Source organism: Lithobates pipiens, unplaced genomic scaffold (assembly GCF_037356315.1).
Source record: "Lithobates pipiens isolate NorthernLeopardFrog02 unplaced genomic scaffold, aLitPip1_a1.2 Scaffold_19, whole genome shotgun sequence".
Taxonomy (NCBI): Eukaryota; Metazoa; Chordata; class Amphibia; order Anura; family Ranidae; genus Lithobates; species Lithobates pipiens.
In genome coordinates this window covers 354,610,648-354,754,826 of record NW_027507764.1, presented here as the reverse complement: position 1 = coordinate 354,754,826, position 144,179 = coordinate 354,610,648, and the positions used below count along the sequence as shown (strand labels likewise).

The window sequence follows — 144,179 nt, the reverse complement described above, 5'->3', positions numbered from 1 at the left end:
ATGTTTTTCACAAGTGTACATAAACATAAATGATGCATGCTAAATATACAATATATTAATTTTAACTTAATAAGAATTAGATGAATGTTGCCAGGAGTTGTATTTGACACTGTCCATAGTTGTGATGCTGCTATGGAATAAGTTTAACTACCTCTTGCCCGCGCTATAGCGCTATACTCTACTCTACTTTCCCACACTGCAGCAATTGGTTTCTGAGAGAGCAGAAAGCCAAGCTGGTCTAACTGGTTGTTAAGTTTCAAATGGTAATGTCTTAAGCCGCGTACACACGGTCAGATTTTCCAATGGGAAATGTGTGATGACAGGCTATTGGCGGGAAATCTGACCATTTGTACGCTCCATCGGACAATTGTTGTTGGATTTTCCGTAGACAAATGTTGGATGGCAGGCTACAGCATGAGCCTTAATTGCCGAGAGGGCGTCAGTAGATGTCCTCCCGTGCATGAGCTGCTTGCGTGCCCCCTGCCAGGCATACGAGGAACGCTCTATGATCACAGAGTCAGTAAAACTCTGCTGATCACAGATTGAAGCCAATAATAGTTGATCACGTGATGTAAACAGAAGATCAGTAATCAGCTTTTTTCCCTCACGCTGACAGCATAAGGGAAAAAAAAAGCAGATCACCGGCTTCTGACAGAGGGACATCGATCCCAAACAGGGAGAGGCACTGCTGCTATGCAGTGCCCTCCAGTGCCACCTGCCAATGCCCACCAGTGCCACCTACAGGTGCATATCTGTGCCACCTACCAGTGCCACCTATCAATGCCCACCAGTGTCACCTATCAGTGTCATCAATGCTGCCAACCTGTGCCCATCAGTGCCTCATCATCAGTGCCACCCATCAGTGCCCCCTCTCAGCGCCCACCATTGCCTCCTCATCAGTGCCCATCAGTACCACCTATCAGTGCCCAACAGTGCCTATCTGTACAGCCAATCAGTGCCTTTCAGTGCCCATCAGTGCAGCCTATCAGTGCCCATAAGTGGCCATCAATGCTACCTCATCAGCGCATATAAATAAAGGAGAAAAATTACCTGTTTTCAAAATATGAACCCATATAACTCAAACTCTGCCAGACTCTTTATTAGAGCCTGGCAGAGCACACGTTACCTTTCTTATAGAAAAACGAGCACTGTAAGTAACTATTTAGAGCTGTCTTCGGGCCGTCATGACTTGCGGCCTCTGTACAGCTCCGATGGGTGGATATTGCAGGTGGGGCTGTGATCTCCCTCTGATCACATGGCCGCTCAGCCTTTCCTGCAGTAGCCATGGAAACTGTCTGAGAGTCACGTGAGCGGCCTAAAGACAGCACTAAAACGGTAATTACAGCGCTCGTTTTTTTAAAAGAAAGTTACAGTGTGTTTTGCCAGGATATGAAAGAGTTGCTGGCAGTGAGGAAAAAAGATTTTTCATTTTACTAGAAGCGTCTGTGGGCAGAAACAGAGACGCAGACATGAGCTGACATGGGGTGAGGGGGAGAGAAAAATGTTGGATGGCAGGCTTTAAAATCTTCTGCGGACAAATGTCTGTTGTCGTATTTTCCGAGGGTGTGTACACTGATGGGCACTGATTGGTACTGATAGGGCTTCACTGATAATTAGGGCACTGTTGATCATTGCCCTGATTATCAGTGTAAAGAATGTACTTAGAGCCTTGCCATTATTGGACAGCCGATAACCAGCAAGTCTGTTTACATGTGATCAGCTGTGATTGGACAAAGTTGATCACATGGTAAAGGGCTGCTGTGACTGACCCTTTACCATGGTCTGCGACAGAGGGCAGGGTTCTAGGAGAATGTCCATGGACACCCTCCCAGAACTAGAGAGCCAAGCTGTAGCCATCTTTTGGCTACAGTGCAATACTAAAGTGGTTAAGAGAGTTAGTATCAGTGAAATGAGATGGACTAATAGTAAAGACTCACCAGTGATGCGAAGGCCATTTTAAACTCTGTACAAAATTATTAACATATTTGCAACGTAGGTATTGTGATCCATTAAGACAATAACAAGGACGCAGGTTAGTAGAAAGCCTGATAATAACCAAATAATAATAAACAGAAAGCAGTTTATTTCCTAGCATTCAAAGCAGATGCATGTGTAGCGGCCATAACCCTTTGCAGGGCGGCCTTGATTTTTTGGGCTTACCAGTTACCTCCGCTTGACTGGTTCTTCCACGTCTTGGGGTTCCCAGGGTTGGTACCCAACAACTTGGAAGCTGACACCAATGAAGTCCTTTTGAAAGGTTTTATTTTGCAGGGGTAACATCCAACAACACAGTTTCGTATAGGAACAGAGGGCAAGGGTGAAGAACTCAGGCACCTTAAACTGCAGAGTCTCTAGTACCACCCAGAGAGTAGCCCCTCGCAGCTGGCGCTTTAAGGCTGAACAAATCTCTAGCCAGAGATTATGGCAGTCTGCACTTTGATTCAGAACTTGTAAAATCTCTGACATTGAACAAGTTGTAACTGAAAGTGAACAGGAACCTTTTTCCTCAGTACCTGGAACGTTCTCTGTCTCCTTGATAGTACTGGAAAAAGCGTGGATGAGTCCTCCCCTGGTCACTTTCACGAGCTGTGGTGCCCCTCCATGCCGAGAGCACACCCGGACACCTCAAATCCTCCCTCAGTTACTGCTCCTTGGACCAGCCGGTTCTGAGACTCGGGAACAGACGGATCCCTACCCCAGACCAGGCGAGTCTATTGGGGCTAACCAACAGAAGCATGTTGCAGGGTGTCGAACACCCCTTGACTGGGACCCCTCGTGGGGCTACCCCGGTCCAGGAAACAAGAAAGGACCACCCGGGCCTCACAAACTCCTACTGAACACGTGACTTCAACATCTTAAGTACCCCTCCACAGACTCCTCAGCGGGGCCAGGCACACCCACTGATTGGTTCCGAGGAAGCTGATACCCAAAACGTCCAACCAGGCCTGGTTCTGGCCTTTCACGTGCACCTCACTGTACACATGACTAAGCAGAACTCCAACACAGCCCAGCCAAACACTAAATTTACACATGAATGACACTTTGTCCAAAATGTCATCCGCTACACATGTGTGAACTGAAGATGACCATGACAACAAGCCAATAGCCAAGCTATTTGAAAACATGAATATTAAAACTGATAAAAGTAAAGCCCGGTACACATGATCGGATTTTCCGACAGGAAATATTGGATGTCAGGCTGTTGGAAAATCTGACCGTGTGTATGCTCCGTGGGACAATTGTTGTCAGACTTTCCGCCAACAAATGTTGGCTAGCATGTCTTCACATTTTCCGCCAACAAATGTGTGTTGTCGGATTTTCCGATCGTGTGTACACAAGTCCGTCGGACAAAAGTCCAAAGTACAAACACACATGCTTGGAAGCAGAAGCAGTTGGTCTTGTAAACTAGCATTTGTAATGGAGAATTCACATTCGTGTCGCTTCATCGGTGCACATCAATGGTCGGTGCCGGTGAAAAATTGGTGTATATCGCTCTGATATGCAAAACTTACAGCAAATAGCAGCCAGCACAACACTAAGAAAAGTGTAAACCAAGGAAAAATGTGAAAAATAAATTTTGTGCAGTGCTCAAACATTCATGCAAATTCATACATATACAATCTAATGTATAAATTTTATAATAGATACTAAAAAATTGTTGATTTTTTTTTTCAAAATTCTAGGCTTTGTCATTCAAAGTGCAACAGCACCGAAAGCTGAAAATTGGCCTGGGTGTGAAGAGGGTGAAAGTACTTGATATTGAAGTTGTGCAAACTTTTGGCAAACTCTTGGCATAAACTTCAAACAGTTCATGGACACCTTTCTCCTTTCTAACATTTCTAATTTAAAGCGGGAGTCTGCCGGGAGTCCGTGTTTTTTTTTTTAAAAGCCAGCAGCTACAAATACTGCAGCTGCTGACTTTTAAAATAGTGACACTTACCTGTCCAGCGCGCCCGTGATGTCGGCACCCGAAGCCGATCTCTCGATCGTCTCTCGGGTGCTGCCGCCGCCATCTTGGGTATGGGAATCAGGAAGTGGAGCCTTTCGGCTTCATTTCCCGGTTCCCTACTGCGCATGCCCGAGTCGCGCTGCGCAATAAGAATGGACCCGCTGCCTCTGGGATCTGTGTGTTTCCCAGCAGGCAGCGGGGGACCTTCGGAAAGGGGCGTAATGTACGCCCCTTTCCGCAGAGAGCTATCCCGGAAGTGGGTGCAGATACCTGTGCTGTACAGGTACCTGCACCCCCCTCCCCCCTGAAAGGTGCCAATTGTGGCGCCGGAGGGGGGGAGGGTTCCGATGAGAGGAAGGTCCACTTTAGGGTGGACCTCCGCTTTAAGGTCAAAAGAATCAGTTTGCTCATCTAGTTGTAATGAAAAAGGAGATGCATACACAATTATTTAGGATTGGTATAACAGAAACAAGAGAAACCAATTATCCAAGGGTCATTTCACGAAAATACCCTCAAGTACTTCTTCGAGTCTGAAAAGAGAAATATGGAAACTCAATTTTTAGCGGAAGAAGAATAGAATGAAGGAACTTGAAAATTCAGTGCACAGTTGACATATACCACCCACATAAGTTGTTTAAAGTGACTGGAGTGATGACTAACATAATCCTCTTGCACAGCTTTCTAAGAATAGGAGAATTGATTAAGGAAGCTGAAGTATTGGCACATCCTTCACTGTGTGCTGCTCTGATCCTCAGCTCCTTCCTATATGTCACTCTGATTTATTGATTTTTATTTATCCTCTGCAACTTTATTTGCCTTTAGTTTTACAGACATGAAAATCATGCTGTTCCATTTATCAGATTCTTGATAGTGTATTATTAGTATTATAGTAGTAGCAAAATGTTCAGTAAACAACTATGTTCAAGAGAAATCACATTAATACTTGAGAGACAGAGGCGATTCAGTTCGCATTGTGCGCTATACAAGTATTTCATTCATTCATTATTTCATTCATGTCTTTATTATTGACATTGGTCAGTTAATGACTTTCAGAGATCCTAGAAAAAAAAAAAAATTCATGCACCAATATGCAAATGTCATGTTCTATTCAGTTTATTTTTCCTTTGTAAAGTTATTTATGCATTTCTAATTGCTCTACAATTGTCTGCACCTGTTATCTGTTTGGATAACAGTTTTGAGAGAGATGAAGTATCAGAGAAAATCAGTTGTATATTTTGGGCTCAATATAGCCATAGTTACAATAGACTTCCAATAAATAGACTAAATAAAAAAAACGCAATACTTTAACCACTTGAATGATTAATGTGGGCTACTGGCGCTACCTCAAATATACATATATTCAAAATATTAGAATTATTAAAATCACCATTACTGGCCCTCAGACCTAAAATATATCCAGATTATATTTAATACACCTTATACCAACTAGTGTGAGTGAACTAAAATAGTTCCTCAATATTTTAACCAAAGGAAATGAGTGATATCTAAACCCCAATAAAAGGGTTGTGTATCAGGGAGGAAAACCTAATTTTTCCTAATGTTACAACATCAAATAATTTATGTGTACCAATTATCTATGTTTACCAATTAAATGTGAAAAACATACAAATTAGTGTAGAATAAATCCCAAGCTTTGTGATATTCTATAAAGAAATCCCCATACATGGGGGGTATAACAGCTTAAAGACCCAATTGATTAAAATTAGACCAAAACAACTAAATAAAAGTACCATAAACTAAATACAAAAAATCCAAGAACCAATCATGTGAAAACCCTAGACCAGTTTTAAACAAAAATAACAATGAAAAAATGAAAAAATATAAAAGTAAAAATGAAAAAATATAAAAATAAAGATGTAAATAGCAGAAATAGTCCACAATAATTCTTCTATCAGATATCCACAAATATGCAAATTTTCTGCTTCAGGAGACAAGAAGGTGACTTTCGTGATTATGAATGCTTATTGGTGACTTCCGTGCTCATTCCCCCTCATGGGCCCCCACTCACCAAATCCACGCACCCCCTAAGGGGTTATGGGCATGTACGTTGTATTCCACTTTATTGTTGAGGATTCCACCGCTCGGCTTTATCTTCCAAAATCCTCCACAGGGTTTTATTCGTTATAAGGGAAGAAATCACTCTTGTATCCGGTGGTAGTTCCTCAAAGGGAAAAAAACTAAATGAAGGACCTATGGAGGTTGCCGGAGGGATGACTGAAACAACAACATTAATGCAGAGTAATTATAATACAACACCTAGACGGAGACCCATACTTAAAACCAACATTCAGGGAAATAACATGATGGGCAAAAAGGAGAGGCGATCATCAGGAGATCTTTGAAGATGAAACACCTAGATACAACATTCCCACTCGGAACCATTTTTCCCCTATAAGAGAGTATACATATGATACATACCCGCAGGAAGATAGTCAATATAAGAGAGAGCAAAGATATCCACCTAGGAGATTCCCAAGAGGATATGGGGATTTTCGCGGGAATGGCCCCAGGGACAGACCACCAGGAAGATGGACTGCAAGGGTACCTTACAGAACCCCAAGATGAAAGGGAGGCAATACAGAGAGAGGACATTTCAGAGAAGGCCCTTACAGGAGAGGAGGATACAGGGAAGAATACAGAGAAGAAAGGGAACAATGGATGCCGAGAGGGAATTAGAACAACCAATACAGGAGAAGAGTGGAACCTACACAAAGGTATGGAGAAAGAGAAGAAGGTATAGGGGATGTCGAGGAGGAAAGAACAAGAAAGAGAAGAAGAACTTAATAGGAAAAGGTATATATAATTTAAGTAAAGTTGAATTTAACGAAGATGAAATGAAAATCCTAGATTTGGGACTAAAATATGCTCCGGAAAAACATTTGGATAAATTTGAGACATACATAGAATTAAAAAAATTTATGAGGAAATTAAACCTGAAAAAACATTTTGCGGCCAATATAGAAAATAAAGAAAGACCAATATCGGTGTACACACAAACAGAATTGAAAAATAAATCAGTGTTTAATCCAAATACAACGGGCAACCAATGTATGGCGGCGTTTAGCAAGATGGTAGAAAATGACTTGAGGAAACTTAAGGACCATAATAAGAAGAGATCAAACAACATATGGAAAACGATAAAAAAGTTAGGGGATAATAAAGAAGTAGTGATAAGGCCGGCGGATAAAGGGGGAGGCCTAGTAATCTTGGATAAAAAGGATTACCAAGAAGAAATGGAAAATCTACTAAAAACTGAGAATACATATAAGAAATTACGTGGTAATCCCAAATTAGGATACGAAGACCAGTTGAAAGCCTATGTGAGAAAAGGGCAAAATGAGAAAGAAGCTGAATATCTGGTGTCAAATTCTACGAAAACACCTGTTATGTATTATAATCCTAAAATACATAAAAGATTAAATAAACCACCAGGAAGACCAATCATTAGCGGTATCAATTCTGTTTTTTCAAGATTAGGAGAATACTTAGATACCTTCTTGAAACCGCTGGTGCCGAAGGGAAAATCCTATCTGAGGGACAGTGCCCAGCTTATAGAATTATTGAGCAATATTAAAGGCACAGAAAAGTATCTACTAGCAACCATAGATGTAAATTCATTATATACTAGTATCGCGCAGGATGATGGTATAACAGGAGTGGAAAAAGCCCTATATGAGCATACGAATATGAAACAAGAACAAGTGCAGTATATCATTGAGGGCTTAAGGATGGCCATGGCTTGTAACTATTTTTGGTATGGACATCATTATTATGTACAGACCATAGGAGTAGCCATGGGTGCACGTTATGCACCAAGTGTTGCCAACCTTCTTATGAACATGTGGGAAGAGGAGTATATATATTTGAAGAACATACCCCAGATAAAACTCTTCCGGCGATACATTGATGACTTGGTGATCCTATGGGATGGTACTCCAGAAGCATTTGAGAGATTCCTATCAAGCCTGAATAACAACAAATATGGTTTAACCTTTAGTGGGAAATATGATGAGCAGAAAATAGAGTTTCTGGACTTAGAAATTTTCAAGAGAGATGATGGCCTTCATACCAAAACTTTTTTTAAAGAAACGGATAGGAATAGCTATATTCCAACTTCAAGCTGTCATCACCCAAAATGGAAAGCAAATATCCCAAAGGGGCAACTCCTAAGGATAAGGAGGAACTGTAACTCAATGGAGGATTTTTCCTTCCAAGCAGATAAGCTAGTTGCACAATTTGCCGAAAAGGGATACAAATATGAATCTCTAGTTAAGATTAAAAATGAAGTTGGAAGCATAGATAGGAACACCCTAATAAAGAAATCGAAGAAGGAAAAGCAGAAATTTGATCTGGCATTTATCACTGGATACAATACACAATACCACGTAATAGAAAAAAATAGTGAAAAGATACTGGCCCATTCTCCAAGAGGACAAAGTTTTATCAACAATCCTCCCAAAAAAAACAAAATTTATCTACAGAAGAGCCCCTACACTACGTAATCTGTTAGCACATAACGTGATCGATGGTCCTAAACCTATTACATTTTTAGAGGAACTGAAAGGTTTCTACAAATGTAACAAATGTCTGGCTTACAGGGTTAGTAAACCCCAACCTCGAAGGAAGAAGACCTTCAGATCTAAAATAGACCATACAGAATACAAAATCAGAGAACTTATTACGTGCCGGAGTACACACGTAACATATGTGCTGGAATGTCCCTGTAATCTGCAATATGTGGGCAGAACCACCAGACCATTATATATACGAATAAGGGAACATATTAACAACATCAGAAAGGGGTTCCCCAACCATAATGTATCAAGGCACTTTGATTTATTTCATCAACGAGACCCCTCGAACTTAGTATTCTATGGAATTGATTGTATAAAACAAAATTGGAGGGGAGGCAATATGACCACCCTTATCTCACAGAACGAGACCAGCTGGATATATAGATTAAATACCTTAGCCCCAAAAGGGTTAAATATTGACATAGATCTTAATTGTTTTATAGCAAACCCATAAAAGGAAGGGGGGATGGACTATATGTTCCTTAAGCTGGGTGTGATGAAAAAAGTTTTTTTCTGAGCATGAGTTTTTTCTGTATGAATCAAATTCCAAAAGGAGTTTTATAAGATAGTATCTGGTTTATTTGTGCTGAAAATCGCCCCCATTGGACCTTATCTGAGTTGGACAAGGTTAGACTAACAGCAAATGTGGTCCAACAATGATAGGTATAAAGGGCAATAAGTTAATTGGCGAAAATCACCTTTTCAGATGTTTTACAAGGTAATATCTGAGTTGGACAATTTTTAAGACCAATAGCAAATGTGGTTGAATGCTGATAGAAGTAAGGCAGGACATGAAGATAATGACTCTGCAACAACAGCGGGATATTGTATCTGTCCCGTGTACCTAACATATATAATTATTTATATAATTTTTTCTCCACCGGAGTTTTACAGGGTAATATCTGGTGTGGGGAAATGAGAATAACTATCTCTGAGGCTGGAAAAGGTCATTAAGTAATTATGTGAGTCCTATAATAAATAAGAAGGATAGATAGAATGTAAATAAAAAAGTTTTTTCTTATTAAAAATAGGATTGGAGCACGGGAAGAATATAAGGCTAATAAGAATATGATAAAAACAGAAAACAGTCTAACCTCTTGTTTGTTCTCCTTTTTTTCGTGAAGACTGTTTTATAACACTGTTAATATGGCAAATACATAAAGAATGAATTTACCCTTTCTCCTCACACCATCCCTAAAATAATTTATTTGTTCCAAATAATGTGTCCTAGGAGTTATGTAAACAATCTCGCCCCGCCCGCAGTAATGTAATTGCTTAGGAAGGAGGTGGAGATAAATCGTGCCCCCCACCCTGGCTGTGGATTGGTTGATGCCCGGGAGTGGGAGGTACGGCCGCCTTCAAAGACGCTAGTGTGTGTGTGCGTAATGTCGCTGCTGAAGACGTCTCTGACGAAACGCGTACAGCGTCATTACGCACACTACGTCACTTCCGGCTCGCCTGACCCATTGGAGCGCAGCTGGAACGCACGCCGCTCGCTCGAGGGGGTCTGTTTTGTTCTGGCAAACCGGTGATTTTTTTTCCCTTTTTTTCCTTTAGCGCTAAGGTGCCAAGGATTTATAAAATACAATCAATTTATATTTTTTTAAACTTATCATTTTAAACTCAGTCTATAATAGCCTAAATATCCTGGCAAGCGGCTCCCTTGGGGATGGAACACCTATAGAGAGTGGCATTCTGGAGGATATGCTAGTCCAGCTCCCCATGTTATAAGGAGGAAAACGGCTTTGCAAATAGGCTTTATATGATGGACTTATAATTTGTACTTTGTATTGTTGTTTTTTTCATATTTGTTTTTTATATTTTTTATAATTTTTGTGGAAAAAAATCTTTCTCTGTTTAAAAGATTTTTTTATTTGTGCAATAAAACATATTTTTAAATAGTGGCTATAGGTCTCCCACTATTTTCAACATAGCTCTGAAAGGAGTTTAATATAAGTGTGGCACTAGCCTGCTCCCCTTCCCCCAACAAAAAAAGTTTTTTCTGGATATACTACACCATGAGTGTTTTTTTTTCCCTTTGAGGAACTACCACCGGATACAAGAGTGATTTCTTCCCTTATAACGAATAAAACCCTGTGGAGGATTTTGGAAGATAAAGCCGAGCGGTGGAATCCTCAACAATAAAGTGGAACACAGCGTACATGCCCATAACCCCTTAGGGGGTGCGTGGATTTGGTGAGTGGGGACCCATGAGGGGGAATGAGCACGGAAGTCACCAATAAGCATTCATAATCACGAAAGTCACCTTCTTGTCTCCTGAAGCAGAAAATTTGCATATTTGTGGATATCTAATAGAAGAATTATTGTGGACTATTTCCGCTATTTACATCTTTATTTTTATATTTTTTCATTTTTACTTTTATATTTTTTCATTTTTTCATTGTTATTTTTGTTTAAAACTGGTCTAGGGTTTTCACATGATTGGTTCTTGGATTTTTTGTATTTAGTTTATGGTACTTTTATTTAGTTGTTTTGGTCTAATTTTAATCAATTGGGTCTTTAAGCTGTTACACCCCCCATGTATGGGGATTTCTTTATAGAATATCACAAAGCTTGGGATTTATTCTACACTAATTTGTATGTTTTTCACATTTAATTGGTAAACATAGATAATTGGTACACATAAATTATTTTATGTTGTAACATTAGGGAAAATTAGGTTTTCCTCCCTGATACACAACCCTTTTATTGGGGTTTAGATATCACTCATTTCCTTTGGTTAAAATATTGAGGAACTATTTTAGTTCACTCACACTAGTTGGTATAAGGTGTATTAAATATAATCTGGATATATTTTAGGTCTGAGGGCCAGTAATGGTGATTTTAATAATTCTAATATTTTGAATATATGTATATTTGAGGTAGCGCCAGTAGCCCACATTAATCATTCATCCTATAACACGAGCTGTTGAATATAGCCCGTGTATTTTAGGGAGGCAGCAACCTCTTGATAAAGACAAAAATAAAAATTAATAAATAAACAAAAAAAAAAAAAATTGCACGGATTTATCTTCCTATCTATTGTGTTCCATTCCATAAGCGCGGCTCCTTTCTGTTTAATTGCCTAACTTTAACCACTTGAGCTCCACAAGGTTTTACCCCTTTCATGACCAGGCCATTTTCTGTTATTCAGCTCTGTGCTACTTTAACTGGCAATTGCACAGTCATGCAACACTATACACAAATTCATTTTATATAATTGTTTTTTTTCTACAAAAACAGAGCTTTCTTTGATTACCACCGGGTTCTTTTATTTTTTGCCATAGAAACAAAAGAAAAGAAAATTTTGAAAAAACAAACAATATTTTTGTCAGGGCTGGGCTCAGCCCTTCCTTCTCTGAGCTGGCGGCTCAGCTGTCGGCTAATTACCAACTCCCATCTCTCTTGGCCTCATGTTTATCAAACAGAGTATGAGAACTGTTGCCGACTACACCATTGAATCCTGTACTCTGGCAGTAGAGATTGCTTGGAACAATAAGGCCCTCATGGCTTTTTCTCATGGTCTCTAGACAGCAGCCCAAGATATACCCACTGAGCTGGAGAAGTTGATCACGTTTGCCATCCTGATTGACTCCAGACTCAGAGAAAGACTTTCTTTTAAGGAGCGCTTGCGGAAGCCTCTTGTACGTTTGATCTTTGCAGTCTCACCCGTGCCTCCCTCACCTCCCTTGCCTCCTGGTTCAGAGTCGGTCAGTGAAGTTGAACTCATGCACTTGGGCCTCACGTGTCTCTCTGTGGATGAGAGAACCTTTAGGAGGAGGGAGAGATGGTGCCTTTATTGTGGCCAGACAGGTCACTTTTTGAAGTCTTGTCCTACCTGTACAGGGATTTTCCGAACCTTGAGGTCCTGTCACTGACAGACCTTAGGTTTCGTTGTTTCATCCCCAGTTATCCAGAAGGATAAGCCCCTGGTTTTGGTCACCCTTTCTTTGACTGAGTCGTCCATCGAGATACAGGCTCTTATCGACTCTGGGGCTGCAGGCCTGTTCATCGATGCTGTCTTTGTATCGAAGCACTCAATTCCGCTGCAGCTGTGTGACACTCCACTTGCCATTGAGGCTCTTGACGGGAGACCTCTGCAGCCTGCCCATGTGACTCATGAGACGGTTCTGTTGTCCTTGGCAGTAGGAGCTCTTCACCAAAAGATAATCCAATTCCAAGTTGTTTCTTCACCTAAGTTTCCACTGGTTGTTGCTTTTCCTTGGTTACAGAGGCACAACCCCTCTTTTGATTGGCTCCGTGCTGAGGTTCTCTCCTGGTCACCCCAATGCGGTGAGACATGCTTCCAGAAGGTAGCCAAGGCCCTGTGCACCTCTTTACTCTCCTTCCTGCTGGAGGAGTACCGCAATTTTAGTGATGTCTTTGACAAAGGTCAAGCCGGTAGTTTGCTTCCAAACCGACTGTATGATTGCGCAATTGGCCTTCAACCTTTGTGCCATACCCCCTCGTGGCTGTGTTTACCCTTTGTCGGTCTTGGAGGATAAGGCCATGGAGGACTATGTTGCAGACGTACTTTCTCGAGGTTTCACCTGCAAATCCTCGTCTCCTGCTGGTGAAGGTTTCTTCTTTGTGAAGAAGAAGAGCAATGAACTGAGACCTTGTATTGATTATAGGGGTCTCAATCATTTCACGATTAAGAATGCCTAACCGATTACGTTGATTACAGAGTTATTTGCCTTAAGGGAGCAACGGTTTTCACAAAACTTGATTTTAGAGGGGCATACAATCTCGTGAAGATTAAGGTGGGCGACGAGTGGAAAATTGCATTTCATACCAGAACAGGCCATTATGAGTACCTCGTAATGTCTTTTGGCCTTTGTAACGCCCCCGGCAGTTTTCCAGAAATTTATTAATGATGTACTCCGAGATTTGTTGCAATTATGCGTGGTGGTTCATCTCGATGATATCCTCATATTTTCCAAGTCCCTGAAGAGCCACCATACAGATGTCTGTCGTGTGCTAGAGAAACTAAGAGAGAACAATCTCTATTATAAACTGGAGAAAGTCGGTTCTGGTTCCTGTGATTCCTCCTGATCGTATTTTGGCTACGGTTCGCACCAGTCTCACTCCTCCTTTGGGTGACAAAATTCTTGCTGCTCAAGTCCATGCTCCTCCTGAGAAGCCTTGTGACTGCTGCTTTGTCCCAGAGAGTATCCATACTGCCGTGCTCCAGACTTACCATTCTCACAAAGCAGCTGGCCACCCTGGGAGGAATCAACTCGTTTGGGCCATTTCCCAACAATTCTGGTGGCCTAGTCTACGTGCTGATGTAACTGACTTCGTAGCTGCCTGTTCCATGTGTGCTCAGAGTAAGACTCTACGACACCTTCCAGTGGGCTTTCTACAATCCTTACCCAATGGAGAGTGGCCCTGGACCCACCTGTCTATGTATTTCATTGTGGAGTTACCCAACTCCCAAGGCAACACTGTTATTATCCTTATGGTGGTTTACCGGTTCTCAAAGATGTCTCACTGCACTCCACTTAAGAAGTTGCCCACTTTTAAGGAACTGGCTTCCATTTTTGCTCAGAAGATCTTTTGCTTACATCAGATACCCAAGGTGATTGTCTCGTACAGGGGTAGTGAGTTTGTGTCCTGGTTCTGGCGAGCCTTTTGTGCACAATTGGGAATTCAGCTTGCTTTCTCCTCTGCGTATCACCCGCAGTCTACTGGGGCTGCAGAACAAGCCAATCAGTCCTTGGAGCAATTCCTACATTGCTATATTTCTGACCATCATAACAACTGGTCAGACCTATTACCATGGGCAGAGTTTGCTCACAACAGTGCGAATTATGGTTTCCGGACTCGTTTGTTCTGCAGAGTATTCCTGCATTGGAGGAGCATCTCCGTGGTCTTCGTTCCACTTGGGCACAAGTCCAGGAGGCTTTGCATCATGCTAATGATAGGTACAGACTCCATGCTGACTGCAGACGTCTGCCTGCACCTTCCTACCATGTTGGGGACATGGTCTGGCTGTCATCTCGCAACCCCCGACTTCGTGTTCCCTCACTGAAGTTCGCACCTCGGTTTATAGGGCCTTTCCTTATTCTTCGCAGGATTAACCCACTGGCTTACGCATTAGACCTTCCTTCTAATATGCGTATTTCCAATGTATTTCATGTCTCCTTATTAAAACCTTTGGTCTGCAACCGCTTTACCACCTCGGCGCCACATCCTTACCCTGTACAAGCTGAGAACCATGAGGAGTATGAAGTACAGTCCATTGTTGACTCCCGTAGGTTTTGTGGGCGCATACAGTACCTGGTACATTGGAAAGGGTACAGTCTGGAGAAACGCTCTTGGGTCTCATCCTCAGAGGTACATGCCCCTGTCCTCCTCCATGATTTCCATAGACGTTTTCCCCTCAAGCCTGGCGGTCCTCCGAGGGGGAGGGGTCGTTCTGGAGGGGGTACTGTGAGGGCTGGGCTCAGCCCTTCTTTCTCTGAGCTGGCCGCTCAGCTGTCAGCTAATTGCCAGCTCCCATCTCTCTCCACAGTTATCCAGCTGTTGTTGATCCTGCTTATCAGTCCTGCCTACTTAAGCCGTCCAGTCTAGAGGAACTCTGCCTTCCCCTTGGTCACATCACAAGAAACTATCTCCTGTGTTCCTATTTAAAGACTGGTTTTGCTGACATCCCTTCAGGCTACAGATCCTGTTTGCTGTTCCAATACTTTCATCCCTGGCTCCTGCCTTGGCTGATGTTTTGACTACATTTGTTCTTTTTACTTTTATTATTAAACAAGTGTGATTTAACTGTACTTCTGTCTCGGTCTGATTTCATGGTTTCTGACAATTTTCTACTTTTTGTTATAAACATATCCAATAAAATAAAATTTTTCCATAAATGTAATAAATGCATCCTGCTACATGTCTTCAGTAAGAAAAAAATAAGTGTATATCAATTGATTTACTTGAAAGTTATAGCGTCTACAAACTATGTTATATACTGTATCTCTGAAAATTGATCAGTCCTGATGTACTGATGGCCTATCTCATTTCTTGAAGCCCTTAAAATGCCAGGACAATACAAGTACAAATACTACCTAAATGACCACTTTTTGGAAAGTAGACAGCCTGGGGTAATTAGTAAGTGGCATGGCATGTTTTTTGAAGTTGCAACTTTTCGGGAATATAAAGAAATTAAATTAAATTTGTCTTTTTCTTTTCAAAATTTTCTTTTTTTACATACTGTCACCAGTGCAATACAGCATCATAATATGACTGGTGTGGCAGTGATCAGAGACACTAACTGGTGGAAGTATGTTTAACCATTTACCGACCAGCCACTGTCATTATACTGCAGCAGGTCAACTCGTTCCTGCAAATCGCTGTAGCTGTACGTCGTACGTCGCCATAGCTGTATGTCGTAGCTGTACGACATAAGCAGCTCTAGCAGGCGCACGCACACCCGTTGCACGGTGGGGAACCTGATTCACAAGGCCGGTGGCCATGATGTCCAGCGGCCACATGCGATCGCAGGCACGAGAGCCAGAACGGGATGTGTGTGTGTAAATTCTCTCAGGAGAGGAGAGGCAGATCGTCTGTTCCTAGTAATTAGGAACAGCGATCTGTCTCCTCCTCTTGTCATTCCCATCCCCATACAGTTAGAAACACACATGAGGGAACACATTTAACCCTTTGATCACCCCCTAGTGTTAACCCCTTCCCTACCAGTGACATTTACAAAGCAATCAGTGCATTTTTATAGCATATATAAATGTATAAATGTCAGTGGTCCCAAAAATGTGTCAAAAGTGTCCGATCTGCCCGCCGCAATGTCGCATTCCTGCTATAAATTGCAGATCTCCGCCATTACTAGGAAATAAATAAATAAAAATGGCATAAAAATGCCATACATCTATTCCCTCTTTTATAGACGCTATAACTTTTTTTTTTTTAAACTTTGATTCCTGTTACAATGATGATCACTGTAACAGCATTTATCTGAACTTTCATAAATGGCTTACATTCATAACAGCTGTGATTATTATAGTGTACTGTGATTGACCCACAGCTATTACATGGCACAGGATGCTGTGATTGGGCCAGTCACAGCATCACAATACTAAGCACAGGTGGTATAAATAAAAACCATGCATAACAGTTGTGTGTACATTGTGATCATGTGATTGCATAGTGATCACGTGATACTCAAGCATTGCAATCTGCCATGGGAATAGCTGGCAGCCCACCCCAAGGGGTGAGCTGTGTGCTCATCAGCTGGTGACGTACATGAACGTGATCCAGCTTGCCTGTGCTGGCCCCCCCTGTAAATGTACTGTGTGAGGGTCGAAACTAGTTAATCCAGTTATATTTTTTCCAAAAATAATAAATGTATTTCCAGATTCTTTTAGTGTAATTGTATTATTTTAGTTGGTCATTTTTAACTACACACCAGAGATCAGGAATAAAAAAAAACAGCAATGTGAGCCAACCAGAACTCTACTTGTATAGTAGACTGCCATCGGTCTAAACCTGGAAGCTAGCTCATAAGCAGGGAGAGCACAGCTCAGTGTGCTGCTGCTCCTGTATTGTTTAATTGGCAGCCTGGGGGAAAATAAATAATCTGACATACAGTGAGTATATAAGAATCACCCCCTCTAAAACATTTTGTTGCTTTGCTGCCTAAAAAGAAGGCACACACATTTTGTGTTTTATCCAGCTGTATTTACTAGTGCAACTTATAACATCCAAGTGAAAAATATAACACCAACATGTCAGATAAATGTAAAATAATTCAAAAACAGAATCACCGAGTTGGAAAAAGGATCACCCCCTTATGTCAGTATTTTGTTGCACCACGTTTTGCTTTAATTACAGCCTTTAATCTATTAGGATATGTCTCTACTATCTTTGCACATCTAGACTTTGCAATATTTGCCGCTCTTCTTTGTAGAACTGCTCAAGTTCGGTAAATTTGATGGTGACTGTTTGTGGACTGCAGTCTTCAAGTCATTCCACAGATTTTCAATGGGGTTTAGGTCTGGGCTCTGACTAGGCCATGAAAGGACATTCACTTTTCCTGATGGCTCCATGGCAGCACAGCTGGGTATAGGCTCTGCCCCCCATACCTCCAGGACTTGACTCAAAAATTAGAGCCCATCTACAGCCTTTGCGTTCTTCTTTTTTCCTCCTATGTGCAGGACCTAGGTGTGCTTCTCTACCTGACTAGTCTAAATGGATGGTCGTCCGTCCATGTGTGGATTCGACTGGACGTAGTACCTGGTGTTTTGGCTAAATGACCCTTAATCCAGGAAGCCCCGCTGCTGGTCCGCTGGGACAACGTAATGTGGGCAGCGGTGTTGGCAGAGTCTCCCCTATGCATGTGCACTCACGCTGTGCCAGTGTTTATGGTCAGATGACAGAGGTTGGGTGAGCTAAATTCAAAAAATGCTTTGTATCCAAATGAATGCTGCATTGCTGGGTATTGTGGTGCCTTGCTCCCTGCAGGGAAGGAGCATGTTTATGATGTCTACAGTTCCCTTGGTTTGTGTACATTGCAGAATATTATTGTAATTCTGTTGAATATTCCTACCTTTTTGTTACTGTTCTGAACAAACTTTTTCATTATGTCCTGATTCCTGTCAGGGCAAGGTTCACCTCATTAACCACCTGGTGAATCAGGGCTGTGGATGGAGGCTTCAGTCTCCCTCTAGCAGTGGTTAATCTTTTAGGGTTTGTTTACTAAGCAAACTATTTTACTGCATTTTATTATTTTTATGGGCTGGTTTGTTAAATAGCATGCAAAACCCTGTGGAAAGTTTATCTATTGGTAATTACCAGTCTCAGAGCAAAACAGCCCTCTTCAGGCTCTTCAATAAAGAAGACATGGATGAACATGGCTGTATGAGTCTTGCTTTTATATGGTTATATGATCTGGCAAATCAGCCTCTTCAGACTCTCAAAAGGTGTGAATCTTGCTTTGATTAAGCAACCAGAGATGAGAATGATGATACCTAACAGGTTGTCTTCTTTATTAAATAAGTGGCCTATACACTCAAAGGAGTTATTCCCACTTGAAGGGGTGGAATTCTCTGGCAAGGAACAGTCTTACAGCTTTCTCAAGCAAAACATCCCTATTCAGACTCTATAAGAGGAATACACGGATGGACATTATGTATCCCACTGGCTCAAGCAGCCAGGGATAAGGATGACACCTAATAAGATGTCACATTAAATTTAATTGACAACACATTGTCAATACTCTACTCTATATTCTACTATATATTCTACTATGCTCTAAAGGAGTGGTTTCTACTCACCCTTTGAAAGGGTTATCTGCTCTGGCAATGAGAAGATGCCTAGCCATACCAGATGAAACAACCCATTTTCTGTATTTCTGGATGGACATGACTGCATAATTCTGCTTTGTTCAAGAATAACGATGACAACACCTAACAGGTTGTCACATTCATTAAGCCTGTGGTCAATACACCCTAAAAGATTGTTTCCACTCACCTTGTGAAAGGGTTACCATGCAGTCTCAAGCCTTCCCAGGCAAGCAATCTGCTTCAGATTCTTCCAAAGAGGAGACAGACAAGCAAGAATGTTGCCTTGTTCCTGCGACCAAGGATAAAGATGATGACAACACCTAACCGGTTGTCATATTCATTAAGCATGTGGTCAATACACTCTAAAGGAGTCGTTTTCACTCACTCTGTGACAGGGTCATATATGGTGCCAATGAGTAGTCTCAGAAACTCCTCAGACAAATTAACCCTTGTCAGCTTCTTCCCAAGTAGAAGTGAATGAACATTTGATTCCTACTTTGTTCAGGCAGGATGTGATTAACCACTTGTCGCTCGCCCTATAGGCAATTGACGGTGGCAAAGTGGTTGCATAATCCTGATCAGACGTCATATGACGTGATCAGGATTATGAGCCGCTGCGCGCCCCCGGGGGCGCGCATCGCGGCGATCGTTGTTGTGGGGTGTCAGTCTGACACCCGGCAACTACGATCTCGGTAAAGAGTCTCCGACGGAGACTCTTTACCACGTGATCAGCCGTGTCCAATCACGGATGATCACAGTGTAAATAGGAAGAGCCGGTGATGACAGACGCGAGTAGAGGAGAGCCGATCGGCTGCTCCTGTGACAGGGGGGGTCTGTGCTGATCGATTATCAGCACAGCCCCCCCGAGGATGCCCACACTGGACCACCAGGGACGCCACCAGACCACCAGGGATGCCCAGCAAAGGTAATCCTCCCTAGACCACCAGGGATGCCAGTCCGTGCCACAATGGATGCCAATCAGTGCCCATAATGGATGCTAATCAGTGACCACAATGGGCATCACTGATTGGCATGCATTATTGTTTGGCACTGATTGGCATCCATTAGTACAGTATAACAATACAATGCCGCCTATCAGTGCCCACCCGTGCCGCCTATCAGTGCCCACCCGTGCCCATCTGTGCTGCCTATCCATGCCCATCTGTGCCGCCTATCCATGCCCATCTGTGCCGCCCATCCATGCCCATCCGTGCCAGCTATCAGTGCCAATTTGTGCCACCTATCAGTGCCCATCCGTGTCGCCCATCAGTGCCACCCATCAGTGCCGCCTATCAGTGCCCATCAGTGCCACCTATCAGTGCCACATATCAGTGTCCATCAATGCCACCTCATCAGTGCCACTTCATTGGTGCCACATCATTGGTGCCCATCAGTGCCGCCTTATCAGTGCCCATCAGTGTAGCCCCATCAGTGCCCATCAGTGAAGGAGAAAACGTACTTATTTACAAAGTTTTGAAACTGAAACAAAAAAAAACTTTTTTTTTTCAAAATTTTCGCTATTTTTTTATTTGTAGCGCAAAAAATAAAAACCGTAGAGGTGATCAAATACCACCAAAAGAAAGCTCTATTTGTGGGGAAAATTTAAAAAAAATTTCATTTGGGTACAGTGTATCATCACCGCGCAATTGTCATTCAAAGTGTGACAGTGCTGAAAGCTCAAAATTGGTCTGGGCAGGAAGGTGTTTAAGTGCCCGGTATTGAAGTGGTTAAGATGCAGGTGACACAATTAAGCATATGGTCAAGACACTCTAAAGGAGTTTCTGAATTCATCTCCTGCAAGGGCCATCTATTCTGGCAATGTCTAGTCTTCTATTCAGGGCCTTCGCAAGCCAATCAATCTTCTTCAGTCTCTTCTGAACAGGAAGATGACTTTTGTCCAGATTGGTAAGGTTGGTAAAATGCCTTTAAATAGAAGTGAATCTTTGGTAGTATTTGAAGTACCTCCAGAGGACAGCTTGACAATTCCCTTATGTTGGACGGATCAAGTGTTCGTTCTACGAGATTGGAGTATGTTGTCACAGCAGGATGTGAAAGTTTTGCCCTTTTGAACTGAAAGATTTCCAGGGGTTGGGATCACCCCTCTGGTCAGTGTGTGTTCCTTGTGGGATTGGCCATATACATGTGCTTACCATCAGAAGATGTTGTGGCCAAGCAAAGACAAATGCTATCACTGCATTTTTCTTGATCGTAGAAGGTCAAGCTTAAATTTAATAGTGGTCAGTTTGGCTTCCTGACTCAAGATGAATGTCTGCTGAGTTAACCTCCCTGGCGGTATGATTATTTCAGATTTTGGTGCTGAAAGCCGTACCATTATTTTGCATGGACATTTGGTGTTTTATAGTGTAGGCCTGTAATTCTTAGGAATAACTCACTTAAATCTGTCCAAACCAGAGTCTAGTAGACATCCCGGGTATGATAAAGTTTGAAAAATGAAATCATAAATTATAATATAATAACTATAAATAATTATACCAAATAATAATAAAACAATAATAAAAAATATTCAATAATGTAATTAAATCAAAAACACTGAAATTTGTTCAGTTGCAGAATTGTCACTGCCATTACTTTCAGTGTTTGATGACGGATCTCCTCACAAATCACTATCCCTCAATTCTGCAAGTGATTCTAATTTATTATCAATGTTTTCTAGCTGGTCTAAAACCACTTTTGATGTAAAGGGACAGTTTTGGTGGCTATGGACAATCTCCAGTTTCCAGGCAGAAAGAACAGTATTTATAATATAAAACTACATGCAGGGCACTGGACAAACCACTAGGGACAAAAGGGATGTGAAATAATGTCATACAGCAATGTAATCTGTAAGATCCGCATATAACAAACATCAGGCCGCCGGAATCCCCGCTGTGTCTCCTCCATGGAGACAGAAGATGGATGGATTCGCTGCGCTGGATCAGATCATCCATCGCTGGACCCTGGAGATCCGTCGCTGGATAGCAAGAGTGGATTAGCACCGCTGGAATCTTTTTTTTATTTTTTTTTATTTCTAATAAAGGAATTTTTCAAAAGTGTATTTGTCTTATTTAACTATTTTTTACACTTTCTTTGTGAAATGGTAGGGGTACTTTTGTACCCTCTTACCATTTCAAACGGGGGGGGCGGGATCTGGGGGTCTCCTTGTTAAAGGGGGCTTCCACATTCTGATAAACCCCCCGCCCGCAGACCCCCACAACCACCGGCCACGGTTGTGGGGATGAGGCCCTTGTCCTCATCAACATGGGGACAAGGTGCTTTGAGGGGTCACAGACCCCCAAAGCATCCTCCCAATGTTGAGGGCATGTGGCCTGGTATGGTTCAGGAGGGAGGGGGGGCCGCTCTCTCGTCCCCCCTCTTTTCCTGCGGCCTGCCAGGTTGCTTGCTCGCATAAAGGGTCTGGTATGGATATTTAGGGGGAACCCCACGTCAATTTTTTTTAAATTTGACGCAGGGTTACCCTTAATATCCATACCAGACCTGAAGGGCCTGGTAATTGAATTTGGGGGACCCCCATGCTTTTTTTTATTTATTTATTTATTTATTTTTATCAATGACTTTCAGTGAGTGTTCTCTGTATTACGGAGCCGACAATTCATAATAGCTGCGAGTGATTTTAAAGGACTTTTTTTCCTGCATAAATGACACTTTGTGCAGGGACAGTTCTAAGCACCAGAAACATGCGCCCCTTCACAGGCATACTATAGACACCCAAACCCCCCCCCCCCCCCCCCACACACAATTTAATGGAATATTACACTTTTATTGTTTCACTTTAATCATTATTAAAATCACTGCTCCCGAAAAAACGGCCGTTTTTCAAACTTTTTTTTGCATTGATACATGTCCCCTGGGGCAGGACCCGGGTCCCCAAACACTTTTTAGGACAGTAACTTGCACAATCTTTTCTCTCTGTCAAATCTTTTCTCTCTATCGAATATTTTCTCTTATAATCTTGGACTAATAGAGGTAAGGTTAGGCACATTCGACCACAGGTTCTATAGACACAGATTGTTATTGTCAGAGTCACGTCGAATCTCCTATTCTATATCGAACTGTTGTAACAACTAAAATGAAAATAAAGCATTTATTCATGTCAGATCTTTCGTTTTTCGGATTCTGTGCTTTCGTTATCGTTTGTCAAAACGAAAAAGAAAATAGTTGAAATTCAGACGAAAATGCATTCGGGCGAAAACGAATGCACATGTCTATAATTTACCAAAGACTAGCAGGCTGTTTACTTTGCAAGGGGATTGTCCCCAAAGCTTAGGTAATTTGGTAAAATTTTACTTTGCAAGAATAACCAATCACTAACAAAGGAATATTATAAAAAGCTTCATTTTTACTTGTTCATAATTGGATGATGGAAGTCGGCAGAGATTCACCTAATTTACTAAGTTCTTGGGAAAACTCCCCTGCAAAGTGCAAGTTCTCTTGCAAAGTGAGCAATCTATTTGTCTTTAGTAAATCAACCTCTGTGTGTCATATCAGTATTTAAAGTGGTTGTAAAATCTCAAAGTTTTCACCTTAATGCACTTCTTTCCCTTAATATGACAGGACATAGTTTCTGCAGGACATGTGCAGTATGCCAGGGACATGCCAAGGATATTTATTTGGTGGTGAGAGATCCCTTACAATGGAGACGGTCCCCAACAAACAGGGTTGAAAGGTATATGCTATAACTTTGCTCTAGTGGCTCCAACACATTTCACAATCAAATTTGTTTTCATTGTAAAAGTCTTCCTTCACATATATAAAATATACTAGCTCCAGTATTTTGGGGATTTTAAATAGGTCTAAGAAAATTGTGATTTTAATTCATAGTTGCATTTTTATAATTAATTCGCCTATTCTCAATTCCTCTTTAGTTTTGTATTGTTGTCTACCCTTTTCTGTCTCAGTGACCCCCATTCCTAAGAGTAAAATAGGTTGTGATGTTCAATATGATTGTCAGATGCCTCATTTGCACTGTTCTCAAGCAGCACATTTTTTAAATGTTACCGCTGACTCACATAAACGCATAAAAACCTTAAATGAAACAATAAAAATATTTTTTCGAATGCACAGTATACATGACACCTTGAAATAAATCCTGAACTAGTTTTAGTTAGCTAGACCTCTGGGAGATGTATCTATTAATCATTCATATGTTCTCTACAGTGTATGAATGGATCTGTGTAACCAGAGGCAAAAAAAAAAAAATTCAGACAAGTGTTTGAGAAATTTACTCTTTCCCCATTCCTTAATCATGTTATGAATTGTTACTTATAATGGTAATAAAATGTTGTATGAAGAGGTTCATTAAAAGTTTTGCAAACTTTGCCTTTGAATTCTGCCTTTGAACTCCTAGTTTTATGGATGGGATATTTATTTAGTACAGTGTTATTTTACATTAAGGATAAATTTAGACTTTAGTACAAAAGTACTATATAGTATATACTGTAAATTGTATGTTCTGTATATGTAACACAATAAATAAAACAATGCTTTAAATATGTAAAAATATATTGTAATAACAATGTTTTGTAGCTGCTGAAAATTGCTCAAGTTCTGAATGACATAAATGACATTTTTGACATCCACAGTATTTTTGATACAGTCATTTTTGTTGGTGCAGACCATGTACTTGCTATATGTACAGCACCATCTGGTGGTTAAAAGTGACAGGTGGATGCAAGGGATGCCATATTTCTTATATTTTTCTTAGTTCATATCCTGAAATAACCAATTTGATGGTTTTCCCCGGACCAAGAATTGGGGCTGCACTCATAAACATTTCTATTTGTATATTGTGTATCCAAATATAAGGCAAGCAGCTTTTTCTCTAAAATTGCAATGGGATTTTAAGTAAGCTTAGCTATAAATGTTATTTCTAGAGCTCCTTGTTATATTTATGAAGAAACCAAAGACATCTTGGATTCTGATCTGTGACAGCTTCTACTTTGAAGTAGAAAATTAAAATAGAGGTAACCTTTACTTAATTACATTTAGTTAACTAAAGCATTGAGTATCATAAACAATTGGCGATTTATATACTGTATATAATACTTGTGTAGGGATGTGTTCCCTAAGGCCTGCCTAAATCTGCTCTTCTTTTTAGGTGCTGCCGTAGTGCAGGGATTTCACCAGTAGGGTTTGCAGAGGGGCTTTCTATGATGTGTCACCTGTTATTCCCTGTACACCCGGCCGGTTTTCCCGTCGGAATAAACTCTGAAGTTTTTTCCGACGGCGTTCCGCTGAAGCTGTCTTGCGTACACACGATCACACCAAATTCTGACCGCCAAGAACGCGGTGACGTACAACACGTACGACGGGACTAGAAAAATGAAGTTCAATAGCCAGTGGCCAATACCTTCCGTCTCATACTTGCTTCAGCACACGCGTCGTTTTTGGTACGTCGAAACAGCATAAAGCCGAGCAGGTTTCCAGATAGGGATTGGTTCCATTGGAAAAATATAGAACATGTTCTCTTTCTAGGTCCATCAGAATTTTCAATGTAAAAAGTCCGATGGGGCATACACACCGTCGGAATATACGATGAAAAGCTCCCGTCTGATTTTTTTTTGTTGGAAATTCCGCCTATGTGTACGGGGCATCAGACTGTGTTGGGAGATCCAGAGAGCTTACATACAATACATTGAAGTATACAGGTGCACCGTGCATGTTTGTTAACTAGCCAGTCCCTGATGAGTTTTTCATTAATGGGCTGCCCCTAACCTTAAAGCCAAAGTTTGGTTATAACACATAGTTACATTTGTAAAGCTAGGACCAAAGTATGTGACATACCTGTGGGAATCCCTGTGGAAGCTGGAAATCACTGTAGTAGGCACTGCTACTACAGTGATTGCTACTGGGTATTGTCACTGCCATGTTCATGGATGATCCATGCAATAAATGAGGACATTTGTGATATACCCGAAGTGCAGCAACTTTTTTCTTTATTCTGGTTAGTGAGGTACCTGGGATTCAATTTGTGGTGGGAAGAAGCTACTTGGAGAGGAAGGTTTTCTTGGTTTGATGCCATCCTAATGTAGCGATACCCCTGTAGGAGCCGCTGGATGATACTTGTCCTCTGGTGCTGCCCACAACCTTGCAAACTCTTCAACCCTTCTGACACTCTAGATTCAGACATAGCCCAGATAGCAACCAATTGTGCTGCAAGTTTGAAAATGTCTTGCTCAGCTATTGCTAGACTAGCCAGGCTTTGCAAGTTTGTTGCACAATTGCAGCAAATCCACATTGCATGACTCCAGATCAACTTTCTTTTCAAACATTCTGCAAGTCTGCTGTACGTTTTGTTTCAGTTATGTTGTGCAATAGTCATCCCACCACAGGAATTTTCATGCTGTAAACTTACAGAGCTCTTGCTGTAGACTCACCACTGCAACTTTGCCCTTGCTAGAGACTTGCCATGCAAATTTGCTACAAATTGGAAAAGTGTCAACTAGAACTTGTGCTTAAAGTGATTTTCAAGTGTATACCTTGCTAGTGAAAATGTACAGCAAGTTAACAGACTTACAATTTAACACTTCCACAAATTTGTGGCAAGTTATCCTTGCTATCTGGGCAATAGACCAACAATGTTGACCAAAACGATTACCAATATTACCCAGCACAGAGTAAAAAGGGTAATGGGCACGATCTTTCAATAACAACAGCTGTATTGAATACCTCAAGAATGGCTCAAGTTAACACTAGGGGAATACAAACTATTTACAGCAGGGGTGCCCAACCTTTTGAAGAGCGAGGGCCACAATGAGTGGAGCGGGAGGATGACAGATCCGTGTCCACTGACACAGCTCACTCTACTCTGTGGGCCCTCTGATCCAATCCGATTCGCCCAGATGGAAGGGGCAGATCCCTTTCTATTGTTTTTAGGTAGGCGAGTGTAAACAGACACAAGTCCATTTACATCTGCTGTTCCATAGAGGTGAATAGTAAGTCCGATTGGATCGGACCAATCATGTGAAATGGGCCTAATGCTGCTTTCACACCAATGCGCTGCGATTTGCCTAAACCGCAGGTGCAGCACGGTGAACCTGTGGATTTTCTGCAGGTTAGCTGCACTTTGCCGTAAACTTTTATCATATCCTGCAAGTTTGACGCACTTTCTGAATGCACAACAAACCCGCAGTTAATAACAGAAGTCTATGGCTCAATGTAGGTAACCCACAGCTGCACTGCGCCTGTGGATCAGTTTGAAAGCAGCCCAGTAACCACTGCTAAACAGATATACTGTATCCATTTATACTGTGAATTTAGTAGTAAACTTACATTTAATAGCCATCTTGCATTCTGGTATCACTGGCTGTTGCTGTCCTAGGCAGAGTGCATTTGGTATCACTCCGCCTGTGACAGGAACGGGCACTATACAGAAAGCATTGGCTTATGTGGCTCTGCTCCACAGCCACTTGCTTGCACTACCAGCGGCTTCATTCACAAAACTGCTGCTCTGGATGGCGGGTCAGCAACCCGTGATCTGGGCTTGCCAACCTGCCATCTTAGAGCAGGAGGCCGAGGGCCACATTAGAGGGCTCCGCGGGCCACATGTGGCCCACGGGCCACTGGTTGGGCACCCCTGATTTACAGCAATGTACTCAATTTGGAGGATTAAGCAATAGTAACAAAAGGTGAATATGAATGCTTAAATAATGGCAGCAGACTCTGAATAACCACTGTACATCAATGGTGCCTGTTGAGAGTGCAACACTGGTTGTGTGCAACAGGCTTAAGAAAACCACCAGCTCCCTTTTGACCACTGGTACAATGCAATGGGACTCCTTGAATGCATTTTTATGGATATTTGTATAAAGAAGGGGTGCCCCTTTAGGTGAGCGATGAGTACTTGTTGATATGGAATAGAGTCAGTCCAAAAGTTGGGAATAGTATATTCCGCTAGCATGCTGGGGCCATTTAAAGGTGAAGAGTAATGAAGAATGACAGAGTCGGGTCTGCAGACAGAACTAGGGAAGTAGCAAAGCAAGGATTCATTGATTGATTTAGTTTAACTGGTAGCAGTGGTCACAAGGACTACAGGATGAGCTGAGCAGTTCATTATATCTCCACAAAAGGCACAGCAGTTATACAGCAGGCTGCTAGTGCGCAGTCAGGCATGGCTTATGATTCTGAGAAGGGTTGTGAGGATTGCTGGGTAGTGGAGAGCAAATGTAAACACTTGGTGTGGCGATCTGCGGTGCAGCTGTGCAGATAAGCAGATGAACTGGCTGGGCTGCTATGTCCCGATTCAGCTGCATTTAGAATGGTAGCCTCCAGCCTTCCTTTTTAATCTCCCTGGGTCAAGAGCGAGAGCCTGCTAGAAGCAGTTAAATTTATTGGTTCTCCCATAATCATTTGTTGGATCAGCTTTCTGGAATTTGTAGTTCCGAAGGGGCTCTAAAATACAGCAAGGGTTGACTGCAGGACTAGAGGTCCCAAGATCCTCTGCTCTGTTACAGGAAGAACAGATCCTCTCTATAGGCACAAAGTGATATAACAGTCTAGGACCAGGGCATTTGAAGGGATCTAGTTAGCCTATGGTTCAGTTTGATAATGTCCTCTTGATCCCATTTTGCAGTACCCGACACCTACACATACACATACACATACACATACATACATTGGTCAAAGCATGAGCAATGTACCGATGCAAAATTGTCATACCTAAACTTCAACTTTAACAAACATCCAGAGCAGAGTTCTGGAGGGGTCTTTTGCCTACAGGCTGTTGCCTAAGTCTGAGCTGCTGGACTGAATGATTTAGAGGGGCTCTACACACACTGATCTTTCCATTAAAAAAAAAAAAGATATCAAGGACACTGGAGGAACACTTGAACCTCCACTGTTTTAAGACCTCATCCAAGTTGATCCAGTAGCTGAAGAGGTATCACTGGGAACAATGGAAAAACACTTGAACCTCCATTGGTCTGATGCTGCAGTCACTACCTGATATAGAGAAAATACAGGAACCTCTGATGTATTGATACAGTATCTCTGCTGTAAACAGAAGAAGTCTAAGTTCCATCCAGCGTTGAAGAGATGTGCTGCTGTTTAAGTATTCTACCCACTCTTGTTTTTCTTGTTTGTTCGACAAACCCTTAAAAGACATCAATGAACAGGACTGCAGTTACTGTAAGACAGGGGTCTTCAAACTACGGCCCTCCAGTTGTTCAGGAACTACAATTCCCATCATGCCTAGTCATGTCTGTGAATGTCAGAGTGTTACAATGCCTCATGGGATGTGTAGTTCCGCAACAGCTGGAGGGCCGTAGTTTGAGGATCCCTGCTGTAAGAGATACAGCAAAGTCAGTGCTATGCCTAGGAACAAGGTTAGTTCAGTGACAATGTATAAATGAACCCCATAATTTTATGGGCCCAGAGACAGCAGTATAATAATCTGAAAACCCTATGCAGGCCTTTTGGGAATGGAGGACTATATAAAGTCCTTCATCACCAATCTAACATTTTGCCTTTTAGAAACGTATTTGAACCGTGCGTTTTCTAAAAATTATTTGTACTATATATTCATCCTTACGTGTGATTTTAAAATGTAAATAAATAATGCCGGGTAACCCATGTAGCACTCAGCAACACACAAGTGTTATTTTCTTGAGGGAGAAGCTTTTTCCACTGGCTTCTCTTGAGCAGCTGTTTTCGGATGATAAAATAACCTGTACATTCCACGTGGGTGGCAGTGGGTGGAATGAATTATTAAAGCGAGCATATCATACATAAACAGTTTGTTCCCATACAGATCACATTTTGTATTAGTGAATAAATTACCTTGCTTTCCTTCTAAATGAAAACAGAACAAATTATATAGTGCATTTTACTGATTACCAGGAACACAGAGGTGAGTAAGTACACATAAAAATTACAAACATGTTATTTGTCTGATTGGTTAATGGGAATGAATTCTGCTACTCTTAGAAAAAGGATACTGGGATAAAGCACCTGAGTGTCAACTGATCCTATATTAATGGTTTTGTCCACTTTGCTCTGGTTTTATAAGAACATCTAGGGCTTATGCTAAGTATACATACACTATATTGTCAAAAGTGTTGGGACACCTGCCTTTACATGCACTTGAACTTTAATGGCATCCCAGTCTTAGTCCGTAGGGTTCCATATTGAGTTGGCCCACCCTTTGCAGTTATAAAAGCTTCAACTCTTCTGGGAAGGCTGTCCACAACATTTAGGAGTTTGTCTTTTGCCGCATACACACGATCAAACAAGCGGGTGGAAAAGTCCGGCAAACTCAAGTCCACCAAACAATCCCCCCGTGTGTTGCCTCCGGCATACTTTTTTGACCCGAAAGTACGGCGGACTTAGAATATAGTTTTACACTCCAATCTTCCCGCCGGACTCGCATTTCGGCGGACAATCCGGCCGTGTGTATGCCAGTCCACCGTACTTTTGAAATGAACGGACTTTTCCCGCCCGGAGAAAAGTCCGCTCATTTCGAGCGGGTCTCCAGGTAGGCAGGGCCCGCGAAGGAGACGTCGCTGGCCCCGCCACCTGGTATGGACTTAAAGGGGAACCCCAACGCCGAAAAAAATCGGCGTGGGGTCCCCCCAAAGTCCACAACAGACCCTTGTCCGAGCACGCTACCCGGCCGGCCAGGAAAGGAGGGGCGAGCGAGCGCCCCCCCCTCCTGAGCCGTACCAGGCCACGTGCCCTCAACATGGGGGGTGCCTTGGGGAAGGGGGGGCCGCGCGGCCCCCCCACCCCAAAGCACCTTGTCCCCATGTTGATGAGGGCAAGGGCCTCTTCCCGACAACCCTGGCCGTTGGTTGTCGGGGTCTGCAGGCGGGGGGCTTATCGGAATCCGGGAGCCCCCTTCAATAAGGACCCCTACCCATTCACCTGTAAAATAAAGTACAAAAAAAAACACAACACGCAAGATAAAATAATTTATTGCACAGCTCCGGGGGTCTTCTGTCTTCGGGGGTCTTCTCGCCGGACTCCTCCGCTATCTTCTTGTAGCTCTTTTACTAGCGGAGGAGCCCGGCATTCTTCTTCGTCATCGCGGCCTCTTCTTCCGACTTCGGGGGTCTTGTCCCCCTCTTCGGTTCTTCTGCCGGGCCACCGCGCCTTCTTATAGCTCTTTTACAGGCGGTGGCCCGGTCTTCTGTCGCCGCCGCCGCCGCCGCCTTCCGTTCTTCTTCTTCTTCTTCTTCTTCTTCTCCTGGAGATGTTGACTCGACGTTCTCTCCGGCCGCAATGCCAGGGACGCGCTGCGCTGCGACTTATATAGGGACCAGGGGAGGTGTCACATGGGTTGGTCACATGGGTTAATGTCACATGGCGACAGTCCCAGCATCCTCCGGGACTGTGACATCGTAAGGGGGCGGGGTCACCATGTGACACCAACCCATGTGACATCAACCCATGTGACACCACCCCTTGTCCCTATATAAGTCGCAGCGCAGCGCGTCGCTGGCATTGTGGCCGGAGAGAACGTCGAGTCAACATCTCCAGGAGAAGAAGAAGGGAAGGCGGCGGCGGCGGCGACAGAAGATCAGGCCGCCGCCTGTAAAAGAGCTATAAGAAGGCGCGGTGGCCCGGTAGAAGAACCGAAGAGGGGGGACAAGACCCCCAAAGTCGGAAGAAGAGGGCGGCGGCGAGGAAGAAAGCTGGACTCCTCCGCTAGTAAAAGAGCTACAAGAAGATAGCGGAGGAGTCCGGCGAGAAGACCCCCGAAGACGGAAGACCCCCGGAGCTGTGCAATAAACCATTTTATCTTGTGTGTTGTGTTTTTTTGTACTTTATTTTACAGGTGAATGGGTAGGGGTACATTGTACCCCATACTCATTCACATAGGGTGGGGGGCCGGTATCCGGGGGCCCCCTTATTAAAGGGGGCTCCCGGATTCCGATAAGCCCCCTCGCCCGCAGACCCTGACAAGCAGCGGCCAGGGTTGTCGGGAAGAGGCCCTTGTCCTCATCAACATGGGGACAAGGTGCTTTGGGGTGGGGGGGCCGCGTGGCCCCCCCTTCCCCAAGGCACCCCCCATGTTGAGGGCACGCGGCCTGGTACGGCTCAGGATGGGGGCTCGCTCGCCCCTCCTTTCCTGGCCGGCCGGGCAGCGTGCTCGGACAAGGGTCTGTTGTGGACTTGGGGAGACCCCCACGCCGTTTTTTTTCGGCGTTGGGGTTCCCCTTTAAGTCCATACCAGGTGGCGGGGCCAACGACGTCTCCTTCGTGGGCCCCGCCTACCTGGAGACGCGCTCGAAATGAGCGGACCTTCCTCCGCGTGCGTGGGCGAGTCCGTTCAGTAGGGCGGATAGTACGGCGGACTTAGTACGCCGTATTAGTCCGCTGAAAAAGTGCCGTGTGTGGGCAAGTAGCCCGTTCGGAAAGTCCGATGGACAGTCTGGCGGACTTCCCGTCGGATAGACTGCTCAAAGTACGTCGGACAGACGGCTACATGTGTACGCGGCTTTTGGGAATGTTTGACCATTCCTCCAGAAGCGCATTTGTGACACGCAAGACACGTGGGGGGGTGGGGCTGAGGCACAGGAGGTGGGCGGACAGATGGACAGAAGGGGGGAAGCAGGACAGGAGGGGGGCAGTGCCATAGGAGGAGGGCAGAGGGACAGTTGGGGGGCAGCTTCACAGGAGGAGGGCAGTGGGACAGGAGGGGGCAGCAGAAAAGTTGGGGGCAGTGTCACAGGAGGTGGGCAGAGGGAAAGGTGGAGGCAGTGTCACAGGAGGTGGGCAGAGGGACAGGTGGGGAGCGCATCACAGGAGGTGGCCAGAGGGACAGGAAGAGGCAGTGTCACAGGAGGTGGACAGAGGGACAGATGGGGAGCAGTGTCACAGGAGGTGGGCAGAGGGACAGGTGGAGGCAGTGTCACAGAAGGAGGGCAGCATAACAGGAGGGACCAGAGGGAAAGGTGGGGAGCAGCTTCACAGGAGGTGGGCAGAGGGACAGGTGGAGGCAGTGTCACAGGAGGAGGGCAGCAGGACAGGAGGGGGCAGAGGGAAAGGTGGGGAGTAGCGTCACACAAGGTGGGTAGAGGGACATGTGGGGGACAGCATCACAGGAAGAGGGCAGAGGGACAGGAGGGGGGCATGCATCAAGGGGGGGGGGCGAGGAACAGGTAGGGGCAGTGTCACAGGAAGAGGGCAGAGGGACAGGAGGGGGGCAGAGGAACAGGTAAGTAGGGATGGTCCAAACACCCTCCGGTTAGGTTCACACTAGAACACCGCAAATAGGCAAAAAGTTCTAGCGAACATGCAAACCCTATTAAAGTCTATGGGACACCAACATGAAAAATCAAAAGTGCTAATTTTAAAGACTTATATGCAAGTTATTGCTATAAAAAGTGTATGGGGACCCGGGTACTGCCCCAGGGGACATGTAACAATGCAAAAAAAAGTTTTTAAAACAATCATTTTTTTAGGAGCAGTGATTTAATAATGCTTAAAGTGAAACAATAAAAATGTAATATTCCTTTAAATATCATGCCTGGGGGGTTCCCCTAATCTGCCTGTAAAGGGGTGCATCTGTGCGATGTGTAGAATAGTACCACAGCAATAATGAAATTTCTAAACAAAAAATGTAGTTTAAACTTGCTCGCGGCTGTAATGTATTGCCGACTCCCGGCAATATAGATGAAAAATCTATGAAAAGAATGGCGTAGGGTCCCCCCCAATCTATACCAGGCCCTTCGGGTGCTTATCGGGATCTGGAAGCCCCTTTAACAAGGGGACCCCCACCTATGTGAATGGGTATCGACAATTTATCTTTGTATCTTTGTTTTTTTACATCACAGAAACCTGACATTTTAAAAGGGGTGTGTAGACTTTTATATCCACTGTATATATACTAAACTGACTGACTGCACACGATACTAACTACCTGCCTAATCTCCATTCACTATATTTGGCCGCCATGTAAGTAGTAGCCTTATTTAGTTTGGGGTGTGGAACCAGCCCCGGACACTCTGCCTTTGGCCAATCATGGCTCTCACACCACATTTCTCTGTGATTGGCTAAAGCGTGAAGGTCATGTACATGCCTTGGACAATCAGCAGTCAATCAGCAGCCGTCAAGGCAGTGTGATCTCGCAGAGCATTATGGGATGCTCTGTGGTGGGAAAACTTGCCGGGAGCACCCCATAAAACTAGCGGCGCTTTACCGCTAATGCACCCCTGCCCCAGTGTGAAAGTAGCCTAAGCTGTAGGCCTCATGCACACTGAACATTTTAATTGCTGTTTCTAGAGGCATCTTGCAAATTTTTGTTCTGCCTCTAAATGCCCCTCAATGTTAACCTATGTGTCCTTACACACACAGGCATTTACAAGTGTTTAATAGCAGGAAAAACAAAACACTGCCAGCGCATTCTCGAGGAGCAGTGCTTTTTGCAGAAAACACGTCTGACATGCCTAATGCTTAAGTGCTTTTAGATGCAGAACAGGGAAATGCCTTGTTTACAAAGGCATCTCCCCATTCTTCCGCTCCGTGACATGATCGAGTCTGCGGGATCCCCCGTGCACAGAGCACGCGGTGCACGTGCATGCTCCCATAATGCCGCTTCTTAAAGGGGACGTACCTGCACACCCATTTGCCCAGCTGTACCATTTAGCCAACGTATAATGTCGTGCGCTGGTCAGCATGTGGTTAAAAGCTTAAAACAGACATGAGGGCAATATCAGTGGCAATATCAGTGAAATACAAGCAAAGGCAAGGCATTATACATGTCAGTGGGAGGGGTTGCCAACCTCCCGCAATATTTTTTACTGACAAAACATGTAAAATTTACTGGCGGAGCATATTTTTTACTGACGACCTGAAAAAATTACAGAACTCCTATAAAAACTAAGACAACTGATATTTAAACAGTATAAACACAATATAGAAACATTGACAATACCCATAACAAGTAATTTGTCTGGTTAACCACTTTCAGACCGGACCAATTTGCTGGTCAAAGACCAGACCACTTTTTGCAATTCGGCACTGCGTCGCTTTAACTGACAATTGCACGGTCGTGCGACGTGGCTCCCAAACAAAATTGACGTCCTTTTTTTTCCACAAATAGAGCTTTCCTTTGGTGGTATTTGATCACCCCTGCGGTTTTTATTTTTTGCGCTATAAACAAAAATAGAGCGACAATTTTGAAAAAAACGCATTATTTTTTACTTTTTGTTATAATAAATATCCCCCAAAAATATATAAAAAAACATTTTTTTCCCTCAATTTAGGCCGATACGTATTCTTCTACATATTTTTGGTAAAAAAAATCGCAATAAGGTTTGCGCAAAAGTTATAGCGTTTACAAAATAGGGATAGTTTTATAGCATTTTTATTAATAATTTTTTATTATTTTTTTTTTACTAGTAATGGCGGCGATCTTTTATTGTGACTGCGACATTGTCGGGGACCCATCGGACATTTTTGACACATTTTTGGGACCATTGTCATTTATACAGTAATCACTGCTATATAAATGCAGTGATTCCTGTGTAAATGACACTGGCAGTGAAAGGGTTAACCAGTGGGTGGCAGTGTAGGGGTTAAGTGTTCCTAGGGGTGTGTTACTAACTGTGGGGGGGTTGGGCTTTCATTTAGTGTACACTGATCTCTGCTCCAATCACATGGAGCAGAGATCAGCGTCACTAGTTGCTAGGCAGAATGGGAAAATGTTGTTTATACAGCATTTCCTCCATTCGGCCGCTCCGTGAGACGATCGCGGGGATGCCCGTGGCGATCGAGTCCGTGGGTCCCGCGACCGGACTCACGGGGGTCCCGACCAGCGCGGGAGCGCGCCGCCGCCGGCGCACTCCCGATGGCACGGCGGCAACGAATATTGGACGTACATGTACGCCAATATGCCTGCCCGTGCCATTCTGTCGACGTACATCGTCGTGCGCTGGTCGGGAAGTGGTTAAAGCCAACACAGCATGACAAATTATCAGCTCCTGATATTTACAGACAGTTGTAAAAAATCAGTGATTTGTACAAACTGTCAGTAAATTGACTGACTGTTGGCAACCCTGCCAGTAGGTGGAATATGTGATGATGTTCAGTAACAACCTACTAATCCCCTCTTTCACAAAATACCTGTGTGTGCTGTGTACTGGGCATTCGCGGTATACCGCGGACACTATCCGATGGCGGACCATATTTGATAGGACACCGGCAAAAGAGGCTTCGAGTGCAGCTGGCAGTACTAGTGCCGGGGGTTGCCTACCCCTACTCTATTCTATTAATCCTTGTGATGACCGGGAAAGGGAGGCAATTATCTTAGCCTCCATTCCTGGATAATGTCTTCAATCTGTCCTTGAGTTACTTTATAGAACTAGAAGAATCAAAAACAACTAGCATTAGAGCAAGGAAATTATTACAAAATATAAATGTTAAATTCTTAGTAACTTGTAACAAATAATGGTAACTTTGCTGGTTAGATGAAAGATTATATGCCTCAGTAGAAAAATGTTTTTTTTAACTGGTAAATGATGATTGATCATTTCCCAGCTTGTACCTAAACATTGTCATTTCTAAATTGAGAAAATTAGCTTCAACTTTTGACCCCTTTCATTCTGAATACTTGCTCAGGAAATAGAGATTGATAAAAGCCATGAACTTTATAAGCAAGACATGACTGATGGTATCACTTTTTCTTGTTTCAAGTGTCTGCATTGAGAAAATAAATAGGTCAGCAGAAAGAGCAATACTTACTACGTACAGGGTGTTGTGTTGTGTGGATTAATGTCACATCCAGTATTAACCAAGTATTTGCTGTTTTTGTTTTTTGTGACTAATTGCATTTACTTTCAACATATACCAATTGTTTTATTCTCTCTGAACTACCTCGTAGCTCATGTATAAAAAAAAAAAACAGTTGCAAAAACATACCACTAGAACTCCCGACAAGTACTCTAATGCCACGTACACACGACTGGACTTTCCAGCAGACTAGGCCCGACGGTCTTCCCGATGGACTTTCAGCAGAGTTCCGATGGACTTTCTGAACGAACTGACTTGGCCACACACGAATGGAATAAGTCCTTTCGAAAGTCCATTTTGAACGTGATGACGTAGATGGGACTAAACAAGAAAGTTCAATAGCCAGTAGCCAATAGCTTTCCTTGTGTCGTATTTGGTCCGTCGGACCAGCACACAAACAAACGGTTTTCCCGATTTTAGTCTGCCGGAATTGAGTCAGTTGGAAAGATTTGAAACATGTTCTATTTCTAGGTCTGTCTGTTTTTTTTTTGAAAAACAATCGGACTAGCCCACACATGATTGGATTGTCCGACGGGCTAATCCCTTCGGACCTAGTCTGCCGGAAAGTCCGGTCGTGTGTACGTGGCATTAGGGACACTTATGACAGTTTTTTAAGTGTTAACCATTTCAGCCCTGGAAGGATTTACTCCCTTATTGACCAGGTCAATTTTTGCAACACGGCACTGCGTCGCTTTAACTGACAATTGCACAGTGGTGCGATGCTGTACCCAAGCAAAATTTAGTTTTTTTTTTACCACAAATAGAGCTTTCTTTTGGTGGTATTTGATCACCTCTGTGGTTTTTATTTTTTTGCACTATAAACTAAAAAGGCCGTCAATTTTGAAAAATAAAACAATATTTTTTACTTTTTGCTATAATAAATATCCCAAAAAAACTAAATAAAAAAAAACCCATCAGTTTAGGCCAATATGTATTCTTCTACATGTTTTTGGTAAAAAAAAAATTGCAATAAGCATTTGGTTGATTGGTTTGCACAAATATAGCATCTACAAAATAAAGGATATATTTATGCCATTTTTATTATAATTTTTTTTTTTTACTAGTAATGGCCGTGATCTGCAATTAGCGGGACTACAATATTGTGGCAGAAAGATCGGACACTTCTGACACTTCTTTGGGCCCAGTGACATTATTAGGGCCCTTTCAGACCTGCGGATGCATATCCAGCCATCCGCTTGCTCAGCAGGGATCGTTCCGTTGATCTCTGCTCAGCCGGTGGATGACTAGTCCGTCTCAGCACACTGTCAGAGAGAGTGCTCTCCTCTATGGGGGGATCGGATGATTATGGACTGCCTGTCCGTTTTCATCCGATCCGATCTGCCAGACGGATGAAAAATAGGACATCCATCCATCTGGATTTTGCGGATCGGATCTGAGCGAATCGGCTGTCAGTAAACATGTCACCGCTGACATGAGATATGTATGGAGCAACCGTTCAGATCCGCCTGAAAAAACTGACAGGCGGATCTGAACGGTCTGCACGTGTGAAAGGGCCCTTACAGTGATCAGAGCTAAAAACAAACACTAATCACTGTATAAATTACATTGGCAGATAAGGGGTTAACACTAGGGGGCAATCAAGGGGTTTAGTGTTTCCTAGGGAGGTGTTTATAACTGCGGGGGGAGTGGACTGATTGGGAGTAGAGAGAGATCACTTTTCCTAATCACTAGGAACAGACGATCTCTCTACCTTTTTTTTTGGAGTGCGGCTACCCAGCGTTCTACTTTTCCATTATCTCTGTTGCAAACAGAGCCAGCACCCTGTCTAATTGCGGAGACAGCTGTTATCAGGAGAAGTGATTACTTTGGAGAGGTGTACTCCCACATCTCTCTACTCCCCTGACAGAAAAGGGATCTGTTTGTTTACATTGACAGCTTCCTGTTCTGGCTCTCTGTGGATCCAATTGCAGGTGGCCGGCAGACATTGCGGCCGCTGGCCACGCACATCGGCTTCCGGCTGCTATAGTCATTAAAGGGACCACCGTACCGGTATGGCAATTTGCGCAGCTGAGCCAACCTGCCACAGCTCAGTATAACTGCGGTGGCTGGTTGGCAAGCAATTAAAGTGTATCTAAACCCACAAACAAACATTTTATATATTGCAGCTTTCCAGCTTGCCATGTAACAGTCATGACTCATCCCTGCTCTTAGCAGTGATTCATTGCTGACAGTAGAATTTAGCCAAGAAACCAACAGTACAAAAAAAAGGTGTGCGGTTTTCCCCAATATATAACAGGCCCTCTGGGGTGGCCCTGCCGCTTATGACATTATTGACTTTGCCTCTTGTTTACTTAAGTGGCTAGGAGAAGCAGGGCTATCAATCTTAACCTCCCTGTCGGTATTCCCGAGCGTGGCTTGGGATGAATTTTCGATAGCAAAAGCGGTAACCCCCTAGCCACACTCGGGATCGCATCGCAGAATCCAGGCAAAGTTACTTGCCTTGTCCTCTGGATCCTGCAATGTCTGCCTACCATGTGTGCGAGCCGAGTCCTCCACTTATTCTATCACAGCGCCGAGCTCCGTTCCCTGTGAGCATCACAACGCACGGGGATGGAGCCCGGCACCAAATTCAAAAAGTTAAAAACACAACACATACAGTACACTGTAATCTTACAGATTACATTACTGCATTAAAACTTTTTCACCTCCCTCTTGTCCCTAATGCTTTGTCCAGTGCCCTGCATGTAGTTTTATATTGTATATACTGTTCTTTCTGACGTCAAGTGGTTAAAAACCTTTACAAATAACTAGTTTAGAGTTACACTAGTTTTATTTGTCACTTTTTTTTAAACTTTTTTTTGAAGTGAGGTCCCTCCCAAAACCTGAATGCCCTGGTATGGATTGGGGGGGGGGGATGCACATTGTTTTATTTTTTTTTGTTCTATCAGCTCTTTTTACAATCTGCTGTCATCAGGGAATCCCCAGCTGACAGCAAATGAGTCAGTGGTTGTTAAGGACACTGCAGGTAACGGCTCCTCAGCTAGGTCAAATTCTTGAAAAGAAATCGGTCCTTTTCTGGCATACCAAGTCCTTCGACAGGTATTTAGGTGAGCATATTAACCCTTATGAGTTGCAAATTCAAATTTTTTCCAATAGTGAACAGATTGGGGTTGATTGTAAAAAGAGTGGGAGGAAAATTTGAGACAGTTCTCTAGTGAGATGATGCTCATTCTAACTAGAGAATATAATAGGCAGATTGATCTTTTAGATGTGGAAATCAATATTTTGGAACAGGCTTTGGTCCCATGCAAGGATCATATCCTGTTTTCAAAATTTCAAATGAAACTTAAGGATAACTTACCCGCCTATAAAAAAAGAGACTACATTTTGGAGGGACAAGTTAGCCTTTTTGGAGGGGCGAGCCTATAAATGGCATCTTACCAACTCACAGCAATGTAAAACGCATCAGTTAAGGGACCCCAAAAATGTGGACCCTAAAAAAGCCCATATGATTGAACCAAAGGAGTCCCATACACCTTTTAATAAACACAGTAGACAAAAAGGAGTAAAACCAATAGGGGTTCCCTCGAACAAGAACCTAAAAAGAGAACTCTGGACACAGAACCTGATCAGACTGATAAGACAGTCTCCATGGATTGGATTCCGTCCACAGCCATCTCTTCCAGTGATGCTTGCACCAGGGAGGTTGGACACATGAGCAGATCAACTCACGAGAAGAATCTAGCTGAAATTCAAGTACCATTTCAACCCACTGTGTCTTTAAACCTGGTAAGGGGAACCAATTCCTCCCCTCAAACTTTCAAGGGGGGAAAGGGATTGGATTCATCTGTCATTCGGGCAAAAATCAATCCCCAAGCATGATTAACCTTTCGGCTCTCAAACTAACTGATGCAGAAATGAATTTGCTGTCACGTGGATTAACCCTTTGCCCAGAGGCAAACTTTCATCTTTTCGAGGCTATTACTGATTTACAACTCTTTGCAGAGAAGATTCTTTTGAAGGCCTTCTATACAAAGAAGGAATCACAGGTAGATACTACGGACTGGTCAGTATTTAGTATGAGATAATTTAAGGCATTACATGATCTGACCTTGCTATATGAAGAAAGCAATACTATGGATCTGATTGATCAAATTGATCTCGATCAGATACTTGAGGAATTGGACAAACCCATTACCAACCCTCTGGCAGCTTTTAGGAAAGCATCCATGAAATTTCCCCCTATGAACAATAACCCTAATGTATCTATGTTCTTACAACAAACCATTAGAGATTTATGCAAGATTTAACCAGATGATTTAACAGATGATGAAATTACAGCAATCACCGCTTTATGCAAAAATAAGTCCATCATTATAAAGGCATCAGATAAAGGGGACAAACATTGTCATGATGAATAGCTTGCACTACAAGCGTATGTGCCTCCAAATTGTTAATAACTCCGTGTGGTATAAAACGCATTTCTCCACTTTGTATCAATCAATTTAACAACAAATTTTATGTGCTCAAAGATCAGGCTTTCAGTTCAGGGGATATTACTAGGGAACTTTGGGAGTTTGTTAGAACAAAGCACCCTTGGGTGGCTACCTTCTACAGCCTTCCCAAGATACATGAAAACCAAAGCGACCCCACTGGCCATCCCACTGTGTCTGAGAATGGCAGTATAGTCGAAAACCTTAGCAGAGTCATAGATGCACTCTTACAACCATACGTTCTTGCTTTACCTTCATTTACTAAAGATGCTATCCAGTTCCTACAGAAGATTGAACAAATAGCCTTTACAAATGAATCAATCTTGGTAGCTCTTGGAAGCCCTTTACAGCTCAATCCCAAACCAAAAGGGTCTATCTGTCATCCCCAGGATCACACATGGTAGGCACCATGATAGATCATTAAATGGTTTTATTTTGAACGGTTTGAAGTTTATACTCAACCATAATTTTTTCCTGTTCAACGGTTCCCACTACCTCCAGATGCAGGACGTAGCAATGGGGACATGTTGTGCCCCATCCTACACCAATCTGTACCTGGGGGAGTTGGAGTGGTTACTCCTGGGTGATATTGACCTTATCAAGTACACCAGCCATATCAAGGTATAGCTGAGGTGCATCGACTATGTCTTCATCATCTGGGGGAACAGAAACCATGTTGATGGATTTCTATCATCGCATTAATGTCAATGATTATAATCTCAAATTCACTCTCTCTTTTCACACCAATACAATCACCTTTTTGGATGTTCAATTATTTTCTACCCCTGATGGGCATTTGCAAAGTACCCAGAAAGGAAACAGCGGGGAACACGGTGTTACATGCCGATAGTTCCCACCCAGTATTTTTGTTTTAAATCCATACCTTTTGGCGTAATTGTTCCAGTAATAGTCTCTTCAGGGAAGAGGCAGGAAAATTGCAGGAGAGACCTCTTGAAAAGGGTTACATGGATCCTGTTTATGGAAGGCCTACAACAAAGCAGATGTCCGTCCTGTTGTGACCTCCTGTTCAGGACCAAAAATAAACAAACCTCTAAATCGAATACCACCAGACTGATTATGCTCTTCTCTAAACAGCATAAAAAAATCTGAGAAATCATCCAACGTCATTGGCTACTCTTAACTGATGACCCAAAAGCCCATACTTTTGTTTCAAGTGCCCCCACAATTACCTTTAGAAGGGCATTGTCAGTGAAAGACCATTTAGTGGCCAGTGAATTTAAGGGAGAAAGCACCAAAGAACATTGTCCCGCTAGAGGCTCTTTCCCTTGCGGTCATTGTTTGCAGTGTCCCCTGATCAAAAAAGAGAAAGTCTTTTTACTTCCCAATGGAGAGAACTTTGTACCTCTCCAATTTGCAAATGGTCACACCCGTAGCCTAGTCTATGCAATGTTTTGCGAATGTCAAGCCTTTTATATAGGGAAAACTAGTCAGGAATTCAAGTGTCCTATTGCTCAACATATTTATAGCATGCAAATCGTGAATTTACATTTACCCTTGGGTAGACACATGGTGTTAGTACACAAATACATCATGCCCAAGATCTCTTTCGCCACCCTTGACCGGATTCATATTCCGGTCCGGCGGGGCGACTGGAACAAATCGCTGTTGCAACGGGAGCAACAGTGGATATTTTGTTTGCAGGCAATGGTATATCCTGGCCTCAACGTGTCCACCACTTTTGCCCCTTTTCTTAAAGGATTTGTCTTAGGTAAAACACAATGACATTTTCCCTGAAATTTGCCTGCTATAAGAAATTTTGGATGTATCCCAGGACATGTTCTCATATATGTGCTTGGTATGCCTCTATATGTATTATACAGTTTTTTGAACATGGGACCTTTCTGATATATCTCATTGTATAATAATCAGATTTGATTTGTACTATCCTGTAAGCCAGTTACAGCTTTTTTAATTAAAATAATATTCTTTTTTCATTTTGTCTCCACTTTCAGGATACGGCTGCGCTTTTTTTGCCTTTAGTGTCCGCCCCCTTCGAGGTTTCATGCTCTTTTGGGTAATTTTTGAGCCTCCCTACAGACGGAAGGATAGCGACACCCTGTTGGTGCTTTCCTTTCCTTTCCCCCTTTTCTGTTTGCGTTGCCATTGTGTCTTTTTCTGTCTTGGCCACCAGGGGCCACAATCGTCTGCCGGTTGCATCCCATGACATTCCTGAGCATCATTCCTGAGCACATGATACAAATGTTATTAATTGAGTTGCAGTTCAGTGAGTAAAATAAGTATTTAATCCTCAAGCAAAACATGACTTAGTACTTGGTAGAGGAGCAAGAACAGAGCTTAGACATTTCTTGTAGTTGGTTATCAGGTTAGCACACATCTCATGAGGGATTTTGGTCCACTCTTCTTTACAGATCTTCTTTAAATCCTTGAGGTTTCTTGGCTGTCACTTGGTAACTAGATGTTTCAGCCCACTCAATACATTTTCTATAGGATTAGGGTGTGGAGACTCCATGACCTTTATGTGCTTCTTCTTGAGCAATTACTTTGTTGCACTGACAGTATGTTTTGGGTCATTGTCATGCTAGACGACCCATCTTCAGTGTTCCGGCTGAGGGAAGAAGGTTCTTATGCAAGATTTTACAATACATAGCCCCGTCCATTGGCTCCTCAATGCAGCAAAGGCAGCCTCTACCATTAGCAGAGAAACAGCCCCAAAGCATAGTATTTCCGCCTCTGTGATTGACTGTAGAGTTGGTATTCTTAGGGTCATAGTCAGCATTTTCCTTCCTCCAAACACGGCGAGTCAAGTTAATGCCAAAGAGCTTAATTTTGGTCTCATCTGATGACAGCACTTCTCTGAATCATTTAGATGTTCATTGGCAAACTTCAGACAAGCCTGTACATGTGCCTTCTTGAGGACCTTGTGGGCGCTGCAGGATTTCAGTCCAGTTCAGCTGCAGGATTTCAGTCCATGGGGCTGTATTGTGCTACCAATGGTTTGTTTGGTGACTGTGGTCCCAACTGCCTTGAGATCATTCACAAGCTCCTCCTGTGTAAATCTGGGCTGATACCTCACCTTTCTCATGATCATCCTTACTACATGAGGCAAAATTTTGCATGGACAATTGATGGTTATTTTTTATTTCTTCCATTTACAAATAATCGATCCAACAATTGTCTTCTCACCAAGCTTCTTGCTGATGGTCTTGTAGCCCTTTTCATCTTTGTGTAGGTCTACAATCTTTTCCCTGATGTCCTTTGACAGCTCTTTGATCTTGCCCATGATAGTGAGGTTTATATCTGTGGACAGGTGTCTTTTATACACGAGTTGTCATTAAGAGCACATTCTTAAATTGACAGGACTAATATGTGTATCACATGAGCACATACTTTATCCAGTCTGTGAGAGCCACAATTATTATTGGTTGGTAGGGGATCAAATACTTGTTTTATTCACCGAACTGTAACTCAATTTATAACATTTGTATCATGTGTTTTTTCAGGAGGTTTTTTTTATATTCTGTCATTATCATTTAAAATACACCTAAAGCCACGTACACACGTAGCCGTCTGTCCGACGTACTTAGTCTGGCGGACTTCCCGCCAGACTGTCCGTCAGACTTTCCGAACGGGCTACTTGCCCACACACGGCACTTTTTCAGCGGACTAATACGGCGTACTAAGTCCGCCGTACTATCCGCCCTACTTTTGAAATGAACGGACTCGCCCACACACGTGGAGGAAAGTCCGCTCATTTCGAGCGCGTCTCCAGGTAGGCGGGGCCCGCGAAGGATACGTCGCTGACCCCGCCGCCTGGTATGGACTTAAAGGGGAACCCCAACGCCGAAAAAAATCGGCGTGGGGGTCCCCCCAAAGTCCACAACAGACCCTTGTCCGAGCACGCTACCCAGCCGGCCAGGAAAGGAGGGGCGAACGAGCGCCCCCCCCTCCTGAGCTGTACCAGGCCGCGTGCCCTCAACATGGGGGGTGCCTTGGGGAAGGGGGGCCGCCCGGCCCCCCCACCCCAAAGCACCTTGTCCCCATGTTGAGGAGGACAAGGGCCTCTTCCCGACAACCCTGGCCGTTGGTTGTCGGGGTCTGCGGGCGGGGGGCTTATCGGAATCCGGGAGCCCCCTTTAATAAGGGGCCCCCGGATACCCGCCCCCCACCCTATGTGAATGAGTATGGGGTACAATGTGCCCCTACCCATTCACCTGTCAAATAAAGTACAAAAAAACACAACACACAAGATAAAATAATTTATTGCACAGCTCCGGGGGGTCTTCCGTCTTCGGGGGTCTTGTCGCCGAACTCCTCCGCTATCTTCTTGTAGCTCTTTTACTAGCGGAGGAGCCCGGCATTCTTCTTCGTCGCCGCGGCCTCTTCTTCCGACTTCAGGGGTCTTGTCCCCCTCTTCGGTTCTTCTGCCGGGCCACCGCGCCTTCTTCTAGCTCTTTTACAGGCGGTGGGCGGGTCTTCTGTCGCCGCCGCCTTCCGTTCTTCTTCTTCTTCTCCTGGAGATGTTGACTCAACGTTCTCTCCGGCCGCAATGCCAGGGGCGCTCTGCGCTGCGCTGCGACTTATATAGGGACAAGGGGCGGTGTCACATGGGTTGATGTCACATGGGTTGGTGTCACATGGTGACCACGCCCCCTTACAATGTCTCAGTCCCGGAGGATGCTGGGACTGTCGCCATGTGACATCAACCCATGTGACACCGCCCCTTGTCCCTATATAAGTCGCAGCGCAGCGCGTCCCTGGCATTGCGGCCGGAGAGAACGTTGAGTCAACATCTCCAGGAGAAGAAGAAGAAGAAGAACGGAAGGCGGCGGCGGCGACAGAAGAACCGAAGAGGGGGACAAGACCCCCGAAGTCGGAAGAAGAGGCTGCGGCGACGAAGAAGAATGCCGGGCTCCTCCGCTAGTAAAAGAGCTCCAAGAAGATAGCGGAGGAGTCCGGCGAGAAGACCCCCAAAGACGGAAGACCCCCGAAGCTGTGCAATAAATTATTTTATCTTGTGTGTTGTGGTTTTTTTTGTACTTTATTTTACAGGTGAATGGGTAGGGGTACATTGTACCCCATACTCATTCACATAGGGTGGGGGGCCGGTATCCGGGAGCCTCCTTATTAAAGGGGGCTCCCGGATTCCGATAAGCCCCCCGCCCGCAGACCCCGACAACCAACGGCCAGGGTTGTCGGGAAGAGGTCCTTGTCCTCATCAACATGGGGACAAGGTGCTTTGGGGTGGGGGGGCCGCGCGGCCCCCCCCTTCCCCAAGGCACCCCCCATGTTGAGGGCACATGGCCTGGTACGGCTCAGGAGGGGGGGCACTCGTTCGCCCCTCCTTTCCTGGCCGGCCGGGTAGCGTGCTCGGACGAAGGTTTGTTGTGGACTTTGGGGGGACCCCCACGTCGATTTTTTTCAGCGTTGGGGTTCCCCTTTAAGTCCATACCAGGCGGTGGGGCCAGCGTCTCCTTCGCGGGCCCCGCCTACCTGGAGACCCGCTCGAAATGAGCGGACTTTTCTCCGGGCGGGAAAAGTCCGTTCATTTCAAAAGTACCGAAATGCGAGTCCGGCGGGAAGATTGGAGTGTAAAACTACATTCTAAGTCCGCCGTACTTTCGGGTCAAAAAAGTATACCGGAGGCTACACACGGGGGGATTGTTTGGCGGACTTGAGTTTGCCGGACTTTTCCACCCGCTTGTTTGATCGGGTGTACGCGGCATAAGATAACAATTATAGACCCTTCATTTCTTTGTTAGTGTATAAACTTACAAAATCTTCAAGGGATCAAATAACTATTTTTGCCACTGTACATATATCCAGCGATGCCACTAAAAACCTTATAGACCTCCAGTGCAGCTGGCACTACAATATGACAAAATTGAAAGAATGATAAGTGTATAAAGTGCAGCGCTAGGTAACCAAAAATTGTATATCTGTATGACAGGTATAAAGTGTTTACTATGACAAACTGAGTGCATAAAAACTGAAGGAATAAACCACATGAGCGGTAAACTGCATGGACGAGTCAACAATAACTCATAAATTGCAATAGCATATAAACAGCGACTCCACAAAACAAAGTGCATAAGTGCAAATAATTATGTGCAAACTGAATCCAAAAGATAACACAAATGCTAATGTGCAACAAAATAAAGTAATTTAGGTGAAAAGGTTCAATTAAAGACCCAACATAGTCTTCTGAATAGTTCACACTATGAGCCAAGCTGATAAGAGTGGGATCAAAGTCTGGAACCAAAAGCAAATAAAGAATCAAGGTTGATGTCAGATCATCCGGGATAGTGCATCCTCCACCTGGGGTAAGGGATGGATAGTCTTACCAAAAACTGTGGACCCACGTGCTAGAGGCAGCGAGTCAGCCAAGCTTAGAGGTAGGGAATCGGAACTCCAATGCAGATCTCCGAATGTCCTGGCGATGCATACAATGATCCCATCCACTGGATGTTCAAACATGGGGGTCATAAGAAGAAAAAACGCCTCTGCATGGTGTAGGTCAAAAGGTTGGATTTATTTAAAAAACAGTACAAACATCTTGGAGATGTGTACAGATAAAATTTGATCACAGGTTCAAAAGTTTTTTTTAAAATTTGAAGTGCAATGTGAAGAGCTGGACTAGCAAATCCAATCCGTTTCAGCCCACTGGACTTCAACTGGGTTAATAGTATTGTGATGGGTCAGGTGAGGTGTGGGAGGCCATTGGTGTTGGGCTGACTCTGAATTCCTTCTAAATTGCCACTGTTTTTGGGTGCCTGTTGCACATAGAAGATAACTAGAATTTAGGCAATTTTATATATTTATATATTGCAACTTACCAGTTCCTAGATGTGGTGACCTTGTTAGTTTTCTTTTTCCAGGCATTTTCCTTTATTTTTACATGTTAATTCTTTAAATAACGCTTGTTTCTCTCTCTTCTTCTCCATTATATGAGAATGGGGATTAGTAGTTTACAGTAGATAGCTTAAAGGAAGATAGCATTGTTAAATATATCAAGTCAATTCACAGAAAGTTACAAGGACACTACATTACTGGCAAGGTCAAAAGGTGTTTTCTGTGCTTGCAGCCATCACACAAAAGAACTAGTAAGCTGAAATATATTACATTTATGTTCTTGGGTTTAAGCTCTGTTTGCAGCTTCATTTTCTAAATTTCTGTACAGATTTACCCTAAATCTTTAAAGTGGTTCTCCACCCTAAAGTGAAAGTTCCGCTAATCTGATCCCTCCCCCCCTCCGGTGCCACAATCGGCACCTTTCACGGGGGGGGGGGGCAGTTACCGGGATAATCCAGATATCTGCACCCACTTCGGGGACAGACCGCCGCAGACTGCCGCAGACCGCCGCAGATGCCCCCCCGTTGTGTTCTGGGAAACACACAGTTCCCAGGACACAGCAGGGACCAGCAGAAACGTGCAGCGCGACTCGCGCATGTGCAGTAGGGAACCGGGCAGTGAAGCCGCAACGCTTCACTTCCTGATTCCCTGACAGAGGATGGCGGCGGGGGCAGCAGAGAGACGAGCAATCGCTCGTCATCTCCCGCCGACATCGCTGGACCCTGGGACAGGTAAGTGTCAATTTATTAAAAGTCAGCAGCTGCAATATTAGTAGCTGCTGGCTTTTAATATATTTTTTTTAGGTGCAGAACCGCTTTAACTCTGAAAGGGATAAGCTTAAATTTTTATTTATCTTTTTAAGTTATGATATGTGAATGAGAACATGTGACAAGTAGGTGTAGATGTGACAATTTGGCTGCAAAAGAGGAAATACATTTTAAAGTTTAATTCATCTACTGTTAAAAAAAAACTTCAAAAAGGGTCCTGTGCGAAAGTGTGAACGAGCCCTTAACTTAAGCCGCGTACACACGGGCGGACTGTATGGCCAACTTAGTCCGTCAGACAATCCGACGGACAGTCCGTCCTACTTTCGAATGAACGGACTTGACCACACACGATGAACAAACAGTCCGTTGAAAGCTTGCGCGATGACGTGTACAGCACGTACGACGGGACTAGAAATAGGACGTCCAATACACAGCAATGCAACCTTCCTCCATGTAAATCCTTTCTGAGCATGCGCCATACTTAGTCCGTCGAACTAGCCTACTCACGAGCGGATTGTCCACTGAAACCAAAGTCTGACGGACAATATTACGGAAATTCCGAAATACTTAGTCCGCCAGACTGCACGCTGAAAAAGTCAGCTGAAGCCCACACACGAGCGGACTGTCTGCTGAAATGTGTTTCGACGGACTAAGTTGGCCAGACAGTCCGCCCGTGTGTACGCGGCTTTATATATACAAACATATTGATAAGATCACTATCAAGCTGCCCTTATTTACATGTTAATCTAAAAAATATAAAAATTAAAACACTATACATTCTCAAGTTAAACCAACAGACAGGTGCATCTGAAATAGGAAGTCTTAATATACTTAATATTTTTCAAAATGGTAGCAATCTTGGAGATGAATGGCTTCTTTTTCTAAACTGCATGGTACATAATCTTTCAGAGATACATGCCTGGTGTTCCGTTTTTTCTAATTCAATACAAAGGCCAATGCTGAGTGCAAAAACCAATAACCAATAACAACTAGGGTTCAAGCTATTGTAGTCAGAACAGTGTAGGATTTATGAATTGTTGCTGTAAGTTACTAGATTTTGCACATTAGTATTTACATTGTTAGATAAGATAACATGCTCCACAAAGAATATATCTTTTATAAATGTTTAAACAATCTTCATCTTTCAGAGAGATACAGTGATAACATTCACTTTTCCCTTTATTTACTCTATATAGGCTTTAATTAGTCATCATACATACATTTTATACGGTCCAAAACAAATTCAGTACCAATAATGTATCAGGAAAGAGTATTATAGAACTTAATGCAACTCGTTATACAACTGCTCTATGTAATAGTTGCATGTGTTTGAATATCTAATGTTAAAATCATATAGTGTCTGTACAGAAAATGACAGCTTAAATTTTGTATTTAATAAAAATAAGCTCCGGGTGAGGAATCTAACAATGATCTTTGTTTCTTTTCACGTAAGAGTCTTCAAGAAACAAAGATCTTGCTTGTTTCATATGACATTATGCAACGTTAATCTTCTCTGATCTAGAGCTGATCTTTAAAATCCACAGCGTACATGAAAGTTTCATGAGCACTGTTAACTAACACTGGAGAACCAATTTATTCCAAATCGAATTTATGAATCAGAACAAAGCTCAGTGTCTTCAATGAAGCTAGAACAGCAAGAACGGCTCAGAGAAACTAGCCAGTAGGACTGTTGTGAGATTGCTGGATCATCATGGCCACCGTTTCTCTCCTTATGTATCACTGTTTAGTTTTTTTATGGTATTTTTTCCTTGCCTATTTACTTTTTTCTGTTAGTCCAAAAGATCCGCCAGCTGGAGTTTTTCTGTATGGCGGGCAGTGGAAATACTTGACAGTACTTAATGTGGTAAGGATGCACTTTCATTCAATGCCTTTTTTAATTTATATAATATTTTGCAATACTGTATAGAAGTAGTATTTTCATTGATACATACCGTGGATGAACTGTAACTGTGTGAAAAGATTTTTTTTTATTGGCTAATAAATCATTTTTACCACAAGAAATAAGTAGATAGTGGCAAAGGAGTGATTAGTGCAGCCTTTATCAAGCAGAGTTCTGTGAACCCTAGGGTTCCTCCAGAGTTTGCAAGGGGTTTTCGAGCAATAAGCAATTTCTGCCTTTTAGATTAGTAGCTGTTGACAATAGGGATTTTTTTTAGATATCTGTGAAGAGGGGATTCCAACCAATGACCAAAAATATAAGAAACAGCCATTCCTTTCACTATGACACCAATTTACCATGGACTGTAGATAAAGTAATTACTAGCAGCCAGGGTTCCCCCAGATCAGAAAGTTATTTCAATGGTTTTATCTGTGATAAAAAGGTTGAGAAAGACTGGATTACTGTGTCTGCTTCTTATACTTTTACTAACCTTCTATGTCAATTTATTAACCACTTCCGCCCCGGAAGATTTTACCCCTTTCCACTTTTTACAATTTGGCACTGCGTCGCTTTAACTGACGATTGCATGGTCGTTCAACGCTGTACCCAAACAAAATTTGAGTCCTTTTTTTCCCACATATAGAGCTTTCTTTTGGTGGTATTTGATAACCTCTGTGTTTTTTTTTTTTGCTCTATAAACAAAAAAAAAATGTCTTCATCAGTTTAGGCCAATATATATGCTTCTATATATTTTTGGTAAAAAAAAATCGCAATGAGGAAAAGTTATATCGTCTGCATACTATGGGAAAGATTTATTTCACACTCCAAAAGACATGCTGTTAGGTTATTTGGCTTCTGTCTAAATTGGCCCTAGTATATGAATGTTAGTTAGGGACTTTAGATTGTAAGCTCCTTGAGGGTAGGGACCGATGTGAATGTACAATGTATATGTAAAGGGCTGCGCAAATTGACAGTGCTATATAAGTACTGTACCTTAAATGAAAAAAAATGTAAAAATGTATTTTATTTTTATTTTTTACTAGTAATGGCTGTGATCTGCAATTTTTAGCGGTATTGCAACATTGCGACGGACAGTTCGGAGACTTTTGACACTTTTTTGGGAGCATTCGCATTTATGCAGCGATCAGTGCTATAAAAATGCACTGATTACTGTGTAAATGTCAGTGGCAGGGAAGGGGTTAACACTAGGGGGCAATCAAGGGGTTAATTGTGTGTTCCCTAGGTGTGTTCTAACTGTACGGGGATGTGAGTGACTTGGAGAGGAGACATATAACTTTTCCTACTTAGTAGGAACAAATGATATGGCTCCTCTCCTTTGACAGCACAGGGATTTGTGTATTTACACACACAAATCCCCATGCTGGCGCTCGTGCATGCAATCGCACGTGGCCGGCGGCAATTGTGCCCGCCACACGCATCGGGTCCCCCGCCGTCTACCCTTTTTTCTGTTCTCTGGTGGCCAAAAAAGGGTAGGACGTACCCGTAAGGGATTTCGCCAAGGAGAGCCATTGTGCCACAGTATATCTGAGTGACATGGTCAGGAACCGGTTAAACACATACTGATTCTCTTTTTGAGAAAACTATACAGATCTAAACATCTGCAAGTTATTAAAGGCTCATTCTACCCATGATAGTCTACCTATGTTATTAGGTTCTAGGTGGAGCCAGGTGGGCATTGTCCACCCCTGGCTTCTTATATCTCCATTCACCTAACAGCAAAATCTTTATCTGTTTCAGTCTGGGAAATTTGAGTACATCCACTAACCTTACGTGTTTTAGCACCTCCCATTGTGTTTTACATAAATAAAAACCCAATAGGGAAAGTAGGACCTCTAATGATTGCTGAAGCAGACATACAGACCAAAGAATTCTTTATCGCTCATTGCATTCTTCAACTTGTGGTCACTGCATTTTTTTACTGGTATCTGCACGTAAAATCCTCTGAGTGTACAGTGAACAACAGCCATGCACAGTGCTACACCCAGTAGTCACAAAAAAGATGCAATGATTGTTGGCACTCTATGTCTATAGGACCTTTAAGTTAACTCTGCCCAAACAAAATCTGATTTAGAAAAGGCTTTAAATGCAAAATAGGGTAAACTATTAATGAGAAAAGCCATGGGTGATTTGTACGATAAAGCAAATGCTGAAATATATGCATGGGAAACAATTTCGTTTTATTTATTAATTTTATGGCTTAAAATTTCATCTAAAATGTGAAAACATTCAATTATTAAGAGATCTACTGACAGGTGTAAATATTCTTTTCACTATTTAGGTGTATCAATAAGGCAATGAGAAATACAATGCAACTAATACTAAAATAAAGCCTTTTAAATACAGCTAGTGCGAACACTTTAAATTCATGTATATATTAGCTTCTTGTAGTCCTCTGCGTGTCAGAAATCAGACTGGCAATATAGGACATTCAGAGTTTTTCTGCAGTGCACAGTGCTGTTAATCTAATACTGTGGACATGCTCACAGGAAGGGAGAACACAAAGATGTGCATTGTGTGCTGCTCTTTCATTGTGCAATTGACAGACTAGCTATGGGTAGATGACACAGTTGTAGTTCTTAACTGTGACAAAGCAAGTGGTGCCTCCTCTTGGCTGTTTAGTGTGACAGAGCTGTTACAAATATTTCTCTTACGTTCATTGATAGATACAGTTCTTCTCTCCTTGACTAGCTGGTATAAACCTCATCTCTGATATGGGCGAGCTGGAACCTGTTGTTCTATAGTTCTTTTTCCTTTTTTTCTTTTTTCCTAGGATTTTTAATCAACAGACAGGCTGCATAATCTAGATCCAGTAGTTATGGCCAGTGAGCGCATGCAGACCTTTAGCTACATGCTGGGTTGGCTGTGACAGCCCCATCATGGAGGCACATATGACTGGAAAACCTGCTGTCTGTGTCACAGTGCTACCCTGGCCGACAGCCGCTATCCTGATGGGAGGCAGATCTGTCTTGTGAGCATTACCCTCAATCTTCTTGGATCAGCAAGCAGATGCCCCCCTCCCTCTGGAGGTGCAGTGCAGGGCCTGGATACTTCTTGAAGTGGTCGACATTGTGGGGTTTTCCTCCTCCCCTTCAGGCCTGTCTGGCTGCAAGCGCTGCCCCCCCCCCCCAAAGCCATCACCATCCTAGCAGGCTTTGCAAGCTGGGGTGCGGTGCAGGTACTTGCAGGTTAGGGGATTCTCACTGGGCTCTGGGTTGTGGCTTCAGGAAGTGGGGGATGGCAATCTGACTTTTGGGCCCATATGCACTGCGTGGCTAGCAGTCATTTTCCATAGAGTGTGGTGGCCATTTTTGCTGTGCCCATGTATGTGTACTATGGTGGCAATTTTCCCGTAGTTTGGCAGCAGCCATTTTTCTGGGGACTGGTGAGCAGCCATTTTGTCATGGTCCTTTCCACATGGGTCATGGTCTTGGGTTACTGTATGGGTGGCCATTTCCTGTAGCCATAGGCAGCAAGTCTACTCTTACTCAGTGCTACCTTTGCATTACAATGGGTGGTTTTCCTGTTACTTCAGGACAGATTGGTGCACTTTACATACGGTCTCCAGCCTCAGGACAGTTCAGACAGCTCACAGTGCTCCTCCTCAACTGCTGGGCTCTTGGACAGTGGGGAGTTCTTCTGGGGTACCCTCTCTCTCTCTGCTGTTGCTACCCAGGGATGTTTGTGGTGTACCTCTTTTTAGTGGACATCCCTCAGCAATGCCAGGTTCCCTATCGAGTCTTAGATGCAAGCTTCCCCTCCTTGAGGTGATGGGCTCCTCTGGGGCTTCTTTCCCATTAGATGCACTGTCTGCGGTCCTTGAGGCCTTTGTCTCTCAGGTGGAGGTGGTATTTGGGTGCAAGGTAAGCAAGAAGCATCCCCCGCCCTCACCTTCCGTTTTAGAGGTTTAGAGGCAACTGAGTCTGGCTCTGTCGCCTTGGGCTCAGCTTTCCCTGTGGGCCTGAATGACGCGATCCCTGATTCCTCAGATAGCGAGGATGAGTCCTTTGTTGTCATGCAGAAAAAGGCACTTGTGGCCCCACTGATTAACTCTGCATAGGAGACGTTGAAATCTAAATATACTTCTGGGGCTGCCAATGAGGTGGCCATCCCCTTTGGTATGCACAAGCTGGCTAGGTCCACAAAGATTTTTCCTTACCCTGCATAGTTTGATAAATGAATTTTCAAAGATTGGGAATGTCCAAAGTACCCCTTTGTGGTTCCAAAGAGTTTTTCGGCATTTTATCCCTTTAAGAAGGCCTTTCTAAAAAAGTGGACCTATCTGCCTGTTGTGGATCTCCCCATATCTCAGTTGAATAAACAACCATGATATTAGTGGATAGGGACAGGCGAACGGTTCGGGCTGAACTTTGGTTGCTTGGATGCAAATTTGAAAGCCGCCGGAACACGCCGTTAAAGTCTATGGGTGGGACATTAGCATGAAAAATCAAAAGTGTTAATTTTAAAGGCTTATATGCAAGCTATTGTCATAAAAAGTGTTTGGGGACTCGGGTCCTGCCCCAGGAGACATGTATCAATGCAAAAAAGTTTTAAAAATGAAAGTTTTTTTGGGAGCAGTGGATTTTAATAATACTTAAAGTAAAACAATAATAGTGAAATATTCCTTTAAATTTCGTACCTGGGGGGTGTCTATAGTATGCCTGCAAAGTGGTGCATTTTTCCTGTGTTTAGAACAGTCCCTGCACAAAATTACATTTCTAAAGGAAAAAAAGTAATTTAAAAGTACTCGCGGTTATAATCATTTGTCGGTCCCGGCAATACAGGTAAAAATGGCATGGGATCCTTCAGTCCATTACCAGGCCTTTTGGGTCTGGTATGAGTATTAAAGGGAACCCCGAACCAAAATTGTAAAAAAAAATTGCGTGAGAGTCCCCCCAAATTCCATACCAAGCACCTCAGGTCTGGTATGGATATTAAGGGGAACCCCGCACCAATTTTTTTTTTTAAATGCCATGGGAGTCCCCCGCAAAATCCATACCAGACCCTTCAGGAAGCGGTTTGGGGGGGTTTTACTCCAGCCCGTTTATACAACCAAAAAATAGTGGAGTTTGACTGATCCAGGACATCCAAGGCCCTTAACTGGTTTGTATGGGTGCAGAATTTCAAGATGGAATCCATCTGATTGGTAGTAGCCTCCCTTCATCAGGGAGATTTCATAACCTCCATAGACATAAAAGATGCATTCTGGCACGTCCCCATGTGTGCTTGGCATCAACACTTTCTGCATTTTGCAGTCCGGGACATGCATTATCAGTTTGTGGCACTTTCCTTCAGCCTGGCCTCTTCTCCTTGAGTTTTTTTCCAAGGTGCTGGCCCCAGTGCTGGCTTTGCTGAGACAACGGAGGATCATTGTAATTGGCTACCTTGAAGACCTTCTCCTGCAAGCAAAGACTCATTCTGCATCAATGGACAATGTGGAGAACATTATGTGCACTCTGCAGGAATTTGGATGTGTCCTGAATCTCAAAATGTCTGCCTTTACCCGGCCAGGAGGCTGGAGGGGTCTTATTCTCAACTCAGTGTAGGCCAAGGTGTTCCTCCCAATGGACAAGCTTCAGAAAATTCCGACTGCTCCTGCCCCACAGACAATCTTCCCTGCAGTCTTGCATGTAGGTCCTGGGTCTTATGGTGTCCACCTTTGATGCGGTCTTGTATACACAGTTCTATAGGAGGGTTCTGCAGAGAGAAAATCCCAGACAAGTGAGACAAATCTCCTGCTTTCCTGGATAGCCAGATCCATCTGGGTGTGTCGGCCAAGGTCTCTCTCCTCTGGTGGCTTTGGTTTCCCTATCCCCAGTCCAGAAAGTCAATTTCCCCTCTCCACGGGACAATGGTCATGATGGTCACCAGTCAGTCTGTCTGGGGAGGGGCCTTGGGGTCAAGCTCGGCTCAGGGTCGTTGGATGCCAGTGGAGGATAGGCTGAACATCAATTTCCTGCAGCTACAAGCTGTGCCTATATCAGAGAACAGACTTTCTCCGAGGGCACACAGCCAGGACCCAGTTGGACAATGACACTGTGGTTGCATTCCAACATCAGGTGTCTGTGTCTCAGGTTTGCAAGGCAGCTACCTGGTTGTGTGTGCAGACTTTTAACAAACTTTACAAAGTTGATGTGTTTGCATCTTTAGATGTTTGTTTTTTACTGCAAGGTAATGCAGGCTGCAGTTTAAGGTTCTTTGTTTTCACTTTGGGGGGGGGGGGGGGGGGTTGGTGTTGTCAGCCATGTTTGCCTGGTTACGAAAGCTTTTGTTTACCCAACCCTCGTTAAGTTCCTGTGGTCAAGAATGAGAAGAGCTGTGTCTGTCAATGAACTTAAGAGAAAATGGAATTTCCTGTTATACACTGTAAAATCCCTTTCGCTAAGTTCATTGACAAACACTGCACCCACCCCTCTATTTGGTTCTTTTACTTTTTGTTTCAATCGTTTTTTATTGTAGTTCTTTTACATTTTTTATACTGATTTGTGACTAATTGGCCTGCCTGTAGAAGAGGAAGAGTTAAAACCAGCTAGGACTGCCCATAGACAGTGCTGTGTTCTTTTCTGCCTAGTGTCCTACTCCTGTAGGTGGCACCATAAAACCCTATGTTCAAGAATGAGAAGAGCTGTGTCTGTCATTTAACTCACAGAAAGGGATTTTATTGGTGCGTAACAAAAAATAATAATTTTTAGTAGGTAAAACTATCTTTTGTACATGCACATATTTCAGTGACATATTTAGCCGTCTGGCCAGGTCAACTTTAATTCTAATCTAGTTGATTAAAGGGATGAAAACTGATGAAAAATTATATTAAAAGTACTATAGTATTGCAGCATTCACATTTGTTTAATCTTCATCGTATTAATTGTTAATACAATATTATTAAATATATACACAGTATAATCAATATCAAATATTTAAGGCTAAACTCCAGGTTATGTATTTTTTTTAGATAATAATATATATATAAAAGATTAATTCTGGGATAAAAAAAATAATAATTTCAGTGCTCCCCCCCCCCCCGAACATTGCAAATGTTACATACTGCTTACATTTAGGGGGTAGAGGAAAAGGCTGTAATGCTTATCTTATTCCTCGCTCCCTTGGCCACCAATGTTCTTCTCTCCCTTGGAATCCTGACATACTCTGCAGGACTATTGGTCTTGCAATGTAGTTAAGGCTACCATTGGCTGGAGCACCTTAGAGAATATAATATGGGGTAGCATTCAAAAAAATAGAGGTGGAGCATTTGACCCCTGCAGTGTATTAAGCTGTTTGCCTGGAATTCAGCTTTGAAGTACAGTACCAGATTTTTTGGCTTAATATGAACCTATACATTTTTAATACCAGTTTAGCACTAAATGGTTAATTTTTTTTCTTCTACTTTTTTTCTTTTAATCATAAAAAAATGAAAAAGTTTGATTCTTTAGTATTGACAGTGGATCCCCAGAGAACTATTGCAAGTTGTACTGCAATAATTTTTCACCTCAGTTGGTACACTTGAAAATAAATGTGTTAATCAAATATGTGATGTGCAATGAATCCCAAAGAATATTAATCGGTGGTTACCAAACCCTACAGATATGCATGTCAATCTCACTGCAAAATTTTTTTTTTTTTTTTTTTTTGTTTCACAAATAAAAATTTTATTAATGATATATTGAGTGAATACCCTCCCCTCTATAAGTCACATATACTGTACGTGAGACACTTTGTTCTTAGTTTACATTTTTATTCACTTCCTCAATCAATATTACAAAAATCATAATTATGCCTGTTCATTTAAAAGTAAAAAAATAGGAGGAATGTGTTATAGTAACAGTTGTCCACTCTGCTGTCTGATAGTGGAATATGATAATCAAGTAATGCACAAGTCTTGAGTCGACTTTTCTAGTAGGGACAGTGCATGGATTATGTATGTGCCCAATATTTATGTTTGTAGATCCTGACCCCTTTGACTCTAGGGAATGTGTGTTTTATTTAAACTGGGTCATTTAATCACATTTTCTTCCAAAGGATGGGAATATTTCGAGGCTTTCTGTTTACTTTCTACAGTACAACACATTTTTTTTAGTATTTAAAATAAGCAACTGTTGTATCACGGTAACGTGATAGTTTAAGTGTGTTAGGGTTTTTATTTGATATGTGCAAAGAGAGATCACACAAATACTTTGTAGTATATACTTTGTGTATAAGTATACCATTTATAAAAGATAATGACAGATACAGATAAAGATAAATAAAATATAACAAGAATACCTAACTAAAGATGCTGTTTCTGCCATGGGTCTCCCCATTATATGGCATGGCGCCATGGATCAGAACCAGACACATGCCTTATGGCAGTTCTGGGTGAGACAATTATTACAAGCTGTGTTTGTGTTATATAGAGGACTTGAATGTAGGAAATGGTCAACCCTCACTGCAAGAAATAAGGCCTTCTAAGGAAAATGGCACATTCCTGAAAGAGAGTGGGCTGGCTTGTCCATATTTTCAGTTCACATTCAAATAAGATGAGTAATTTAAAGTGACCATCTTTGTCTTGTGTAGCCCCTTAACCAGATTTAGCATTCATTATTAGATATTGTGAGCCAACAATAAGGAAATATAAAATATACAGTTTCCCACCAGCAACTGCTACCGTGTTTGTTGGTGCAATACCAACACCTATATGTACAGTATATTTTAAGGCAAGATTATATACACCCTTATATTGTTTAATTAGTGTCTTAAAGTGTATCTTTAGACCAGACTTTTTCAAGCAATGTTCCATGGAACCTTAGGGTCCCTCCAGAGCTTATTAGTGGTTCCTTGAGCTGTGAAGAATTTCTACCTCTCAGATAAGTAACCACTGATACCATTGATCTTTTTAGCTATCTGTAAGGTGGAATTCATTTTAATGACCCCAAATGTAAGGAGCTGTCCCTCCCCCCGCAGTGACCATCACACTAGTACTGTGAGCTTTAGATATAGAAATTATTAGCAGGGGTTTCCTGGGCCCGGAAAGTTCATTTAAGGGTTCCTCCATGTAAAAAAGATTGAGAAAGGCTGCCCTAGACAAAACATTTTTACTGGCTTTAGATAGAGAATGCAATGGATAGCCCTTTTTTTGCTGTCTGTTTTCCTTTGAAGAGATTTAGCTTCACTTTATGTCCAAGGTACACAACGGAAATTGAGAGAACATCTCTCCAAAGTGAGAAAAATTATGTAATTCGCTGTTATATAGTTGTCACCAAAACATGGATACTCAATGGAGGCTGTCTCTTCAGTTCTTATGAGAGCTGAAACATTTTGGATTTCCTATCACTTTCTGTTCTGGTGACAACGGAGAGGAAGAAACAACCCAGGGGGGTATAAACAAGCAATTGAAATCTGACAGAGGCTATAAAACATACTTAATCTTATTAATGAACTAGTGCAATACATATTTTATATATAAGTCCTCCGTGCCCCTGCAAGACAACAGAGAGTTAATGCCCAAATCAAACATTTCAATAATGACTACGTAGGCATCACACAAGCAGCTAGCACCCACATTCACCTCAACATAATCAACTTCCTCATTAGGTATTTCAGTACAGACGCCCTCACATTCGCTTGGAATTTCATATTTGGTTTAATTGGTTTATCAGCATATTATTCTTCTTATTAAATTATGCTAGACAAAGTTCTTTTTCCGGTATTAGTTCGCTGTGCAGTCCCAATTCTCTATTGTGTATGGTCTGTCACGCAGTACAAGATTATGAGGGTATTCCCTCGCTTAAAATGGCGCCGATTGACCGCGCATGCGCGATAGACACAATACACCCTATAAAGCATGAAAGGTGTACGAAAATGGCCGCTCCAGATGACGTCCGTGTGACGAAACGCGTAGGGCGTGGCCAGGCAACGTACACCTCGAGCTCAGGCGGAGATAGCAGAGCGGGACTTTTAAAGCTACATACACTACCGCAATTTTAAACCGTTTGTAAGTAGTTTTAATCTATTTTTTGGAATAAAAGCAATGTTTTAAATGGTATAACACTATGGATGTGCCTCTTCTTTACCTTATATAACGTGGCACATTGCACTCACAGAGAAACGAGGGATCCCCAATATTACGTCTGAAGGAAGCCAGAGAGCGACACAATAGCTGATATTGTGAAGGCTGATCCACCCCGGATGGGGTCTTTTTTCCGGTGAGAGCATAATAATATAATATATACGTAGCCACCGAACGCGAGGAACACAACTGGAAACCATCACCTCCCCCCCTCCACTCACGGAAGATTCCGTCACTTATTAGAGACTTGTTTCACCACGTTTATTGTTCACAGTTCACCTGCATTTTATTTTATTTTATATTTTTTACCCAATTTTTATTAAATTTTTATGGTATTTCTATGTTTCATTGTAATTTTTTTCATCTTATATAGTACTATTTATTACACTGTATTAGCCATTATATTGTGCTATCATTGTGATATTCACTCTAAACATTACTTTAGAGCACTAACTTTAAATTTTAAATTATTAATATCACATTCACGGCTATTTCACCGATATCACATCCAGTCCTTTTTCTATTTATATTATTTTATGGTATATCCTTACCTTTAAGGCACATGTAGATTTATTTGCACTTGCACTTTACAAATAACTATACATTGTTATGGTATAGGGATAAGTATTCCATATCATGGTTGCAATTTTGTGTTTCTTGTGCTTTTTGTGTCTTTGGGTTTAATTAACCAGCACGCTGAGAATTATATGTAATACGGGTTTCGACTCATAGGTGTTCATTAGCAAATAGCATAGGGTGTGTGATAGCACATCTATGTTTGTACCTAATTGTCAGCCTACTGAGAATTATATATAACAAAGCCCTCACCCAGAGGTTTGTATTAATAATCGGTATTATCGGTATAGCGCCACATCTATTCCTTCTCCTCTCTTTAGCATCTTTCCACCCATTAGGGTGGAAATTAATAGAGGCTGCTCTTACCTAAACTTCATATTCATTTCTTTATTTACTTGTATTCAATTCTAAGGCTCCATAGCGCAACCTACACCCCACTCAATCCTTATATAAAACATACAAACTAAAAAAATAACATCATTGCAGTTTTGTGATGAAGATGATGATGACTGACTATAATGAAGAATATACGTTTATTATGGTGATCTTTAATACTATGAGTACTACTAATCAATTAAATAAACTGGTTTCATTAATGGCTTAATCAATCATGCACTAGATACCGATTCTGGTTAACATACATTAAATTACTTAACTATAATCAGTAGAACTATGAAAAAATGATCTTCAGGTTTTTGCACTTACATGTAATATATTTATATTCCTTAGGTTTTGCAGACACTTTTTTATGCTGTCTCCTTTTTGACGGATCTCCTGCTTCCAATAAGAGGAATTAAATTAGTAAAGTTCGTTATCTATTGCAAAGACCTTATCTTCTCTGTTCTGGCTTTTCCAGCATCAACTGTAAGTTTAAATCTTATAATGTGTAAAGTGTTTTCCTGTTGGGATTAGCATCAGTGTCAATCAAAGGGCAGTCAACCGTGCTTGTGTACTGATATCTTGATTTGTCACCGAGAACTTCTCACTTATCGCTCCAAGTCAATAATAAAAGTTACTGCTGAGATTTCTTTCCCCATAACAGGAAAAATTAAGATGAATGTGTGACAAACCTACACTTAAAGTGTACTTGTGGCATTTTCCATAATGGTAAACTGGCCAACAACAGCATAGAAGTGGGTGTATCTTGGGTCAGACGTCAACTTAATTAATCAACTGAGATTACGTTCATCTGAAAGCCCCTGCATACAGTCTACATGTAGTTTACTATGGTGGAAAATGCCATGAGACAGGGCATTTCACTCACCATAATTAGCTGCCTTTCTTTCCTCAGACTAGTTTTGGTTTAAAACATACCTAAGTTTAGAATTGTTTAAACAATTCTTTAAAATTACCTGTAATTAGATCTCCCTAGTGCCCTTACTCATCCACACAAATGTGGATCATGTAGGAGAAGTGTGCTAACAGGAAAATGTCCTGTCACCACCAGCGACTATATAAAATCCTTGTTTTATATCAAACTTCAATGGGAAGCATGAAGTTGCTATTGGAAGTTTAAGACTTTGCACATAAGCTCAATTTTTGCATAATAATTATATGGCTGTAAAATGTTAAATGGAAAAACTGTGAAGATACAACCATGATGTCTTGTTATTTTTGAACCTATGATGATCCATTGAATAGACCACACATATATATTGATCAGCCATACCATTATGACCACCCACCTAATATTAAGTGATTCCCCCTTATGCAGCCAAAACAGGCCTGACCTGTCGAGATAGGGACTTCAGCAGATCTCTGGAGGTATGCTGTGGTATCTGGCACCAAGCCATCAGTAGCACATTCTTTAAGCTTCTGCCAGCTGGCCTTTTTCTTATAGTGCATCCTGGTGCTATCTATTTCCCACGTAAGTAATGCACACACACTTGGTCATCTACCTGATGTAAAAGAAAATGTGATTTCTCAGACCAGGCCACCTTCTTCCATTGCTCTGTGGTCCAGTTATGATGCTCACATGCCCATTGTGGGTACTTTTGGCTGTGGACATGCGTCAGCATGAACACCCTAACAGGTCTGCGACTATGTGACCCCATAATATATAGCAGCAAACTGGGATGCACTGTGTTCTGACACCTTTCTATTGGAGCTAGCATCGGAAATGCTAGCTACAGTAGCTCTTCTAATGGATTGGCCTACACAGGCCAGCTTTTGGAGTTTTTATACATTAATAAAGAGGATCTTCATTGGACTGCAGCCATATGGTATTTCTCTCTTACCTGTAAGCAGCATGCAAACTTGGTGACCACCCTTCCAAGGCAACTGTGTGAAGTGTATGTAGCATGGACTGACCTGGAGCAGTGGCTATCTTCTATAATCTGCAAAGCCTTCCAGAGTATAAAGGACTATTTACTTCATCCATTTTGTCAGAAAAGTTTGCGCTTCAATTTCCCTACCATAATTACTACTAGTTGTACCCAAATCTGTTATTATTCATTTATGTGGCTGACGTGTTTCAGTGTCTTCCCCTCACCCTCTCCAAACTTCAGCAGCATGCTGCCCAAGGCACCCATTGAGAAGTGCAAGTATTGCAAATACAGACATGGATAATTTATATTATACATGTGTTGAGTCCCAGTCACACTTTTCATTTAATGCAGGGCTTTTTAAAGGTGTTTTAAATGCAGTACCAATCATCTCTGAAAGATGCGTTTCTCAAAAAACTGGAACAAAAAGACAGCACTTTTTAAAAATGAGCCACACTTTTAATAAGTATGATACTGCCAGTGTCCACATTTTTCAACAGCAGAAAGAATGTCTTTTCAGTATAACTGACAATGTAAGGCTGTCAGCTTTTGTCACTGTCAATATATATGTAGGACTTTCATTGTCATCTTAACTGTATTTATTTCTATATATGTCAGATTACATTTTTGGTAAATTAGTATTAATTTCATTGCCAGTTTCTGGCAGATTAAAATATATATATACCAAATATATAGATTACTAATTCTGCTAATTATTGTTAGTAAATATTTGTGGGCTAACACTTACTATAAAATAAAACGATATGAAAGATCACCTCAGTTATGCTACACATGTACAGTAATGGACAAACATAGAGACACAAGAGCTATGGCTTCATGCATTTATAATGACATAAAACTATGCAGTGTTTTATAATATACTGATGTTTCGCAGACATAGTTCATGATCCCATATATCTTCAGCTGAGCCTAATCCAACATTGATTCTGGCAAACTCATGTTCTTGAAGGCTGTAATAGCACTGTAATTGCACAGGAGCAATCAATAATTGTGCACTGACTTTTTATTAATTTTTAGTCCAATATGTGACATTGAATAACATTCACATTTGCCAATTTTCAAAGCTCATAAGCTGGTTTATATTGTGAAAGCTGAAAGTATTAACTGTCTGTTTCATACATTATTTTTACTTTGATTGCAGTTTGTGTTTTTATCCTTCTGGGCATTGTATACATATGACAGGCAGTTGGTCTACCCTGAAGGTCTGGATAAAGTCATTCCGCTATGGCTGAACCATGCCGTGGTAAGTTAGCTAAAAGCTAAGAGGAAGCTTTGCAGCATGCTAATGTTAATTTATCCTATGTCCAGCCAAGGGACTCTTACATCAAATAACAATGGAATGAACAGATATTTAGGTAATACTCAGTAATATACAGCCATGGCCAAAAGTTTTGAGAATGACACAAATATAAGTTTTCAGTTTTTTCACAAAGTCTGCTGCCTCAGTTTGTATGATGGCCATTTGCATATACTCCAGAATGTTATGAAGTGTGATCAGATGAATTGAAATGAATTGCAAAGTCTTTCTTTGCATGAAATTAACTTACTGTATTTTTCACTCCTTTTTTTCTCCCCAAAAAATGGGATAAAATGTCTGTGCGTCTTATGGAGTGAATATTGACCAGGCCCCCCCCCCTTCCCGACAACCCAAGACTCCCGCGAGCGCTGGCCGATCTCCTGGCTGGGCCCATCACTCAGACACAGACAGAATACAGAGCAGCCTGAACCACCGAATAGAGTACCGCTCGGGATGCTCTGTCTTCTATCTGAGTGACAGGTGGATGTGATGATGTCCTCGCTAGGAAATGCCAGTCTGTGCGAGGTGGAGGACTGTAACAAACTCCCGCCTCCTAGATAGATGGCATACTGATCCAATGATACATTAAATCAGTGTGATGTGTATCAAAGGAGGCGGGACCTTGTTACAGTGGGCACGGGGATATTCAAATCCGTGACGTGACAGAGCTCTGTGTGGTAAGGCTGCATTATATTGGCACAGGTCAGGCTGCATTTACTTTTTTTTTTTTTTCCAAATAACATATTTATTTATATTCAAAGAGTGCATTACACGTCATGCATTACTACATCATAGTAGAACAGTTAGAATAGATAATAGAGGGCTGCAGGGACCACCCATCCAGCGGCCCGTTCCAGCAGGCCCCCCCAGGACCGGCAACTGCCAGCCCGGGGGGGGCCCCCCGCGAACAACCGGGCCGACCCCGTCAGTCAACAAGTGGCATTGCCCACCTCAGGGTCCAGTAGGGTAGTCCCGCACCCAATCATAAACAGCTACCAACAGTATTAACTTCTCATGAGAAACAGCATCTACGAAGTAGTGCGCTAGAGGAGCAACAAGGCACGTAGGAACACCAGCCATGAGGAAAACGGAGAAAGAGACTGGCAGAGAGATATAAGAATACCAAGCAGTAGAGAGAGAAGAAAAACGAGAGCAGAGACGAGAAGGATAGGAAATAAGAGGGGCGAGGAGAATGAGAGAGAGAATAGCATAGGAGATAAAGAGAAGAGAAAAGAAAAAGGAGGGAGAGGGGAACGTGGGGAAGGAGGGGTAAGGAAAGGCAGGGGGTATAGTCACCATGTGTGGTCCCTGCGGCATTTTCACCTCCGGAGCTCCCGTAAGTTCCAAGGGCTCCAGACGACATCGTGGGCCTCAAGCCTGTCCCGGATCCTGGCGGTCATCCTCTCCATCAACTCCACGTCCTGAACTCTAGCATGGAGTGCTCCGAGAGCGGGGGGCAGTACCTTTTTCCAATGTAGGGCTATTAGGCATCTCGCCGCTGTCAGGATATGTCGTGACAATGTCTTGCGGGACTTCGTCAATTTAGGGAAAGGGATACCCAACAAGAAGGTCTTAGGATCCAGAACCACCCGCCGGTCCAAGAGATCCGACAAAAGGCGCCGGACCCCCTCCCAGAAGGGAACCACCAGGGGACATTGCCAAAAAATGTGGAACAACGTGCCTTTGTGAGTCAAGCACCTCCAGCATCTGTCAGAGGTGGTAGGGTAAATGGCGTGAAGGACGTCTGGGGTCATGTACCAGAAAAACAAAATTTTGTATGCGTTCTCCCTGTAGAGCGTGCATAGAGAGCTTTTCGAGGCCTGGGACCATATCGTCTGCCATTGCTCGTCCGTTAGCTCCTCCCCCAGCTGTTCCTCCCACCGGAGCATATAAGCATGTCTGCGTACCGAAGCTAACGGGGGTGCATTAAGAATTTTATATATAGCTGATATCAATCCCCTTTGGGCCATGCCCTCTAGGATTATGGTCTCAAAAGCGGAGGGAGGGGAGAATCGCAGGTCAGAGGATATGGTCTGGGCGAAATGCCGTATCTGCAGGTAGCTGTAGAAGCTCTGTCTCGGGAGGTCAAATTTGGACTGAAGATCAGCATAAGACAACATTCTCCGCGATCTGGGGTCCACTAAGGTCCCCAGATGGAAGAGGTTCCGGGACGACCACGGGTGGGACATCGCATACGTCAGGCTGTCTGGCATCTTAGGGTGGTACAGGAAGGACGTCAGGAGCGATTTGTCCGAGGACAAGACATATATCTTAGTAAGCTTGCGCCATAGGCCCTGTAAATGGGACATAGATCCTAGCAGCTGGGTCCGGGGAGTCAACGCTGGGGCGCTCCATAGCATACTGTTAGGATGCACTGGGGCCATCCAGAGCTTCTCAATTTCCGTCCATCGGTTGTACGACCTCTGGGTGAACCAAGAGGTCACTGCCCGGAGCTGAGCTGCCTGGAAATACTTTACAAGATCCGGAAACGCCAATCCCCCGGCTGAGCGAGAGGCTGTCATTACCGAACGAGGGATTCTATGACGCTTGTAATTCCATGTAAAATCAAGCAGGTCCGCCTGTAGTTTTCTCAGGTGGTGATAAGGTACTGGGATAGGAAGGGTCTGGAAAAGGTAGAGGAGCTTCGGGAGAATCGTCATCTTCACCGAAGCAATCCTACCAAAGAGGGAGATTTGGTGCTTCCGCCATTGGGAAAGTAAGTGCCTAATAGCTCCATACAGGGGCGGGAAGTTTGCCTGATACAGAGATTCAAAGGTCGGGGTGATATGAACCCCCAAGTATTTCAGGGAATCAGTTTTCCAGTGGTACGGAAAAGTGGCTCGGAGATGTTCGACTTCCTGGGGCGGCATATTTACCGGGAGGGCTTCCGATTTGGATGCATTAATTTTATAGCCCGATAGGGCGCTGTAGCGGTCCAACTCCCTATGTAGGTTAGGCAGGGATATCCTGGGCTGGGTCAGGGTGAGAATAACATCGTCCGCGAACAAGGCCACCTTAAATTCCCTGTCCCGAACCGGGACGCCCCTGATATCCGGGTTCCGCCGAATGGACGCCGCCAGGGGTTCCACACAGATAGCAAATAGTAAAGGCGACAGGGGGCAGCCCTGGCGCGTGCCATTAGAGACCGAGAACGCCGAGGATGTAGCGAAGGGGGTTTTAACCTGGGAGGACGGGTTAGAGTAAAGGTGGCGTATGGCCCGCAGAAACGGTCCCCTCATCCCCATGTGCTGCAACGTGGCGAACAGGAAGGGCCACCCCAGTCTATCAAATGCCTTTTCCGCATCTAAACTCGGAAGCAAAGACGGGGTGCCCCCCCTATTCGCCACGTCGACTAAATTTATGACCCTCCTAGTATTGTCGCCGGCTTGGCGAAGAGGGACAAATCCCACCTGATCTTTATGGATGAGGGAGGGGAGGACCCTATTGAGCCGGAGGGAGAGGAGCTTCGTAAAGATCTTTAGATCTGTATTCAGGAGTGCAATGGGCCTATAATTGGCACAGAGAATGGGGTCCTTATCGGGCTTGGGTATCAGGGTGATGAAGGAGCGTTGCATATCGGGAGGGACCGGGGTATTTAACAAAAACGCATTAAACAATCTGCTCAAGTAAGGAAGCAGAAGGGGCAGAAACGTTTTGTAGTATTCGTAGGGTAAACCGTCCGGGCCCGGGGATTTATGAGCCGGTAGCGACTTGACGGTCAGCTCTATTTCCTCCTCCGTGATGGGCATATTCAGGGAGGCCAGATCCAGGTCTCGGATGCGGGGGATCCCACTGTCTGTCAAGTATTGGCGCATGCGCTGGGAGAGCTCCTCCGACAGGGGAGCACTAGGTATATCGTCGCTGTTGTACAACTCCGCGTAAAATTTCGCAAATGTGTCTGCTATCTCCTTAGGGTGAGAGACTACGGTGTTGTTTTTAGATTTAATCTGATGTGGAGTGGATAGAAGGGTTTTATCGTTTAGTTTCCTCGCCAAGAGAGAGTGCGCCTTGTTGCCCCTATCGTAATACAGCTGCCTAACCCGCAGAATGGCCTTTTCTACTCGGCGAAGCGCCAGGTCCTTAAGCACCATACGAAGCCTAGTGATCTTCCGGAGGAGTCGCAGTGACGGAGAGGCCTGCATATCCCTTTCTAACTGCCCCAGTTCCCTTTCCGTCCGCAATTTAGCGGCCTCTGCATCCTTCTTTAAAGCAGAAGAAAGAGCCATGCACTTTCCGCGAATGACCGCCTTATGGGCCTCCCACAGAGTGGGGAGAGTAACGTCCGGGGTCGCATTCTCAGCGAAGTAGAGTTTCAGGGTGGAGGTCATTTCCACCTGTGAGGGGGAATGTTGCAGGAGAAAGGTGTTAAGTTTCCAATTGTAGGGTCTAATTACAGGGGCCGCTAGATCTAATGTCAGCAGGATCGGCGCGTGGTCCGACCATGAAATCGGCAGGATATGGGCCCGGCGGGCCACTCTCAGCGTGGAGTTGTTAGTAAAGAAGTAGTCTATGCGGGAGTGCAACTGGTGCGGGGCCGAATAGAACGTGTACTGGCGGTCCGCCGGGTGAAGGGCCCGCCAGACGTCAAAGAGAGCGTGTCTACGGGTCAACTGGCGGAATAGTTTCGAATCCCTAAGAGCTTTAGCAGAGGGAGGCCGGGTCGTCGTCGCCAAGCGGTCCGCAATAGCGGAGTGAGCCAGGTTAAAGTCACCCCCCACCACCAAGTAACCATGGTCCGACTTGAACAGACGAGACATGAGTTTGGAAAGAAAGCCATGTTGACGGACGTTGGGGGCGTACAGGGTGCATAGGGTGATCGGCTGTGAACCCCAGTTGCCTTTAAGAATCAAGAAGCCTCCCCCGGGATCACCATAGTGATCGAGGTAGGTAAAAGGAGCTCCGCGACGTATCAGGATGGCCACGCCGGCCTTCCTGTGAGGGCCCGAGGATAGGTAAGCTAAAGGAAAATATCTAGAGGCGAAAGCGAAGGACCCCCCCCTTATCAAAGTGTGTCTCCTGGACAAAGACTATATCCGCTCCTGACTGCCTGAATTCCCTAAGTGCCAGATGCCATTTCCCGTTAGAATTCAGTCCATGGACATTAAGGGATAAAATCTTAGCCATTGGTCATGTCAGATATCCCCAGCGGTATGGAATATGGGCGTCCTGCAACGTGCGGAGCAACGGTTGAAGCAATCTGCGCTTCTGCAGTGTGAGCCAGGATAGGTCTTGGAAGAGCTGGACTTGGATGTCGCGAAAGTTCACCACCCGGGCCAGGCGGGCTTGTCTCATTATGTCCTCTTTGATGTGGAACGAAGTAATTCTACAGATGACATCCCTGGGGGTAGAGGTCGCACCTTTAGAGCGCAAGGCCCTGTGAGCTCTGTCCATTTCAATAAACTGGGAGGGGGGTTCCCCAAGAAGGTTATTAAATATTTCTTGCAGGATAATCTGGAGATCTTCCGGCCCGTCCGCCTCTGGAATCCCCCTCACCCTTATGTTATGCCGACGCCCCCGGTTATCCAGGTCTTCCACATGACGCTGCATGTCCCTCAAGAGCATTCGATGGTCGGCCCCTTGTGCTTGGGTCCTGTGGATTGCAATTTTAGTTTCCTGTATCTCCTCCTCGGCCATCTCGACCCGAGGTCAGGCTGCATTTAATGGAACTGGTAAGGCTGCATTTCTTGGGCACTAGTAAGGCTGCAGTTCATTGGCATAGGTCAGGCTGCATTTCATGGGCACTGGTTAGGCTACATTTAATTGGCACTGGTAAGGCTGCATTTCATGGGCACTGGTAAGGCTGCATTCAACCATTATTCTGGCACTCCTCTCCTACATGTAAAAATCATAATTTTTTTTGCTAGAAAATTACTCAGAACCCCAAAACATTATATATATATATATATATATATATATATATATATATATATATATATTAGCAGGCACCCTAGGGAATAAAATGGTGGTCATTGCAACTTTTTATCTCGAGCAGTATTTGCGCAATCATTTTTTCAAATCCTTTTTTTGGAAAAATAAAAGTTCCATAAATTAAAAAATAATAAAACAGTAAAGTTAGCCCAATTGTTTGTACAATATGAAAGATAAGGTTACGCCGAGTGAAGAGATATCCAACATTTCACTCTTTAAAATTGCACACACTCATGAAATGGCGCCAAGCTTCGGTACTTAAGAATCTCCATAGGCGATGTTTTACATTTTTTTACAGGTTACCAGTTTAGAGTTACAGACAGCAGCTCTTGTGCTGGAATTGTTGCTTTTGCTCTAACGCATGCAGCGATACCTCACCCGTGTGGTTTAAACGGCGTTTACATATGTGTGCAGGACTTACATGTGTGTTCACTTCTGAGCGTGAGCTAACAGGGACAGGGACATTTTAAAATTTTATTTTTTATTTTACTTTTTTTTTTGGATCACTTTTATTCCTATTACAAGGAATGTAAACATCCCTTGTAATAGGAATCTATCATGACAGGTCCCCTCTTTTTGGAGATATGTGGGGTCAATAAGACCCCACATCTCTCCTCCAGGCTGGAAAGCATGAGATCGTAAAAAAATTCAATGATCTCATGCTAACAGCCATGATCGTGGCTTTGTTTACATGCGGGGTCCAGGCGTGACGTCATAACGTCACGCCTAGGCTTCCGATGGTCATAGAGATGACTGGTGACCATCTGGTCACTGGAAATCTCTATGGTCATCATCTGGCGGCGTCTGATTCTTTCCAGGAGATCGGCCAGCGCTCGCGGGAGTCTTGGGGTGTTGGGGAGGGGGGGCCTTGTCAATATTCACTCCATAAGACGCACAGACATTTCCTCCCATTTTTTGGGGAGAAAAAAGGAGTGAAAAATACAGTAAGTTAATTTCATGCAAAGAAGGACTTTGCAATTAATTTCAATTCATCTGATCACACTTCATAACATTCTGGAATATATGCAAATGGCCATCATACAAACTGAGGCAGCAGAATTTGGTGTGTTAATAGATTCAATAAACGACTTTCCAAACTACGAATCATTATCACGAAAATATATACATACATAAATATTGAATTTCAACTAATACGAAAGAAATTATAGCGGATATAACAAATGAATTCGACATGATTCGAGATTCAGTATAACGAATATCAAGACTCTACGAATAATAACACATTATCCGAAAACAAATTAATGTAACATAACGAATATAACAGAACGAAATTATGTATTTTATGAATGACAACGAACCGAAATTAAACAAAATTTTCCGTTGTGCACAAGTCTAGTTAAGACATTAATGGCTGGGTGTTGAGTTATTTTGAGGGGACAGCAAAACTTTGTTTAACAAGCTGTTCACTCACTAATTTACATTGTAGCAAAGTGTAATTTCTTTAGTGTTGTCACATAAAAAGATATAATAAAATATGTACAAAAATGTGAGGGATGTACTCACTTCTGTGAGATAGTGTGTGTGTGTGTGTGTGTGTATATATATATATATATATATCTATATATATATACCTACCGTATATACTCGAGTATAAGCCGAGATTTTCAGCCTCTTTTTTGAGGCTGAAAGTGCCCCCTCGGCTTATACTCGAGTCACCGCTGTCTGACTGCTCGATCAGCGTATCGAGCAGACAGACGGCGGACATTAAAATTCAAAAGCCGCGCCTCCTTCTCCGCCTCCGCCTGTGATAGGCGGAACACTGAATTTCCCAGCAGTCAGTGTTCCGCCTATCACGGACATCCGTTCATTCTCATACTACGGACGAGTATGAGAGGATGTCCGTGATAGGCGGAACACAGGCTGCTGGGAAATTGAGTGTTCCGCCTATCACAGGCGGAGGCGGAGGCGCGGCTTTTGAATTGTAGAATGGCCGCCGAGAAGAGCGGCGATCCTGGAGCGGCGATCCATCGGCACGACACGGGACGGAGGAGGCACGGGACGGAGGAGGCTCGGGACGACGGCGGCTCGGGACGGAGGCTTGGGACACAGGTAGGCTGGACACACACACAAGGCTGCACGGACACACACACACACACACACACACACACACACACACACACACACACACACACAGGGATGGATGGATACACACACACACACACACACACAGGGATGGATGGATGGATGGATGGATACACACACACACACACACACACACACAGGGATGGATGGATGGATGAATACACACACACACACACACACACACACACACACAGGGATGGATGGATGGATGGATACACACACAGGGATGGATGGACGGACACACACACAGGGATGGATGGATGGATGGATGGATGGACACACACACAGGGATGGATGGACGGACACACACACAGGGATGGACGGACACACAGGGATGGACAGCCATGTCTCACCCTCGGCTTATACACGAGTCAATAAGTTTTCCAGTTTTTTGGGGGTAAATTGGGGGCCTCGGCTTATATTCGGGTCGGCCTATACTCGAGTATATACGGTATATATCTATCTATCATCTATCTATCTATATCTATCTATCATCTATCTATATACAGTATATAAATATCTATAGATTTAGATCTAGATAGATAGATAGATAGATAGATAGATAGATAGATAGATAGATATAGGAGTTCTGCTCATGGACAGCAGAGTACTTGTCCTTGCGATGGCATTTCCAGTTTTTAACACAAACAACTTACTCTGTATATATTTTGTAAGGATATTTTTAGTCTTGTTAAAATGACAAAATAGTTTACAAGATCCATATCATTTTGACAGACAGATTTCGTATAGTCTACAGAAACCTAACATGTTTTGAAAGCTTGCATCTTTATTAACAATTGTATGTAAACCCTAACATGGAATTTTCTTATTCACTCCTTTTTAGTCTGTTAAATATATTACTGAAGTTATATTATATCTGTTTGAAAAGTGCTACAAAATACCTGTCAATGTTGACAGAGCTAATAACTTTCTATATTCTTCCCCTCTGCTGCACTGTCATTGTTTAACATTGTTCACATCTCTTCTCTCTCTGTGTGGATTACAGAAAACCTCCCCCTATGTTATTCAGAAGAGGAAGGGGGTATTTTGTAGTCCAAATACACTCTCTGTTCTATTAGGACAACACTGCTTCTCCATAGATACAGTACAGTAGGTAAGCATTGTCACCAGGTCTGGACTGGGACAAAAATTTGGCCCTGGACTTCATCCAGACTGGCCCACTTTTGCAAACATGCACAAAAACAGTATATAAACTATATGCAATTTCACAAAAAAACATAACTAAACACATTCCACATTTAAAAAACTCTTTATTTAGAGAAAAAGATGCATTCCAATTCCAAGTTGTGAGGCAACAAAACATGTAAAATGCCAAGGAGGTAAATAATTCTGCAAGACACTGTATATAGTCCGATCGGATTATATTGTCGGAAAATCCAATCATGTGTGGGCTCTATCGGACCTTTTCCATCGGAATTTCCGACGGAAAAAATTTGAGAGCAGGACCTCAAATTTTCTGACAAAAAAATCAGATCGGACTTATTCTGATCATTTGTAGAGAATTCCGATCAGACAAAGTGCCACGCATGCTAAGATCAAATTACGAGACCAAAGCTATTGGCTACTAGCCTCACCGTAGTCCCCTCGTAACGAACGAACATCATCACGTTCTTAACGATCGGATTTTCTGACAACTTTGTCCGACCATGTGTATGCAACACCAGTTTCGGACAAAATCCATTGGGAAAAATCAGACGGATTTTGTTGTCGTAATGTCTGACCGGGTGTACGAGGGCTAAGCGTGTGTGCGAAGCTTAAGTGTGCTAACTTGCGTTTATCTGTAGGTAAGATCTGGTAATGCAAAGTTGGTTGATGCAGGAATGAGGATTTAGCATGTGTTAAATAGAGTCACTTTGCTTGGGAACTGGGAAGTTAGACAGTGTATCCTGCTGAGTCTATATCGTTTTTTATTGCAGGATATAGGGATGGAGTTACCTGCTTTAAGTTGATAAGAATTAAAGGGTGTCTCCAACTAGGATGAGTAGGTGTATGTATCATAACAAAAGAAACAAAATGGAAGAACATTACCAGGAAACTTTGTCCATGAAATGTATAGTAATTTTAAATGTACCTTTGAATGTGGAGCTAGTCTTTTCTATGAGCTGGTGATGCCTGAACGCTGCCTCCTCCTGGTGATCGTCGTTTGGCAGGAGGTGGTAATGAGGGAGGAGAAGAACGTCATCTTCTATATGATGATGGACCTCTTTGGTGGTGGACCATCTATCGGTTCTTCCCTGAGATGTGGAGAGGGATGCAGGTTGTGATGCCATTCAGAAATTCCTATTGAAGGAATGCCCAGGTATTCACAGAAAGACTGTATGTCTTCAGGGTGTCTTAGCTGTGCTGTGTGGCCAGGTGTGCCCGCTGAGAGACACAATGGAAACTTCCACCTATAAGGGATATCTATTTCTCTGAGGGCATTCAATAGAGGACATAGATCTTTACATTTTTGAAGGGTGATCTGGGAGAGATCCTGGAAACCTTTGATCTCAGTGCCATGGAAGAAAATTCTTCCTCTATTCCTTGCTCTTCTTAGGATTTCTTCTTTGAGTTTGAAGTTGATGATGCAGCCTATTATATCCCTTGGAGGGTCTGCGTCTCTACCTTTGGACCACAAGGCTCGGGGTAAATGCTCCATTTCTAACTGGGTGTCCAAAGGTCTTCCCAGTATATCAATAAAAATATAAACAAAAAATGTGTAGCGCTAAGGCATATGGTAACCATGTGCAATAATGAGTAAAACTCCTTAAATGAACAATAGTGTACAGTGTACAAAATAAAGTCCAGCGGCCAGTGTAAAACTGGTAGGTGGGAGTCTGCCTGGAAGATGGAAATTGGCAATAATGTCCCAAAAGGGTTGACTGCCCGGGAATGCAATAATTGTGACATGGAGAAAATCGATACTTAAAACACTCAATGAGGTACTATTACCAGCAGTGGTGGACACACATACCATATGGCAATGGGTCAAATGCGCATAGATTGCTCTCTTTAGGTATGATGACGGAATCCTGGTCACAGGGATACACCTTAGGACTGTGGGTTCATGGCCAAAGATGGTCTTTCAGCTTATCCAAAACCTCGGAATCCAACTCGTCAGTGTTCACCGGTGACGGAATGTCATAACAATAGGGGAAAAAAGTGTTCCATATAGTGCAAATCAGCCAATAATGTTTTATTGGAAACATTTCTCACAATCAAGGAGACATAAAAGGAACACGGTAGTGTAATAAAATAATGGCATAAAAAAAGTTTAAAAAAAGCAGTGTGGGAGTCTCAAATAGTCATCCCTACGCGTTTCGACTCAAACTGTCTTCAACAGGAGCATCAAGAGAGCAATCTATGCACATTTGACCCACTGCCATATGGTATGTGTGTCCATCACTGCTGGCAAGAGTGCCTCATTGAGTGTTTTAAGTATCGATGTTCTTTGTGTCACAATTATTGCATTCCCGAGCAGTCAACCCTTTTGGGACATTATTGCCTATTTCCATCTGGATTTAAATCTTCCAGACAGACTCTCACCTACCAGTTTTACACTGGCCACTGGACTTTATTTTGTACACTGTACACTAGTGTTAATTTAAGGAGTTTTACTCATTATTGCACTTGGTTACCATATGCTTTAGCGCTACACATTTTTTGTTTATATTTGTATGACTTTGTTTGTTTGAGTGTTAGCTGCTATAGAAAGTCATTTTCTTTTTCACTCCCCATTTTCAGGTTTAGCGCAGTGTTATCCCCCTTTTTTGCACATCAATAAAAATAGCAAGGGTCACTTCAGTGAGATGATTGGCTTCCACTGATTCAGTCAGACCTCTTAATTGGGAGGAGTGGGCATCTAGGGTCTGTTGAGCCTCATGGATAGCAGTCTCATGGAGGTCAGTTGTTTCTTCCACATCCTCTAGTCTAGACATCGTAACCTGCATGTCCAGACAGGGGTTATGATATTATGGCAGAGAGGGTGTCTTTTATATCTGCAGGAACTGCTTTTAGGTCATCAAGGTGGAGGGACTTGGCGGCTGGAGTGGAGGATTCAAGCCACGGTGTGTGGGCAGTTCTTGGACTCCTGCTCTGGATGCGCCTGAGACCTGTGTAGGAGGTGTCGCCTCTCTGGAACGAGGGCGGAAGATTTCTGCTGAGCTGTGTGCCATATTTCCCCATGTTTGCTGATTAAATCTCCCTCTATAGCTGCGAGAAGGACTGAGGAGTATCGGCGCGGAGAGATCGTAGAAAGGCCACGCCCCCTTATTTTTCTGTATGAAAATGTGTTAACTGAAAATATACTCTAACTCTGTCCTCACTCACCTCTTTCATTATTTCACTTATTCTGCTCTGTATTTTTCTCTTCCTTTCTTTTCACATCACTGCGTGAAGTGGGAGGGCTAACATCATGCAGGAACATTGCTACAGCCTCATTGGCTGCCATTCAGTAATGCAGCAGCGCTGAGGCTGAGCCGGGTTCGCACTATGAAGTGAGGTGATGATCAGTACAGCCCCAACAGTGCTCATCAGTGCTACCTATCAGTGCAAATCAGTGCTGCCTATCAGTTCCCATCAGTTCTGCCAATCAAAGCTGCCTATCGGTACCCATCAGTGCCGCCTTACCTGTGCAGACTTACCTATTCTCATGGTGCCCTGGTCAGGTCAGATGATTATCCTCCAGCTTCAGAAGAGAGGAGGGACAGCTGACAACAGATGCTTTATAGCAGGGATATGCAATTAGCGGACCTCCAGCTGTTGCAGAACTACAAGTTCCATGAGGCATAGCAAGACTCTGACAGCCACAAGCATGACACCCAGAGGCAGAGGCTTGATGGGACTTGTAGTTTTGCAACAGCTGGAGGTCCGCTAATTGCATATCCCTGCTTTATAGTAACATATAGGTAAATTCACCGCACAGACATTCCAGGAATTGGTGCTCTCTTCCCTCCCCTGAAGTTGGCTACTGGGGAGATCACGAGACTGCACCAGAGAGCTCTAAAAATAGGTAAGGGTGTGGCAGCCGTTTTAAGCTTAGTTAGTTCTAGACTTGAAATCCACTTTAGCCGCTTCCCGCCCAGTCTATTATCAAACGATGGCTGGGTGGGACCTTTGTGGTATTGGGTGGACATAATATGACACCATTGGCTGTGGTGTGACACAACCAATGACAAATCACTGTACCGGGCCACTGCCGGTACCATGTGATCACTGTGACCAATCGCAGCAGATCACATGACAATTGTAAACAATGGATGGCTTCCTTTCATGCCATTCATTGTGTAGAACAGTAAAAATGGTTGCGTATAACAGTAAAATTCTCTAGTATAAGCAATCATAATGTGTAAAAAAATAAATAAAATCCTGATCACTTCCCCAGTGAAGTCCAATGTTACTACCCTGTTTACCCGAAAATAAGACCTAGCGTGATTGTCAGTGATGGCTGCAATATAAGCCCTACCCCCCAAATAAGCGCTAGTTAAAGTCCTTGTAGGTCTTATTTGCAGGGTAGGGCTTATTTTCGGTGAAACAGGGTAGGGCTTATTTGAGAGGTAGGGCTTATATTGCAGCCAACACCGACAATCACGTAGGTCTTATTTTCGGGGAAACAGGGTATGGTATTTTTCTGGTCACAGTGTGTTAAAAAAAATTGTAAGAAAAAAGAAAAAAAGTAGTAAAAATAGAAAAACATTTTTTAATTGTTATAAAAAAATTTTTTTTTCTTTACTTACTGTCACCAGTCAGTGTCCTTGATCACCGCCACGCTAGTTATATGATGATGCTGTACTGCACTGGTGACAGTATATAAAAAAAATTAAAAAATGTGAAAAAAACTATTTTTTAAAAGTTCTTTATTTTCCCCAAAATTGTGACAAAAAACTCACCATGCCTCTTACTACATAGATGGACTGTTTACTTTCCGAAAAGGGGTAATTTGAGGGATATGTATACGCCGACGCGCAATGGCTGTTTTCGTATTCACAAAGCATTTGCTCCTGTAACACAGCGCAATTCCCCATTTACTATCATGTTGCCAGCACACTGGCGGCCACGATCTGTGCGCCACTATAGACCTGGCGCACGGCATCTTCAACTCAGAAGTAAAAGAAGCTGGAAGTGCGAATATTATGTGGGTGATGTGGGGTGATGTGAGGAAGTATAGATATGACTGTCCAAGTAACAAATATGGCCAAAATAGGACGGAATATAAACTCTCTCTGAGCAAGCCTGCTGCGCCTGCAAATACACTGGAACTGCGTGAGATCATTTTATGCACTGCGCATGCGCAAACGGCATTTGCGCCCGTTCAAGTGCTCTGGTTCATTGCGCCGGCAAAATCTTAGTAAATGTCAAGTCGCGTAGGTTCATTTGCATAAGTTGAGCAGGCGCACCCCTCAACTTGACTTGGTTTTTTTTAAGGCTATTTGCACACAGGTCATGTTAGCATTAAGAAAGAAAAAAAATGCGTGGGGGTCCCCCGAAATTCCATACCAGGCCCTTCAGGTCTGGTATGAATATTAATGAGAACTCCGCACCAAAAAAAAAAAAATGGCGTGGGGGTCCCCACTCAAAATCCATACCAGGCCCTTCAGGTCTAGCATGGATATTAAGGGGAACCCCGCATCAAAAAAAAATGGCGTGGGGGTCCCCCTCAAAACCTATATCAGGCCCTTCAGGTCTGGCATGGATTTTAAGGGGAACCCCGCACCCAAAAAAAATTGTGTGGGGGTCCCCCTCAAAATCCATACCACACCCTTATCTGAGCAAGCAACCTGGCAGGCCGCAGGAAAAGAGGGGGGAAGAGAAAGCGCCCCCCCTCCTGAACCGTACCAGGCCACATGCCCTCAACATTGGGAGGGTGCTTTGGGGTAAAGGCCCCCCCAAAGCACCTTGTCCCATGTTGATGAGGACAAGGGCCTCATCCCCACAACCCTGGCTGATGACCACGCTATAGCCGAATTACAGCTACAGTGCGATCATCCAGTTCTGGGAGGGTATCTATTGACATCCTCCCAGAACCGTGTCCTCTGCGCGTCTGCTGAGGCACACACTTGCCATGCTCTGTGATCGCTGTGTCACAGCTGATCACAGATCAGGGTAAAGAGCCAATCACAACCACTTTTTACCACATGATCAGCTATGTCTAATCACAGCTGACCACAATATAAACACACTTGCCGGTTGTCGGCATTCCTTTCCTCACGCTGTCGCAGCATGCAGAGAGGAGCGAGATGGTAATTGGTCAGTGTGAATGGGGACATCTACAATGATAATCAGGGCAGTGATCATCAGTGTCCTGATGATCAATGCAGCCCCAACAGTGCTCATTAGGGCTGCCTATCAGTGCCCATCAGTGCTGCCAATCAAAGCCGTCCATCAGTGCTGCCTATCAGTGCCCATCAGTGCTTCCAATCAAAACCGCCTATCAGTGCCTATCAGTGTCACAAATCAGTGTCCATCAGTGTCGCATTTCAGTGCAGGTTCATTTGTGCCTCCTCATCAGTGCCCACCAGTGTCACCTCATCCTCTGCCCTGTTGACCCCATTCTATATCCTGCTGACCTCATCCTCTGCCCCATTCACCACATACGTAGCCCTTTGATGAATCATGTCTCAGGGTCTGATGAGGAAGCCGCAGCTGTTCATTGTGAATGGGAGGACTCCACTGCCACCATTGTTTTTATAAGCGCTTGAAATTACTACTTAACTGCAAGTGTACTACTTTTAATAAACTTCATCAACTATACGGAATTACACTATGTGGCCCTTTCTCTGTTTCTCCTATTCATTGAGTGCAAATTAATATCAACCACCTTTGTATGGAAACGCAGTATCCATAAGTTTTGGGATGCGATTTCGACAGGTCACATCCCAGCTGTCATTTGACACCATAAAGCCTTATTGTCTCGCAGAACGTATGTTCTGTTTGAGTCTGAACTTTCCGGTAAGCCTACATCTTTATTGGTGGTGGTGCCGTTACACGGGTGGTTGCAAGCTCTGTCTTGATTTTTGGTGTTTTAAAGATCTACAAGGTTTTGACTATCACTGGGGACTTTATCACACTTTCTATGGACCTTTACACCAGTTTTTGATTAATTTTTGTTCTATTTATATTGCACTATATATATGAGATTGTTGGTGCAACGTATCACTCTTTCCTTATTTGTTAAATAGGTGTGATTTACAGTTTATGTCACAGTATTTATTATTATTCACCTATATTCATTTATGATTTTTGGCATTAGTTTGGCTAGGTCATTAATTCATATACTGTATTTTAGCACTGCACTTTATGTGCTTTTGCAAGAGGAATATGGAAAAATCAATTCCTCTATATGCAGCTGCTCCTCCTATACAATTTCTTTTGCTGACCTCCCAATCCTCTCCAGACCTTCCTTGTGCTCCCTGGCTCCTTCCCCAGTTCTCTCCATCCCCATGCCCTCCCCCACTCTACTCTCCAGCCCCCCCCCCCCTCTATACTCATGTTCTTTCTGGCCGCCCCTGTGCTTTCCAGCTCCCCCATTGCTCTCTGCCCCTCCCAGAGCTCTCCGGCACCCCCTGTTCTCTCTAGTCCCCACCCATATGCTCGCTGCCCCCCAGTCTTCTCCACCCCCTACAGTGCTCCCCGTCCCCCACAGTGCTCTCCAGCCCCCCTGTTCTTTCTGCCCCCAGTGCTCTCAAGCTCCTGCCATCGCTCTTCGCCCCCCATCACTCTTCACCCCCATCGCTCTCCGGCATCCACCAGTGTACTCCAGCTCCCCCAGTGCTCTCCACTCCCCCCAGTGCTCTCCAACTCCCCCACAGTGCTCTCCAGCCCCCTGTTCTTTCTGCCCCCCCAGTGCTTTCAAGCACCCCCATCACTCTTCCTCCCCCAATCGCTCTCCAGCACCCCCTGTGCTCTACACTACTCTAGAACACTGGGGGGTTCTCCACTCCCCCCAGTGCTCTTTGACCTCCACAGTGCTCTCCACTCCCCCCCCCCCCAGTGCTCTCCAGCACCATGTGCTTTCCACCCCTGTTCTTTCTGGCCCCTCTGGTGCTCTCAAACTCCCCCCATTGCTCTCCATCCCCCACACCTGTGCTCCCCAGCCCCCTATCCTGTGCTATCTCCCCCCCCAGTACTCTCCAGCTCCCCCAGTGTTCTCCACTCCCCCCACAGTGCTCTTCAGCCCCCCCCATGCTCTCCACCCCTGTTCTTTCTGGCCCACCTTTGTTCTCAAGCTCCCCCCAGGGCTCTCTGCCCCACCACGCTCTCTGAACTTCACGCTCTTCACTCCCCCCTGCTCTTTGCCCCCACCTCTCCCTCCCTATCTCCCTCCTTCCCTCTCCCTCTCTCTCTCTCTCCCAGTCCCACCTCTCTCTCTCTCGCTCCCCTCTCTCTCTCGCTCCCCACTCTCTCTCTCTCGCTCCCCCTCTCTCTCTCTCTCGCTCCCCACTCTCTCTCTCTCGCTCCCCCTCTCTCTCTCCCTCCCCTCTCTCCTCTCTCTCTCCCTCTCTCTTCTCTCTCTGCGTTGTGCTGGGATCCCCCCACTCTCCTTCTGGAGTTTAGTAATACTTTAATTTAACCATTTAAAGGGTATCAAACTCTCTGCATTGGTCAGGGGCTAACAATACAACATTCTTGTATTTCAGGAAAGGATGAAACTCTTACTTTTTCTCACAGGGGGAAGTTGTTGAAAGATTTAGATCCCTCAGGGGATTTACCTTCCACAGGAGAAAAGAGAACTATTTGATGTCCTGGTCCTTAGTGATTCGTCACGTGAGATAAATTTGTTGCTAGGATATAAGCTATCATAAAAAATGATAGGTATCTTTAGCAGTTCCTCTTTTTTTTTTTTTGTAATTGTTTATTTTAAATTTTCAACATCATACAGAAGAAAATATACATGAGATATGAATATTAACGTATCAAGAATGCAGGTATACTTTGATTACAAGGCATACAAAATCTAAACATATAAAGGCATTGCGATGTGATTAAAGTAGTGATCTTCCACCGTATCTTTAAGGGGGTTATAGACAGAATCTGTAAACAGACTATGTAACATCAAAGAGAGCTTTAAGGAAAAAATAAAAAATAGATTTCAGACCTTCTCTCGGGGACATGTATGTATCCAGGTTTATCTAAGTAGGAGCAATCCCATCAGAACCATATGTAGACTCATCCCATGTTGACCAAATTTTAGAAAATTTCTGCATCTTATCCTCCACTACGGCCGTCAAGTGTTCCATTCTGCGTATGTCAGCTACAGTGGTGATCAATTGCGGAAGTGTAGGTGGAGAGGTGGACAACCATAACCTGGGTATGACCCTTTTAGCAGCCAATAAGATAAAGGACAACAATCTGCGCAAGGCCTTAGAAATACCAGAGAAAGGGAGGCCTAGCAGATAATGCATGGGCGTCAGGGGAATAGGAGTGCCAACCAGTGTTTCTAACAGATTTTGGACTTGGAGCCAGAACTGGTGGACTAGGGGGCAGTCCCAAAAAATATGGTAGTGAGAGCCGACTTCCCCACCACATCTCCAGCATTGTTTCGAAATTAACCTGTTACGGGCATGTAGCAGTTCCTCTTTTAAGAATCAGTCCCTCTCGGAAGTCCAAGTCACGGTTCAATGCTGACGCTTCAAGCAGTACTCTGCTATCCTGTGAAATTGCTGAACGTTCCCCTCTGTAGACAGGCCTAAAGTAGTATCCCTGAAAATAATTGCTGCAATTTACTAAACAAAGTTATTTATTCACACACTGTAGCAATTAGCAAAACCTCACCAGCCCAGCTGAGGACCAAACGTGGTTTCTTGGAGTTGTAGTGAAGAAAGGCAGAATTACAATTTTCAGTAAGAGTAATGAAAGCCCACCACATGTAAAGTTTATGGCAGATGAGAGTGCATATCTGCCAACATTTCAAAAAAATGTTTAGGGACACTTTTTTCTAGAAGCCAGTGTAGGTGGAATAGTATGTTACTTAGGGGTGTGGCATTCATTTTGTGGGTGTGGCAGAAGTAACAAATTTTGCGGCATTCGCATCTACCTTTGGCTATTACCTTGCTGTGGGTCTGTGTAAATACACAGTGCCTGAAATTGCTAAAATGTCTTTGCAAGTGTACAGTATGTGGCTGTAGAAATGAACTAACACACTGCTGGCCAAGTCCTGGAAAGGCTGCAGAGTGTAAACTGCCACCAATGAAAAATGACCAAGTACTTCCTTCTGCTATTGTGGAAAGTCATTCTTTACTCCTAGATGACTTCTCCCCAGCCATCAGTTCTGCACTTGTGGCCATAAAGTGGATCAACTGATCTCCAGTGTTCCTGGGCTCTGGGCAATAAGCAATTTTAAGTATTACAGAGACACAACTACAAATCCAATTTTTGTACTCAAAACTTTATACACCTATCTGCTTTCCTACATTCGGCAGTCCTCAATATATTTGTATTCCATCTTCATTTTCGACATTATAAATTCCAGTATATCTTATTCATAAAGGCAAGCTGTTTCCTTTAGAGTTAACATAGATATTCAATTGGTTCCATCTATACTTCAATATTCCAAACATACATACTGTGCATCTGATGCTCAGCACTCCAAGCAAAGATAATTAGTAAAACAATAGTCCAAGATCCAGAAAAAACATTGTTTCCTAATTGTAAAGCACCACAGCTTTAATTATTCTTGTTTTGCAGAATATAGTACATTGTATATCTTAGCCACTCTAATATATTTATACCCTTTGATGTCCCATTTTATGTGCTCCAGTTACAGACTAAAAACTAGATAGAATACACAATCTAAATTCAGTTCCTTCTTGCAATTCTATATGTCATTATTTTGGTCTGCACATACAGCCTTTTATTATTCAACACCAGCCAACATAAAAGTGTAAACTGTTCAAACGTAATCCCACATTCCTTATCTATCACTGTTATGTGATAGTTTATATCCTACCTTCCAGATGAAGAAAATGGAATAGCGGTCTCTTGATTCAGGTGTTTTTTGTTTGCCACTATAACTAGCACAGTGTAGGGAAAATTCCCAATCAAGTTATGTTGTTTTTCCTCCAGCCTATTCACCATCTTTACTGCACTCTCAGGTATTAGAACTGCTGTTCTGTACTTATGATGCAGCCTCCATGTGGCGCAGTGTTATTATGGGATTGCATTATGGGGGCCCAGAACTCCCTGGAGCTGAAATACAGACTGCTATTACCCAGGTTCCTCTGATACTGGAAAGCAGCTTGTCGGGCTTTAAAGTGAAGCTCCAGTCTCCCCCCCCCCCCCAAAATTAAAAGTCAGCCGCTACAAATACCGTAGCTGCCGACTTTTAAAATAAGGGCATTTTACCTGTCCAGGGATCCAACGCTGTCCTCAACTGAGCCGACTCTTCTATTGGCTTCAGGTAGAGGCGTGTGCATCTTAACTAAAGGAAACCAGCAGTGAAGCAGTGTGTACTGTCCTTTTAATAAAAAAGAAAATGCCAAGTGTTCCCCCTAAGGATTCTTAAAATACCCTTATCCAGGTATGCAGCTTAGGTAGCCAGGAAAGAGGGGGAAATTAGTGTGTAACCACTCCTGCTGAGGCCACATGTCCTCAAAATTGGGAGGGTACCTTGGAGTGGTAAAGACTTCCTCTTGTAAGGCACATTGTCTCCACATCCTGTCCTCTAAAAGAGGGGGATCTCCAATGGGGGCTTATTGGAATCTGGATGACCCTTTTAGAATAAGGGAGCCCCCAGATATCCCCCCCCCCAATGACTAATTACAGAGTACATAGTGCTTTTTGTTACACATTGACAATAAAAGGAAAGCACCAACACTGTAGAAAAAGTCTTTAATTAAAAAGATAAGCCACTAGGTTAAAATCCAACATTCAGGTTGCCCAGTGATATAATGTAAATCCACAGTACCACAATAAGAGAAGTCCAACAATGTAGACCTGTTGCTACAATGGATTTGCTCTTTGCCTGATACTCATGTTAGATATGTGGCTTCTGTACTTGGACTTTGTATCTCAGACCCTGTGCTTATAACTGGGAGCTGTTAGGATGGTTCAAGTTACCTTCCTGAAATGCTATACAGAAAAGAGCAGAAACTGGGCTTTTTCAACTCAGCTCAGGTATTAGAGCAAATTAAAATTGTTCTTTCCTCTGATTAAGGCTCCTAGCTAGAGGATATGGCAAGCACTACCTCTGGTCACTAGGGGCACTTACATATGAGCAGGATAGGCTGTGCTAAAGTCTAAAGGCATGACCAAGTTAAATCCTTTGGTGATTGGAGGAGAGTCATGAACAGGGCTGGACTGGGACAAAAATTTGGCACTGGACTTCATCCAGACCAACCCACTTTAATTTTGTAAACAGTATATAAAACTATACGCAATTGTGCAAAAAAACATAAGTAGTATAACCTAAGGAGTCCTCACTAACCTCTTTTATTATTTCACTTATTCTCCTCTGTATTTTTTTCATCTTTCTCACATCACTGCGGGAAGTTGAGGGCTAGCCACGCAGCCATTACTTTGTCACTGAAACCGGCCCACTGAGCAATCGGCCCACCGGCAAACTCCCTTTAGCCCCGATGGCCAGTACATGCCTGGTCATGAATGAAATAATTAGAAAAGCTGTGTTTCTGAAATATTCTGCAATTCCACGTGCGTGGAGCAGCCCTGAACATGCATCAGCTGCCATGGAAAGGGCTGAGAAAGGTGCCTGAATTGACCCAGGAGACAGGAGTGGCAGTGCAAACAAACACCCTGCATACAGGTCTATGATTTCAAACAAAGTATGGCTTTGCCCTATACTGAACTGGGAAATAGGAGTCTCTACTGTACTGCCCCTGTACTCCCTTTGTGACACTAGAGATATCAGCACGGGCAAGATGTGGCAGCTGCTGGGTCTGTTTGAAGAGCTGCTGGAGATGAAACTACCTGGTTAGCAAATAGGTTGGGCAAGCAAGACCACGAAGTCTGCTGGTTTCCCTGACCCCTACAGTGTTGTGTCTGGCAAGCTATGTACTGACTACCCCAAGCAGCAAGAGGTTCAGTCAGTCCAGGAGGAACTAGAAGTTGTGAAGAATGTTGCAGAGGCATATTGTTGCAGAGAATAGAGAAGTCTATCATGGACTTGCTGATTTCCTCAGAAAAAGGACTTTACATTGTGGCAATCTGGACAGCCTAGTGATTCGGGAGGAGGGCTCACCACTTGTTGCAAAAGTGGACCCGATGCATGTGTTTCCTGACACAGAGCTTCTTCTTCTAGAAAGGGATGTAGGAAACTGGGGGATCAGTCCTCTTTATGGAAGTGGCTGAGGAAGTGTAGTGGTGTCAACCACGTTCCTTTCTATACAGAGGGTAAAAATGAGAGGCACTTTCATGCTGGTGGCTAAGGCAAGAAAAGGGGGGACTGACTCTGACATCCCTTCCTTGAAGGTGACAATGTCTGCATTTGAGAGTTTTGTCAGGTGTACCAAAAGTTGTTATGGATAACTCATTTATATGGACAGAGTGGTGCTTGTGCATACCAATTCTAAGGACACCCTCCTCCAGATGTGACGTAACTATCCTACCACAAGAGTTTGGGTCAGCCTGACTGAGCTGGTAGGTGGGCCTGAACTCTGCATGTCCCTTTTTAAAATGCTATACAGAATGGAGCTGGACCTCTGCCTTGTAGCTCAGCTTCAGTATTATAGCAAATTAGAGTAGTTCATTCCTCTGGGTAATGTCCCTAGCATGTCCAATGTGCCCTGTGCCCCCCATTCAATGATAGTCAGCGAGAGCAGTAAATATCCTTCCACCAGGTACTGCCTGCATTCAGCAGAACAAGTCAATTTGACATTTAGGTGATGTGTTCTGTTAAGTCTTGCTAGATTTGGGACTTCAGGCAGGAGATAAAGGATGAGCTTCCCTGGTGCCTGGATCTAGCAACATCTATGTACCACTGACTGAATGAACTTCCTACTTCCAAACCTGAACAGCAGTTTCAATACACTGAACCAGATCATTTAATGTTATAAATGAGATCCTAGGGGCATATTTATAAAGCAGTGAAGGTGGTATTTACCAAAAATTCACTGTAGGTCTTTTCTCCATCTGCGTGTACTTTAAATTGCATGAAATCATTTACTAAATGTGAATGTTTGGTGAATGCCCTATTCACCGCTTTAGAAATAGGCCCTAGAGGTGATTTAATTGATATTCATGATTATATGTATACTGTATGTCAGGCTTTCTTAACCTTTTAACCCTAGAGGAACCCCAAAAATAATTTTCATGTCTCAAGGAACCCTTACTAAAACCAAATCATCAGGGCTCAATAACAACAATGCTCCTTATATTGGTGGTCAATAGGAAGAATGTCCTCCTTAAAGTGGTGTTCAGATTGCCACCCTTAAAGACAGCTAAAAAGATATTTGGTGTCATGCTGTTGGCTTTGCTAAGTGGTGCTGAACCTTGAACTCTGTAGGCATCATCAAATAGGTGGTTCATCAGCCACAGCTCAAGGAACCCCTAGCAACCTTTAGAGGAAACCCAGGGTTCCACGGAACCCTGGTTGAGAATGGCTGCTGTATGTGTTATTGTGGAGACAGTGGGAATGCTAAGACATAAAGGTTGCGTAGTAATCCTACGTTCACCCCTATGTGCTTTTTGGTGCGTTTTGCAATTTGCAGAAACTACAATCCATTTAACATGGTTTCCTATGGTACATGTTCACATCTATGTGTTTTTTCAGCCAGTGCATTTTTGGAAAGGGTCAGGGACTTTTTTCCCCACAGCAGATTGTGTTTTGCGTGCAATAGACTTCAATGGAGTTGCACCAGAAACACAAGTGTGCATTTTTTATGCATTTTGTATTTTTTAAAATTTTTCCTCTTTAAAAACACTGTAAATAGCCAGTTGCTAAGTAAGCAAGGAAGCTGTCCTTAACAACCAATAAGTCATCAGCTGTCAGCAGGGTTACTCATTGACAGTTAAATGTAAAAAAAAAATTGCCGGCAAAAAGTCCCCCCCCAGATCCATACAGGTCCATGGAAGGGAACCCCACCCCAAAGGGCTCCCCCTACCCCAAGGCACGTTATCTCCATGCTAATAGGGACAAGGGCCTCTTCCCCAAAAGTATGAGGTACATTGTAGCCATACTTATTTACCAAAAAAAGTGTTACATAGAAAAAAACACAATACCCCATACTCATTCACATAAAGCGGGGGGGGGGCAGGATCTGGGGATCCCCTTATTAAAGGGGGCTTCCAGATTCTGAGAAGCCCCCTGCCCACAGACTGGGGAAGGGGCCCTTGTCCCCATCGACATGGGGACAAGGTGCTTTGGGGTGGGGGGCCAGAGCTGTCCCTTCCTGTTCATGATCTGCTGCGCTACATGCTCGGATAAGAGTCTGGTATGGATTTTGGGGGACTTCACACCATTTTTTTCAGATTCTACTGTCAGCCGGTGACTCATCGGTTGCCAAGGACGCGGCAGGCACCTTCCTGGCCAGCTCCTTAGCAACCAGTTATATACAGTGTTTTTAACGTGAAAACAAAACAAAACAGAAAATGCAAAACGCATTAAACTGCATGCAAAGACGCGGGTTTAAAAACGCAAAATGCACCACAATTGCATAGATGTGAACCTAGACTAAGAAGATTGAGTCCAGGTCCACAATTTGTAGTGCAGCGCCAGTAGATTTACCATTGGGGTTTACCTTGTTTTGTACACCTGTAGCCAGCATATTTAATTAACATACAGGTGCCATTCGCATGCAATGTACAAACTGGAATAAAAAAAGCAAAGGCTTCTTATAAATAACAAACCTGTGATTTATATATTTTTGGTGAATCTCTTAAAGAGTGTAAGGCTATGCCTTTTGTAAATGTCTCCTACTGAATTTATTTGAACAGACAAATAATGGAGGTTATTTAGAATGTTCAAGTAAATGCACATATCATATTCACTTCAATCTATTAAATTCCTCCACATTAGATAAAATGTGCCACAGTTTCAGGATTCGCTGTTTAATGGAGAGTGCTTGTGTCTATCTTTAAAATAAATACCTATTACCCAGACAAGTGGGACTGCATTTGATACAGCCATATCTCCATATTGTGACATTCAGAAAAATCCATTCGACTGAATAAGTGCTACTGTGCTGATGTGATAAGGCTTAAATTAGTAAGGCCTTACATAACTAAGAAAGAGAGAAGAAATGTCATTGATATTTAGACTTCTGCAGTCGATCATTATATTAACATTGATTGAAATAACTAAATACCAGTTATAATTTACTTAGGGCATTTCCAATTTTGCAGCCAAATTTGGATAATGCCTACTTTGCGTTTGTCATATGTCCCCATTCACAAAGAATAACTTAAAGCGATTGTAAAGGCTAAAGTTTTTTTTTACCGTAATGCATTTTCTGCATTAACTACTTGACCACTGGAAGTTTTTACCCCCTTTGTGACCAGGCCGTTTTTTGCTATTCAGCACTGTGCTGATTTAACTGGCAATTACACAGTCATGCAGCGCTGTACACAAATGATTTTTACACACAAATAGTTTTCTTTTTGTGGTATTTGATCACCACTGGGCTTTTTTTTTTTTTGCTATATAAACTAAAAAAGACTCAACATTTTGAAAAGAAACAACAAAACAATATTTTCTACTTTCTGTTATAAAACATCCAATAAATCAAATTTCTTCATAGATTTGGGCCAAAATCCCAATTAGTGTATATTAATTGCTGTGTGGAAGTTATAGCGTCTAAAAACTATGGTATATACACTATATTATCATAAGTATTGGGACGTCTGCTTTTTCACGCACATGAACTTTAATGGCATCCCAGTCTTAGTCTGTAGGGTTCAGTATTGAGTTGGCCCACCCTTTGCAGCTTTAACAGCTTAAACTCTTCTGGGAAGGCTGTCCACACGGTTTAGGAGTGTGTCTATGGGAATGTTTGACCATTCTTCCATAAGCACATTTGTGAGGTCAGGCACTGATGTTGGACAAGAAGGCCTGGCTCACAGTGCGGGCCAGTCAAGTTCCTCCACTCCAAACTTGCTCATCCATGTCTTTATGAACCTTGCCTTATGCACTGGTCCAAATCATTTGGTGGAGGCGGGATTATGGTGTGGGGTTACTGTTCAGGGGTTGGGCTTGGTCCCATAGTCTCAGTGAAGGGAACACTTAAGGCGTCAGCACACCATTTTGGACAATTTCATGCTACCAACTTTGTGGGAACAGTTTGGGTATGGCCCCTTCTTGTTTCAACATGACTGCGCACAAGTACACAAAGCAAGGTCTGTAAAGACGTCGATGAGCGAGTTTGGGGTGGAGGAATGTGACTGGCCTGCACAAAGTCCTGACTTCAACCCAATAGAACACCTTTGGGATGAATTAGAGCGGAGATTGTGAGCCAGGCCTTCTTGTGCAGTATCAGTGCCTGACCTCACCAATGCGCTTCTGGAAAGTTGGTCAAACATTCGTGTAAACACACTTTTAAAACCTTGTGGACAGCCTTTCCAGAAGAGTGGAAGCTGATATAGCTGCAAAGGGTGGGCCAACTCAATATTGAACCCTACGGACTAAAACTGGGATGCCATTAAAGTTAATGTGCGTGTAAAGGCAAGTGTCCAAATACGTTTGGCATTATAAAGTATATTTGAAAATAGATCAATCCTGATGTACCGGTCTATCTCATTTTTTTTTCTTCCATCCTTAAAAATGCCAGGACAGTAAAAATAACCCTTTTTGGAAAGTTGACAGTCTAAGGAATTTAGTAAGAGGAATGGCGAGATTTTAGAAGATGTCAGTTTTTGTAAAAATGTTTTGGACAATTAAGAAATTAAATAAACATTTTTTTCACTTTTATTTTTACATACTGTCACCAATGCAGTACAGTGTCATCATATTACTAGTGTGGTGGTGATCAGGGATACTGACTGGTGACATGATGTTAAAAAAAAAAAAGTAAAACGCTGTGTCCACCGTGGGAGCAGCTTGCTGCACGCCCCTAAGCTGGAAAAGGGTGGATGATGTACAAGTACATGATCCAGCTTGCCCTTGTCATAAGATTGACTTTTAGATTTAATTTAGGTTTAATACCACACTGTGATGCCCAGACAAAAATTGGGAAGAGGGGTGATCCTCACTAGGGCAGAAAAGCATGTACAGTAATAAAAAAAACATTGTTAAAGGTTATAACCATTTCTCACTCTGCTAACATGTATGTTAGGCCTGAGTTTACCTGAACTGTGGTGCTCTAGGCGGAAAGCTTCCCAGCAGGTGCCAACAGGTTCCAGCGATCAGCTCCACTTGGCCACACTAGGAGGGTAATTAAGTTCCACTTTTGCTACTGTTCCTCGCCTCAGTGTTTTGGCTGCTCCTGCTTGTTATCTTGTTTGCCATGCTTTTGTCTGACTCTGTAACCAATTACTCTTGATCTTGCCCTTGCCCTGTATCCAGTATCCTGCTGCCCTTCCCAATTTTTGTTTTCCTCCTTACCAGCTGCTCCCTGCTCTCCCCTACCTTGTGTGTATCTCATGTGTACATTTATATATACAGAATATAGTTAAGTGTGGTTGGGATTGTTGGTTAGGCTTTTTGTCATTTAGGTTTAATTTTCATGTGTTATCCTGTTTATTGATGTTGGTGTGTGGTACTTGTCCACTGTAAATAAATTTCACTTTAATGATATATATACATGGTCTGGTCCCAGTTTCTGTGTGTAGCTACATATATATGGTCCCCTAGCCGCTGATTCCTGACAATGTATTTAAAGGGGTTGTAAACCCTAATTTAAAAAATTAAATAAAATCGTGTCACTTTGCATTCTTTGAGAAAAATGCAAGGCATTCAATGAATGGTGGCAACCCCCTGTGGTTACAATGCAGTAGGCACTGGACCCAGAAGACCATGGTGATCACTGTACAAATGGCAACTACTACAGTGATTTTTAGGATACACAGGGCTTTCTCTGGTATAAAATATGCATACTTACAAAGCTGGGCCAATGTAACTACGCAAGAAAAATCATACCTAAGCCTTAGCTTTAAAGTAAATAAATTAACATCCAATTTAAGGTGCTCCTGTTTTTTTTTTTTTAAACATGGAACACTTATCCCAATACAATTTAGTATTCCCATTACACTGTCCACTTTAATTTTTAGTCCTCCTGCTATTTTAATATGGAACACATATCCCAATTCAGATTAGTATTCCCATTACACATTTTCCAGAAATACATCTTTATCTTTCGTGTTTCTTCAACAGTATGCTAAAAGAATCTAATCTCAGTTCAAAATTTGCATATCAGTGGTATAATTTTCTGCACACTATCTTCATAATTCATTTATTTTAAGATCATATTTGAATAGTGAACAACATAGCATATTTTTAATGTATTTTTTAAAAAATATCCAGTTAAATAACAATCCATCTGATGCAACACAAATGTGATTTTGTTTGTTTTCCAGCACACAGCTGTGTTCCCTATTGCTGTCTTGGAAATTGTAACATCACCACATCACTATCCTCCAAAGAGAAAGGGACTCACTCTCTTGGGGATTTGCTCAGTAGCGTATCTAAGCTGGCAAGTAGAAAAAATACAGAATACTTATACCATTTGTTTTCCTTTGAGAATTTAAACATAATAATTTCAAAAAGTTTAATTTTTCTGCATTGTATACAGTTTTTCATTAACATTATATTTCACTTACTGCCACTGACAGAATGATTGAGTGTAAAATTGGTATGTCAGATTCCATCATCAAGAATAACATGATTATCTCTTTTTTTGTAATCCAGAAATGTTACACTTATTCTGATCGGGAGCTGCCAAAAAAGTAAAACAGCCTCAAATTTGCCAGCAGCCTCGGACCTGACTTTTATATGGAAACAGCTAATTGGTGGGGCTTTCCACATCAGAAACCCTCACATTAAACCACGACTTCAGTAACTTTTTGATGAGATTATTGAATATCCCTAAAGTCTTTGTAAATCCAAAATGTTTTTCCTTAGTTTTGGATAGGGTAAGAAAGGGTTGTCTAGTTTTATCAAAACACTCCTGTCTTCCACTGGAGAGACTTCCTCTCACTTTCTGTCCTGGAGACCCATCTAAGCCCTTGTACACACGGTCAGAGATTCAGACGGAATGTGTCCGATCGGACCGATTTGTCTGATATTCCGACTGTGTGTGGTCTACATCGGACTGTTATACTCCGACGGACCAAGTTTTCCAACTTGTTGGTAAAACAAAATGCTCCGATCGGACATACTCCGATCATGTGTAGAGAATTCCAATCGGACAAAGTGCCACGCATGCTCAGATCAAATTCCTACACCAAAGCTATTGGCTACTTGTGTGAACGTAGTCCTGTCGTAACGAAATAACGTCATCACGCCGTATTTTCCAACAACTTTGTCCGACCGCGTGTATGCAAGAGACAAAATCCTTCGGATAAAATCTGATGGTTAAAATCCGACGGATTTGGTTGTCGGAATCTCTGACCATGTGTACAAGGGCTTAGAGAGTTCTTGGATGTGTACTGAGGAGCACCTGGTACCTAAATTCATCTACTTTGAAGGACTTTGTGAAACATTTAATAGTTAAGAGCATCAAATACAGCAAACACATTTTGGGGGGAAAAGACACACTATTCTTCAGGGCTTTAGCAATGGTTAATAAAATCACCCAGAATGCACTAGTGGACAGTGTTAAAGCTTGATAAAGACTAGCATCTTTCTTTTTCAGTGGCAATGGTCACCAGGACAAAGCGAGAGAGTGATTTTACATCTGCCTCTTATAGCTACAGTATTGGGAATATAATGCTATATGATACTTTGCGCTAATTGCATATCTCCATTTCTAGGTTGGGTATCGCTCTGGTATTGGTTATTCCATATACATTTTATGGGTGTTGTTATTGGATTTTAATGTAAAAATATTTTTATATTGTTGAAATAAAATATAATTTTTTATATACTCAAGTTGCCCTATGGTGTGCCAACCAGGGCCGGACTGGGAATAAAAACCAGCCCTGGAAAAAATTTCATACCAGCCCCACAGCATAACGTCATTATTTTCTTGTTCATGAAAGGGAAAACCATACATTTTAAAGCATATTTGATGAAGAGTGTATTATATATAGATGTGAAATCACATAGGGATATATATATATATATATATATCTATATATATATATATAGATATATATATAGATATATATCTATATATATATATATATATATATATGCAAATTCCAGTTAAAAGTGGTAAGTGGACAATCATCAAGGGGGACCCCAGGAACTCAGACCGTGGAGGGGGGGGGGACCACCTTCCACAGAAAGAATACACTAAGGTAAGGGGGGTGGGTGCCCACCAAATGCAGCTTTACTCTGCCCATGAATGCAGTCTCACTGTGCCCACAAATACGGCCTCATCGTGGCCACCATTGCAGCCTCACTGTGCCCATTATTGCAGCCTCACTGTGCCCATCAAATGCAGCTTTACTGTGCCCATGAATGCAGTCTCACTATGCCCATGAATGCAGCCCCTCCTGTGCCCCATGTCCCAGTCTGCAGTCCCTGTCTGTGGGAAGGTGTACTGTTGATGCTCGGTACGGTACCTTGCATGCCAGCAGGATATCCATGATGGGCAGCAGCAGGCAAGATCTCTTCTCGTTTTGGATGGGGGCAATGCTCCTTCCAGAGGATCTGTTTGCTGTGAGATGGAGTGGTCCCTGGCCACCTGCACCTTCAGTCATCCTCATTATCCAGCCCCAGTCAGCCTGTCCTCTGGTCCTAGGGAAGTGGAGAGCACTGGGTGGGAGCTGGAGAGAAGGGGGAGCAGATAGTAATGGCGGGGTTGGAGAACACATGGGTGGGGGCAAAGAGCAGGGGGTAGTGGAAATCACAGGGGTGGGGAGCAGAGAGCACTGGGAGGGAACTTGAGAGTACTGGGGGGGGGGGGCAAAAAGAACAGGGGTGGAGAGCATGGTAGGCTGAGAGCACTGAGGGGGCTAAAAGTGTTGGGTGGCGAAGAGCACTGGGGGGGGCAGAAAAACAGGGGTGGACAAAATGCAGGGGGGAGTGGAGAGTACAGGGGCGGGGAGTGGAGAGTGCTGGGGGGAGCCAAAAAGAACAGGAGTGGAGAGCACTGGGGGGCTGGAGAGCGATGGGTGGAGCTGGAGAGCACCAGGCGGCCAGAAAGAACAAGGGTGGGAAGAATGGAGGGCTGGAGAGCACTGGGGTGGGGGCTGGAGAGTGATGGGGAGAGCTGGAGAGCACTGGGGGGGGTGAGAAAGAACAGGAGGGAGAGCACTGGGTGAAAAAAGAACAGGGGGGAGAGCAATGGGGGGAGTGGAGAGCACTGGGGGGTGAACAGGGGTGAGAGCAGAGCACGGGGGGAGGGGGAGAGCACTGGGGGGAGTGGGGAGCACTGGAGGGAGAACGGGGGAGCACTGGGGGGAGTGGAGAGCACTGGGGGGAGAATAGGGGGGAAGAGCACTGGGGGGAGTGGAGAGCACTGGGGGGGAAAACAGGGGGAAGAGCAGAGCACTGGGGGGGAAGAACAGGGGGAGCACTGTGGGGAGTGGGGAGCACTGGGGGAGAACGGGGTGAGCACTGGGGGAGTGGAGAGCACTGGGGGGAAGAACAAGAGGGAGAGCACTGGGGGGAGTGAAGAGCACCTGGGGGAGGAGAGCACTGGGGGGGAAGAACAGGGGGGAGAGCACTGGGGGAATAGAAGAACAGGGGGCAGAGCAGAGCACTGGGGGGAGTGGAGAGCACTGGGGGGGAAGAACAGGGGGGAGAGCACTGGGGGAATAGAAGAACAGGGGGCAGAGCAGAGCACTGGGGGGAGTGGAGAGCACTGGGGGGGAAGAACAGGGGGGAGAGCAGAGCACTGGGAGGGGGGGAGAGCACTGGGGGGAGTGGGGAGCACTGGGGGGGGAGAGCACAGGGGGAAGAACAGGGGGAAGAACAGGGGGAAGAACAGGGGGAGAGCACTGGGGGAGAGCACTGGGGGGAGTGGAGCGCACTGGGGGGGTGACAGGGGGGAGAGCACTGGGGGGAGTGGATAGCACTGGGATGGTGGCTAGAGAAGGATGGGGAGAACTGGAGAGCAGGTTGAGGGGCAGAAAGAACAGGGGTGGAGAGAACTGTGGGGGGGCTGGAGAGTGTGGTGGGGGAGGAGAGCACTGGAGGGGGGGCAGGGAGCACAAGGTGAACTGGGGGGGGCAGTAAAAGAAGTTGGAGGATCAGCAGGGGGGCTGCATATAGAGGAAATGATCTTTCTATATTCCTCCATGCAGCCGCTGAATGCTCGATTCTCCTCCTCTCCCTCTTGCAAGCATTCATAGAGGAATATAGAAAGCTTATCTCCTCTATATGCAGCCGCACTGCTGATCCTCCTATCCAGGCACACAGGGCGGGCTGTACAGGCGATATCTTCTCCTCTTGATCACAACGCTGGCTGGCTCTGTGTTCGGCAGCCGCTCTGTAACATGGCTCCGCCCCCCCAGACCGTCTTGCGTGATAGGCAGAACATTGATTTTCTCTAATATCACACAAGCTGGTCTGGGGGGGTGGGGCTGTGTCACAGCGCGGCCGCTGAACACAGAGCCAGTTAGCGCTGTGATCCGCAGTAGCAAGCCCCAATGCAGCTGCAACTAAAAGCGGCCCCAGGGCAGGCGGCCTACTGGGAAATCTCCTGGTGTCCCGTTAGGCCAGTCCGGCCCTGGTGCCAACCAAGTCTGCTTTTTCAAAATTGTAGGGTTGCTATAGTTTTCATGTATATACAAGACACAGTAGTGACGCTGAGGTTGGTTGGAGGAACCAATGATCAAAGCAGGGAATACAGAAGATCAACACTGCGATTGTTAGATTCTGTTCGAAATTCAAGCTTTGCGTTCTCTTCATCAGAGTGACATTTATTGCTGGGGAGTGGCAGGAGGGGTGAGTAATTACATTCTTCTTTTACAGGGAGTGCTTACAGAGACCATGATTACTTGCAAGGAGCTCTTTTTTTTAGTTCAGGCAATCCCATGTTACACCAAGTCAACACACCTTTGAACCCTTCTGTGTCAGAATCTTTAAAAAAAAAATGTTCATACCGGATAAAAGGCCATGTCAGCCATTGATATCATTGCATGCACCTTTCACTTTCAGACAGCTTCTTTAGGCTGGATGAACATGGGCAATTTTTGCAATGTGATGCCACTATTATTGTGGCTGTGAGATACAGTAATTAAACAAAAGCAGGCCTAAATGCCTAGAAGGTGGTGTAGACTATACACTGAGCAAAATTATAAACGCAACACTTTTGTATTTGTCCCTATTTATCACGAGCTGAACTTAGAGATCTACAACTTTTTCACTTTGTACACAAAAGGCCTATTTCTCTCAAATATTGTTCACAAATCTGTCTAAATCTGTGTTAGTGAGCACTTCTACTTTGCCAAGATAATCCATCCACCTCACAGGTGTGGCATATCAAGATGCTGATTAGACAGCATGATTATTGCACAGGTGTGCCTTAGGCAACCCCACGATATAATTTAAAAAAAGCAGCAGGTTGGGAAGCCAGCCGCCCGCGTCCTTAACAACCATGAGCCATCATCTGTCAGCTGGCTTCTCCACTGACAGATTTATATAAAGATAAAGAATGCTGGCAATTGCCCAGAAACAGAAAAATGTTTAAGAAAATGGCGTAAGATCCCCCCCCCCCCCCCCCAGTCCATACCAGGCCCTTCAGGTCTGGTATGGATTTTAAGAAAAACCTCATGCCAAAATTTGAAAAAAGAATGGCCTAGGGTCCCCCCCCCCACCCAACAACATACCAGACCCTTATCTGAGCATGCAGCCCAGCAGACCAGGAAAGGGAGGGTGAGTGAGTGCCCCCTCCTGAGCTATGCAAGGCCACATGCCCTCAACATGGGGGGGGCTTTGGGGCTGGGAGGGCTGTGGTTGTGGCCCCCAGATCCTGCCCCCCATGTGAGTGTACATTGCACCCTTACTCATTCACTAAAAAAGTGTAAAAAGTGAATAAAGACGGTACACACGTTTTTGACATCTCCTTTATTAAAAAATGAAAAACAATGTACCCCAATGTAGATCCATCTCAGACCACCTGCCGTACAGCCAAAATTAAAAAAACAAAAACAAACATTGTCAAACGCTTCCTGCAGACTGCCTGCTCCCACGTCTGACATTTCTTAAATAGCTAAGGTGGAGTCATCTAATGACATCAGCGGGTGACCCCATCCCCTTGTGATGTCACTGACCGGGGCCCCACTTAAATGGTAACCCCACTTAAAGTGAAACAATAGAAATGAAAAATTCCTTTAAATATATTGCCTGGGGGCCCCCTTAGTCTGCCTGTAAAGAACATCATACAGAAAAAAAAAATTCTAAAGAAAAAAACGAACAAAATTACATTTAAATTGACTTGCGGTTGCAATTGCAAAAATTAAAATCCATAACAAGCACCCAGCCTGGCAGGCCAGGTAAGGAGGGGAAGAGCGCGTGCCCCCCCTCCTGAACCATACCATACCACATGCCCTCAACATAGGGGGGTGGGTGCTTTGGGGCAGGGGGGCTCCACCCTCCGTAGCCCAAAGCACATTGTCCCCATCTTGATGGGGACAAGAGCCTCTTCCTGACAACCCTGGGCAGTGGTTGTGGGGTTCTGTGGGCAAAGGGCTTATCAGAATTTGGAAGCCCCCTTTAATAAGAGGGCCCCCAGACCCTGCCCCCCCATGTGAATGAGTATAGGGTACATTGCACCCCTAGCCATTCATCCAAAAAAGTATCAAAAATGACGGTTTTTGACAATTCCTGTAAAAAAAAAAATGAAAAAAAAAAACAATGTCCACCCGATGTATATCCTCTCACGCTGCCCCCCGCACCGCCAAACTCACTTTTTTTTTTAAATAAAGGAATTGTCAAAAACTTGTTTACTTTTTTTATTCACTTTTTACCCATTTTTTGGTGAATGAATGGGTAGCAGTATTATGTACTCCATACTCATTCACATAGGGAAGGCTTAAGAGGGCTTCCCCTTGTTAAAGGGGACTTCCAGATTCCAATAAGCCCCCCGACTGCAAACCCCCATAGCCACACCCCAGGGTTGTGGGGAAGAGACCCTTGTCCTCATCAACATGGGGACAAGGCAGGGGGGCAGATTCATCCAAATCTCCAAATAACCTAAAATTAATCCAAATTTGTATTTGGACCAAAATGAATTGCACATGCTCCAACATCGCTGTGAATTGAGCCTAAGGCAGCCATCACATTTAAGGACTGGTGTGCTGAAATATATCACAAGTTTGGTTTTGGTTTAGATAAACCTAGTGTTTGCTAAACATAGCCAATGATCGCTACACATGAGGCATGAGATACTAAAGACAAATAGATTGTTGCACTTTGCAAGAGAATTTTCCCCAGAACTTAGGGAATACAGTGAAATTTCACATTCCAAAGAATGATCAAATAATTTATGTGTAAGGAAAACAACAACAACAAAATAATAATTTTTGCTAGCATATGATTTAATGATGTAAGCAGAGCTTCACCTTAACTACTAAGCTGTGGGGAAATTTCCCTTACAGATTGAACAGTCTGTTTGCCTTTAGTAAATCAACCCCATACGGTTGCATGTAGTAGTGAATGATTACACAAATGTGGGTTATTGTGCTTTCATTAATGATGAATTACTATTACATGCTACACTCTATTGTTCCCTATATGTAGTAATCAACTGTAAATCACTAGCATTCATAGGCAATTTTAGATGCATTATAACATTAGCAAAAATCTCTTTTGCACAGACAGCTTTTATTACTCTTCAGAAATATCTTTCAGTGTCTATTTCCCCCTCTAGAATACCCTCTGAGCCCTCATCAAGCTCGATTCCCACCCCTTTTATCTATTCATCACTTTGTCTCTGGCAAACTTCCATTGAATTTCATAATGTTGTCTAAACAGTGACTGATATTTTGGCCACAACTACTGTAAGAAGGTTAAAAAGAATCTATATATAGGAAATATTTACTGTATGTTTGTGAATTGAACATTTTTAGAAGTATCAAGAGATAAAACAAAAACCTCAACCACCTTAGAGGATTAAACCTATTAGAAAAGTTTACAAACATAGCCTTTTATTTGTTTAATTCAAGACCTGCTATCCCTGGGACTGAACATTAGGAATAATGCCGCGTACACACGAGCGGATTGTATGGCGTACTTAGTCCGTCGAAACACATTTCAGCGGACAATCCGCTCGTGTGTGGGCTTCAGCGGACTTTTTCAGCGCGCAGTCCAGAGTACTAAGAATTTCGTTTTTTTCGAAATTCTGTCCGTCGTACTTTGGTTTCAGCGGACAATACGGTCGTCAGTATGCTAGTTTGACGGACTAAGAATGGCGCATGCCCAGAAAGGATTTACACGGCGGAAGGGTGCTTTGCTGTGTCTTGGACTTCCTATTTCTAGTCCCGTCGTACGTGCTGTACACGTCATCGCGCAAGCTTTCGACAGACTGTTTGTGTATCCGTGTGTGGTCAAGTCCGTTCAGTGGAAAGTACGACGGACTGTCCGTCGGATTGTATGACGGACTATGTACGCCATACAATCCGCTCGTGTGTATGCGGCATAAGTCTTATATTTGAAGCTACCATGGGTTTGCAGGGTATGCAGAGGGTTCAAAATTCATAATGTGATAATTCACCAGACCATATTCCTTGAGACCATAATGCCTCATTTTCGAACTTAAGTCAGCTGTGTTAATGAAATAAATTGGGGTTGTTTTTGGATTCTCCCTACTTAAATTATAAGTATGTACTACTTTGTCTGGTCCTATAGTTAGCTAGACTATCAAAGCTCTGCTAATATTAATGGTGATGGCGAATAGTTTACGTTTTGCTCTATTTAGGGGCCTTAAATCAGAACTCCCACTGACGCTGACCATGAAAGCTACCATTAAGGCTTGGGAGATGGTGGTGAAGGTAGCATGCCCCAGCTTTAGGGGGGTGTCTCCCTCCACTCCCATTTGGATGAACCCAACCCTTTCTCATTTTTATAATTTACCGGACCCAATGCTCTGGGCAAGTAAAGGAATCAAGACGTTGAAAGACATAACTTCTTACGGGGAGTTGCTGTCTTTCCCACAGCTCCAGGCGAGACATGATCTTCCTAATTTCTACCTGTTTAGATTTCTGCAGGTCAGACATGCTTTCCAGGTCCAGTTTCAGGAGCGGAGAGTTGAGTCCATGCCCTCGGCCTTTGAAACATTGTTGGCTAGTGGTGATCTGACGAAACCCCTCTCGGTAACATATAAGGAGCTGTTCAAAACGACTCCCAAAGCAATCGTCAGGTGTAGGGAACGGTGGGCACTTGAAGTTCCGGAGGTGCAGGGGGAGGATTGGGACGAACTATGGGCCCAGCCGTTTAGCTGCTTGGTATCAGCACGGGATAGGTTGATACAATTCAAATTTCTTCATAGAAGCTACTATACACCGGCCAGGTTGCATAGGATTTTCCCCTCAGTCTCGGCAGAGTGTTGGCGGTGTTCTCATTCGCCTGCTGACACTGATCACATTTTCTGGCACTGCCCGCCAGTACAGGGGTTTTGGACTGCGGTGGTCGGGTGTGTGTCAGAACTAATATCGGTCCCAATACCGTTGACTGTAAAAGTGTGTCTCCTGGGCCTGGTGGAAGAAGTGGTCCCTACGAGGGCCATGCGAACAATGCTTACTATCTTGTTCTTTTACGCTAAGAAAGCCATTTTAATGAAATGGAAAAAAACAGAGGCTCCGAGCCTATTAATATGGAAGGGCTTGGTGAATGCAATGCTTCCTTATTATAAAGCCACGTATGAAAGTAGGGGGTGTTTGCGAAAATTTGACAAGATATGGCACTCATGGTTGCATTCCAGCGATACTGTGGGGTGAAGTACTATCCTGAGCCCAGATGCTGTGGTTGCACATTAGACAAGAGCCTATTAATCTCGTACCCATCGGTATAGTCTAGGGGGATACCACCCCATAAAACAATGGGATAGTTCCATGTGATAATCCCACATGTACAGGACTTTGAGGAAGATTAGCATCCGTGAGACGGTCGAGATGTGACGGGGAAGGGGGGGGGGGGTGGGGGGGGGGATTGGGGTTGTTATTAGTACGTTAGATTTTGTTGTTAGGTAACTGCGGGCCTCCGAGCCCGGTCGTGGATGAGGCTGTGAGGGCACATCCACTGTTGTATTTGTGTATGTTTGTTATAAAACCAATAAAAAGATTTAAAAAAAAAAAAAATATTAATGGTGATAATAACACTATTGGCTATAAAAATAAAAACAATGCTTAGAGAAGCAAAGTTCTTTATTTACAAGAAAAGTAGAACACTAACATAGAAATCTAAAAGAATATTACAGAGCATATAGAAATAAAAGAGCAGAGATGATATGTTATTTAAGTCCATCTTCAATGTTCTGTATCCTAGCTGGGCTTAAAGCAGAACTTCAGTCATTTTTTTTATCTTCCCATCTATTAAAACCTCTGCCCTTGTTTTAATTTTAGATATTTTTTTCTTCCAGTAAATACCAGAGGCAGCTCTAGGCTTTGTTAGGCCTTAGGCAAAACCGAGACATGAGGCCTCACTCACATCCATAATGGGAAAAAAATGAAAGCAATAAAAATGGCTGCAGAAAGATGCAAGGATATAGCACACAGTTCATCAGCACCACTTCCATGGCATCCTCTTCACCCATTTGACATATGCAGCCAATAAAACATTTGGGACCCAGTAAGATGATAACCCCTCTAGGAATTTTCCCTGTGCCTTGAGAGAATAGGGAGGGGTGTTACTGAATCATTCCACATCCACAAAGGAAGGAGAGTGGGGGATCCCAGCACAGCACAGAGAGAGAGGAGAGAGGGGGAGGGAGAGAGAGGGGGAGTGAGAAAAAGATGAGGAAGGGGAAGGAGAGAGGGGGAGAGAGGGGGAGGGAGGGAGAGAGAGGGGGAGAGAGAGGGGGAGAGAGAGGAGGGAGTGAGAGATGTTGGAGGCAGAGGGAGAGAGAGAGAAGGAGGGAGAGGGAGAGAGTGATAGAGGGGGAAGAGAGAGAGAGGGAGGAGAGAGAGAGAGAGGAGGAGGAGAGAAAGAAGTGGGTATGGAGAGAGAGAGGGCTGGGTGAGATGGGGAGGGAGAGAGAGGGGGGAGAGAGGGGGTAGGGATGGAGGGGAAAGAAATGGGGGGAGTGGAAAGAACTGGGGGTGGAGAGCACTGGGCAGGAGCTGGAGAGCACTGGGGGGTCAGAGAGAAGGGGGAGCGGAGAACACTGGTGGGGTTGGAGATCATTGGAGTGGGGGCAAAGAGCAGGGGGAGCAAAGAGCAGGGGGAGTGGAGAGCACTGGGGGAGCGGAGAGCACTGGGGAGGGGTGAAGAGCACGGGGGGTGCAGAGAGCACTGGGGAGAGCTTGAGAGCACTGGGGTCAGAAAGAATAGGGGTGGAGGGGGGTGGTATAGCACAGAGGGGCAGAGATCATAGGGACGAAGAGTGTGGGGGGCTGGAGAACACTGGGTGGGGCAGAGAGCACAGGAATGGAGGCTGAAGAGCACGGGGAGGTACAAAGTGCGGGGGGTGGAGAGCACTGGGGGTAGCTTGAGAGCACCGGTGGGTCAGAAAGAAGAGGGGTGGAGAGCATGGGGAGCTGAAGAGCACTGTGGGGGAGTGGAGAGCACTGTGAGGGGAGTGGAGGGCACTGCGGGAGCTGGAGAGCACTGGGGTGGGAATGGAGAGCACTGGGGGAGTGGAGAACACTGGGGGGGCGGACAGCACAGGAGTGGGGGCTGGAGAGCACAGGTGTGGGGGCTGGGGTGCGATGGGGGTAGCTTGAGAGCACCGGGGGGGCAGAAAGAACAGGGGTTGAAAGTACGGGGGGCTGGAGAGCACTGATGGGGAGTGGAGAGCACTAGGGTGAAGGAAAGCACGGGGGGGGGGTGAAAAGTGATGGTGTGGGTGAAGAGTGATGGGGGAGCTTGAGAGTACCAGAGGGGCAGAAAGAACAGGGGGGCTAGAGAGCACTGTGGGGGGCAGAGAACACTATGAGAGAGTGGAGAGCACTGTTGAGGAGCTGGAGAGCACTGGGGGGAGTGGAGAGCACTGGTGGAGCTGGAGAGCACTGGGGGAGTGGAGAGCACTGGGAGGCGGAGAGCACAGGAGTGGGAGCTGGAGAGTGATGGGGGGAGCTTGAGAGCACCAGGGGGTCCAGAAAGAACGGGTGGTGAGCACCCGGGCTGGAAAGCACTGGGGGGTGTGGAGAGCACTGGGGGAAGAGCACAGGGGGTGCTGGAGAGCTCTGGGGGGCAAAGAGTGATGGGGCAAAGAGCAATGGGGTGAGAGCATTGTGAGGGTGGAGAGCACCGTGGGGGAGTTGGAGAGCACTGGGGGAGGAGTGGAGAGCACTGGGGAGCTGGAGAGCACTGGGGGAGTGGAGAGCACTGGGGGAGGCGTAGAGCACTGAGGGGGTGAAGAGCACAGGAGTTCGGGCTGGAGAGCACAGGGGAGGGGGCTGGATAGCGATGGGGGAAACTTGAGAGCACCAGGTGTGCCAAAAAGAACAGGGGTGGAGAGCACGGGGCACTGGAGAACACTGTGGGGGGGGGAGCACTGGAGGGGGGAGAGCACAGGGGGTTCTGGAGAGCACTGGGGGTGAAGAGTGATGGGGGGCAGGCAGCATCAAATTTTCCTCTTCACAGTCATGGGGACTGCTGACTTGAATAGGCAGCTGGGCAGGTGTGGAGCAACCGGGTGAGCGGGGTGGGCTAAAGGAGCAGCCTAGCTACCTCAGCTGCCTTAGGGCCCCACATGGACATGCTGCCGGCACGTCTTGTGAAGATGGCACCTGAAGCCGGGTGCTGTCATCCGGACACTGCCGCCAATTAGAGACCTTTGCTGGCCTGCTCAAAGCACCTGCTGTCACTGGACCAGAAGCTCCATGATGAGGCTGCTTTGGCCCAGGGCCATCATGCAGTAACTGATTGGTCAGTCAATCCCTAGACCACAGAGTCCCAGTGGGAGTCACTGGCGCTGTAATGCATGATTGACTGTAGGCAAATTAGGCAGCCGCGAGGCCCCCGTGAGTGCGAGTCCTTAGGCGACCACCTAATTTGCCTAATTATAGAGCCGCCTCAGTAAATACCTTATACTTTCTGTTTCATGTCTGGTAAAAAGCCTAGGCTTATGACATCATGCACAGCTCTTTCGCTCACTCTTGAGATTTTGCCAAGAAAGGAGGGGGATGACTCATAAGAGGGCCAATGCAGAGCTGCAGAGCTGGAGGTGTGCCTCTATGTAAATCCAGGAAGTGAACAGGCAGCAGCTTCAGCTACCCACAGTTAAAATTATTGCAGCCAGATTCAGTGGAGGGAGATTTCTGCAGCATATTTAGCAAGTCAAGAATCAGAATGGCAAAGATGTTTTTATTACAAATTATGTGAGCAGACTACAGTTCCTGTTTAAGGAGAAAGAGGCAGTTCATCGCTGGCCGTCACATTCTTAACCACTTGCCGACTGCGCTATAGCCAAATGACGGCTGCAGCATGGTCGTCTAGTTCTGAGATGCCATTATATGGCGGCATGCTGTGATTGCCCCTTCCACGCTCCCGCAGTGGCCCGCAGGCAGCTCGCTCTTTGATCACAGTGTTCGGAGGACACTGCTGATCACATATTGAGGTAAAGAGCCAATCAGCAGCTCTTTACTATGTGATTAGGTGTGTCTAATCACAGCTGATCATGGATGTCAACAGAAGCCGGTTACCAGCACTCCTTTCATCATGCTGACAGCCTTCCTGCCTCTGTTCTGCCTCAAGTGCCCTGTCCATTATTCCACGCAGCGTATGCTCCAAGAGGTGGACAAGAGGTACAGTGTCACTGATGCATGCACTGTCACTGCTCACCATCCTTGTGGCATCCTCAAACGGTGACAGGACAGTGCATGCATCCCTGATCATGCCCCACTGGCGTGGTGAGAAAAAACCGAGCTCCCCTGACCCTGTCCTGGTGCCGTAGTCGCACAGGTACTCATTGATGGCCCTCTGCTGCGTGTGTAGCTGCTGCAGCATGGCCAACGTTGAGTTCCATCTGGTGGGCATGTCACATATAAGGCGGTTCTTGGGCAGGTTCAACTCCTTTTGGAGCTCAGCCAGCCGAGCACAGGCATTAAATGATCGGCGGAAATGCACACAGACTTTCCTGGCCTGCTTCAGGACATCCTGTAAGCCGGGGTACCTGCCCAAGAACCGCTGCACCACCAGGTTAAGGACGTGAGCTACACAGGGCACATGGGTCAGTTGTCCCTGTCAGAGGGCGGAGAGGAGGTTGGTGCCATTGTCACAAACCACCATTCCTGGCTTAAGCTGGCGTGGCGTCAACCACCTCTCGGCCTGCCCCTGCAGAGCTGACAAAACATCCGCCCCAGTGTGGCTCCTGTCCCCCAAACAAACCAGCGCAAGCAAGGCATGGCATCGTTTTGCCTGCGTACTTGCGTAGCCCCTGGAACGCCTACGGAGCACCGCTGGTTCTGAGGACAGAGCACTGGAAGAGGCCATGGAGGAAGAAGAAGAGGAGGGGGTGGAGGAGAGAGGTGTGTCACAACCAATAGTAGCATTTTGAAGGCGTGGTGGCGGAACAACCTCCAACACTACTGCACCTTGTCCTGCATCCTTCCCAGCTGCCAGAAGAGTGACCCAATGGGCCGTGAAAGACAGGTAACATCCCTGTCCATGCCTGCTGGACCATGAGTCAGCGGTAATATGCACCTTAGCGCTGACCGCCCTGTCCAGCGAGGCAAGGACATTGCCTTCCACATGCCGGTAGAGAGCCGGAATCGCCTTCCGTGAGAAAAAGTGGCGTTTGGGGACCTGCCACTGAGGAACCGCACATTGTACAAACTCACGGAAGGGGGCCGAGTCTACCAACTGAAAAGGCAGCAGTTGAAGTGCTAGCAATTTAGCCAAGCTAGCATTCAACCGCTGGGCATGTGGATGGCTGGAAGTGAACTTCTTTCGCCGGTCCAGCAGCTGGGGCAGGGACATTTGCCTGCTATAATCGGACGTGGGTGTACCGCTAGCAGAGTTCCCGGAAGCACTTGGCTGTGACACACCTAATTCTACACCTTCATTCCTCTCAGAGCAGGTTTCAGAGAGGACTGAAGGTCTAGTGGGGTTGGAGATGCCAGCTGATGAGGAGCAAGGAGAGGTCCGCTTTGTTCTTTGGTGTGGGTCTTTGAGGTACTTTTGCCAACGAGCTGCATGGCAGGTCAACATATGTCTGGTCAAGCATGTGGTGCCCAAGCGGCTGATGTTTTGGCCACGCGAGATACGCTTGAGACATATGTTGCAAATAGCAGCGGTGCGATCTGATGCACTCGTCTCAAAAAAGGCCCACACCAAAGAACTTTTAGAATAACGCGCAGAGGCAGCGCCCTGCACAGGCGGAGCTCTGCGGTGTGATTCAGCCGGTGTGCTGCCCCTAAGCGGGCCCCCGGAGGGCATCCTGCCTCGTTGGACATGTGCCTCCTCCTCCTCCTCCTCCTCTCTCCTTCCAGGCACCCACGTGGAGTCAGTGCCCTCATCATCCCCTCCCTCTTCATCGCTGTAGCAAACCTGGCAGTATACTGCAGCTTGTGGAACATGACTGCCAGATTGCTGTCCTTCTTGAGCATCCCCTCTCTCTGCGCTCACGCTACTGCCTTCCTCTAGCTGAGTGTCATCATCAGAGCCCACAAAACACTGGGCATCCTCCTGGAGCATGTACCCAACACTGTGCTCAAAGAGTTCAGGAGACTCCTCAGGAGGACGTGGTGGGTCTAGGGAAGGAGTCACTGATGATGACATTGAGAGGAGGGAAGACGATGCGTTGGCAGCTGCTTTGCTAGTACCCTGAGACTGGGTGAGAGAGGATGAGGAGGATGAAGAGGGCTTGGTCATCCACTCTACCAAGTCGTTGGCATGTTGCGGCTCAACATGTCCAGCTGCCGAAAAGAAGGACAAGCGTGTCCCATGGCCACGTGCTGATGACAATGCACCGCGTCCACGACCAGCACTGTTGTCTCTAGACACAGAGCCTGCTTGCCCTCTTTTATCGGCTCGCGCCTGTCTGCCTCTCCTTGCTGGCCTTCCAGACATGGTAATGGCCTGAAGGGAGTTGGGTAAAAAAGCAGTTTGGTAGTGTATATTGTGCTAGAGGCACACAACACCCACTAACTCCTGCAGATGCCTTTATTATAGAACACCAGAGATAAAGGGGTATATACAGATGTATACTGTGCTGTGCTGGAAGCACACACAACTTCCAATAACTCCTGCAGATGACAATTGGGCCCAAATAGAGAACAGCTATGTAGGTGGATATAGCGGTATGTACTGGGTACAGAGCACGCAGACAGCACGCACAAGCTCCTAACACTACTGACTGCAAGCTCTATTATAAAAGATAGATCACTAGCTATATAGGTGAGGTGAATATAGCGGTGTATACTGCGGTCAGGGCACGCAGACAACAACCACTACACAACAGCAAGATCGAAAATCGGCTGAAAACTATCGGTGTGTACTGTGTTGAAGGTACACAGAACACCCACTGCTTCAGACGCCAACACACTACACAAGGCCGCCGCGCTGGCGGCCTTATATAGTGTGGGGCGTGCACTACACAGCCTGAGCTATGATTGGCCACAGGCATCCTGCCTGTGGCCAATCATGGCTCTCCTCGCTGCTGGCGCTGCGATTGGCCAAGCATGCAGGGTCACAGTGCATGCTTGGCCAATCATGAGCCAGCAATGCACTGCGCCATCGCAGTGCATTGTGGGCCGCGAGCGCCACACGAATTTGGCGCGAACGGACCAAAATGTTCGGACTTCGCCAAACGGACGAATAGCCGATGTTCGAGTCGAACGTATGTTCGACTCGAACATGAAGCTCATCCCTACAGGCCAGTAAATCAGTCATTTTAATCTCCGCATCACCAAGAGGTGTGTGGTGAGGCCTTATATTCCCATACCCCAGCACCAAGGGGTATGCAATGCTCCCTTTCTAGATGAAGAAATGCACCCTTTTGTTATACACAACCTGCTGTGGAAACGGATTCTCCTGGTATTTCAAGATGACATGCAGCAGGTCAGATGCCTCTTTGATAACCAGACAGTAAAAATCCATAAATGTCTGATGAGCAATCAACAATGTACTTTATCTGTGATAGGAAACCCATAGGGAGTACTGCAGACAAACTGCAGGGATTAGTGTAGGGCTTGTAGACAATCTGTCCTGTCCATATGCACAACAGTGATAACTGGCTGCATGTGTTTTTTCACAGTGCATATTTCCTAATTGTTGCTGGCTGCAATGTTTTTTTCACAGACTTGTTTTCAAATGCTAACAACAGTGGAATATGCCTGGGCAATGTTAATCGGTACAGCAGCTTTAGTTTTCTTTTCCTGAGGGGCGCGCGCGGCGCGCTCTGTGATTAGCGAGTCTATGAGACTCGCCTGATCACGGATCGGAGCAAGGGGTCGATCCCGGCCCCTTACCACGTGATCAGCTGTCAGCCAATGACAGCTGATCATGTGACAAAACAGAGCCGGTAATCGGCTATTTTTCCTCCTCGCGCTGATAGCGAGAGGAGAAAAAAAAAAAGCCCATCACCGGCGGCCATGATTGGGATGTCAGTCCTGATCACGGCCAGCTTATCAGTGCCCACCTGCCCCCTGCCAGTGCCACCTAACTAATAAAAAAGTGCCCCCATCAGTGCCACCCATTAGTGCCCATAGTGCCACCCATCAGTGCCCACAGTGCCACCCATCAGTGCCCACAGTGCCACCTATCAGTGCCCAAAATCTGCCTCAACAACAGTGCTGCACCCCAGTGCCACATATTCGTGCCCATCAGTGTCATCTACCAGTGCCCATCAGTGCCGCCCATCAGTGCCCAGCAGTGCCACCTATCAGTGCCACCTCTCAGTGCCCATCAGTCCCATCTATCAGTGGTACCTATCAGTGCCCCTTAGTGCCACCCATCCGTGCCACCCATCAGTGCCCATCTTTGCCCATCAGTGCCGCCTTATCTGTGCCCATCAGTACTGCCTTATCTGTGACTATCGGTGCCACCTTATTTGTGCCTATTAGTGCCGCCTTAACTGTGCCTATCAGTGCCCACCAGTGCAGCCTATCAGTGCCCACCAGTGCCGCCTCATCAGCGCATTTCAATGAAGGAGAAAAATTACCTGTTTGCAAAATTTTAGAACAAACTAAGAAAAAAAAATGTTTTCTTTTTTTATTTTGCATCTTTTTTTGTTTGTTTAGCAAAAAATAAAACTCCCAGCTGTAATTAAATACCACCAAAAGAAAGCTCTATTTGTGGGAAAAAAAATTATAAAAATTTCATTTGAGTATAGTGTTGTATGGCCGCACAATTGTCATTCAAAGTGCATCAGCGCTGAAAGCTGAAAATTGGTCTGGGCAGGAGGGGGGTTTAAGTGCCCAGTAAGCATGTGGTTAACAAACTATGCTTGATTTCTTTGAATTGCAGGGCTGGGGTACATTCTCTTATGTGCCCAGTGGCTAAGAGGTTAGCACTTCCATCCAACAACATTAGAGATGTTGCATTGGTTCAAATCCCAAACACAGCAATACGTGCACAGAGTTTGCATGTCCTCCCTGTGCCTGTGTGGGTTTCCTCCAAGTACTCCTGTTTCCATCCACACTCCAAAGACATGCTGGTAGGTTAATTGGCACCTGTCTAAATTGGCCTTAGTATGTGTAGTTATGAATGTGAGTTACTGTACAATGTATATGTAAAGTGCTGCCTAAATTGACTGCACTATATAAGTACCTGAAATAAATATATTACCCCCCCCCCCAACAAACCCCCGTGAAATCAAACCTATCCCTCCTGAACACATATTACATCTAAAGGCCCATACACACGATCAGACTTTTTGACAACAAACATGCAAATTAGCTGTTTTGGAGCAACATCCGACCGTGTGTACGCTCCATTGGACAAACTTTTTTGGTTTTCATCGGACTTTTGTTGGCTGTGCGAACGGACAAACTTTCTGGCAACAAAAGTCAGATGGAGCAAAGTCTGATCGTATGTACAGAAAACCATAGGACTTTTGTACAAAGTACAAACAGGCATGCTCAGAACCAAATGCAAAAGATCAGACAACAATACAGAAGTTGACCAAAGGTGGCGTTTGATTTGGTGACGTGATTTGGTGAAAGTTGGCTGAAAAAGTCCTGCTGTGTGTATGCAATACAAGTTCAGGGCCGACGCCCTTTGTACAAAAATCCAAGGGAAAGTTTGTACAAAGTCCTATCGTGTGTATGCCCTTGTACACACGATCGGAGAATCTGTCGGAATGAGTCTTATTGGACCGTGTCGTCAGATAATCCGACTGCGTGTGGTATGCATCGGACTTATTCCATCCGAATCTCCGTCCGACCCAATTTTCCAACATGTTGGAAATAGTTCCCGACCAACTGGGCCGGACGGACCTAATCCGATCATGTGTAGAGCATTTTCATCGGACCAAGTGCCACGCATGCTCAGATCAAATTCCTACATCAAAGCTATTGGCTACTAGCCTGAATGTAGTCCCATCGTAACGAAATTACGTCATCACGTTCTGAAAGATCGGATTTTTCGCCAACTTGGCCCGACCGTGTGTATGCAACAGTTTCGGACACAATCCGTTGGACTAAATCCGACGGGCAAAATCCAACGGATTTGGTTGGCAAAATCTCCGACCGTGTGTACGTGGGCTTAGAGGCTTTAGGATCCTTTCCTATGCTCATGCCTCAAATTACCCTTTCTCGACTGACTAGCAGAGGTTGAATGTAATAAGCTTAGTTAAATGGTCTTTGGTATTTTGGTTTGAATGCCCAAGTTTTTAGAATTCAAGTGCTATAAAAACAATGTATAACTTTATGGCTCCTGAAGCTTTGATGCATTTAATTAAGCTAGTATAAAGAGCAATATAAAGCCTCATACATACGATCAAACTTTGTACAAACTTTCCCGTGGACTTTTGTACAAAGGGTGTTGGCCGTAAATTTGTATTGCATACACCTGATCTGACTTTTTAGGCAACAAACACGAACGTAGTGACATTTCAACGTACTGACGACACTTCAAAAGAGGACGTTCAATTACTCCGGCGCCACCCTTTGGTCAGCTTCTGTATTGTTGTCTGATCTTTTGCATTGGTTCTGAGCATGCTTGTTTGTACTTTGTACAAAAGTCCAATGGTTTTGTGTACACATGATCGGACTTTGCTCCACCGGACTTATGCTGTCAAAAGTTTGTCTGTTCGCACAGCCAACAAAAATCCGATGAAAGCTGAAAAAGTTTGTCCGATGGAGCATACACACGGTCGGATGTTGTCTTAAAACAGCTAATTTGCATGTTTGTTGTCAAAAAGTCAGATCGTGCGTATGGGCCTCAAGACTGACACTATAAATTATTTTGTTACGGGTGTGATGGGCAAACCTTGGAATAAAGAGTACCTGTCCAAATTCAAGCCTAAACTCCATCTTTCCTTTTACTTTAAATAGTTTGTTTGGGCCAAGTTGGTCCAAACGAATGGTTTCCATTACTAATTGCTGCAGCTGCTGTTAGTGCTGTGTTAACTGTATGTAGCATCATCTACATATAGTATGCAGTGCTTTGTTTCGGCAGTATGGGGACTTCCTGTCTGCTGCCAGAAGAAAACAGAGTCAGGTTGATTTTCAGCCATTCAAAGGATTGTTTCTTTATCAAGGCATACAAGGCTTCCTCTGAGTGGTTGAGGTGGAGAACGTGATGTCATTTGCCCTCCTCTCTACCGCAGCCATTCAGAGGAAGATGGAATTAAGCTATAAAAACAAAGTGAACTTTGATAAAGGACAAAATAAAGAGTAAATGTGTCATTTATTTTTATTTTGAGCCCTATTCTGTGTTTTTACCAACATGATGCCTAGATAAAATGAAGACGATTACTATTGTTTAGCAAGATTGCATTTTATTGTTACCTTACCTTTATCATGATATTTATATTTAGCAAGACAAGACAAAGCAGCATTGAGTGTATTAAAGAATCCACATGGGAGCTCTCTGCAGGTTTCCCTTGAATTATGGATGACTAAGAGAAGTCAATAAACCAAAGATTATAGACAAGTCAGCCACTCTGTTTACTTGTGTGTCGCTTATGATTATACATGTAAATTACATTTATTGGAACATGTTTTTTTTTTTTTTTTTTTTTACATTACACATATTAAACTCTGGGTACAATTTCATGCTAATAACTAAATTACTTGTAGAAAATGTGATACAAACAGCTACTTTTTAGTATATAGAAATGTATGGCAAATACAGAATGGTAAAATTGAAAGTGGTTGTAAAGTCAGAATTTTTTTTTTTTTTATCTTAGCACATTCTATGCATTAAGACAAAAGGCCTTCTTTGTGCAGCAGCACCCCTCAGCCCCCCTAATACTTACCTGACCCACCTCTCTATCCAGCGATGTCCATGAGTCCCTTGGTCGACAGGACTCTCCGTCCTGATTTACTGAGACATGGCAGCAGCGCCATTGGCTCCTGCTGTTGTCAATCAAAGTCAGTTAGCCAATCTGAATGGACACAGGAAGCTGCAGCTCGGCTCTGGTGCCATAATAAGCAGCTTGCTGTAGGAGCACTCGACTGGTGGAAGGGGCCAGGAGAAGAGAAGCAGGACCCGAGAAGAGGAGGATCTGGGCTGCCCTGTGAAAATCCACTGCAACAGAGCAGATAAGTATAACATGTTTTTTTTTTTTAAACTAGACTTTACAATCACTTTAAGTCATTTTACCTACTATAGCAATATAGCTAAAACTGTGCAAAAATCCTTTCATTTTTATATAAACAAAACTATTTTTTTTCAACTTTTTTTCAGTCATGATACCCTTTAGAATTGTGCACCACCCAGGGCACACCAGCCTGAGGGCTCATTCCCATCAGGAGGTGTGTCCGAGCGCAGTAGCTTTTTTACATGTCGACTGGGAAGCCGTGATCGTTTTTTTTTATTATTATTTTAGGCTTCCCAGCCTAGAGGTGAGATGTGGGGTCTTATTGACCCCATATCTCACTGTAAATAGGTCCGATTATGCCATATTCCTATTACAAGGGATGTTTACATTCCTTGTAATAGGAATAAAAGTAATCAAATTTTTTTTTTTAAAGTGTCAAACTAAAAAAATAAAAGTAAAATTAACAATAAAGCGCCCCTGTCCCCGTGAGCTCGTACGCAAAAGCGAACTCATACGTAAGTCCCGCCCACATATGAATACGGTGTTCAAACCACACATGTGAGGTATCGCCGCAAACGTTACAGCGAGAGCAATAATTCTAGCCCCAGAACTCCTCTGTAACTCAAAACATGTAACCAGTAAAAAAATTTAAAGTGTCGCATATGGGGATTTTTAACTACCAAAGTTTGGCGCCATTCCATGAGCGTGTGCAATTTTGAAGCGTGACATGTTGGGTAACAATTTACTCGGCGTATCTTCATCTTTCACATTATGCAAAAAAATTGGGCTAACTTTACTGTTTTTTTTTTTTAAAGCACAAAACTGTTTTTTTTTCAGAAAAAAACATGTTCGAAAAATTGCTGCGCAAATACCGTGCGAGATAAAAAGTTGCAACGACCGCCATTGTATTCTCTAGGGTCTTTGCTAAAAAAACATATATAATGTTTGGGGGTTCTATGTAATTTTCTAGCAAAAAAATTATGAATTTTACATGTAGGAGAGAAATGTCAAAATTGGCCTGGATGCAAAGTGGCTAGACCAGTGCCTGTACTACACTCTGCAGCTAGACTTTGGCTGGAGACAACATCTGAACAGAAATTGAAGCCAGTAAAAGCTAAAAAATAGTATTGCAATGACCTTTAAAAAAAAAAAAAAAACACTTGTCTTTTCTACATAATAGTTTTTGGCAGTTGAGATTTGAATACTTTGGTTTCCAGGATTGGGTTTTTGCTGAAGCCATTACAAATGGTCACATTCTCCCAACTTTGTTCATTTATTTTCCAGGATATATAAGTATTCATGTTGGACCCAAATCACAGTTGCCAGTTTTACTTTTACTTTTGTCTTCCTACTTTTATTAAAGACACGGCTTGTTTAAATATTATTTAATTTTATGTTTTTCTTATTTGTAGGGTTCTATGGATTTACATTGCTGATGGCAACTGGGTTTACCCTTTTCTGGGATTATTAAATCCAGTTGGTTTTATATTATTTTTATTAAGCAGTAATATACTGGTTGCATTGGTTTACATTGCTGGAGACACTCTGAATTATCTAGTTTGGGGTAAGTTAAAAAAAAGTCAAAGTACATACTTATGTGTGGCTATACCTTTTTTTCCTTTGTTTTCCATAGTGTGGGGAAGGTTTAGGAACTGCACTTCCCGTCCTCCTGATGTATTTTTATTAAACTGGAAATGGGGAGAACCCTCCATTGGCAACACAGACAGAAATTGAAATTCTTTTTTATTATTTTTTTCCAAGTAGAGGAATGCTAGCCTCCCTGGTGGTATGATTAGTTCAGATTTTAGGTGCTGAAAGCGGTACAATTATTTTGCATGGAAATTTAGCGTTTTATATTGTAGGCCTGCAATTCTTAGGAATAACTCTCTTAAATCTATTCAAACCAGAGTCTAGCAGACATCCCGGGTATGATAAAGTTTATAATATAATAAATAATAATAAAAATTATTCAATAATGTAATCAAATCCAAAAACACTGAAATTTGCTCATTTTCAGAATTGTCGCTGTCATTAGTGTTTGATGACGAATTTCCCCACAAATGTTTTTTTTTTATACAGTACTGTAATCTGTAAGATTTCAGTACTGTGTGTGTTTTATGTGTTTTTACTTTGTTGAATTTGGCGCTGATCTCCGCTCCCGTGTGCCGCAACGTCGCAGGGAACGAAGCTCGGCGGCACTCGGGCACTGTGTGAATCGAGCGGGGGGCATCACTGGATTCAGGGGACAAGGTAAGTAACTTCTCCCTGTATCCAGCGATGTGATCCCGAGTCTGGCTCGGGGTTACCGCTCGTGGTACTGAAATCCCAGCCCGAGCCAGACTCGGGATTACCGCTAGGGAGGTTAAAGTCACTGTTAAAGCGGGAGTAAACCCAGTTTCAAAAAACACTTACGTTCCCGGCATGCCAGAAATGCTAACTTTCACATTGGTTGTGCTCTCAACCAAACTTTCAAACCATCCAATGTCTGGTTTCATAACTGATCACATGTGCGACATTATGGCAGGTGAAGAATCATTAGAGGCCAAGATGGCAGCTTTCTTGACTGAAAACGATAGAAGGGTTTACTTCCACTTAATTTTTTTTTTCTCTCTGAGTCCCTGCTGCAGATTTTCATTCAATTCCAAGAGTTATGATCCTTCCCCAATCTAACTAAAATAGATTTAAAGCAATATATATATATATATATATATATATATATATATATATATATGCACTAAGATATGTACATATTTTAAATATTTTAAAAATATCAGGCCTAAACTGGTTTCTCTTGGTTTGAAATCATTCAATGTATGGTCATGTTTACAGGAGGCAATGTTGACATAGTAAATGTCAGTGATTTCTTTTCAGTTTATCCAAGAAGAAAGGATGACTACTGATTGCTAAAGGGCCTTTTTACAGTCTAAATATATTTGTTAAGGAAATAATTTATAAACTCCGGGGCGAACAGAAATTCATTTTTAATAAACTTGCAGAGTAAAAGCAGTAAAAAAAAACCTCCAGAAGTTTAAGTTAATTTTAATTTTTTTGTATTTTCCCTCCAAAGTTGTTTAAATGGCAGTTTAAAGCAATTTTAAAGCGTTACTAAACCCAAAACAGTAAAATCAGTCTCTATATGCAATAAAGCATGCTTATTATACTCACTGTGGAACCTAAGGGGTTAACCCTCTGCATTGTGTAAAAAGAATGTTTGATACTGTCTTCTCTGATCCTCCCCTTCTTCCACTGTCCCCAATCTATCTCCTGGACAAGACAGAGCCTTTGGAGTCACTCTGCACATGCTCAGTTTGGTGTGTATTGCTAGAGAGTTTTTTTTTCTTGGGAGAGTGCCTGTTATCAGCACAGGGCCAATCAGCACTGTCCAGAGGTCCTGCAGCCACATAGGACAACCAGGGCAAGAATGAAGACTCTTCCTACAAATTTTAACCAGACACTGATAGATGTTACAAGACTGCTATATACTACTGATGAGAAAGGGTATTTAGCAGTTTAAATTTACTAAAATAACTGCATTTCATGTTATGTGTACTGTGGGAGACCAGATATAGTGAATGCAGGGTCCTGGGTTTAGTAATACTTTATGTAGCAGGCTGGGACATTCTTATAATGTAGTTCTTCTAATGATGCAGAATGGCCATTATTCAGTAGACTTATTCAACAAGGCGAAAAAAAAAAAAAAACATCCAAATATATTTTTCAAAGATGTGACATCGGGGGGATCTGAAATCCAGCTGCTATAGTTTACAACACTTTGTGAATCAGGGTTGCTCTGTGAAATTCCTTATTTAATCAGCACATATACAGTATGTTTCGTATAAAAGTATGGTGCTGTTAAAATATTTAAAATTATGTTTTTAAAGTTTACATTTTAACAGTTTCTGTTTTTCCCATAATTCAAGCAGGAGAAGCTCGACACAAGAAAATGAAATCGTAAACCTCCTTGGCAATGCAACAAGCCCTCCAGGAAGAGGGGAATGGATGTGTTAACATATCCCTTTTCTATAATGTAGAGCTCAGTAGCAATCAGTCATAACTGACAGCATGTGAAATTGGTCTATTAAAGAACAAAGAAACAGTCAAAGCATAAACCTTGTCCACCTATTGAATTGAAAACGACACATTTTTGTGCCTTGTGAACTCATTATTCTGATTTAAAAATGTATTTAACAAAGAACAAGTTCAAGTCAGTCTCCGGTCTTCTGCTCCAGGAAATATTAACTGGAAAATCTTCACTAGAGTTATAAGCAGGTTGCAGACCACATTAGAAATGTACAGGAATAATTAAGCATTCACATTTCCACATTAAGGAGTAATAAGAAGTGACAACTGCTTGCATTTATGAAGCACTGTCCGTTCACACCATAGAAGAACATACATTTGATGATGCAGCAGATTTATTTACGTAGTGCCAAAATGTATACATGGGAAAAATGCCTTAGCATCACTCCATATGACCAATCAGCAATATAGAGACTTGCTTAGTATACTGTTTTTTTTTTTTTTTTGCTTTTAGTGTTTATTGAAGTTGTGGCATTTGTCAGTTGAATGACAAGTGGTGGCGCTTAATATTAGTGGAAGGTTCGACTCCACTTGAGCAGAAGTTGATGCTCCATGTATATTCTAGGCCAGCCTTTCTCAACCTTTTCAACACAGAGGAACCCTTGAAATAGTTCTCTGGTCTTGAGGAACCCCTGCTAAAAATTAGAACTCTACAACTCATGATATATTAGTGTGATGGTCAGTGAGAGGAATGGTCCTTACACTTGTGGTCATCGGGAATAGTTATCTCCTTACAGATAGCTAAAAAGAGCAATGGTGTCATTGGGAACTTATCTGAGAGGCACAAAATTCCCAATGCTGAAGGAACCCCTAGCAACCTCTGGAGGAACCCTGGTTGAGAATCACTATTCTAGGCTAAGGCTCTTGTTATGTTGAAAACATCAGATTAATTTAATTGAAGTGGCTTCTTAATGAGAGTGAAAAATTCATGTATGTAAAAAACAGACGCTATCAAGTCTTTTTTCAATGTATAATAAAGATTGTACACGCTAATAAAATTGCATACAAATATACTTATATTATTTCTAAAATAATATGGAATTAGTTTAGTTTGGTAGTGGAAATTTCATTTAGTTTTCATTAAATTTCGTTTTGTTTTCAGTAAAATTGGTTTAATTTATTCATTTTCTAATGAATTTCAACTTTTAAGAATGATTAGAAGTCAGATCGGTTGAAAAACTATCGACCGATTCAAATTCTGTGTGAAGAAATAGCTGGTTGTTAATCACTTGCCGACCGTTGCATGCCGATGTATGTTGGCAGAATGGCACGGACAGGCAAATGGGCGTACAGGTACGTCCCTTTCAATTTTGCGCCGTGCCATTGCATGCGCATCACCAGCGGTGAAGCTCTGAAATTGTATGCCTGGCACTGTATAGCCATTGTCTGAAACCTCCATAAATCTTTAACGTTGTGCCTTTGGCCCCAACTCCCTTTGGTTTAAAGTTCATCCGCTGCCTAATGCTGCAGCATCAGACAAAAGGTCCACAATAATTGATTTTATAGTTAAGTATATCATCTTTAGGGATGAGCCGAACACCCCCCGGTTCGGTTTGCAGCAGAACATGCGAACAGACCAAAAATATGTGCGAACACGCGAGTCCCGTTAACCACTTTTTGACCGGCGCACACACATTTACGTCAGCAGGATGGCACGGACAGGCAAATGGGCGTACAGGTACATCCCTTTAAATTTTCCACCATGCCATTGCGTGCGCACCGGTCGGGGCCTCCGTGAGTCCGATCGTGGGTCCCGCGGACTCGAGTCTGCGGAGATACCCACGATCTTCTGACGGGGAGGAAGAACGGGGAGATGCTAATGTAAACAAGCATCTCCCCGTTCTGCCTAGTGACAGTGTCACTCATCTCTGCTCCCTGTCATCGGAGCAGAGATCAGTGACGTGTCATACACAGCCACGCCCCCCCATGGTTAGAAACACTCCCCAGGGCTCACTTAACCCCTCCCCGCCCCCTAGTGGTTAACCCCTTCACTGCCAGTGTCATTTACACAGGAATCAATGCATTTGTATAGCACTGATTCCTGTATAAATGACAATGGTCCCAAAAATGTGTCAAAAATGTCCGATGTGTCCACCATAATGTCGCAGTCACAATAAAAATCGATGATCGCTGCCATTACTAGTAAAAAAAATATTAATAAAAATGCCATAAAACTATCCCCTATTTTGTAAACGCTATAACTTTTGCGCAAACCAATCAATAAATGCTTATTGTGATTTTTGTTTTTACCAAGAATATGTAGAAAGAATACGTATCGGCCTAAACTGAGGAAAAAAAATGTTTTATATATATTTTTGGGGGATATTTATTATAGCAAAATGTAAAAAATAATGAATTTTTTTCAAAATTTACGCTTTTTTTTGTTTATAGCGCAAAAAATAAAAACCGCAGGGGTGATCAAATACCACCAAAAGAAAGCTCTATTTGTGGGAACAAAAGGATGTCAATTTTGTTTGGGAGCCATGTCACACAACCGCGCAATTGTCAGTTAAAACGACGCAGTGCCGAATCGCAAAAAGTGCTCTGGTCTTTGGCCTGCAAAATGGTCCGGGGCTTAAGTGGTTAAGCAGCGGGCCAGGAAGCTGGCCGCCCACATCCTTAACAATCATGAGTTATCATCTGTCAGCTGGCTTTCCACACTGACAGATGGATATAAAGATAAAGAATGCTGGAAATTGCCCGCCAATAGAAACATTTAAAAAAAAATGGCATAGGGTCCCCCCTATTCCATACCAGGCCCTTCGAACCTCACGCCAAAATTAAAAAAAAAGAAGAATGGTGTGGAGTCCCCCCCCAAATTCATACCAGACCCTTATCCGAACATGCAGCCTGGCAGGTCAGGAGGGGGGGCGAGCGAGCGCCCCCCCCCCCTTCTGAACCATATAAGGCCACATGCCCTCAACATGGGGGGGTGGGTACTTTGCTCTGTGCCCACTACCCCAAAGCACCGGTCATTTTTGAAGTGCTTTAGTGGCCTTTTAGCTGCACTTTTACTGCACGTTTTGGGCGCTAGTGGGGTGTTTTTAAAAAAAAATTCCTAAAAACATTTTTTTTTTTAAATCCACAAAAACACCAGTTTTGCTGCACCTTAAAATTGCTTTTAAGGCACTTCAGAGGCGTTGCTCATTCATTTCAATGGGCAGGGGTGTTTTTGGAGAGTTTTTTTACAGTTCTTTAAACCCACCCCAAAGATGCTGCTTGCAGGACTTTTTCTAATGTTCTGCAAGCACCCCCCCGCCCGAGTGTGAAAGCACTCATGCAAATGAGTGGGAGGCAGTTTTCAGGTACTTTTCAGAGGCTATACCTAGCACTAAAATGCCTGAAAACTGCTTCAGTGTGAAAGGGGTCTTTATCTTTATATTCATCTGTCAGTGGGAAAGCCCGCCAACAGATGATGACTCATGGTTATTAAGGACGTGGTTGGCTGGCTTCCCAGTCTACTGCTTAACAACCAGCTATTTCTTCACACAGATCCGAATCGGTCGATCGTTTTTGTGAGACACAACTCTGAAGGAATGAGCACAGGATGCACAGCAGACAACAGCATTGTCAGTTCTGGGGGGGTAAAATTGAAACCAAACTCCAGCTCACACTTTATATCCAGTTTCAGCAAACAGTTTTTTTTCCTTTTGGGATAAACGGATACATTCTGATGGATCCATGCAAACTGATACATTCTGCTGGAGAGCTTGAGCTTGTGAAACACAACAGAATTGCTGTCTGAATCACCAGATGAAAATAGTAAAAAGAAAGTCTAAACAAGGAAACTAATTCAGCCACAACTTCTAAGGCCCCTTTTACACTTTGGATCCATTGGACGGACTCCGCTTGCTTGGCAGGGATCGATCCATTGATCCCCACTGAGCTGGCAGATGACAGGGCGTCCTTTCACTGTGTAGAGACAGACCTGTCAGATCTCTGCTCTCCTCTGGGGAGATTGGATGAAAATGGACCACCTCTCTGTTTTCATCCGATCCGCCATATGGATAGAAAATAGGACCACCATCTGTCTGGATTTAGCAGAGTGGATTGGATCGGATGTCAGCAGACATGTCACCGCTGACATACCTTGCTCCATAGAACTGCATGGAGTGTCTGTTCTGGTTCGCCTGAAAAAAACTGACAAGTGGACATAAACGGGCAGTATGTGTAAAAGGGGCCATAGAATTGGTAAGATACAATATAATAAAGGCTTGCTTTCGGGTTTAATATTGCTTTTTAGCAAATGGACACTGCACTGGAACTTGGAGAACAAATATAGATACCATAGGATTAGGTAAATTACAGTTCACTAAGAACATGTTCATTTACCTTCAGCAGCATAGAATAGAGTAATAGAGTCATCTACAAAATCAGTATTACATAAAGGCATTAAAAAACAGTAATAGTATAATCATACTGCTATAACTCCTCTGTAAACAGTAGGCTATATCCACTTTAGTGTGCATGCAATGTGAATGAAAACAGTGAACTTTAATGAGGTACTTCTTACTATGGACATTAGTAAAGTTCTTGTGAAGCAGTTATCTGAGTGAGCAGCCTTTAGCCCTAGTTCTTCAGCTGGCTAGCGTTGGTACCCAGTCTTTACAGTGGTACACATGAGTACAATCCCAGTAAGGTCTACATACAGTAAATATTTCTGCTAGTTAAATGGCCAGTCTCTATGTGCTCAGCCCCTGATAGCAGCAACAGGTTAATGGCAGCAGTATTCTCTCACCGGTTCCAGTGATACAGCAACAGGAATCTCTGCCTGGAGACACCTGTTCTCAGCATGTGGCTGTAGGCTTGTGGCAGATTGACATGCACACCGGAGCAGTGATTTGCATAACTTAGTCTCTTTGCAGCTAACAGAAAGTTCCTTGGTATTCAGACTGTGAAAATACAACTCTTTCTCCCCTTATACCCAGCTTGCATTGACAATTATAGTGCAATGGTCCATACTGCCATAGTAAAGATTCTTTCCCGAACGTCATCTCCCATGATTCAATGCTGTCAGCCATCAAGTTTTTTGAGCTTCTTTTCAGCTTCACCTGGTAGATTGAAGTGAAGTAGTGTTAACCCATTCAGCTGACGTCCATTGAGAGCACAGAGAGCACTGCAGCACAGGGTCCCAAGTAACTCCCTGTCTCTAGCCAAGCACCTGGCTACACATGATGCAAATGTCATATCTCTTATGGAATGGACCTGTGTTATATTCAAATTAAAAACCATTTCTAGTGATTTTATAGGCTACTTTGTCTAGAATTACAGTCATCCTAGCCACAAAACGACTGCAGCTACTGCATAAAACTAACAGGTTATTTTTTAAGATAATACTTTCTAAGAAAATAAATGCAAAGGCTACAATATAACAAAGAAACTATAAGATAATTATTAATGTTGAACTCAAAATGGCCAAACAGGGATGAAGCTGTTATTTCCTTAGGAAAATATAAGTGGTGGAACTATTGTAGTTACATGAATTAAAGCTTCAACAGCCTCAAGACTGCAAATGCCTCCTGCAATTTATCAGGAGTAATGGTAGCCTTTGAATACAAAGGAATGCTCTACAAGGGTTCTTAATATGTATGTAGCGTAGTGTTATCACAGAAAGCTTGATGACGTCACCATGCTAAGCTAATAAGCCTTGATATATGTAAGAGGTATGGAAACACAGTTTATGAATGTTCTATTTTTCATTTTCATACTAGCTAGTGATCAGAAACAGGTGAAATGTTTGCAATTCTAGGTTAGGAGCAGGCATCTCCTTTGCTTCTTATAATTTGACTATAACTTTAGACAGTCAGCTAAAACTCCAAGATTAATCTGAGGCCAAGCCAGAATCTGCCTTGTAAGGGGCTAGCAAGCAGCATTTAGGGATTCAGCAAAGCATTATTATGTCTAGCTCTAATAATCTAAGCCCAACTCTGATGTTGACTGACAATAATGGTAATTCATAGGTGACAGTTACCAGCAACAGTCAGCATCAGAACAGTGGTACAGGCAGCCACTGAATACTCAACTTATTCTAAAACTTTCTGCTGAGAGTGGGTAAGATTTACGAGGTGTGTCTAAAAAGTTTGATGAATGGTATCAGAAAACAAACAAAACAGAAGGTACAAACATATTACTCTTATTGGCCTTCAGAATAATCGCCATCCTTCTCAACACACATTTTTAGGAATGTTCATAAAGCTTCTGGAATCTGTCAGCAAGGGCCTCTTTAGGAATCAATTGCAAAACCGCTGTCACACATTCTTATATTGCCAACACGTCCCCAAACTTTGCGCCTTTCATGACGCTATTCAGGCGGGGGAAACAGAAAGAAGTCCACAAGCGCCAGATCAGGGATTATGATGGATGATTGTGAACAGGTACTCTGCTTGTATTCTGCATCAAACTAGTAGCACCAGGTCTCATTCCCTATGACAATGGTTCACAGGAAGGATGGATTCTGATCACACATGGTAACGAAATCTCCAGAGGTTTCCATCTGTTTTGCTTTCTGTTCATCTGTCAGCTTGTGTGGCACAAACCGCTTACCCAAATCTTAGTGGACAATGGTGCGTACTGTGTCCTTGCTAATGCCCAATTCCTCCGCCATCAATCGTAGAGTCAGTCGCCTGCCTCGTACCAGCATATGTCACACTTGCTTGTCTAGGGGTTCTGCTTGTCGACGGCCAACTTGAACGTGGCTCGTCTTCAGTTGTTTTCTTCCCATCGTGAAAGCGTTTGAGCCAGTCGTAAACACATTTTCTACTCAAGGCTTCCATCCTGTACACTTGCACCAACATTTCGTGCGTCTCCGTAATTGTTTTCCCCAATTTGTAGCAGAACTTGATGTTCTCTCGTTGCTCCATTGCACTCCATTGACTCTTGACACTGGAGTGTGACCCAACCTCTCACACTGACTACATTTGACTGACCGCAGTGGGTTTACCCTGACAGTCAAGTGTACTCCACGTTAAATGGCACTGCTCTTGAATGGGAATGGCCATAGATGCATTGCTTAGTTGGCAAAAGATGGCATTGTATCCCATCTACCGACCGACTCCTGTAAAATGGGCATGCTGGAGAAAACCAGCATTCAACCAGCACTTGCAGCTGGCTGCAAGTGCTAATCAGTGTATTTCAGTGGGGGAGAATCCCCATTGTAAAAATGCAATAGCATGGCGGGGAAGATCCATGCTTTACATATCTATGTGTAGATGCAGGGATCTGTCCACTTTTTTTTTTCATTCAATCTGCTGGTTGAACAAAGAAAAAAAAAAAAAAGAAAGAAAGATCTATATCCAGCTTTGGAATGCAACATTTAAAGTGTGAGTAACATTCACTTCAAAATGTCTCTGAACAGCCATTCAATGATATTGCCTTTCATGTTGGAATATCCACAACTGCAGCCTATCTTTGATACTCCCTTACAGTGTATTTCAGCCCCAGAAATCTTTTTTAATATGTAGGATCGAAATATTCAACCATTATTAGGAACAAGATGTCTCACATAGGGATCCTAGCCATGAAGCTCTGAAATTGTATGCCTGGCACTGTACAGCCATTGTCTGAAACCTCCAAAAATCTTTAAAGTTGTGCCTTTGGCCCCAACTCCCTTTGGTTCAAAGATCATCCACTGCCTAATGCTGCAGCATCAGACAAAAGGTCCACAAGAATTGATTTTAAGTGTATCATCTTTAGGGATGAGCCGAACACTCCCCAGTTCGGTTCGTGGCAGAACATGCAAACAGACCAAAAATTTGTGCGAACACGTGAACCCCGGTAAAGTCTATGGTACTTGAATGTGAAAAATCTAAATTGCTAAGTTTAAAGGCTAATATGCAAGTTATTGTCATAAAAAGTGTTTGGGGACCCGGGTCCTGCCCCAGGGGTCATGAATCAATGCAAAAAAAGTTTTAAAAAAGACAGTTTTTTCGGGAGCAGTGATTTTAATAATGCTTAAAGTGAAATAATAAAAGTGAAATATTCCTTTAAATATCATGCCTGAGGGGTGTCTATAGTATGCCTGTAAAGTGGCACATTTTTCCTGTGTTTAGAACAGTCCCTGCACAAAATGACATTTCTAAAGGAATAAATGTAATTTAAAATGGCTTGCGGCTGTAATGTAATGTTGCCCCCCAGCCCATTACCAGGTCCAAAGTATGCTATGGATATTAAGGGGAACCCCACACCCAAATAAAAAAAAAAGGCCCCAGGCCCTATATACTCTGCACAGCAGCAGTATACAGGCGGTCCCTGGGTTACAAACAAGATAGGGACTGTAGGTTTGTTCTTAAGTTGAATCTGTTTGGAATTTGGAACAGGAACATTTTGTAAATGTAGCTCCAGCCAAAAAATCTATTTTTAAGCTTTTTGGAAAACATAGGGAAGGGCTATCATCACCGCTGTAACATTTGTCTGTGCCCCTGTTCAGAAGATTTCACCTCACTTTCTGTCCCAATGAGAAATGGATTTTGAAAATTTTGGGTTATTAGGGAAACAAGGAGTGGTGATAAAGCATCAGTGGAGACACTTTTTTCCCATATTAACTTAATTTCCCTTCCTAGGGGTAGATTTCCTCTCACTTCCTGTTGTCTCCCTCCGTTTGTAAGTAGGAGTCGTTCGTAAGTCGGATGTTTGAAAATAGGGGACCGCCTGTATATACTATACGGCCTGCCCTATACACACTGCAGAAAATTGTTGGTGGTACCAGAACATTGTAAGCCCTCACAGTTACTCTTGGTGGGCGCTGGAATGGGCCCTGCTGTGAAATATTATATCAAGAATTGTAATTACATGCCCCTGTTAAACAGGGGCATAACAACTGGACCTTAGGCGGTGGCAATGGTGGTGGTGGTGGCACAACACTGTAAATCCTCACAGATACTTTTATTGAGCACAGGAATAGGTCCTGCTGTGAAATATTAGATCAAAAATTGTAATTACATGTCCCTGTTAAACAGAGGCAGAAAAATTGGGCCTTAGGCAGTGGTGGTGGTGCCACAACACTGCAACCCCTCACAGATACTCTTGTTGAGCGCAGGAACGAGCCTTGCTGTTAAATATTTGATAAAAAATTGTAATTAAGCACCTGTCACGGTTATGCAATAGAGTTCGTCTGCTTACCTGTCTCCATGTGTTCATTTCTAGAGACCAGCCGACCCTCACCTGACTGCTTTTATAATCCATCCTCTGGCATGGCTCCACCCTAGTTCCTATCAGAGAGCTCTATATTAACCTGTGCACTGCAGGCCAGCCCTGCTGATCAACCTTTGTGTGTTAGCTTCCTGTTACCTGCTGTGTGCTCTGCTGTTATTCCGTTACCGACTTTGGCATGTCCTTGACCATCCCTGTTTGCCTGTGATCCTGACCTTTTGGTGTGTGCCCGACTATTCCTGTCTGCTTGTGGCCCCGATCTTGGCTTTGTCCCTCACCATCCCTATCCTCCTGTTGCCTACTGTGGGTGCGAGCTGGGGGACCCTGGGGGTCGTGACCTGGAGCCAGTTGCAGCCAAGTCCATCCTCACCACTCGAGGCTCTGGTGAACACCTGCTGGCTCTTCGACTCCGCCCCCAGGGAATCTTACGCTCTATCCCTGGTGGGATCCATCTTGGTGTTCTGGCGGCCCTACCTTCCTATCACCTTGACCTCTGTCAGCAGCAGTCAGCCGTAGGGTCCACAACCTTGCGGTGCACTCCTAATCCCTACAGTGTGCATCTGTCACCTGGCCTCAAGGTGACCTGACAGCACCCCTGTTATACAGGGGCATAAGAATTGGGCCTTAGACGGTGGTGGTGGTGGCACAACACTGTAAAGCCTCACAGATACTTTTGTTGAGTGCAGGAACAGGCCCTGCTATGAAATATTAGATCAAAAATTTTAATTATGTGCTCCTGTTAAACAGGGACATAAAAATTGGGCCTTAAGCAGTGGTGGTGGTGCCCTGAACCGAAAATATTCTTAGAAGCTATCATCAAGATTGAGGAGGAATAGGATAGTCACTCAGCATATGCAGTCTTCAAGGGATCCCACATCCATAGAAAAATCAATCAGTTACATCAGCATCAGGTGCTTGGTAGCTGGTGATCCAAGACTGATTCATTTTTATGAATGTGAGCCGATCAACAGAGTCTGTGGACAGGCGCAATCTGTGATCGGTTACAAAGCCTCCAGCAGCACTGAATGTGTGTTCAGAAAGAATGCTGAATGCAGGACAGGCCAGTAGCTCAATTGCATATTGATCAAGCACTGGCCAGTGGTCCATCCTCAAGACCCAGTAACCCAGTGGATGCTCTGTTGGAAAGGTCTCAAAGTCTGATCTTGCCCCTATATATTCCTACACCATGTAATTTAGATGCTGGTGATGGTTGCTGGAACCAATCAGACCTGGGCGCTAAGTACCGAAGAATTATCTGAAGGCATCGGTCAGCCGGCCACCTTCTCCACCGCTCTTTCTGTGACTGAATGAAGCCTCAGCAACACGTTGTCCAGCACCAGGAAATTGTAACCTCCCAGGATCTGGAAATGCATTGCATAAACCTTTCTGCAAGGCCTCCCGAAGATGTTTCATCCTCTGCTCCCTCTGCGAAGGCTGGATAGGTTCTGCAACCTTACCCTTGTAATGTGGATCAAGAAGGGTTGCCAGCCAGTAATGATCCTTCTCCTTGATACCATGAATCCTAGGGTCCTTTCGCAGGCTTTGCAGGATCAGGGAGGCTATGCAGCGTAGGTTTGCAGAGGCATTCGATCCTGAGTCCTCTGGGTCACTAAGGATCACATTATCCTCAACCAACTCCTCCCAGCTATGTACAACTCCATGGGTTTCTGGGGACTGAAAACGATCCCTTGAAGACTGCTGCTGATGCTGAGTGTTATCCTCCACCTCCATGCAGACACAATCCTCCTGCTCCTCCTCCTCTTCTTCTTCCTGTGTGATCGGCGGGCCTGCAGGAGTACTAGCATTTGGATAAAGAGGGCCTTGAGAGGTAAGTCCTCCTCTTCCTCTTGCTGTTCTGTCTCAATTACCCTGTCCATTATTCCACGAAGCGTGTGCTCCAACAGGAAGATAAGAGGGACAGTATCACTGATGCATGCTCACCATCTTTGTGGCCTCCTCAAATGGTGACAGGACAGTGCATGCATCCTTGATCAGTAGCCACTAGCTTGGCGAAAAAAAAAGCCAGGCTCCTCTGACCCTGTCCTGGTGCCATACTCACACAGGTACTCATTGATGGCCCTCTGCTGCATGTGCAGCTGCTGCAGCATTGGCAACGCTGAGTTTCACCTGGTGGGCATGTCACAAATGAGGCAGTCCTTGGGCAGGTTGCATTCTCTTTGAAAATCAGCCAGCCGAGCACTGGCATATGCAGAAATGACCAAAGACTTTCCTGGCCTGCCTCAGGAGATCCTGTGAGCCCGGTTACCTGCTCAAGAACCGCTGCACCACCAAATTCAGGACATGAGCCAAACAGGGAACATGGGTCAAGTGTCCCTGTTGGAGGGCCAAGAGGAGGTTGGTGCCATTGTCGCATACAACCATTCCTGGCTGAAGCTGGTGTGGCATCAACCACCACTGAGCCTGCCCCTACAGAGCTGACAGGATCTCTGCCCCAGTGTAGCTCCTGTCCCCTAAGCAGACCAACTCAAGCATCGCATGGCATCTTTTTGCGTAGCCCCTTGAACACCTACGGAGCACCTTTGGTTCAGAGGAGAAATCTGCAGAGGAAGAGGCCATAGAGGAAGAAGATGAGGAGCAAGGAGAGGTCCGCCTTGTTCTTTCATGTGGGTCTTTTAAGTTCTGTTGCCAAAGGAATGCATGGAAGGTCGCCATATGTCTGGTCAAGCATGTGGTGCCCAAGCGGCTGCTGTTTTGGCCATGCTTGATACATATTGATACACGTTGCAAACAGCAATGGTGGGATCTGCTGCACACATCTCAAAAAAGGCCCACACCAAAGAACTTTTCAAAATATGTGGGGAGTCAGCAGCACCCTGTACCTGCTTAGCTCTGCGGTGTGATGCAATAGGGTGGCTGCCCTTAAGCTGCCCCCTGGATGGCATCCTACCTTGTTGGAGATGTGCCTTTTCCTCCTCCTCCTCCTCTCTTCTATCAGGCACCCAAGTCGAGTCAGTGACCTTATCATCGCCTCCCTTCTCATTACTGGAGAAAACTTGGCAGTATGCTGAAGCTGGGGGAACGTGACTGCCAGTTTCTTGACCTTCTTGGGCACCCCCTCTCTCTAGGCTGACGTTACTCCCTTTCTCACATTGGATACCATCATCAGAGCCTTCAAATCGCTGCGCATCCTCCTGCAGCATGTACCCAACACTGTGGTCAAATAGTTCGGGGGACTCCTCTGTGCATGATGATGGGGCTAGGGAAGGAGTGACTGTTGACATGGAGCCAATAGAATAGGCTCAATAATATGGCCAGCTGCAGGAAAAAAGGACAAGCATTCCCCACAGCCATGTGCTGAGGATGCACTGTGTCCAAGACCTGCTTGCCTTCTTTTAGTGGCCTGTGAGCATCTTCCTCTGCTTGGTAGCCTTCCGAACATGCTGTAAATTTTGTTTAGCAAAAAAACACTACACTGTATTGTGTACTGTGTACACCAGCAGGAAAGTAGTATCAACTGCACTAGGGGTGCACGGTACTGTGTACACCAACAGACGTGTAATAACAACTATGGGTGTACTGTGTATAACACCAGAAAAGTAGTAGCACTAGCAACTGCACTAGGGGTGCACGATACTGTGTACACCAACAGAGGTTTAATAACAACTATGGGTGCACTGTCTGTATTGTGTACTCCACCAGGAAAGTAGTAGCAACTGCACTAGGGGTGCATGGTACTGTGTACACCAACAGAAGTGTAATAACAACTATGGGTGCACTGTATGTATTGTGTACACCACCAGGAAAGTAGTAGCAACTGCACTAGGGATGCACGATACTGTGTACACCAACAGAAGTTTAATAACAACTATGGGTATACTGAATGTATTGTGTACTGTGTACACCACCAGAAAAATAGTAGCACTAGCAACTGCACTAGAGGTGCACGATACTGTGTACACCAACAGAAGTTTAATAACAACTATGGGTGCACTATCTGTATTGTGTACTCCACCAGGAAAGTAGTAGCAACTGCACTAGGGGTGCATGGTACTGTGTACACCAACAGAAGTGTAATAACAACTATGGGTGCACTGTCTGTATTGTGTACACCACCAGGAAAGTAGTAGCAACTGCCCTAGGGGTGCATGGTACTGTGTACACAAACAGAAGTGTAATAGCAACTATGGGTGCACTGTATGTATTGTGTACACCGCCAGGAAAGTAGTAGCAACTGCACTAGAGGTGCACGGTACTGTGTACACCAACAGAAGTGTAATAACAACTATGGGTGTACTGTATTGTGTACACCACCAGAAAAGTAGTAGCAACTGCACCATGGGTGAACGGTACTGTGTACACCAACAGAAGTGTAATAACTATGGGTGTACTATATTGACCAGCAGAAAAGTAGTAGCAACTGCACTGTATACTGTGTACACTGTCTGAAGTAGCAGCAACATATGTCACCAAGTTGCACCCTCATGTGTCACCAAGTTGCAGCAGCATGTGTCCCACCAACTTGCAGCAGCATGTGTCACCAACTTGCAGCAGCATGTTTCCTACCAAGTTGCATCAGCATGTGTCACCAAGTTGCAGCAGCATGTGTCCCACCAAGTTGCAGCAGCATGTGTTACCAAGTTGCAGCATCATGTTTCCCACCAAGTTGCAGCAGAATGTGTCACCAAGTTGCAGCAGCATGTGTTGCCAAGTTGCAGCAGAATGTGTCACCAAGTTAGAGAAGCATGTGTCACCAAGTTGCAGCAGAATGTGTCACCAAGTTAGAGCAGCATGTGTCACCAAATTGCAGTAGAATGTGACACCAAGTTGCAGCAGAATGTGTTACCAAGTTAGAGCAGCATGTGTCACCAAGTTGCAGCAGAATGTGTCACCAAGTTGCAACAGAATGTGTCACCAAGTTGCAGCAGAATGTGTCACCAAGTTAGAGCAGCATGTATCACCAAGTTAGAGCAGCATATGTCACCAAGTTTCAGCAGAATGTGTCACCAATTTAGAGCAGCATGTGTCACCAAGTTGCAGCAGCCTCACATCAAACCCCCCCCCCCCCCTTACTTACCTTGCAGTGTGAGTGGTAGTAATATATACTAAACTCTCGCAAATTAAGCACCATGTCTGCAATCTCTTGATTGCATAGACGTGGCGCTTCCCATAGGTGCAATGTGTCCGGCGTCGGACTGTGTCCGGCGTCCGAACACAGTGCACTTAAGGACTTTTTTTTTTTTAAGGGGCCAGCTTAAAAAATATATATATATTTATTTTTACTTTTTTTTGACTGCCTATGGACGGGCTGCCCCTGTTTAGCTTATATTTTTCATGTTAAGCCACTATTGTATAAGCATGCCATCTCCTCTGTTAAATAACATTATGTGTCCATGTGCCTGTGCTGTATAACAAAACTGCAGATTATACCTTATATCAGAGCATCTGCCGGTGCTCACGTGACTCCTCGGCTCTCTCCTCTGCCCGGCTGACAACTATAGTAGGCAGGGTCAAGAACTCCCGTGAGCGCCGGGAGACATTCTGATATAGGTAGAAATCAGCATCGTTTTTATACAGCACAGGCACAGGGACAAATAATGTTATTTAACAGAGGGAATGGCTTGCTTATACTATAGATATGATAGCAGCTGGAGGGGGGATCATAGAGTGGTTGGAGCTGACAGGCAGGGAGGGGATGGGGGGGAGGGGGAGGAGGACACAGGAGAGCATGGAGGAGACACAGTAGATGACAGAGGCATGTAAACTGACCACAGTGTCAAGGCTCAGCAGCCTTGATAAACCCTGGTCATTTTACAAAGGGGAGGGCATAACCAGGCAGGATCAGCTAGGTATGTCAGGTGATACAGGGGGCCAAATTACACAGCACAAGCACTGTGCTGTTATTCATGCTTTAAGGGAACAGGGTCTTTTTTTTTTCAGAGCAACAAACACTTTAACATTACCAGATCAAAACGAATACACTTTTTCTATGTCTTTTTATATATAATGCTGATATTAGTACAAGCAGATATATCAATCCAACTGCCTTAAATTTTAGATTTTGATCTACTAACTAGAAAACCCAGCACTGCCTGTGCACTGGTTAGACCAGTGTTTCTCAACTCCAGTCCTCAAGGCGCCCCAACAGGTCATGTTTTCAGGTTTTCCATTATTTTGCACAGGTGATTTGACCAGTTTCACTGCCTTAATAATTACCACAGCCGTTCCATCTGAGGGAAATCCTGAAACCTGTTGGGGCGCCTTGAGGACTGGAGTTGAGAAACACTGAGTCCATTTCTACAAAAGAGTAGAGGGGATAGGATTTCTTTCAGCTGTAGGTGCTGTGAATGGATCCTAGTAGCAGCATATCAACATGGGCTATATGTAGCAGTAGTAGATTATGTGTAGAATGGATGAATATTCTCAACCTTGCCATCTGCTGGCTGCAGTTTGTAAATATGAAATATGCATATGCAATCATTTGTGTATACCCGACTAAACAGAAGTTAAAATTACATTTTTTAGTCTTGAATATGATAAAAAACCTTAAGATACTATTTTATCTCTTTAAGGCAGTAAAGAGAACAGGAGGACATGCTGACCGCAGTAACCTATAGAGTAGTTTTAACCATGAAAAATTATTACTAATGAGTTAATTCCTACACTTTGTACATTGTCTTTGCCTTGGTAATGCCTAATTAAGCTGCAAGCAGAATTTGAAATATATTTTCCACTGGTTAGAAATATTGAGAAAAGAAATGCAAAATTAGTTAAAATCTAATTTAATTGTGACATTCACAGTTAATATCTTGCATATAGAAACTATTCTTTGCATTGTCAGTGTAAAATAGTTTTTTTTAACTAAAATGAAGGGAACAGTGATTCATTCAATCTTCACAGTAACACAGTCTAACAATACAAGCATCAGAAATTTCACTTTAACTACAGCATATAATGGTTTGTATAGAAGCAAACCTTTTAAAGGATTATGTTCTAGACATATTTTGACACCTTATGTTATCAATTCATTTAAATGAAAATTCTTTCCAAAGAGCAATGGTTAACATAATCAATAGGATCTACCACATTGATCTCCAAAACCAGGTGCTCTCATATTTAGGGATGGGCTGAACAGACCCCCTGTTCGGTTTGCACCAGAACTTTTGAACACCGCAAAATTTTGGACCCGAATAATGAACCCCATTAAAGTCAATGGGACTTGAACGTCAAAAATCAAAAGTGCCCATTTTGAAGGCTTATATGCAAGTAATTGGGCATACAATGGTTATAGGGGTCCAGTTCCTGCCCTGGGGCGGGACATGTATCAATAAAAAAAAAAGTTTGTGAAAAATGTAATTTTTAAATGACCAGTGATTTTTTAATTTTTAAAGCGAAAGCATAGAAATTAATATTTCCTTCCAATATAGTGCCTGGGGGGTTCCCTTAGTCTACCTGTAAAGTGGCAGATCTGCACCATGTCTAAAATCTGCTGCAGCAATAATTGCATTTATATAGCCAAAAAAATTAACATTACCCGGCAAGCTACCTTTATTTTGCTCAGTAACAGCTGGGGAGCTGGTGTGTATAATGAGGCCACAATGTAGTGCACTGGAAACAAGATTAGAGGTTTTTTGGATACATTCTGGTGTCACTTTGACTTTGGATAGACGTAATGGGTGCGTAAAAATTGGTCTTTGGGTGTCGGTGGTGCCTTCCCACCGTAAACCAATAGAGGTAACCTTGATGAAAGCAAGATTTGGCCTTGCTGTAAAAAATTGCAATGATATGCACCTGTCAAAAAGGTGCAGAAAAAATGGTCTTTGGGTGTCGTTGGTGCCTTCCTACCGTAACTTTATAGAGGTACTCTTGATTAACGCAAGAATTGGTCTTGCTGTAAAAAATTTCAATGAAATGCACCTGTCAAACAGGTGCAGAAAAATTACTCTTTGAGTGTCAGGGGAGCCTTCCCACCATAACCCTATAGAGATGCTCTTGATGAAGGCAAAATAAAAGTGCAATGATATGCACCTGTCAAACAGGTGCTTAAAAATTGGTCTTTGGGTGTTAATTGTGCCCATGAAACCTATACCAAAAGCATTCTTCCAGATGAAGTGACTGAACCAGGGGCGGATCCAGAGTCTAGTCTCGGGAGGGGCACTGCCAAAAAATAAGGCTGCTTTCACACTGGGGTGGGCGGGCGACGGCGGTAAAGGCCGCTAACGGGACGGTTTTATCTCATTTATTTCTACTGAGACACACAGCCGCTATATCCCAATATGACATGTTGGTGCGGGTACTTGAATAAACCCTGCATGCATTCTGGGATCCGCACGCATGACATACTGGGATATAGCGGCTGTGTGTCTCAGTATAAATAAATGGGATGCATGTAACACTTTATGCATCCCCAAGCCAGTAAAAGACAGCCCTGCATGTCAGACGCATGTCTGCCTGTGTGAATGAAGCATAAAGATACGGATTTCTGTCATTCTATATCATCATTATTCTCATGATAATCACACAATACAGGTGCTGTGGCTCAACGCATCTGTGCTGTGTGATTATCATGATGATAATGATGATGATTGGTAATTGTAATATGACACATGGAGGGGGGTTAATGTACTCACTGATGTATTACTGACCAGTGGCAATTAATTAACCCCTTTGTGCTGCATTAGTGGCAGTGTTTATAAACCCCTTCATGCTGTAGCATAAAAGGGGTTCATTAACATTGATGGTGCCACTGTCATTAATGCAGCACAAAGGGGTTAATTGTCACTGATCACAAATACATGAGTGAGTACATTAACCCCCTCCATGTGCCATATTACAATTACCAGTGTAAATTATTTCACCCCCCACCCCCAAAGCATTCACCACTTCACCTGTAAGACAAGGTGTTAACTAATTAACATAACAATGCCGCTCGTAGCTAATTAACATAGCAATGCCGCTCGTAGCTCATTAACACAACACTGCCTTAGCTAAGTAAGTGATCACTCACTTGCAGTGCACTGAGCTGGCTACAGTCCATCTTGTCTTCAATCCTGCGCGCCTCTGAATCGTGACGTCACACCAGCCGGGACTAGGAAGCTCCTGTCGGGTAGAGATCACTCCGCCTGACAGGGAAGTGAAGTGACACTCGTGCCGCTCTGCTGCAACTCTGCCAGCATGTAGCAGCAGCCCGAGTCACATCAATTACAGACCCCCATAGTGACCCACTGGCCCCCTCTAAATAAACTGATGGAAGCCAGGGGAAGCAGCAATAAAGTCCCAGCTGCATTTAGATGCCTCATGCAAATCTGGTGAGGTGGCGGAGGGAGAAAGCCTTGGAGTAAGTTCTATTTTCTCGGAGGGGGCAATTGTCCCGTTGCCCCCCCCCTGGATCCGCCCCTGGACTGAACACCCTCAATGCTAGGCAGCCTCAAAGTCCTGCAGAGATTCCACATCCCAAGCTCATAGCTGGTAATCCAGGACTGATTCATTTTTATAAAAGTCAAACGGTCCACAGAGCCTGTGGACAGATGCGTTCTATGACCAGTAGGGATAGGTGAACAGTTCGCCCGAACACCGTTAAAGTCTATGGGATACTAACATAAAAAATCAAAAGTGCTAATTTTAAAGGCTTATATGCAAGTTATTGTCATAAAAATTGTTTGAGGACCTGGGTCCAGCCCCAGGGGACATGTATCAATGCAATTTTTTTTTTTTTAAACTGCCATTTTTTCGGGAGCAATACCAGAACCTTCAGGTCTGTTATGGATTTTAAGGGGAACCCTGTGACAAAATTTGAAAAATAAATGGCGTAGAGGTAACCCCAAAATCCATACCAAACCCTTATCTGAGCATGCAACCCGGCAGGCCACAATAAAAGAGGGGGGGCAAGAGAGCCGCCCCTGTACCGTACCAGGCCACATGCCCTCAACATGGGGAGGGTGCTTTGGGGTAGCCCCCCAAAGCACCTTGTCCCCATGTTGATATGGACAAGAGCCTCATCCCCATAACCCTTGCCCGGTGGTTGTGGGGGTCTGCAGGCAGGGGGCTTATCATAATCTGGAAAACCCGTTTAACAAGGGGACCCCCAGATCCCGGCCTCCCCCCCTGTGTGAAATGGTAACGGGGTACAAATGTACCCCTACCATTTCATAAAAAAAGTGTGAAAAATGTTAAAAATTACAAAACACAGCTTGGGACAAGTCCTTTATTAAAAAATAAAAATGTCCCACAATGCCCATTCATCTTCTTCTATCACGCCGCCCGGACCGGAAAAAAAACGGGAACGACCCACCTCCATGGGAGGCTCCCACCGTCTGACGTGTCTTGGCTTGTGACTGAGGGTGCAGCCACCCGGTAACGTAAACGGATGACCCCACCCCTTCTGACACACAGGGACCTCCCCATGGCTTCCACGTGGCGTCGGGCAACCCCCGGGGGGGCGGGGCAACCCGGTTACGTAAACCCGAAGGGCATTGTATATATTTTAGAGGGACTCCCATGCAATTTTTTTTTTACATTTTGGTTCGGGGTTCCCCTTAATATTCATACCAGATCCAAAGGGCCTGGTAATGGACTGGGTGGATTCCATGCTCTTTTTTTCAATTAATTTTATCTATATTGCCGAGACGTGACAATTCATTACATCCGCGATCAGTTTTAAATGACAATTTTTCCTTTAGAAATGTCATTTTGCTGTGGTACTGCTCTAAACATGGGGAAAATGTGCCACTTTACAGGCATACTATAGACACGCCCCAGGCATGATATTTAAAGGAATATTTCGTTTTTATTGTTTCACTTTAAGTATTAAAAAATCACTGCTCCCGAAAAAACGGCCATTTAAAAAAATAAATAAAAAAATTGCATCGATACCTGTCCTCTGGGGCAGGATCCAGGTCCCCAAACACTTTTTATGACAATAACTTGCTTATAAGCCTTTAAAATGAGCACTTTTGAATATTCGTGTTTGTGTTCCATAGACTTTAATGGTGTTCATGTATTCTGCCGAATTGTTTGCCTGTTCTCGTGTTCTGCTGCGAACCAAACAGGAGGGTGTTCAGCTCATCCCTAATGATCATTAACGAAACCTTCTGCAGCACTGAATGCCCATTCTGAAAGCACGCTGGATACAGGGCAGCCCAACAACTCAATAGCATACTGGGCAAGTTCTGGCCAGTGGTCTATTCTCATGACCCAGTAAGTCAGTGGGTCGTCAGCTAGAAACCTCTCCATCTCTGTTCTGGCCCTGAGGTAATCATCCACCATGTGATGCAGATTCTGCCGATGGGATGTGGAAGCTGACAGCCCTGGGCGGGGAGGACTAAAAAAATTCCAAAATTCCTCACTTAGGAGTACACCTTCTCCAACGCTCCTCTCTTGACCACCAGAAGACTCAAAAATACGTTGCCACTGTGACCTACTACTACAGGAAAAATGTTCAATAAAATCCTCTTTAATGTGTCCTCAAGAGATTTTATCTTCTGCACTCTCTGCACTCTAAACCTTCCCCTTATAACGGTGGTCAAGGAGGGTTTCCACCACCAGTAAAAGAGCTGGAAGAAGGAGTGGAGGCCCAGCAAGAAGAACAGAAGAGGGGGACAAGACCCCTGAAGAGGGGGGCAAGACCCCCGAAGTTGGAAGTAGACCCCCAGACGGCGGTGGCGACGAAGAAGAAAGCCGGGCTCCTCCGCTAGTAAAAGAGATAGCAAAAGAGCAGAAGATAGCGGAGGAGTCCGGTGAGAAGACCCCCCAAGACGGAAGAAGACCCCCGGAGCTGTGCAATAAATTATTTTTAACCCTTGTGTATTGTGTTTTATTTAAATTTTTTTCACAGGTGAATGGGTAGGGGTACATTGTACCCCATACTCATTCACATAGGGTGGAGGGCCGGTATCCAAAGGGGCCCCTTATTAAAGGGGGCTCCTGGATGCCGATAAGCCCCCCGCAGACCCCAACAACCAACGGCCAGGGTTGTTGGGAAGAGGCCCTTGTCCTCATCAACATGGGGACAAGGTGCTTTGGGGTGGGGGGGCACCCCCCCATGATGAGGGCACACAGCCTGGTACGGCTCAGGAGGGGGGGGGCTCGCTCGTCCCCACCCCCTTTCCTGACTGGCCGGGTTGCGTGCTCGGATAAGGGTCTGATATGGACCTAGGGGGGGACACCCACGCCGTTTTTTCGGCGTAGGGCTTCCCCTTTAAGTCCATACCAGGTGACGGGGCCAGCGACGTGTCAATCTCGCCGCCGAAGGCGGTGACATTGACTTCTTTCGCTAGTCCCGTCTACCTGGAGCCGCGCTCAAAATGAACGGACTTTCCTTTGTGTGTGGGCAAGTCTGTTCATTTCAAAAGTACGGCAGATAGTCCCGCGGAAAAGTCCCGTGTGTGGGCAGGTCTGCTCGTTCGGACAGTCCGGCGGACTTTACAGCGGTTTGTCCTCCAGACTAAGTCTGCCGGATTGTTTGATCGTGTGTACGCTGCATAAGGAAAACATATATGATAAACTATATACCTTTACTAGACGAGATAAGGAGGGAAATAAAAAAAATTTCAACTTGCAGGTTGTCCTGGTTCAGGCGAATAAGTTCTGTTAAAATGTTCCTAACCCCTAAAATCCTATATAAATTTCAGATGCTCCCCTTAACAATCCCGCAATCCTTTTTTTAGAATTTTGAAAGGAATAGTATCTAGATATATATGGTGTAATAAAAAACCCAGACTCTCTGCCACAATTTTAAGTTTAGAGAAAAATCAGGGAGCGGATTAGCCATGCCAGATTATAAGAAATGCTACAACGCAGTGATTCTGTCGCGTATAATAGAGTGGTCAAAGGAGGCTAGTGATAAAAGATGGACAAAATTAGAAAATACATTGAGCAACCCCAATTAGATCCGGAGAAGAGTACACCCCGATAGAGAAGTGGATCTTGAAGGGCCACGCTAAAAATAATATATCATGCTTGTATAAAATCCTCTCTGAGGGAAAGGAAATGGATGTTCCTCCATATGTTAAATCATGGGAGAGGGAAATAGGGACTAAATGTACTACACAAAGATTAGGGAAAATTTGGAAACCATGGCTCTGCGGTAGACGCAAAGATGGCAGAAACAAATTACAAATGTCTGGCAAGATGGTACTTTACGCCTGATAGACTAAGCCATTTTCAGCAGGACAGGTCTTCCGAGTGTTGGAGAGGGTATAAAAATAAAGGTACCACATCTGGTGGGACTGTTCCATTATTAAAAAATATTGGTTGGAGATACTAGATCTTATAAGGTTTGTTACTAATGAAACAGTCCCAATGGACCCATGGACGTGCCTTTTCCATGGGACCGATAGGTCGGTGAGGCTATATACATCCTTGATTATCCCATCATTGCTTAATGCAGCAAAGTGCCAGATACCAAAAAAATGTCAGGAAACTGAAAGCCCTAAAATCTGCCATTGGATCTTTGTAGAGAAAAGGATTTAAAGATTGGAGAAGGAAGAGGAAAGGAGGGAGGACCAGATGGTAGGGGATGATCGGAATGATCGGAAAGATAAATCGGCTAAGTGGGATAAATTTAAAAACTCTTGGAGATACATGATAGAGATAACCAAATGAGCCAGAAGTAAAGGGATTGGAAAGAGGAGAGGGACTAGGAGTAATAGGAAAGGAACCCAGGGATGATAGGACCAGGGGAGGAAATATAGCCCCCATTAATAGAGGTTTGTGGTGTATGGGAGGTGGGGGGGTAGGGAGGGAAATTGTGGTTATTAATGACAAGGAAAGGGATAAGGTTTATTATGATGTATATTTTTCTCTTTTGTATGATGGCAAATATAAAATTAAATAAAGAATAAAAAAAAAAAACTGGCGGTAATGCACACAGAAGTAAATGTCGTTAAACTGTCAGTACCGCAATCAAATAGACGGTGTTCAACTGTCACTACACTGACACTATCTGAACTGTCCCTACTCTAGCTTTACACTAATGTCAAGATTACTGACACGGTCTCACTACATTACACTGAAACTATCTGAGCTGTCCCTACTCTACACTAATGTATGTATGAATGACATGGTCTCATTACACTACAGTGAAAATATCTGAGCTGTCCCTACTCTAGCTGCACACTATGCAAAGCTGAATGATGGTCCTCCTAACTACACTCACACTATCCCTAGACTGACACTAAATGAATATTCTACACTGACAATTGAAGCAAAATAGCACAGTATAGCACACTAACGAACTAATAGCACAGAACAGAGCCCTGTTTTATCTCTCTCCACACCGAAATCACACTGAAAATGTCTGCCATTTAAATAATACCATATTTGCCGGTGTATAAGGCAACCCGGCATATAAGACGACCCTCTAATCTTACAGGACGAAAACGCTTTTAAAACTGTACTTACCGTATAAGACCACCCGGCTTTCGAGGCTTCCGAGGCTTCATATTTCTTCCTTCTTCCTGCATTTGCTGGAGCCAATCACGGTGAGCGATGTATTCTATTAATGAATACAAAGCCTGCTTGGATTGGCAGAGGCTGTAACATCATCAGCCCGCGCCTCTCTGACTCTCCAAGCCAATCCGAGCAGGCTACAGAGTAGCCTGCTCAGATTGGCAGAGGTCGTTACTCCAATCCGAGCAGGTTCTGTATTAATTTGAATACATCGCTCACCAGGATTGGCTCAACGGTATATACTGTATGTAGCCGAAGCTACATACAGTATTACCGAACACCAAGCAAGCATCCGAGGGGCTGACCCGGTGTATAAGACGATCCCTGCTTTTTGGCCAATTTTTTTACATGTAAAAGGTCGTCTTATACTCCGGCAAATACGGTACTTTATATTGTGGGGCGAGAATGAGCTATGATTGGAAAAAGTCATGATGACAGTGTCCAATCATGACAATGACAGTGCTCTGTGCCCTGATTGGATCAAGCTTTCACTGCTTCAGCCAATAAGGGCTTGCAATGCACTGTTCAGCGACACAATGCATTGTGGTCGGTTCGGGGGGAGGGGGGGCGAACAAACGGTCGAACGACCCGCATGTTCAAATGTTCTCCAAACATCCAAACAACAAAAGTTATGCTCGGGCCAAACAGTTCACCCATCCCTACTCATATTTGCCCATGTTCTATTAATATAACCATTAAACCGTCATTGCTTGATGTCCATCTGCATCCTCCAAGTAAATGTTATATTGTGAGGCAGACTTGAGAAGGGAACTCATTCATATTGTGTAAAGGCTTTTCTTGGATTAATAATAATTAATAAACACTTGAACAATTCTTAAATTCTGCTTTTTACCATGAAGTAGCTGTAAGCACATGGATGCACTAAGTAAGTGTTCCATACACAGTAGATAAATGTTGACAGCTGAGTTTACAATTTACAGTTTTATATGGTTTTGAACAAAGGTGAACATTTTTTTACTGGACTGATATCACACTGCCAACATAATGAAGCAAGACCAGTAGTAACTAATGTTTACAAAGATAATTAAAAATGTTATTTTGGTACCTTATTTACAATATTACATTTTCCAGAAATGATTATAAATGTAAATCTTTCATTAGGTTTACAGGATGCATTTATATTTAAATTTTTAATGATCGGCATATGCATATTCATTTTATCATTTGATTAAAAATAAGTAGTGGAATATTTCATGTACTCTAAAAATTACTAGCTATATTTTTTTTCTGCATACTACATTAAACGACACACGCATGTGCAAGTTAAAGAACTTAGCAGGAGTTTTTGAACACCCATAACACAAAACAACATCAAAGTGAGCTCAATAACAATGTTTGCCTTCTCCCAATGCAATCTGTGGGTCACCACTCCTCCTGAAACATTCCTCCTTTGGTTCGACTGCTTTGCCTATCCTTACTCTTGGGACTTCACTAAAAGCATTGTATGACAATGAAAAGGACAAGACAAAACTTCCTATAGTGTAGTTATGACAGACCCTATCCTACACACTTTGTTATTAGAACTGCTTCAGGGGCTGCTTACTGACAGTGGCAACTTTTTTCCTCAGTGCTCAGGTGTTGTTACATTCCTCCACACTGTTGGCCTTCCATTACTTAATTTACACCTTTTTTTCTTGCATATTCTTTCTTATTCAAATTCCAATTTTTATTTTCTTGTCTACGTGAATAATTACCCAATACAATTTACTTTATGGCAGAACCATGATTTTTCTTTTGACCACTCCAATAACAATACTTATAATATTTTATAAATAGTGTCAAAAATAGGGCTAAGCAAAGCTATTTCGGCAAAATAGATTTTCACTGCAAAATTACAAATTTTGCCAGTGGTGAAATTTCTTGAGATTGGAAACACTCAATCTTGCTCATTGAGCTGCTTATTAAGTGAAATTTGTTTGAAAAATATCTACCTTTTCCG

At 43.8% G+C, this 144,179-nt stretch overlaps 1 protein-coding gene across 2 annotated transcripts; it reads left to right on the top strand.

Annotated features, from left to right (window-relative positions):
- Positions 1 to 50,171: 50,171 nt before the first annotated feature.
- Positions 50,172 to 119,773, top strand: ADTRP (androgen dependent TFPI regulating protein). 2 transcript variants are annotated; one of them, XM_077492196.1, is made up of 6 exons: positions 50,172 to 50,500; positions 61,902 to 62,036; positions 64,599 to 64,700; positions 93,243 to 93,358; positions 115,999 to 116,150; positions 118,510 to 119,773. In XM_077492196.1, exons 1-6 carry the CDS (start codon positions 50,348 to 50,350, stop codon positions 118,539 to 118,541), a joined length of 690 nt encoding a protein of 229 aa, XP_077348322.1. In that variant the 5' UTR covers positions 50,172 to 50,347; the 3' UTR covers positions 118,542 to 119,773. The 2 variants fall into 2 exon arrangements, with proteins under 2 accessions (XP_077348322.1, XP_077348321.1); XM_077492195.1 differs by having other exon boundaries at positions 118,507 to 119,773.
- Positions 119,774 to 144,179: the final 24,406 nt, after the last annotated feature.

Coding starts and splice junctions, on each gene's coding strand:
- ADTRP (XM_077492195.1), top strand. CDS start 50,348: ATGGCCACCGTTTCTCTCCTTATGTATCACTGTTTAGTTTTTTTATGG. Junction 62,037..64,598: donor TGGCTTTTCCAGCATCAACT/GTAAGTTTAAAT, acceptor CTTTGATTGCAG/TTTGTGTTTTTATCCTTCTG. Junction 116,151..118,506: donor TCTGAATTATCTAGTTTGGG/GTAAGTTAAAAA, acceptor CCATAATTCAAG/CAGGAGAAGCTCGACACAAG.